Genomic DNA, 123,543 nt, shown 5'->3' on the forward strand with positions numbered 1-123,543 from the left:
TTTCCTTAGTTTTTGTATTCCCCTCTCGTTATTTTAGCTTGGATATCAGTCAGATGTCCGAATTTCAACTTCATGTCAACTTCTATGGACGTGGCATCTTCGTTGGTCATATTTCTAGACGGGGAGGTTCGTTTTCCTTGACATCTTGTGAGTAATTTCTCTGCAGGCATTCGCTTGACTCCCGCATTCAGTAGAATCGTGAGGAAGTCCTTCTCTGGGGAAGTTTGCCTTTTTTAAGGGGAACTCGCTTTACTTCCAGGAAATTCGCTAAGCAGGCAAGAGGCTGACCAGTACCATTTGGCCATGTTGACAAATGGGTTCGGATCTCCTCCATATTAAATCATTAATCAGCCAGTATTGTAGTGAAAGGATAAGCTACATATGAGATGATGTATGGAGTATGATTGGAACGTGGACATTATTAAATTAGGCCTTAGGGCCTAACTGCCTAATTCCAAAGCCATCTCCAGAGAGAGGCAGATGCTTACGGCTCAGTAGTAAAAATCAAAGTCCTTCAAACATGCGACGCTATGGTCGTTACAATAATTAAATCACAATAAGTCACGCATATAGGAGCTGCGCTTCCTAAGATAACAATAGGTTAGGCATACTTTTAAGCGTCATGGAAATGAAACAAAGGACACTAAACTTTAACTTGAATGACATTTCCAGACATACGATATTAGTGTACCTATTGTCTTGACAACTATGTGGGCTACTGCTATACAAAATATTCATTTCATTGACTAGGTGTTTGGCGACATGTATAAGCAACGTCACATCAGAACCCCAACACAGTAATTACAAAGTCGTGACAAAGTAAAAAGCTAATAATATGTAAAATACACATTCAAATTGTACAACTGCACATCTGCCATTGTACTGTTAATGAACTGTATCATAATTTCAAATCTGTTATTATGTGTGGTCTCAACATGTCTAACTCCATAGCCATATAATAATAATAACAATAATAATAATTAATAAGTAATGGAGGTTCATCGTAAATAGAAAACAAACGATTCGAATAATTTCATTTTGAGAGCGTAATGGCATAGATGCATATAGAAACCATTTTCGCAAACCAGAGCTGTTATTTCTTCCGCGATACTGGGAATGCGTCTTGAATTGGACGGTGCCGTAAAAAGAGGCTGTGGTTTACGAGGATGACAGAAACTGGATTGAATTTCACCTATTCATGTTTGTTATACAAATTGTTACGTTTAAAGAATGGCCTCGTTTCATTATTTTTTTCAAGTTGTATTTTCCGACTTGACACATTCTTTCATAACTGCAAACTCTTTCTGATGAGTTCACTGGAATTCGTTGTCCCATGCCGTTGGTTTGATGGTATACAAGAAGATCTCTTGAAAGTACTTTAACGAGTACCATTAGGTGGCGGAAGGGCACAACGACGTCTTATACGTGACAAGGTCGGCAACTTTCTATAAAAAAGAAGACAATATACAAAGAGTCGGCAAGAATGTGAGAGAACTTTCAAGTTCGTTGATTTGTCGGCAGTTATAATAAAATATTTTTCCCAGAGGCATAGTTGACATCGTTTGGTAACGTTAGAGTATGAGGAAGCCTGCTTGAGAACTGACCAGTGTACGTCGTAATTAATGTTGCTGTCTTTTAGGTGCCAAATGTATTTACTGAGTGCAGTGTCTTTCTTCTTGTGATCAAGTTTAAATGAAGACTTGTGGTTGTTAAACCTGCTTTTGAATTCTGTGTCACTAACGCCTATGTATGATTTGTGATCTTGGTTAGTGGTGACTGTTGCTTTGTAAACAACGCTTTTTATGAGGCATTTTCCTGCGAGAGGGCACTCCTTTGGTTTTCTGCAGTTACAGGTATTTTGTTGTGTTTGCTTAGCTTTTGAAAGTATGGCTTTATTATGACCGCTGATTAATTTACCCATGTTGTCCATGCAACTATAGCTCACTTTAGTATTATTACGGTTGAAGATTTTATGCAGTACACTGGATATGGGGAAATGCTTGTCGATGAGGTTGAGAAATTTTCTACCGATGTTTGTTGAAACGTGTTTACTGTAAGGTGGGTTGAACCAAGTTATATTACGGCTGCGATTCCGCTTGCGTTGAGTGTGTCTTGTTTGGTCAAATTTGAGGGTGTGATTATATCCTGCTTCATTGAGTGCATCTTGGTAGGATGATGTAGTGGCGTCGAATAGTTGTTCATCACTGGAAATGTTGGATAGTCGTTGGTTTACCGAGCTGGGTATGGTCTTAATTATGGCTTTAGGATGGTTTGATTTCTTGTTGACGTAGTGGGTGGTGTTATTTGGTTTTGTGTACGGTCGGTATGACTCGTCACGCAAGTTGAAAGTGACATCAAGGAAGTTGACAATTTTGATACCTTGGTCGGTGGTGATTCGAAGGCCGAGTTTCTTAAATTCTGAAGTTAGCTGCTTGGCTACTTTGTTGGCTTTCGATGGTGAATGGTTACGGAGTACAGCTAGGCCATCATCCCTGTATAATCCTACCTCATTATCAAACATATGTTTGACTTTACTAAGTAAGTAGGTGCCTATAAGTTCGCAAGTTTCTGCTCCGTCATAGCAGCCCATAGTAATATCAAATAGGTAGGGCGGGTTAGACTTGTGCCATGGTGAATCATCGTGGAAAAGTAGGGTTTTCTTTGTATGCATAATTATTTCCTTTTCTTCGTTCTTGATATCTGTAAAATTTGATGCGAAGTCAAGTGCTTCATCTAGAAGTTTCTGGGTGATTGATGGGTAGAATTCAACTACATCAAACGTGAGGAAAGAGCATGATTGCTTATTGGTAATAGATGTGAACCATTCAATGACAGAATTAGTGTTTTTCCATTGATGGGTATTAGTGGCCTTGATAATGTCCTTGTTAATGCGGTCGAGTATGGTTTTACTTACAATTCCGATTTCACTTTTTGCGGGGTTGATTAGTCTACATTGAACGTGGTTGGGAAAGTTATCTTTGTGGTCCTTGATTGTAATGAATGCTGGTTTCTGCGCAAGTGTCTCAATTCTGTCATCCAGTTGAAGTTTCTCTGCGATACATTTTGCTTCGGCATTGATTTGTCCGGTTTGTGAAGTGGAAGTCCTCCTGTATTTCGCTGTGGTATTGTCTTTTAACAGTTTTTCGTATTCTTCCTTCTGTAACTTGTAATGATTGTTAGTTTTGTCGGCTGGGATAAACATGTTTTCAGACTGTTTGATACATTTAGCATCTTTGCGTAGCTTATTTAAAAATTGACAATTGATGTTCCTAAATTTTATGTTCTCGATAACATGTAGCAGATCTTCTTCAAACTTAATCATTTCATCAATCTGGGGTGGTGTTTTTCTTGATTTAAAGCCGTAGGTTTCCTTCTGCTTAGGTTTGGCCTCTGGACGAAGGTAGAAGAAGGCTTTCCATCTCATTCTTTTTATCACGCTTTCAGTTTTCTCGATTAATCTTTTTGTGTACTCACGGTCATCTGGTAGTGGGATATTCTTCATGGAGTATCGGAAGTTCACTCGTTCCATTATTGACAAAAGTAGGAGAGTGCTCAACAAATAGGAGCAATTAAATACATATAATTTCATTCTTCTTTCGCCAAGTAGAGTGCTCGATCACCTTGGAGAGCTATCATACATAAAAATGAAAGAAGACGAGTCTGATATTACATAGTGGAATTACACTACGGACCGTTTCACCCGAAGGATCGTCAGGTGTAATAGTGTGGTTTAATAATATTCGTTAGTTATACATAGTTATACATCCTACTTGGCGAAAGAAGAATGAAATTATATGTATATATATATATATATATATATATATATATATATATATATATATATATATATATATATATATATATATATATATATATATATATATATATATATATATATATATATTGTCTGATGAACGCATTGAGCGTGAAACTCGGAGTTACAACCAAGCACCTCAAGTTCCAACCAACCTACTTTGATTATATATATATATATATATATATATATATATATATATAGTTACATTATACGTTGGGAACAAAATTTATGAAGGTCCGTGCCTTTACACAGGTCAGAATAAAGCCACACACGCAACGCGTGTACCACTAGCGCAGCTACAATACGTTTCTATACCTTTTCTAATTTCTCAGTCAATCGACGGATAGCTCGTTCTTTGTCCAAAACGGTGTCCTCTCTCATCGTACTTATCTTTACGCCATCTTCGTTCTGTCTTAGTGCCATCATCTGTATTGAAAAAAAAGACAATCAGTGTACTTTATATGAAAGAGTAGCTATAGTATGTGACTGTATGTGTGTGTGGCAGGGGGATTGTATAACATATGTAGAACATGATTTGGATAATGTGCTTTCTCTATAATGGTTTACATGTAGCTGTTACAGTGAAAAAAATTGTTTCATAATATGGATACGTTTCTGTCTGATTTCATATCACGATATTAGAAGTAGTATATATTTCATTACTGTAAAGGTCATGGGCTGGAACTTGAATTGTGTGAATATTTCGTCATTTTGTCGTGAAATATCTACTTACTGAAACATGCCTAAGCATCAATAGTCAGTGGCATATTTCTTATGTCATAGGTTGGTATACTACTAGATACATATATTTCTATTTCTTTTATTTATTTCGTGTTTGTTTCATTGCATCTTATGTCATCACACAACTCACATTGAACAATTGAGTACAGTGGTGAAAGCGTTAATTAGTCCCACGAAGGAGGGACTATTCCATCCGTGCGTTTGTTCGTTCACAAAACGTCATTTCTCAGACATATGCACGTCAATTTGTGTATTGATGTATGGAAATTTGACCGAATGCCATGTTTGTAGTTTATAATCCATATTTAATGCATAACTCAACAAGCAGTCATCGGAGATGACTCATCCCCCGCAATGGATGTTTTCAGAGAATTGCCACCAGTCATGGTGGTGTGATGTATAAAATACAGTGCCAATGGCATTGTAGGACAACTGTATAAGTGACTGAATATTTACATACGGTTTTTTTGAATGTTTATTTATTTGTCTACTAATGTTGCTATATTTTTGTGATCACTTGGCTGTTGCTATGGGTGTGGTCTTGTTGTTAGACACATTTACATACCATTTTGAATGTTTATTCAATTGTCTATTAATACATATTGTTATCTTTGCGATATGCATGGACATTTGACTGTTGCTATGGGCGTGGTGTTGTTGATAGGTTCATTTGCACACATTTTAAAAATGTTTGTTCACTTGTCTACAAATCCCTATTGTTATCTTTGCAAAAAATACCACCATTTGGCTGTTGCTATGGGCCTGGTCATGGTTGCTAAGGATATTTGCATATATTTTTTGAATGTTTACTTACTTGCCTACTTGATTGTTATTTGACCAAAACACACTGATATTTGGTTGTTGCTATGGGCATGATCATTGTTGCTAAGGTCAATTTTTTTACAGAAAATCTGTAGAATAACACTTCTAAGAACATACCCACAAAATTTCAGGCCAATATGCCCAGTAGTTTTGGAGTTTAAGTTTTCTGACCCAAATATCACATCTTTTGACCCAAAAGTGGCTCTAATAAGTTGACTAAATTGCATTTGGCTGTTGCTATGGGCGTAGTCATGGTTGCTAAGGATATTTGCATACATTTTTTGAATGTTTACTCACTTGCCTACCTGATGTTGTTATATGACCAAAACACACTACTAAATTATACTGAATGGCAGCCATATTTGTAGGAAAAACTCACTATATTACTTCATAAATCAAAACTGTGTTCTAGTGTCTAACCCCATATGATCATGTGCAAGTTTTGTAGTGACCATTGACCTGTGCGTTGACCTACTGGTGTAGACCACAATATTAAGCCATTACTTGCATACTGCAGACATTATGTGTGGCTAATCTATTTTACATATATATAATACAGAACCAGATAAACATACACATACATTATGTTTGGTACTCATATTACTTTCTATTCAATGGCAGCCATATTTGTTGTCAACAATCATGATTTACCACACAACTCAAAAACGTTAATACATAGAGACTACATTCAAGTGTCTACCACCATACTGCCAGATTTAAACTTTCTTCATACTCAATTACCGAAATTCAGTAGTTTCCTGCATTATCAAAACAACTTTGTAGTATTTACTTGTTGCCACCATAAAAAATGTCTCCATTCATCTATTCAGTCACAAAAGAAGTAATGTATTTGGTGTATGGGGGGGGGGGGGGTATTGTACTCTACGAAGACTTTTACTATGATCACTTTCTACTACCAAAGCAAGTTTCAAGTTTCACATTCACATTTAACCCCATCACATTGTTTTAAAATATAAATAGCACAGAAGGAAATTAGCTTCTGAAATGTTTTTTCCTACATATCATGGAGGGTATTCGCTCATTCTTAAAGCTTGAGGTCGTTTGTGAAACATTTACAAGAGTATGCATTCAGGGAAAATGATTCATGGCATGTATCCCTTAAGGGGTCAACCAATCAAAGATTATAATTTTTATATGCAGTGACTGTTCACTAAATTATGGCTAACGTGTTAGGTTATAAAGCTCATGCAACATTACACTGATTATGCACGATCCCTTTTCGAACAAATTGTAACATTGAACTTCCTGTGTTATTCTCTGTACAAATACACCATTATAATAAACAATATAACATACACTGAAAGAAAGATAACCATTTTTCTTATTCCTTTTCGAACAAAATGTAAAGAAAAGTATCGTTTATGTTGTGGAGAATAAGACACAAATGCCAAATACAAGCAGTATGCATTGGGGCCTTCTATTTACCTTTGGCACGAAAGATAGACACAAGACAATAGTATTTGCACCAAATGTGGAGAATCCAGTAAAGGCATACACAAAGGTGACGTCATCGCTCATGAAATACTGGACAGGTGCAGTGATAAACGAAACCAATGCAACCACGTAGATCGATAACGCTATCTGACGACCTTAAACAAAAAGAGTATGCATTAACCTTATTTGTACTCTCTGAATGGAACATCTACAAATCAAAGTAGGCCCTAAATTTCAGCATGTTCATTATATGAATTTATTGGAATATTAAGAAGTTAAGAAGTTCTTTTCTCACATGTTATGTTAGGTAAGCATACAGCAGATGGTATAATCACAAAGAAGTAGCACCACTATAACGTTTACTGACCTCAAGATGTTCGCTCGGTATTGAAAATGTAGAACCTGGTCTATTTAACTTTCTATGTTGACTGGTTGTACAAATATGAGGTCAACCTTAGAAATTACAATTGTATTCTAGTATGAGATACATTCTAAAATTACAACACAAAAAATCAAATCTTACTTTCGTTCAGTCTTTTAATCTCAACAGAACGTATTTCCCATGCCAAGATTACTCCAAAGAGTAGCAAAGATGCTTTATACGTATAGAAAACAGTTATCCAAATCACGAAATACTTTGAATAGCAATTCTCAGTTACTTAGATATAACGAAAGTCGTGTCCATTTTCATCTGTTAATTCCTAAAGAATATACAAACAAAACTAGTCAGTACAGTAAGTTGCATGTAGGGGCATTTAAGAAGCAACACACAGACACAGACACAGACAGACAGACAGACAGACAGACAGACACACACACACATATATATATGTATATATATATATATATATATATATATATATATATATATATATATATATATATATATAGTTTTGGTAGTACTGGAACTCTTTCTTGGGTGTAACTCGGAGTTTCACGCATATTGCGATCATCAGAGTGTCTGATGATCGCAATATGCGTGAAACTCCGAGTTACACCCAAGAAAGAGTTCCAGTACTACCAAAACTATTACGCTCTGCCACTGCGGTATAGAGCACTGTCTTATAGCAGATTGATACTCACCGAGTTATATATATATATATATATATATATATATATATATATATATATATATATATATATATATATATATATATATATGTGTGTGTGTGTGTGTGTGTAACATGCTGTAGTATTTCTGTTAGATAGCAATTTGTTTTCTTATGGACGTGCAAGCGCCTGTATTGCATATTGTGATTATTGCATGCGTCCTTTTGTACTGTTTATGCTTAAGAGTAATATATAAGTGTTTAACAATTATAGAGGATTTGTGTTATAGATAACTTTGATATTGTACTTAGACCTATTTATTACGGGTGTCGACTCACTTGAATTGAAAGCAATTGCATATTAATGTAACGTTACACATCAATAGTAAAGTATATTGACTACTATACCATAGATTGCAATACACTCGTTGTGCTTGACATGGAGTCTGCTATTATCCAACAACCAGACACCAGGATGTCAAATATAACCATGGTAACAACACCGAGAATAAGTCTTGTGTCTCCCACGCGCTATGTAAAGATAAAGCAGAATTTGTACAATCACCAACGTGATTACAATACACTGTACAATAAGTTTAGTGTACTACTTCAGATGCTTTATTTGCAAAGGGATGTTTAGCTTTACTCTAGAATGGGTGTCATGAGTAAATATATTGCATACTTTCAATACAATCCTTGGGCTAACTATTATGCTTTGAACCCTGTTCAGAAAATACTATTATCAACATTATGTTACTTTCAAGTTATACGGTCTTACATTAACAAATTATTTTGGTATCAAATAATTTAACATGGTCCTCAAGCGTAAATATAATATCTCAACATGAATCATTTTCTGTCAATGATGCATATGTTTGTTGTCATTGTGCCGGAGTAAAACTTGGTTGTAATTAGCAATTTTTGATTTTTAAAGAGTAAACTATTGTCCTGTGAAAACAGATTTCCTATTTGCAGAACCTTGCGATTGTGAATTAAGACTTTGTTTTAAGGCTTATAAGTAAACTTAATAGATATAAAAACAATTGTGACTTAAACTTACAATTTGTTTAAATTTTCCAACGGCGATCTTAAATATTGCAAAAACTCTATATGTCTTCATAAATATTGCACCAAATGCTAGTGACATACCAAGTGATAACAACAGAGGCTGGGCCTGGAGGATAATAAAACAAACACAAATTAGGACATTATTGGCGAAATTAGTAAAATATCTACTTTTTGTATGTAGATTATATAACAAAAGGTTTATATGTCAGTTTTTAAGAATAAAGAGAGAATCGTTGAAGTTGCATTTTGTTGCTACCATCCTAAACTCTTAAATCATTTTCTTTAAAAAAGTACTACACAGAATAAAGTGTCCGACTGTTGTAAACTTATTCGAGTTAGAATTCGAATGCACCTCGTGATAGATTTCCTGAAAATGACAGTTCCTATAAGCTCCCTAAATATTGCTTGTTGCTGGGCCTTTGAACAGACACTTGGGGAGATTCACCATCTGTTTTCAATTCAAATTAATCATCTTGTTTCTTTCCACTCTTTTTACAAACACTGTATTAAGCGGCCATATTAAATTCTAATATCATGGCTTAATTTTTAGATAACTTTGACTTCTATTTACAGCGACTCTTTATCATATATTAGGAATTTTCTTGGAAACGACAGCACTTTTTACTTAGTGATATACTATCATATTAAAAAAAATAAAATTAATGATAAATTTACGTACATGACATTGTACAGTAAAGTTCAAAGATGTCATGCTAGAAGTATCAATTCCATACAGTATTATTAACACGTACAGATGGATACACCCAATGGCAATAAAGTTGTTCAGTAGAGGACTTGAAATCTTGATTACTCTGAAAGAAGATACGGTGTAACAGTTGTTTTAATGTAACATGGTAAATGCTGACCTATAAGCGAATGCCAAGGAATATATGTAAGAAGTATCAGCATCATACAATATATAAAGATACATGCATCAAATAGCGTGAAATTTCAAAGTGTTTTTGTGTACCTTGAAAGAGTGTGTCCTTCTTTTTTCACAGTCTTCGAAACTAAACAAATTGTGTGGTTCCGACTACACTCAATTTCAGAATAGTTTTTTCTTTCTATGTGGCAATGTCTAGTTCAGGTAGTTATGATTCCTTTGTTTACCATATGGTATCTGTACGTGTTATTGGTTTCTTTCCATAATATATACAGTCATTACAGATTAGAAGAACAGTTTTATATTGTCTTTTTACGTTGATGTCAGTTTCCGCATCCACTAATTCTCGCGAGACACGTTTCGCTATTTTATTTTTTCTCTCAAATACGTAAACAAATGTTTAGGGTTGTAAGGGAAATCTAGCTTTATCCAAAAAACTCACTTTCTCCTCCGGTAAATGATATTTAAAGTTAAACACATTAATGCACATAGAATTCCGGCACTAGCCATCGTATACAATGTTATTCGAACCGTTTCTGAAGGGGAAACAGTTATAGTCACTTCTTGTACGCCATCTGTTGGAGGCTTCTTGCCTATAAACAATATAGTACACAAAGAGATTGAATATCGTGACACGTTTCTCTAAGAATCGTTAACCACGTTTTTATACTTGATAACAGGCAACAGACAGGTTCATGCTTAAACTTCGGTAATTCGAGTACTGTACGCTGATACACAACCACGTTACTTCTGTCATGTCTACGTTGCTTCGTTTACCATATAGCCAAAGCATAGATGTGAAAAAAGAAACTTGCCGGTGTATCAACGAATTAAACAGTAACATAATTATTGAAGTTCCCACCTTATGAACTTGTGTCTATATATACACAGATACACACACACACACACACACACACATTGTGTTACATTTCTGATCAGCATGTTGCCATTGCTGGTAGAGTAAGTACCTACCATGGGGAATGTGGTGCACACTAGGCATTAATTGAAAAAAGAAAGGAATTAAATGACTTAATAGTCAAATGATTCACATCTAACGGTGACATAATTTTAGCGTAAATTGTTACGTACCGTTGATTTCCCAAGTGAACAGAATGTCTGCATCCCAATCAAACTTGTCTCTTTCGACGTTATACCGACCAACATTAACTCTCTGTTCAACCATGCCTTTATAACGAGAAATACATGTATGCATGTTTCGTAACTATACGATATAACGATTACCATAGAGTGTAAACGCAACCTTGATACAGATAGATTCTCAACAGGCAGTGTGTACTTTTGGGACAGTGGTTTCGGCGATCATAAATGATTCAATAAGTAGCTACATGATGAAGAAATAAAGAAAAATAACAAGGAAATATCAAACCGAAAAAGAAATACAGTTCACATAGAAAATACAACTCAGGTGTCCGACGTAGTGAGCATAGAATATGTAACTTTGGTGGCCGACATAGAGACCATGTGAATAACCAAGAATGCCATCAAACAGGTTGTAATGGGGTTGTGCGGTGAGTCTATTTGTTTTGCATATAATTAAGGCAGACTTTCTCTCTGAAAATCAAATTCCTTCCTTGAAATCTCTCCAAATTTTGCTGTAATATGAAAATTTGTTCCTACTTCCTTTTAAATTAATAACATAACTTTTGGATTTCACTATCTTGTTTTTCAAGGAAATCATTTATACATTCTAAAATGGACCGACGTTAATATAATTATAATTTTGACCTCGCTTTAATAAGTTTACATGGTGACTCGGGATAATTTTACTGGATTTTAAAAGAATTGATTGGACATTTGTTGACCAAAGTAACAAGCAAAAATGTAAGATTTGTATATCCTAGTTTGTACTACATGTAGTATATTGAAACAACTACACAACTTCAACCCAGCTATCAATACTAGTAGTATCTTTACTCAACTCACCTTGTTTTTGCTCAATAATTATGTCCGATATTCTGTCACCCTTGTCAGTTAATTGTACCAGTCCCTACAGAAGATTAAATAATAACCGTAGTACATACAACATTCCTGTAGAAAAGGTTTTCAGCTGAAACATTTGAACTTGTATTGATTATATGTGTAAAAAGTGGGTCCATACAGGAAAATAAGGACAATCACCGAGTACATCATCCAGATATGTGATATAACGAGTGCGAAGATATCAGCTATGATAACATTCGGAAATCTATGTATTAAGCCTTAATTTTCATTAAACAAACAAATGCTTACAAAGATGAAAGTAAGGACGGTAGATTGGTATTAACACTTAGTATATTTGATGAACATGAACAACTATTCTATGTATAGTTTGAAAGATTTAACAAAAACACGATGATACCTGAAGACACATCGATAGCAATATAATTGAAAGAGTAAATACAAATACTCACTGTCACACCTGAGAATTTCAAATCTAGAATTGTTTCCTTCAATATATCTGCCATAGATCTATTGTGTGCTAGATCAGACAGACTTTGTTGATGTCCACTTTCCGATAGAATTCCATTGGTATTATTTAAAGCCAGGGCTATTGCTACAACGGAATCGTAGACAAACCCACTGTAGTAATGGTGGGATTGCATATGTCTATAAATCTCGATATCTGCTGGACTTGGTTTCTGCAAATAACATAGAAAGCATTTCACCACAGAGGTCGTCACTCACTTCCTTGCTGAATTATAAAATACTCCTGCATGAGTCAGACATTATCAAAACATGACATACATGTGAATATACATGTACTAGCAACATTATTTTATGATATTGATACTATTTTTCAGATTAATTTATTCTTAACAACTGTAACACTTGATTTTAAAGAACGGCAACGGTTTGATTCATACAAGAGTGCCTTTGGGTCCCATGTTACGAACACCCATATCTAGTTCATAACTTCGGATACTAAAACAGAACTTTGTTGCCAAGCAAAAAGTTACTCGAGCTATGAAAGGACATTTGCCCAAAGTGCAATCTTACGCATCGGTGCTAAGCACCATGTTTATCAGTAAAAGAAAGGCACGTCACCGAGACATGTGCATTGATGTGATCAGGACATTTCTTGGAATATATGCTTAACTTTTTTTTCAAAATGATTCATATTTGACTTTGGTACGATCTGGTAAATACTTTACAAATATTTTGCGTGTTACATCTATTACATTATATCTAACTTACCAAGCCATAAAAATCTACATCATTAAAGTCGCTTGCATATGATTCTATTTTAACTGCGATGTGTCCATCTAGAGCTGTAAGCATTTCATCTAACGTACACGTATCATCATTTCCATCACCACTGGCAAGGTACCAATCATTTATAAGCCAACCAAGTAGCATCCACACATACCTCTGTCCATACTGGCCAGTTCTGAATGCCTTTTATTTTGACGAAAATTGGCCACATAAACCGTTAGTATTTATTTTATAAACCGTGCCACTTTCTATCTGTTCTTACTGGTTCTAATGTATGTATGTATGTATTTATGTATGTATGTATATATGTATGTATGTATGTATGTATGTATGTATGTATGTATGTATGTCTGTCTGTCTGTCCGTCCGTCTCTCCGTCCGTCCGTCCATACCCCATTATATATGTTCTTAGTAGTTGTTGACTTACATGTCATATTACATTTTTAAATACCCTTACAAGTGTAGTATATAGCGTTACAAAAACAAAACTGTCTACGAAATGTGTATACCTTAATTAGACTATACAATGCTACAGAATCGTGTTTACTATATGCATGTTCACTAGTATATTTACAAACAGGTCTTCATGGAAGACATATCCCCTAAAAAGTATTTCTTGTAGTGACTACAATTATGTCACAGGCTTTCAGTTAAAAAAGGACAACAACTATGGCATGGCTTCTAAAGCAATAAAAAAGATACACTGACAATTCTGAAAGAGTCGTTCATTTCATATCTATTATGTGGAGATCCTTGACAATTTCAGGCACATTAGCATTAATACTTATATTATCTTAATGATTTCAATATAGGAAGACATAGCTATTTGATCCTGAAGATGAAGGTCAAGGTTAAAAGTCAATGTGCCATTAAAAAGCTCATGATTGATAGCATGGGTGAAGACACTTGAATGAGGTCTCTATCTGTTAAACTTCAAGAGTTATTGGGCAAAGAGTGATTATTTATGACAAATATGGCTACAATTTTGCTGTTATCGTTGGGGTTGTAAAACTAAGTGATGTGTATGTGCAGACCATAGCATCTGACATTTATACAATGTTTGGTTGAAATCAGTCCATGCATATCAGAGATATACATATACACTAATATTGCTATTTGACCTTGAAGAGGGAGGTCTAGGTCAAAAGTCAATGTGCCATTAAAAAGCTCATGATCGATAACACTAGTGAAGACACTTGAATTATGTCTCTACCTGTCAAGCTTCAAGAGTTATTGGGCAAAGTGTGATTATTTACGACAGATATGGCCACCATTTAGCTGTTATCATTGGGATTGTGAAACGAAGTGATGTGCATATGCAGACTATATCATCTGACATTTGTACATGGTTTGGTTGAAATCAGTTCATGCATATCGGAGATATGTATACGCACTTTGACAATAATATGGCTATATGACCTTGAAGATGGAGGTCAAGGTCAAAAGCCAATGTGCCATTAAAAAGCTCATGATTTTTATCATGGCTGGATACACTTGAATGAGGTCTCTATCTGTTAAACTTCAAGAGTAATTGGGCAAAGTGTGATTATTTATGACAAATATGGCCGCCATTTAGCTGTTATCAATTGGGGTTGTAACACTAAGTAATGGGTATGTGCAGACTATAGCATCTGACATTTGTACACGGTTTGGTTGAAATTGGCGAATGTATATTAGAGATACAGGTGGATACGGACGGACGGACAGACGAACGGAGCCCAACGTGGAAGCCCCCGTCGGCTCCTCCCTTTGGGGGCTAAAAATACAAACTATCTATGACTGAAAATGGAATATGATACTTAATAAACATTTAATATGTTCATGCTAAGTTCAAAGTGAATCAATGTTTGTCATAATTACCTGACACATGATTTTCCTTGACATCTTTGCATATCCCAATGCGACGATAATTCGGGCATTGTGCCTCTATGGAAAAGTAGCAATCAATTATACGCTTCGAATGGAATGGTTTTCTAGAGTAATCCTCTTGATATTCCAAACATTTGCAATTGGAAATATGAAATGTAACGAACACAAACATGCATTCTTACACCTTACAATGATCACCAGTAAGCACACATATATACAGATTAACCAATGAAAACATGCAAATTGCCAATTCAGACATGATTTATTGCCTGAAAAAGTGATTTATTGAATGTAAACGTATGTATATATTTACACATTTTCTCAATACTTCTTGCAATTATAACAATAAGGAAAATGTATATTAATTTAAGTTTCGAATTGAAATACCTTGATACTTTGCAACTGAGCTAATGGCCCCTCTCCACTTTCCACGTGCTCTATCGTTAAAATCTCATAATTGCCCCGGGATCTCAGTAAGGACACGAGTTCTTTCATCAACTGTAAAGTAGAACATTAAATGGACACAGGTACATTTATAACCTCGAAGTACGTACTATTACAAAATGGGACCTTAAATACATAAATATTACTACTAGATTGTATTTTATCCCGAGGACGCTAATGTTAGGCTTGATTCAAAATTTGAGTTGAATTGTACATAAATACATATCAAGTCAATATATATTATAGGTCCTCTTAGGCATATAGGTAGGCCTAATTTGCTGTGGAAGGGCTCCACGATCAAGACAGGCTTGATACATCCTCGTCATGTTATTGATGACACTTTCTTTTTAACAATACATGACCTCAGGGTAAAACGATAAGGATTGTTCATTGAAATGACTTTCAATTAACTCGAGATAACATCTTACAAAGAACGACATAACAGCTCAAACTCCAATTAAACATGTTTTAACCCGAATACACTACAGTCTTCTTATGTTTATCCGAGAAATAATTTTTATGAAATGTTTTACCAGAGTAAATATTTCGACGTTTTCAAATATAATAGCCACTTTGTTCCACTTGAACTCTCGAAAGAGGGCTTCCCATGCTGTTAGGAATACAGCATCAGTTGGAGTAGTGCGAATAAACAAAGGGTATCTCTCCTTATTTGAAAATGCTAGTGACGAAGCAGTTGCAGACACCTGTGGAGGAATCAAATAGTCATGCGTTATCTGGTTTTTATCTTAGTTTATGTGCTGTACAACTCTAAACCCGTTACCATACAGTACGAAGAAAGCATATTGCGCCCAAATCAAATCGATATCGCCCAATCTATACCGGTCTGTATCGATTTAACTTATGTTCCAAACACAAATTTGAAAGTCTTCACTTTGTTTCTGAAGGCATTGTGAGTTATTATTTTGGAGTTACATTCATATTGTAGTTTACAAGGTTCACACACACACACACACACACACACACACACACACACACACACACACACACATGTATATATATGTGTGTGTGTGTGTGTGTGTGTGTGTGTGTGTGTCTACCTTACAGATAATCAATCAGTTCAGTCAAGTAATCACCATGACAAGAAACAACAACAACAAGACCAAGAAAAGTCATGGATGAAATCATATGCGTAAATCTTATCTCTAAACAGATATATTCTGCAATTGTTGGGAGTGACGTTAGAAACATATTCACTATCCTTCTTGAATGAGAGACGATTGTCTATATTCAAGCTGATGTACTTACCTGAACTAGATTGTAAAGAGATGCTACGTCGCATATAGGTTTAGCTATCATGGAAGAACCAGTAAGAAACAACATCATTATCTTAGGTTCTTTGTAAACGAAGTCATACAATATCTTTAGAGCATCTCCCTCACCTGTCTGGAAAGGTAGACAGGTACAACAACACTTAAACCTCAGCAATTGTATCAATTTCCTCCTGTAGGCTATAGAAGTTTGACAATTTATTTTCCTGAATGATGTCGTGGTGACAGTTTGTGGAGGTTTATGTGGCCTAAAAATAATTGCTTGGTTTCCGTTACCCGACCCTAAACTTTTTTTACGTATTCGAGAACAAAATCATAAAATCGAGAAAATTTTGAAGTCTCGCAAGAACTACTGGATGCGGAAAATGACATTAACTTAATGTAAAACTATGTTTCCAATCTGTAATGGCTGTACATCTGCACTGTGTCGATGTATCATACATGCTTTAATAGTAACTGGATTCTTCAAAATGTCAGTTAGTAGTGTTCACCCACAAGTTATAGTATCAACACATAAAATACTTATGGAAATTATGTTTTGTTTCAAAGCATTGAAAATAAAGAGGAAGTTATTAACATGTCTGGAAATTGAATAACGAATGATGGGAATGAATGATGGAAAATTCAATTATAAAGAGAGACCAGATTTAAACTGAATGCCTTCCGTAAGGCCTAAGGGTATAATGTTGCAATTTCATGATTAATGCAAGAAATTTAGCTCTATATCTGTGATTCGTCAAGTCCCAATGAAAGTTAGTTGTCAAAAATGTTGTTGAAATGCCCGCCACGCCTCCTATTCCCAGCACAGGACACTAGTAGAAAAAATAGTACAGTTTACGACATTTTCCGTACTATAGTTCAGATTGAGTTCAATTCTGTACTTTTATGCTGATGAGGTGGACGTTTCTGTACTTTCCCATTAGCGCCTGTCTAATCGGATTATACTCGATCTGAAAAATAGTTCAGATTGCGAGTCGGAAGTGATTTGAATACATTTGCATTTAGTTCAGAATATATTCATGAGTTCACCCCCATAACTGGGCAGTAAACAAATGAATATTCAAATCTATCTCGCCTGCATGTGATTCAAGGCGTGTACACTAATTGTTTGACCCACAGAAAACTAACAGTAACACTATTTAGTTAGTTAGTTGTCTGTGTTTGACCCCATGAAGGCGGAGGGGGAGGGTGCAAAAGAAAAGGGTTACACACATGTACAGTGTATGATATGATGAGAGCTACATTTAATGTACATGTACATACGAACTGACATGTATACGTACATGTACAACTACGCTAGCATGTAAACGTTAGCAAAAACTCTTACTACTACCTCAGACCACTAAAATACTAGAGTGGTCTGAGCTACTACTACTTGCAAAAAGTATTTACAAGCATTTCCATGTAGGTCAATGAAATATCACCTATGTGGGTTATACTTCAATAGTCGGTCAAACAGCGTAAAGGTCTACATTCTACAATGACAGACATGATTGTTCAACTCGGTGCGATCTAAGATGAATTCACGGTGTATATTTGGTTACGTCGCCTTTGAATTGATGATGACGACTCGTCCGACCTAGACTGTTCTGGTCCAGTTTCAAGTGAAAGTCAGAATTATCACGGTGCCATTGATTATACTAACTGTGATGAAACTCGCCCACTCTAGTCTCTATGACTTCATTAGCCCCAAAATGCAAGAACTTAATAATGGTATTGTAAATCGAAGTTCATGCATGCTCTGACTGTCGCCTGTTTTTTGTTTTCTTACATTTTATACAATTTTGAATTGTTAGCTTTGTATTTCCTGCATTAATGTTGAAAACTGGTCTTTTTACTGTGCGTCTTCAATGCGCAGGTAAAATAGTGTGTTAATCTAGCATCGTGAGTACGCGCTCGCTTATGGTTTCGCATACCTTGGACTGCCTGTCATTCAGTATTGTTTTAGCCTATTTATTTCTAAAGAAAAATGGTCTGTAAAGGGACTGCTTTAGTTGTCACAGTGCCTTTGTGGATTTATAAATCGATTTATGACAAGTGAGTCTACCTATTTTTTTTCCGACCCACTCAGTCAAGGAGTGCGATACACCAATCACCGTGTATTTAGCTTTGTATACAGTGTATGGATAATAGCAAGTTTCGGGACTGAAAAATCATAAATTGTTTGTTAGACTTATTTTTTATTCAATGTAATCTGGGTTGATTGGGAATTTTCAGATATCAGGATTTAAACCTCGGATTTCAACTCAGAAAGGCTATATTTTTTGCCTCAGTCTGAATTATATTAGTAGAACTCTCACCAACGTTCCCAATGTGAAGTGATCTGAAAGTTGGTGAGAGGTCCTCACGTTGGATTGCAGCACTGCATGTTCTTGCCGAGAAGATAAAGAGGTGTAGTAATTATGGTTTAAAACTGACTTTTACAAACGCCAGTCGTGTAGGGTCTATGATGTTTTATGTTGTGGATGAATGCGGCACTTTGATCTGAACCTCAGACCACTATAATAGGAACAGACTAGAATCGCTTTTTGTTTTAGGTGTGAATGGGGCTCTAAACCCATCTTCTCTGTCGTGCATGGTTACCCTTCAAACCTGCTTCAAGCCGAACGTTGTGCAAAACGATACTTCGTGTCTTTACGGGTTTTTTTGCAATTGTGTTTTAGTGGCCTGAGTCTGAACAAGTGTTCATACAGTACAGCAAAGTCCCACCAACAAAATCCATAGCAATAGATGCAGGAAAACCTCAGTATGGGCGACGGTGAAATCATGGTGTTAATTCTAAAACTTTTGAAAGCAAGAACATATGTTTGTGCAACTTTTGTATTAAAAGCATACCATTCCAATTCAAGGACAACGATTTTGTTCAGAAATGGTGGTAGGACTATAATCCTTCCTACCTCCTTCCTTCCTACCTCCATAGTTCAAAACCGCTGATCGTAACTGCATGGTACAGCGCATCTACATTTATTTCTGAGTTCCGGAGGGCATTATTTGATAAGTACCCCATTCGTCCCTGTATTACTATTAGATCTTGTATAGTCATAACATTACAAAGATATGTGATTGTTGTGATCATTTCATTTGCTCATTATGTATTCAAGTGTAGTCAAATTTTCTTAGGTGTATGAGCAACTTTACTTCACCAATAAATTCTACTTTCTCACGAGTATTGTAAAATAACATGGCTATAATATGATACTACACAGCACGTTTTAGACGTATTTGCATATCAATGTCATCTTCAAATTTTCTTGAAGAATTCTTCATCTAGATACTCTAACATACCTGCACACCAAATGTCAGCCCATTCAATCGATTAGTTTTGCGGCTGTCATTCATTTTTACTTTGAATTCTTTTATTTACAAAACAAATGACAGTTTTTGACCCCAAAAATGACCAAAAACAGAAAATTGAAAATATCTTGCTGTCATAAACAAATATGAATAGACTTCTCGATAAAATTCCATTTACTCATTGGGAACATCGAACGTACAATGTAAAAAGTCGCACTGGCGCAAAGTATCATGGGAAAACTTTCTTTGGCACACCTCACTTAGGAAATATAGCCGCAACAAAAAGTTAATACTGGGATCATGTCTTTTTAAATTTAGCCTTTACCTTATAGAATAGAAGTATCAAAAGTGTATGCACTAACAAGTATCTGTGGTTTGTGCAAACATGCCAAATCGCTGATGATTGTTAAACAACAAAACTTTGCATACCATTGTCATTAATAATTCTACGTTTTACTTCTGAATCAGTTCTAAACACTTACGATTGAAATGATCGTCAACGATACGCTGATTTGTAGTTGAGGGTAATTAAAAATATTTTACAATGACGATTTCGACCATTAGCCGATGGAGGTGACCCCAACCAAACCTGTCACAAGATGTAAACTTGCACACTTTTTTTGTGTCAATATGTCTGTTCTGGTCAGTCTGTTTTGGGAATTTATGGTACACTCACTGTCGCAGTTTTCAGCCAGGGTCACGTTATTCGACGATTACTATTTGGATAAACACTGCAAAAAAGTAACACCCGTCATTGTTGCTTAGACATTTTCCTAGGGTCTTTTTCAACATGATTTATAGTAAGAAGTAACTTTGTTGATGGTGTAGTCACTGAATTTATAACCCTACATCGATGACTTAGTAATTGAACACGCAAATGAATTATCATGAACACTGATCTACAACCGATCCGACCCTGGGATTCGATCACAATTCATGGCGTCGCTTGCCAGTCTATGTCTATGTCTTGGTCACGCAAACGTGAACACTCTGATATCTGAAACACTTCTTTGCTCCAGATACGCACCTTTTTTTCATGGAAAATGTCATATAGTTTGAAGTAAGCTGGGAGAAAATATTAATGAGATATTTGTAGATTTAAATAAGAGTGAAATGATAGTCAAGTGATTTTGAACCATCTCCGTGTATTTTGCTTTAGCGAAAACACTGACAACTACTAGTATGTGATCGCCCGGTCGTCAAATTGCAAAGAACAATGAAGAACAGCTGAACACCTTCCTGTGGTCATCTGTTCCTTTCCGTACCGACTCTCAATTGTTTTGCTGCGTTTACTTGTATATCTTTAATAACAATAGTTTTTTAACTAACACCAATGTTCTTCCACTTTCTTTGCTTTCAAAATCAGTCACTTACTGTTGTAGCCAGTCAAAGACAGCCATCCTCAACTGGAAACACACCATGACAACAAAGATATACCAGAAAGTCATGACGTTTTGAATCATATCATTCGGCCCCCAACCCTGTTTTTGACAATTAAAAAATGCTCTACTACCCATCACAGCCAGTATCAATCAGACTTTTTCCATATATTATATTCCACCCTAACTTAACCCATATGACCGCCCCATTTATAACTCGTATGTCCGGACATGAACATGATTGGCTTTTCGCTGACCAAGGGGTATGAGACCATATGTGGAAGTGGGGGATAAGCTTATCAAATATGACCGTAGTTCCATGTAAATTAAAACTTATAGTTATGCTTATAGTCGTTACGTTTTCAGTTTATTGTGGTACCCGCTTGATGCTTTCTCTGAAGATGCCGACGGGATCAGTCTAAAATTCAGTTCTGGTGTATAAACTACAATGTATCACACATATCATGACTCTCACTATCCAATCCATCGGCTATACACTGGAGAACACAAGGACTATACTGACTGTTTTCTATCCAGCACGAAATAAATTGAGAATACGTGGAACTTATATGTACATGAACAGTAGCTCCGACAACTCTGACAAGTCTCTATATACCCCACCAGGCCTCTTTGCTGGAGTTCGCGGAGCGTGTGTTGTCAGTGCTAATCTCGTCTAGTTCCTATCACCGTGTTCCTAAACAGTATCGTTACCATTTACACCTCCACTCACTAAACTTGGTTTAGTCATAGAAAATAGAGAGGACCCTCTCTATTGTCTATGGTTTAGTTAGATACCAATTGGCATCTGGACTAGAGCTAATCACGAGTCCATCACAACGTGCATGCATCATTTTCTGATGTCCGCATTTTGGACATTGAAGTAAATGATTTTACATTTCTGAGTCTCATTCTGTATTTTTCCACTGTTCTATATGTGGTAGCTACTACTTTTGGCACAATTAAAAAAAAAGATGTTACGAAGACGAAAAAAAATATAATCGAGATGCACGATAAACATTTTTGGAAAAAAAGTCACATAAATGACTGCAGTATCCATATTTTTAATTGGCATGATTGAAGACTTTAAAAAATGAATGATGATAAAAGTGAGATTTTGCCTCAGTGATGGTTTTTCTATACAAGCGATAACATCACGATACCGGGTACTTCACAAACATTATCTCACTGACTTCAAAACCATAGTGACTAAATCGTTTCGTACTTTCGTGCGCTTTCAATATCATAGAATGTTTTGTTGATCTTTTTTTTTCTTTTTTTCTTTTCTTTTTTTTTTTTTGGGGGGGGGGGGGGGTCGACAACTTTTACCAAGACAACCATTATATTAATCATTATAGTAACTACCTAGCATGGCTAATAGCCATACTGAGGTAGAACTGTAGATTGCTAAAATGTTATGGGTTGCTGGTTGTACACAACCTCAGCATATGCCACTTGACTTTCAGGCATTAATAGGTGGCAGAAATAGTCCGCACCAGGGCCGCTCTGTAGTCCGCATAAAAGGGTGACTAAGCCCAGACAATATTGTCCAGACCAGATTTGGAGGTGTGAACGCATTTAAAGCTGACTCGGTTCTAAATCTTGGTGCATATTCATGAGGTCGACACCTAGAAAATGAACCATGTGTACATTTCTTTTGTCTTTTGTTAGTTAATTTATGCGGGTAAACTGTGTCTTCACTAACATTTTCCACTAAAAGTTTCAAAATTGTCTTGTTTTTTGAAGGACTACTATAATAATATTTCACCGCCCTTGCTTTATTGTCATATCAGGAAAGTCAAGAACTTGACAAAAGCTATTCAAAACAAAGTAATCAAAGTTGCAAAACCAAAATGGTGCCGTGGAGAGTTGTGTCTGGTCATGTTCTGATCATGGAAGTATAACCCACGGTCTGATCTAGTAGCAGTATATCAACGACGAATCTACATTACAAACAAACAAACAAACAAACAAACAACACACACACACACACACGGTGATATTAAAAAGCACGCAACACAAAGGTTGGTTCACATCCCTCGCATCAGTACCGGTACCCATTCTACTGAGTTATAAATATAAATCACATTCTCAGCTACAACATTGAACTTGTATGATACAAAAATCTTCAGAATGTGCGGGCCATATTTTCACTACCGGCATTGGCAGTCACCATCACTGCCTTTAAAAAAAATTAATACTGATAAATGGAAGCAAAAACAATCCTCTTGACGGTAGTTTAGTAGTCAGTTATGAATTATGTAACGTTAAATAACGCTATTCAAATATTTCCCTCTATGCCTCCCATATACCGATAGTAAATCTTCAAACATCCATACAGACATGCGGACTTTGCTCCCTACTAGATACATCCATGTTTTACGTTACTTTCGTATTGCAAATTTAGCTGATGATGTCATGTCAAAGCCACGTGGTCTAAAAACCTGAATCTCCGTACATACATTTCGATATGAAATTATTTATCCGTGATGTTTAGAATTTTGGTCGGTCAATATAGTTTCAATGACCAAGTGTGACCCCCACTGATGTCTAAAGTACTAATATCAGTACCTGACCGGCCATGGCCATGGCCTTGTTTTTGTTTTTGATTTTCTTCAATATTCAAATCTACGTAATGTCTGGTTTGTTAGGCCATAAATTCCAAGCATATTTACCATGATATCACAAATATAGACCAGTTACAGAAAGTAATAAGTGTCAGCAAAATACTGTAATATCGACACTGTTTCACGGATTTTAGGGACGCTGGTGCTTGGATTATTTTACGGTTGACATTACCTAGCCAGTAATATAAGGAGTAGTACATGGGTATTTTATCCCTGGACTCTGTTTATATCGAAATGGAATAAGCTGAAACAGTTCTTCTTTGAGCAGGAAATATGTTGTGATTATGGATATTATATATATACATGTATATAATTGCCAACACATCGGCAACGAGAGTAATGACATTGACTATACGTAATATGTAAAGATGTAGTGTAAAATTGGAATACGGTCGTCAGGAACTAGATTAGGGTAGGGGGAGGCTCAGGAGAAAAATTGTTGTCACGGGAAAAAAACGAATTGGGACGTGCGTGAAAATTCGGATTGTCTGAAAGGGGCCCGGAGTCACGTACAAATATTTTGCTCATGAGTTGAACCAAATTTAACTCCAGGAGCAGACGTTTAACAAGCGTATTTTTAAAAGGGTGACTGGCAGAGAATGTGTGTCTCTTGAAGGGTAGACAATATACTCGCGATAGACTATGGGTTTCAGGCCACTGTGTCAGACGTGGTCTTGGAGGAGTCAGTACAATTCCTCCAAGAGTGGTAAGAGGCCAAGCCTGAAATAGACGGGTTTGCAAGTAGAAGTTTACATGCCTTGTCTGTGGTTTACATTGTGCACGCAAAACATCTCACAAAACCGGCCATAACTAAAGCGGCATATCAGTAAATATGAAAAACGTGATCTTGGTAATTTGGATACCAGTTCTGAAAATATTCTCTGGGAAAATAGGTTAAAATGAACATCGAGATAGCTGCCTATTTCCCATTGTTTATAAATCGTCAAGAGGTTAAGCTATCCACTCAGATGAACCACTCTTTGTCACTTTATAATCTGGCATTATACATGGGATAATTTCCAAAATGTACATGTTTTATCGTTTCATTTTGGACTTTATAGAAGTTGATGACTAAAATTACCTTACCCTCGATGAAAGTTATGAATGCGACTAGGTTTTACCATAGACAGGGTGGAGGGTCTATGGTTTTACCTACTAGAATTAGTTGCGACAAGATTGTAAATGCACATGGGCGAGTTTTGCCAGATTGCTTTATTTCAAGTGATTTGAAAATTGTGAATGGCGGACTTGGCCGTGGTCCATCGAATTGTCGAGTACTACCGTGGTGGCACTAGTTGTTCCTCACTGAAACGGCAAGTGCCACCTTCCGGCGATATTTATTGTCTTTGAACCTTTCTCAACAAATAAATCACACATAACTCCCCAAACGCTTCCATTCTAGAAATCCGGTGCCGACCCTAAACCTTTTTAATAAAGAAGAAAAATCAGTAAAATCGAGAAAATTGTGAGTGAAGTCTTGCCAGAAATGGTCATCAACTTAAAAAAGACAATAAAAAAAACGCGGTTCTTCCAATCTGGAATGCAGAGCAGATGTCTTTGAAATAGAATTATTTAGGTTGGTTTAAAATTTAGTTGAAGTGGGCACAAAACTTGATTTGGTTCTGACTGTTCTGAATTTAGGGACACGAAATCGTCTCCCTGATGGCAGGAGTTCAAAGTGTTGGGACATAATGTGGCCTTTGTCATTTACCATTTTCCCAGCTTTGTTTTGTACACGAGATGTAAACATTTCATTCAAATTAGTCTACTTTTCACTCAATACTTTACTAAACACATTTACAATTTTGTTCAAGACACTCTTGTAGCTAGTCCCTAGACTACCAAACCAGCACAAAAAAGAAAATGTTAAACCGACTCAAAACTCCGATAGAATGTCTGTAATACCTTGGCATTTACAAAATTTTAGGCCCCTCAATTGTTGTAGACAGTAAACTCTAGATTGACATTTCTTGTTAATGAAATCTGTGTTGGCCTTAACATTTGATTTATTATCCAAGACTGTTCCTATATATATATATATATATATATATATATTTAGTCACCTGTTCAACTTTAACATTGTCAATAAAAAGGTCGGGCACTACTTTAGGGTTCTTCCTAAAGTCGACCTTTCGTCCAAGTAGTTTTCTTTACACCAAGCATGGATGTATTATCACTAATACATCCATGCACCAAGTAACAAACCTATCAACTTCATCGAAATAAGTACGGTCAGAATTTGACAGGTCAACTAATGCAGAGTTATCAGAATATTTGATAAGTGGATTTGTATCGGTACCTGATGAGCAGTCATTTGTGTAAAGTGTAAATAGTTTGTGTGAGAGTATCGTGCTCTGTGAGGCACCCCTAAATGTTGAATGGAAGGCTGAACTTAATTTTTGGTAGCGAACAAACTGGGAAAGGTTGACAAGAAAATCCATTATCCAGAGGATGAGTTTGGGGTTAACGTTTAAATAACTAAGTTTATGAGCCATCATGTTTGGTTGACTTCTGTTAACGACTGATGAAAAATCAATAACCAATAGTCTTACAAATGAACTTGGTTTTTCAAGATGTGTATACGCATCGTGAAGTAATGTGAGAGTTGCATTATCAGTACCTCTATTACTTTAATATGTAAATTGGTATGGGTCAAGGTGTGAATGTTTTTGTGGGTTTTGACAAAGTAAAATACGCTCGAAGCATTTCATCACAATGGAAGTCAGTGCTACAGGACGATGCCTTGGAAGTTTTTAGGGACCGGACAGATGGTAGATGTTTTCCAAATGGTTGATATCGTATGATCATTGTACGACCAATTGAACAATCTACTGGAAACACTAGCTAACTGCGATGCATAGACATTCAGTAACCTACCACATATGTTATCAGGACCCATAGCTTTCCTTATATTTAGTTTCTTAAAAATAGACAACTCGTTTATCACTGATTTCAAATTAACTCTTCTTTTCTTCTTATTTACTCTCAAGATCTAACCCGATGTTATCTATTTCCTTTCCAAAATCGTGAATATCAAAGCGACAGTACATTACAACTTCGCCTCGCCACCACCCTGTGTTGCTTGGCAAGGTGGTAAATAAAACAAGTTTGCCTTTGGGATTATATTAACTGGGATTGTCGACACTGAATAATCCGGTCAATCATTGCACTGCGCTCATTGTATGTCACGGCGTACAAGTATAAACGACGTTCATACTTCCATGACCATAGTTTCTGCGACCTGTCATTTGTTTGACCATAGACACTCCACCTTTGTGGAGGGTCCATGGTTTGATGGGATGCGTTAATTCTGGCAAACTTGTTTGGCAAATCGATCTGACGCAATATAGCTTGTGACCGTGGCATGCATAGCTTGGGTCAAAATCTATAACACCATTAAAGTATAAATAATGTTTAAACTTCCACGATAACACATACCTTTGAGAAATTATACTGACAGTATAATTACTCCAAGCACAGACTATTCTCGTGTCAAACCCCGACACGAACTTGTTTTTCCTTGAAGAGTATATCTCGTGAGACCTATGGAAATTATCAAAATCTATATTGTAGTTGAAAAGAGCAAGAATGAAAAGAGGGGAAATTTAAGGGACATCATTTCTATATACACGTGTATTGTGCAAAGAACCCGATATCTTTGACCGCGTTGCCGTCAACCGAGCAATGGTAATATATATATATATATATATATATATATATATATATATATATATATATATATATATATATATATATATATATATATATATATATATATATAAGAGGTAAGTCATAAACTGAAGGAAAAGTGCTCAATACTGAGAAGTAGAGCTGTATTTACACAAAGTACACAAGTTATGGTACGGAGGCCGTTACGATCTTCAGACGACTAAATAACGGAAATTCAACCCGATATCTTTGACCGCGTTGCCGTCAACCGAGCAATGGTAATATATATATATATATATATATATATATATATATATATAAGAGGTAAGTCATAAACTGAAGGAAAAGTGCTCAATACTGAGAAGTAGAGCTGTATTTACACAAAGTACACAAGTTATGGTACGGAGGCCGTTACGATCTTCAGACGACTAAATAACGGAAATTCAAGTGATAGCATTCGAACTCACAGAAGAACTGGTACCCGGATGTGATGCGCGTTGTTGAGTGACATGGTGGAATGATAGAATGTATTTGTTTTCGTGGACGATTTAGTGGACGATCTAGTGGAATTAGTCTCTAAAAAAAAACCATGAATCATGGTCTGAGTACTTCACAAATGTATTCAATGCTCAAGTCCAAAGTGATGAAAGTTTCTCGATTTCCATGATCTTATCAGATCCACCTTGATAGACATAAATTCAGGCATTAATGGTGAGATTAATATCCGACTGTAGTCTTTTGGACAAGGTAATTACTTTGATAGTCTAGTTCCTATACTGTATCATTACCATTTATACCTCCACTCACAGTATAGTCAGAGTCGTTACTCTAGAAGTCTTGAAATGCATGAGATGCAATTTAAAATTCATTTAAAGCCACCCACACAGTCATTAACATCATGTCTTTGTTAATAAATCACAAAACTCTAACCAATAACACAGTCCCTCATAAAGTTAGTGTTTATTGGGACAGTAATGTTCAAATGTGGTATATTTGTCAGCTCATGATGCTACTTATATACTGTTTACATCACCAAAACATTTAGGTTTCACTGATTGGGTGAACAACTTTTTGTGCTATTTGAGGGGTTTTGGCTAGACGTGGTTTAGTTAGAAACCATATTGGCATCCAGACTATTACTTTGAAGGAGATCATTGAAGAACAATAAAAATAAAACTCAAGGTGTGGATATGGGATCAGTGTGGCATTCTACATAGACATTCTCCAACAATTCTTGTAGACATGTTATGTAACCATTTTTTCTTCACGAAAGGCATGTTCTCACAGGAATCAATGGGGTAGGGGTTTCTAACATTGTCTTTTGAAAGTAAATTACATGTATGTCAAAACTAAAATTATTGTATTTACTAAGAGATGAAATTCTTAAGAAAATTGAAAAGTGGTTATTGGTGGTCATAAACTCGACGTTGTTCGCTTTTTATGAATATCTAGGCGTGATTATGTCAAGCAGTGGTCTATGGTATTTAGCGCTTGCAGCTCAAGCGAGTAAAGCAATGATTGCGGTCATGAGTCAACTTGCAAAACTTGGGGACCTCCTAGTCAAAACTAAATTTAAAAGTTTTTGACTGTAAACTATTACCGATATTAAATTATACAGTGGAGATTTTGGGTTTTAATAGGTCTACTGAAACTGAACGTGTTCAAAGTAAATTTCAGTGTTATATTTTGAGTCGTATATAAACATATATGTAGTCTTTGAGTATGGGAGCTACAAAAATGCTTGACAAGTGTTCATTACGGGAAGTAGGCTGAAATGTTTTGGGATTGCTGAACGAGAGCTGCAAAACTTTAACCTCAGACCACTTCTCCTCAGCCCTGGTTCAAGTTCTTAGGTCATAGTGGTGTAAACTACATCTCAGACCACAATGTAGTGACCTGAGACTACATGTACATGTAGGCCCTACCTACTGGTATATTATGTAACTGCACTTGACGCCAGTGTGATTTCTAACTAAACTGTGTTATTGAAAGAACCGATGTGACGTCATCTGTTTTCTTTGTACCTGACACAATCCCAGCTGCTGTATTTTGGGCATGTTCAAGAGGGACAATGTTTTTAGCTGGCAGCCCATACAGAAGGGCCATTCAGTAGTCAGGTATCGATGATATAAGTGCATGACCAAGGTTCTGACAAACTCCGTTTGTAAGATACTGGCGTATGCGACCATAGACAGTGGAGGGGCCCCCTCCACTGTCAATGATGCGACCTATTGTTCGGGGGTGAAAAAGAACTGATCTACATGTCAACGAGATGTGCTTCTTGAGGTTATAACGGTCATCAATTGTTACACAAATGGTACATGCTGAATCCACTAACTGCACAGAAGACGATCCCATGTTGATGTGGTTCATGAGACGAGGAAGCCTGTTGAACTGAGACGTGATAAGGAGGACCTCGGTTTTGCCATCATTAAACTAGCTTATTTTGGGTCGTTTAATATCATGTGCAACAGTTTCCATCTTAGTTACTGTAGTTGACGTATGTGATTGGGGAAATATATTGGTAAATCTGGTTGTCGTCTGCATGTTGTTGCATATTGAGATTTTGATGTCGGATTAGCTTTCCAAGTGGTGATGTGTATAGACAGCATACGCGTGTAAGAGTGGACCAAGCACAGGGTTTTGTGACACTCCACACTGCAAATGTTTGGTTTCTGATATGCCTTGTACAGAAATGGACTGTTGTATATCTTTGAGGTATAAAGACTCTAGTCGAATGCCTGTAATACCGAGCTCGGAATAAACTTGAAATTATGCTGGAGTCAGAATTTACGGGGGGGGGGGCATGAACAAAATTGAGGTTCAAAGGGAGGGGGGCATGACAATTGTGATGGTCTGAAAGGGCCCCCGAATATTCTGCTCATGATTTGAACCAAAATTAAACCGTTGTTTATTTGCACCATTCACAGTGTCTTATCATGCTTTGTGTAACTTGTAAGCCTAATCGACAACTGGGCCAACGGTTTTTACTAGACAAATTTGAAACAAATTTTGCGTCAGTTTGATGGTAAACCTGCGATATTGACTACCAAACTTAGTTAACCCCAGTTATTTTTACTCATGTTGCATCACCATATATTTAGAAAGAGTATATATGAAATATGAGAGCCATGTGAAACTTCTTCAGTGCAAAATGGGATGAAGATATGAGGGCAAAGTCAGTGCTCTTTATAGTCTCGCTGCCAGACTCGAGACTATCGTCCCTAATCTGTTTACCGAGCGGCGCAGCCGCGAGAAGAGCGGGACCAGTCCCCCTCTATTCTCGCGGCTGCGCCGCTCGGTAAACAGATTAGGGACGATAGTCTCGAGTCTGGCAGCGAGACTATGCTCCTTACAGCAGTTTGTTTTTCCCGCATATGCATACATTACCCATAATCCTTTTAAGTATTCTGCAGATATCTGGATATCTGTGCAATGTGCACTCATGACTCATGAAAATCTGGAATGCACTGATCGAAGCCAATTGTACAGTTATACTATAAAAACAGGAGTTATGAGTATACCACATTGAAATAAAACAAGAGAATAAGAGATGAGGGCCCTCAGAATCGTCATGTAGAGTGATATAACAGTTACATGGATGCCGGGCATGTACCCATAGGTACGGGCCCGGGGGGGGGGGGGTTCTGCATGCCGAACGTCATTAAGTATTTCCTTTACTTTGGTGCTCATGATCGTAATTTGGATGATGCCCAAGATATTTGAGGCGTGAATACCTGTTGTTCTTCTAAAGGCTTGTTTATTACTGTGAAGATCACACCCTAACACTTAATTGTTCTATAAACGACACATGGACAAGAATACTATTCCCATAGAGGTTAGTCTAGTTAATTCCTGATGGACCGTATTTCGTTCAGCGTTACGTTGTACATAACACGGTCAGTCAGAAACTATAGACGACATGGACGACATGGATGCCATATAATATTCCCAATAGTCACTCAATTTTACTTAGCTAGAAATAATGTCCACAGACTCAAATCTGTCAGCACGTCTCTACTGTGAGTTTGTTGACGCTATTGGCCGGTCAGGTTTGTTAAGAAGCTCCATACACTAGCAATATTTGTGGCCCAATTTTAAACTATTATTGGAAACGATTGTCATGTCATCTAAATCTGTATTACTATGCATCAAACGCGTAGAAATGTGAAACACGTTTAGTGGTGGCGGTATGTAGTGCATAATGAAAAGGCGTACTACGAACATTTATTTCAAAATGAGCCCTGTGATATTACAATCTACGTACGTCCTAACCATGTAGTTCATATCATAAGCCTGCTTATATACATACATATGTATCGAATACACTAGCTACACGTATAGCGTTTATGTACGTATTGATTGCAAGCACGGTAGATTTGAATATTCATTTGTTTACTGCCCAGTTATGGGGGTGAACTCATGAATATATTCTGAACTAAATGCAAATGTATTCAAATCACTTCCGACTCGCAATCTGAACTATTTTTCAGATCGAGTATAATCCGATTAGACAGGCGCTAATGGGAAAGTACAGAAACGTCCACCTCATCAGCATAAAAGTACAGAATTGAACTCAATCTGAACTATAGTACGGAAAATGTCGTAAACTGTACTATTTTTTCTACTAGTGGGAAAGCTTGCCATCCTCGACTTCACTCGGCTTTCGTGATCCCCTACATACCCGGGATATGGCATGTGCGTGTTGAACTTCCTTCTGTCCCACCACGAATTTACACATTCCTTTAATCACTACGGGAAAATTGTCAAGATTTTGTTGAGTGGCGCGCCCTCACTGTACACTACATGTAATTATATAGAGGTCAATGTATAGGTCACCATTATTGATTGATACATTGTCGCGAAATTTTCTTCGTAGGCTAGGCGAGGCTTGGTCTATTTTCCATATTTTGACCACACACATTTGGGTATAAATTATAGATTATTACACTTGATAAATATGTGAGAGTGTATTTATATCCTGAGATACAGAGCTAGATAAATGATTATGTATAAGCCTTGCAACAAACAGCGGTAGTTTGTTATCGAGAGAAATTGGAAAAGAACACGGTAAAAAGGAGACGGTTGGAGGTCAATATAATACTTCCTAAACTTCTAATCAAAAATCTAAAAAGACACGATTTCTCTTTATTTATCTGCGCATTAGTGTGTGAAATTTGAAAATGATAAGTCCTTATTTGACGAAATTGAAACGATGATAAATATTTCACCTGTTTGTGAACTCAGCACTCATTGTAAACCACTACTACTACTGATGAACTCCTCCTCAGTTGTGTGGGACCCACACCTCAAAAAAGACAGCAACAAGCTCGAAAACATCCAAAGAGGAGCTGTACGGTTTGTAAAAATTAACTACCATAGGGACAGCAGTGTTACTTCTATGCTCAAAGACTCGGATCTGAAATGGAAAACTCTGTCAGACCGAAGAAGAGACCAGCGCCTCCTCTTACTTTTCAAGGCCATCAACGGCCTGGTAGCTATCCCTGCTGACTCTCATCTTCAATTTAACATCAGATCATCCAGCAATAGACACACTAAAACTCTCATCATAACTAGTGCCTCCTGGATTTACACTTTTTCGCTCAGACCATGCATTTCAGGAAGTGGATAAATCTATAGGTGGTGGACTCTGTTTCCTATTAAATGATTCTTGGTGCACCGATGCTCGGGTCGTCTCACACTCATGTACACCAGAGTTGGAAACTTTAGTCATTAAATGTCCACCATTTTATCTGACCAGATAATTTCTATTAATATTGTGTGCTACGTACGTGCCTCCAGGTGCTAATACTAAATTGGCCATTGATCAACTTTCAGCCATTATTACGCAACATGAAAATAATTAACCTGGGTCATTTTGTACTGTCTTGGGAGATTTCAACCATGCAAATTTACGGAAAGGCCTTCCCAAATACTATCAACATGTAGACTGTGCGACCCGTCGTGACAAGACATTAGACCATTGCTATACAACGATAAAAAGTGCTTATCGGTCATTGAAACGTGCTCCACTCGGTAACTCCAATCAACACATGGTTTCCTTGGTACCCGCGTACAGACAACAACTTAAACGCGGAAAAAAACGTCTTGCTCCACAATGGACAAAAAAACCTTCAACAGCGTGTACAGACTTTGACATATTTATCGAAACTGCATCTGACCTTGATGAGTTCACCGAGGTCACGATGGCCTATATCAAATTCTGTGATGAGTTGTACATTCCGAGGAAGCTGGTGAAAACTTATCCTAATGATAAACTCTGGTTTGACAGGTCGGTTGGTATCCAACTCTGTGTAAAAGAGGCTGCTTTCAGATCTGGTGATAGTTCGGTTTATCAAGAAAGCAAAATATGATGTAGTGATAGGCAATCAATTATGCAAAGCGACGATATCGCTATAAATTAGACCAGATGTAAACTGAGCGCCTCCCGTAAGTGAACTACCAATTATTAAAATTAAACTAAAAAGAAACTGGTATAAACAAATTTGTGTTGCTGAGGAGAACTATGAACTTGGTATACACTATGATAATTTTTATTTCTGAACGATGTGTACGTGTGAACCATGGTTAACCTCAAATGAATCTTCAAAGAGCATGAAGTGAACTGTAAGTTCACGTAATGTGTTCGATCCGGTAACGAAGCTGAAAAAAAGGTTTCAGTTTGAGTGAGATGAAATGGTGACATGGGTCCAGCGATGTGCTGTATTTATTTATTGCTTCGGCCGTGAAGGAAGATGCTTCACCGGAATGGCCGTGCTATTGATGGAGACCTTTTGTAATCACGTCTATTAATAAGTAACCAATCACGTGTATAAGTAATGATAATATTTCCAAGACGGCACATGAAAGTGGTGAAACGTTTTGCATACGATGTGTTATATTCAAATTTGACAAGTAAGGTGTAATTTAGCTGAAAACCCACTCAACTTTGCAATTCAGATGTGAATCGCTTCTATTTGCATTTACATTGTAGGAATTGTAGGATTTGGTTCATGCTGAAGTCAATGTCACAAACACAGAAGAAGAAGCCCGAAAATCACAGCAAACGCTACCTACAATATAACACAGTCGACATATGTTCGAATCATGGACGCCATCTTGCCATATTACACTTCATGCATACGCATTTGTCTTCATTGCATTCTCGCACAGAATTGAACTTCGTAAAGGTATAACTCAATGGAAATGTAGACACTAGAGCCAAAGGGAAGATCTAAAAAATATATAGTATTTGTATACTCACCAAACGTTTCGGATTTGGTCTGCTCGACCTGCTAATTTGGGCAGACTAGATGCAATATCATAAAACCATTGACAGCGAAGGCTGAGGGCAGCCTTCCGAGTTTACTCAAATTAATATAGCGTAATTATATTAATTCATATTGTCTTAACAGTTTAAAGTACATGAACAAATGTATTTTCTTATGTTTGATGAATCTACTAATTTTTATTGAAATTGAAGTATGGAGTCTTAAGACATTGCTTAATTATTTGATTTCATTAATATGCAAATTTCTCTAATTAAACATTAACCGATCTGGCTCGAAACCTAATCAGGTCTAGCTATTACCCTAAATATTATATATTCCAAATTTCATTACAATTGAGCCAGCCGAATTTTAGAAAATGATGACACAGACACACACACGGACAGACAGACAGACAGACAGACAGACAGACAGACAGACAGACACACACACACACACACACACACACAGACAGACATTCCCCTTTTAATACCTCCCGTGCCCTTACGGGAGGTAACAACGATATTTCTGTCACGGACACGTAAGGTCTTTGGAAAGGTGTAAATAAAATCACGGGCTATAAACCAAATTCAAAATCAGCACCAACAGATGATGAATCTCTCCTGGATCGTTTAAACGAGTTTTACGCGCGGTTCGATCGCCCTGTTGACCTTCCGTCAGCTACAAGCGAACTGTTACCAACTCCGTTCCCGATTTCGCTGGAAGAAACTCGTCGAACTCTGGGCAAACTGAAAGTGAATAAATCGCCTGGATCAGATGGGATAAGCCCACGCATTCATGTACCAAATGTTTTCAAGAAGTCGATTGTTATCCCTGTACCGAAGCGCAGACCGGTTACTTGTTTAAACGACTATCGTCCAATACCACTTACATCTATAGTCATGAAATGTTTGGAGACAATTGTTAAAAAGATATATTCAGTCGAATATTCCAGCTTCTTTAGATCCATATCAGTTCGCTTACAGAGCAAACAGATCCGTTGATGATGCAGTAGCTTGGGCATTATTTCAATTTTCCATGTCCATTGACAGGAACACGCCAAATTATTGCAGGCTATTATTCATCGATTATAGTTCAGCTTTTAACACTGTTTCACCTTTTATACTGTATGATAAACTAATGAACCTCAACCTTTACCATTCAATTTGTAAAGCAAGTAGATGATGCATTTAGATGGTGCTCCGACAACAATCTGGAGCTAAATGTCAAGAAAACAAAGGAAGTAATTGTGGATTTTCGTAAAAACCCATCAGAAATTCCTCCACTAGTCATAAATAATTCCGAAGTAGAAGTTGTGCAATGTTTCAAATTTCTCGGTGTCCATCTTTCTGCCAATTTGAAATGCGAGACTATTCGAACATAAAAAACCACATGATTTTATAGTTAAGAAAGCACAGCAACGATTATTCTTTCTGAGACGATTGAGGAGCTTTCGTGCAAGTCAGAAATTGTTGGTTAAATTTTATCGGCCAGTGTCTTGACTTTCTCATTCATTGTCTTGTATGGTAATGCCACAATGGATGACAGGAAGCGACTCAATCGGGTCGTCAACACTGCCAGTAAAATCATTGGATGCAGTCGACGTCCATCGCTTGACGATCTCTACAGGGCTCGAGTGCTGAAAAAATCTATAGTATGTCTATCTTCCGTGATGAGCACCACCCTGCACATAATTTGTTTCAATTGATGCGTTCTATCTGGTGAACGGTATCGTTCAATCAAGTCTGGTTCCAATCGGTCTTTAAACAGTTTTTATCCTACAGCTGTTAGAACCTTGAACGAATCTAACCTGAGTATCTAGAGAGTGCATCGATTTCGCCTCTCTTAACTTTTTACCCATGTGAATGTACTGTATGTTCGGTTTGTTTTTGTTTTTGTTGCGTGCTTGTCTGCCTCGCAAAACCAAGACGTATTTCATTGTATGTGCAGTAGCGTATATATGATAAATTAAACATTATTAATATTATAGATACGGGATAGTTACGATTCTTTTGTCTGGTCATACGGAGATGTTCTACGAAACGATCACCACGACGACGTACAGTCGAACCTATACATAAAAAATCACATTTGATATGTATGTATGTATGTATGTATGTATGTATGTATGTATGTATGTATGTGTGTGTGTGTGTATGTATGTATGTATGTATGTATGTATGTATGTATGTATGTATGTGTGTGTGTGTGTAAGTATGTATGTATGTATGTATGTATGTATGTATGTATGTATGTATGTATCATTTTAAACCTCTCTTTTGACTTAATAAATACATTCGATTTAGAAATACTGGTATATATAAATTCATAGATAATTCAGATCTCAAACGATGTTCATAAAATAATCATGTGTCGTCCTTTTGGCAACAAAGGGAGGAAGAATAGCGGAATATCGGAGTCCATTCGAACATTGATAATTTCAGTTAAAAATCCACATTCGTTCATTAATATTAATTGGGGAAAATGAACAGATTCTTAACTGTTCCTTAAAGCACATTTTATGACAATTCCATAAACGATACAACCAGCAATTTGATACAATATCCTAAAGGTTGACTTAAATATTTAATTAATAACTTGTTCGGGAAAATTGTTTTCCCCATGGTTAGAAATCGAAGAAAAAAAATACAACTGCGCATGATAAAGTAAGAATTATAACGACTAGTTGTGATATCATAGTGTTTCATTTTGAAATTTCTTTTCAAAGCTTTTCATTATTTTTTAATTTGGAAGAAAGGATTTATTTCTGGTTACTTCACGACAATTTACCAAATGGGTGGAAATCGTTCGCGAAAAGCTCATTTGTAGGAATAAAATCGTGGTTCAATTACAAATAGTGTTACCAACATACTAGTGAATTAACCAACGCTAATAACAATTTTTCTATACAAATGTCGAAATTTAAAACAAAATATAACATGCTTTGGAACATTAGTAATTGCCCGAATTTTCATTTATGAGGTTGCTAGTTTGTACTCTATGACGGAGTGTACTCTAAAAAGTACTCTAAAAAGTACTACTCACCGAAGCCAATGTTGTGTAATTTTTCAATATTACTATGTTGTAATCAGGCAGGATGGTTGGTTGTCGATTCAAAAACTCTAAAGCATTTTCGATTCCCAGATCATCAGGGCTGAATCCAAATCTACCAACTGATTGCAGTAGACAGCCGATATACAGGTCTGTTTTCTCATTCTTCACCTGTCTAACCGTGAACATTACAAATTGGAAAACACAAAACAGGGTGTTTATGTGACGCATTGTAATCTGGTCAACATGTACCAGCCGATGGACAAGTATGAGACTGTTGTCTGATTTTAAGGATACAAATATATCTATCTTTAATTCAGCGTGGTTTTGATTCGTCGAATTCTGTGTAGGGAGGGAAAGCGTATGCGTAGCAATGCAAGTTTTCAAAACATAAGGGAGTCTTCAGTAATTACAAGGGGGAGGGCTGGGGAAAATCAGGCCCGGGTTGTTTTGTAAAATGTGACCCTCCCCCTATTCCGTCGTGCTAAAAAGTGACCCGCCCTTTCTCTAAAATATTACCTGTTAAAATATATCAAAACATTTAAATACTGTCTGACATTGAACATGTCTCTAGTCTCAGAATCTATGGTTTAAAGGAAATAATCCCACCGCTTCCACCACGTTGAAAGTGTTAAAAGCATTGGTTATTTTTCCCAATTATCTACCACCACAAAACATTTATGTGAATGCACTGTTCACTGCATGCCACATGGTTGTTAAATGACGATGTGATGCTATGGTCTGATAGTATGCTAACTAATCCTAACCCGTAATGTACGGTAACATTGGTGGTTACAAGAATGCTATAATAGAAAAATTAAAGTGAAACATGTTTTGAGTACCTCGTATCCCTAGCTAAGAACAATGCAAAATACAGTGTTAACAATCAAAATAATACTATTTTTGAGGGGCCTCTAAGTGCACCCACTGGCTATATTGCATGGAGTCTGCATACAACTATGCATAGATGCCCAAATCACAAAATAAAGCTAAGTTAAACAATACAGTTAGTCAAAGTAAAATATGACCCTCCCCTAATCCCATTGTCTAAAATATGGTCCTGCCCTAGAACCGATTTGAAAAAGAAATTACCCCCTCTAATTCCCAGCTCCCCCCGCCTCGTAATTGCTGAAGGCTCCCTAATCACTTTCACGAATTTGCAAATTAGAGACACTTCACGTTATATGTTGCTGAAGTATGTAGCTCTCCGCTCATCATCAATTTACCTCAAGGTATAGGTTTTCGTCAGTACCAAATTAAATGGTGCCGAAATCAAATTATTTCATAAGCAGACACTTTTCTCTTTCCACGACTATGGCATCAATGTTATATGTTCGACAGTACTGTATTCCAATATGTCGTTATCCGTGATGTACAGAATAAAAAGCACTTACATTTTTTTTACCTTCGTTTCAATATTCTCTCTTTGCAATTGGCTTTAAGTAATGCCATACATGTATAGACCTGCTCAGTTAATGACGTCCATATATTTTGCATTTGCCCATTGTTTTTCCCATGACATATTGACACCCTTGGTAAGAACGAAATATTAAACTAGTCTTCTTAATATGTCAATTGTTTCGGTTCAAAGAAAGTCATTTTTCAACAATGGTTTATAAGATTTAGTTGTCATGTCATGTAAGAGAAACGATGAATGCATATGCAAAAGTAGGTACATGCATTGTCGGTACATACATATCAGTTTTGTTTTGTTTTGCAGTGTCCAAGACATGCACATAAACCCCACAGTGCATGTACAGCGAAAGCACCATACCTTGTGCATGCACATACAACTATGTATGTTCCAACTGACACTAAAGTAAAACTAATACATATACACCCTCGACCAATCATCTGTTACTGCCATATAAATGTTTGTATTTCAATAACGTCGGAATATAGAACCCGGTGTCAATTGTTACTTTTAGTTTCACGAAACAGCGGTTCTTTTCACGTCTTTGGGGTAGAAAATACTCAGATAACATGTATACCAAGTACATGTCACGGTTAATAATTTCATAATACATATCAAATACTCAAATCCCAGTATCACTCTTTATTGAAAATACTTTTTTTTTTCATGATTAAAGACAATAATTATTGCTACTTCATTTTGTCACAGATGACATATTCATAATTTTAGTAAATTCAATACTGTAAATATATCATGCCTTACTTCAACTTAACCGTTAGCAGACTCTCTTAAGGACATGGAATTTAGGTAACACAAGATTCTAAGGGTATTTGTGACTGAAAGACGACAAAGACGACAGTCTTCATTTCACACATAACTAGAATTCATATTAACCATTTATCAATGTTATTGGGAATAGTCATTAGGGCATAGCAACTCCTCCTCAAAACTTACTGTGGTTTGCATTTATTATTCAGCCATACACTTGTCTTATGTACATTTGAATAATGGTGAGAATAAAGATAGTTTACACTTGGGACAGAGGCACGGCAGCACTTTGGAGGAAGTCAATGAACGAGGCTAGATGCCGAGTGCTTGGTTCGAACCTGAATCTTTATGTAGTCTGAGTTAATTCATTTAGTGCAAATGATCTCGGTACGCAAGATGTGAGATGTGAGAATGACCAGAATGTAGTTACATGATCTGTCAGCTGAGTGCGGAAGACACAAAGTAACATGGATGGAGAACTAACGGTAAACACCGTATCATTTCATGAGACCTGCTTTTTCGTTTGAGACTCGCATCCGTCACAAATATTTTACCTGGTCAGTTCTATAAATCTGTACAACCTAGCTCAAGTTCATAGTGCACTGATCAGAGTATATTTCGTTTTAAAACAGAAACTTGATCTGGGACGAAATAAGTCTTGTCTGATTGACAAAGGTATGCAATGACACAAACCAGCAGAACCGGGTCACAGTAGCTTGGCCAGGGTCAAAACCTTATATTATTATATAACTGTGTCGGCCAGGGTCGAAATTATAGGTCTCTGACCAATACCGTTATTTCTATGTTCATTACTGTAATTGACCTATTTCACAAACTAAACTGGTCAATGAGATATATTTCACCTAATCAAATATATTTTTCTAATCTAGGTTTTAAATGTCTATGGGATGGGCATTAGTCAACCTTTGTATATATGGTCCGTCTGTATGGACTGTGTCTATCAATCTGTGAATGTTTTATTTCAACAGCTACTGCATCTAAACAAACTAATCAAGTTTGAACCAGCTTTGGAAAATGCTTCCAATTATTAACAAACTTGATCTAACCACAAATAGTTGGTTATATGGTAAACGCAATGTCATAAACTTATTTAATATTAATGGTGTTTGGAGTTCCCTTCCGTTTATTACTACTGACCACTATACGAAAAATCAAATTTACCCACCTTTACCCAACCTTTACCCTCCCTGTGACCCACCTTACTACCATCTCGTGCCAATTCGTCTCATACTCACCACATTTACACATCCTCTGCTAAGATTTACCCAGGTGGAAAGACATGGTCAAATAGGATTTTTCGTATAGTGGACAGTACTATGTTTTAAAGTGAAGATTCAGTTCCAGTTTTTTTTGTGTGTGTGCAACGATTTGAGGGGGTCTATATTTTTCTTGCCTCGGTCTTTTGAAAAACACCGCTGCCTGCAATTTCAGTCCAGTCCATTAATTTAATTTAATTCTTAAAAGAAACGCGCTACACTACGTCTCAGCACATTGTACAACATCTACGCAAACACAGGAAAAAAAGGCACCAATAAAATGTCTCAAAAGAAAGGACATAAATGACTTTATAAAGTTGCTTGCTAGTTAAAAGTTCTTTCAAATACGAAGGATGGAAATTCAGAAGACGGCTAGTGAATTAAAACAAATCATTCATTAAATAGCGTCACACATTAACTGTCCTTCAGCGACCCTGGCAACTCAATTTGAAATCATTAAATTGCCATGAGAGCCAGCTACATATACCATATGATATTCATAATAGTACTTCTATGCTGAGGATATTTGTGAATGTATATATGTATGTATGTATGTATGTATGTATGTATGTATGTATGTATGTATGTCCGTGGGTGTGTTATTTACTCAGATAATGTTATTTATATTGTATATTACAGATAGTGCATTTTGTTGTTAATATTATTTTATCGTCTCCTAACATTATAGGAATTGATAATTTGAAAAGAATTCCATTATCCAGTTGCTGAAAAAATTAGATTACACGATTAAAAAGTGTGCCCAAAGTCGATAGAATTTCCTTCGGAAGGTGTGCATTTCTTAATATTTTTTTTTCTTAATAACGTTCTTCACATTAAAATACCACACATAATGACACATTATTGTCTAAGAATCACTTAATTCCTATCAATATATTCTGCTCATACATTTGGCATAGACAGATAATTGATTTTATATTGGTCATGTCCCACTATTGATTTCAACCAATCTAAAGTCAGTATTGCAATAGAATCTTAAATTTCATATATTATTAAAGTTTTGAGGGAAATAAGTTGTTGAAATAAAATAAATGTTGAAGTAGTCGTGATATAGCAATAACTCATAAAGTTCAATTAAAGCCACACTTATTTCGCTATTTCTCTAGTCGATTTAGTGAATATTTTTCCGACGGTCAGAAATTAATGTACGACATGGTTTTATACAAAACCCACCGTTCTATGTCCCATAGTATACATCCTCAGACTAATATAGTGGTGTGACAAAAACTCACCGTTCTAGGTACTATACTATAAATCCTCAGACTAATATAGTGGTATGATATAAAACCATATTTAAATCTTATTTATATATATCTCGCATTTAATAAACTATTAGCCAATCATAAAAAAAAAATATTTTTAAAGTTTTGAATGTGAAAAATATAAGTACCGGTAGATCAAAGTTCAACAAAATGACATCATTTTGAGCTCTTACAGCTTAATACTTAATGAATTTTATATGTGTGCCCAGTTGCCAGAGTAGAGATTTTTTTTTTTTTTTTTTTTTTTTTTTTTTTTTTTTTTGGGGGGGGGGGTTAACTTGCAAAGCGAGTTATATATTTTGTTTTGTTTTGCAGATTACACCTCAGAAAGGTGTCCTGATAACATATCTTACGGGTGCCACTCACATTTCATTATATTGAAGACTATACATGTACTTGGGCATTTCATTATATTAATTTTGGATTTTGATGAATGTGCCCATTTCTGGCAATTTCTAGCTTTTTTGAAATATGACCCTCTTTTTTCTTTGCACATTTGAATTCATTGCTATATATACTCTATACACATGCAGAGTTTTGTTTGGAATATATGGCTAAAATGAAACTCCTTAAAGCATTCATTATTAACATCTAAAGATGGTTCGGAAGAAAGAGTGATGTGCATACCATTGGAATGAACATTATGGACCATCTTAAAACAGCATCGAGTACCACTACTGCTAGGTTGGAGCACTGTTAAATTCTTTGTATTTCGATTTGCCACTAACTTATCGCATTAATTCTGAAGTATATGTGTGTAAAATGTTACGCTATGTATATATTTATTAGGAATGGCGTTGGGATTAACCCTTAGATGCCAAATATGAAATCTGTCGGAAGAGTGCATGTGTCGAATGTTGGGTTCTTCAAGATTGAATATCACGCTATCTTGGTTCTTTAATATTTGTCTACTTGTTGCAGACACTTGTATGAATTGTCCAAATTCTGATGGTAAATATGAGTACCAAGTCAAATAATAATAATTCCACACGTTTTCCTAATTTCAGACATTGCTAATTTAAAAAAAGAAGATTTAATGCATGTTCGTTATTCATTATTGATCACTGACGCTATTTACATGCGACATAATTCACAGTTGCCCACTACACGTTGCTGTGAAATTAAGCTTTACTTAAGAATCAAGTTGCGTATACGTAATATCTGACAAAATTCATTAAACAAATCCTGTACGTTATCAAGGCAACAAAAGGGTACTATGATTGAGCACTAACTTATTAATAGGTTCCAATTATTACTGTATGATTTCCACCCCAAAATATAATTAAACTTCCTTTCAATGTATTTCCCTTTTTATCACATCCGTTTTTAACAATGGTAACCTCTGGTCAACATTTCACATAAGATTTATAAGCAATGAATAATCACTTTAGCAATACCTATGAATTTCTAATGAAGTGTTCGTTTGTGTACTGCAGAAGCAAATCACTAGAAATGATAATGGATTCTGTGTTCAATATTTTATATCACATTAATCGACATCCGTGTATAATCTTTAGAAGACGAATCCTCTATCCACATCTTTACAGATAATGTATTGAATTACCCTTTATGCAAAATATGAAAAGCGAACTTTAATCTTCGTATAGTAGTATGAACACATTGCTTTAAGATAGTAAAAAAGTGGTGTATTCATTTGGTAAAGTTTACGAGGTTTTTGTTTGAAAATCAATAAAGACTGATTAAATATAAAAAAAAAAAAAAAAAAAAAAAAAAGTTTACGAGGTATAAGGAGTGGTGTATTTTTCAAAAATATATTTTATTCATACTCTGTGATTTAATCTACCTGCAGTTGATAGACTCCATCACCCATCTGAACATGTTAATTAAAGGTCACTTATGTATTGATTAATCATAACCTACTTCTGTAAGTCTCATATTAATTATTGCGAAGCAGTCTGGCGTATTAGTTGTACTTAAAGCAGCTTGGATGCAAATATTTTCTTCCATTCCCATCAGTAAAACTCCGATCGTAATGCTTATTCATGGAACTCTCTCAAATAACAAAATTGTATAAATATATGAAACACTAACTTATCTGAGAGGCATATTCGATTTGGTAAGAAGGTATTACTGTTCATAGTCGAAGCACATGTACAAACATGGTTTACTATACAATCTTTGAAATATGTAGACCCTACCAATAGTTGGCGTAAGTATCCAATGAAGTTAATTTTAGAGAATAGCATATTACCATTCCACAAACGCTCATATTTTACCTGCCTCTGCCTTTGTAATGTTTTTATGTAAGCTAGACTTTCTCCGTATTTGTTAACAAAACCGTAATCTTTGCGACATATAAATGCACGCTTTAATTGGACAACTTCACAGGCACTAAACTCTTGCTGGCACTCAGACGATGTTCCCATCTGCCAATTTTGACCACGAAAACAATTTGTTTACGAGGAACATTATCTTATAATCTGAGTTTATTCATGTTGTTTTAACATCCTTAAACAAATTGTTATTATCACAATACTTTCCTTTATTCAGTCAAAGAAAACACGAGTGTCCTGAAGAGCACTGGATCACGTGGTTTTTCAGACTGAATGAAGAAGGATAATTTGAAATGACAAGTTATACCTCCTCGTGTAATATAACACTTCGATTCCAAACAGATGAAATACTGTTCAAGTCAACACAGTAGTTGAATTTAAAAAAAAACATTGTTTCAAGTCGAACTATTTTTACAATGAACTACATAGTTCAGTTTTGAGTAGACGTTGGTTTTTTATGTATTCTGATATGCTTATAGATCATAGTCACGTCTGTAAATTATATATATATATATATATATATATATATATATATATATATATATATATATATATATATATATATATATATATATATATAATCAGATGGTCGCACAATGCGTGAAACTCCGAGTTACAACCAAGAAAGAGTTCCAGTACTACCAAAACTATTGCGCTCTGCCACTGCGGTATAGAGCACTGTCTTAGCAGATTGATACTCACCAAGTTATATATATATATATATAATTATATATATATATATATATATATATATATATATATATATATATATATATAGATAGATAGATAGATAGATAGATAGATAGATAGATAGATAGATAGATAGATAGATAGATAGATAGATAGATAGATAGATAGATAGATAGATAGATAGATAGATAGATAGATAGATAGATAAATCCTCTTTCCAATTCGATATTGACACCACTTGGAGAAGCCTGAATTTTCATGAATCTTAGCATTTTAAAAATGTTTACAGACGTTTATGTAATTTATTTTAAAGATGGCAATATCTTACATAGGGCAGATGCAAGTTGAAAATAAAAACAAATTATTATTCAAAATTTGAATCTACATTTATTACACAAATGCATTGCTGATGACGTTATCGTCGCCCCCGAATCCCTGTCTACAAATTACACATCTACAGTATTCAGAAATTGTGAAGGAAACCCTTCAGTCAATGTCAGTTGTTTATTCCGTATTCACATGATTAACCTTACATTCACTGGAATTTTCCATTTCGGATGTTGAACTAAAGAGAATTGTTCACACTAATGCTTGCGCCTTATCTCTAATGACCACAAACTATATTTTTCCCCTTTGTCTACCATCAGGTGACACTAAACAAGTACTTCAAGAACCTGACACCTGTTGTTGCTACAACATTGTCATAACATGACATGTCTGTGTTGATTTATAACATTTGTACACATGTTATCATTTTACTTGAGAACCCTGAGATTGTGTATGTCATCATCTGAGGTCAGTATTTCAGTCTAGTATAACCGCTTATCAGGATAATTATCACTATTGCAAATAAATACACGTTGTGAAATCAAAGACATATCCCAATCCGGTCATTTATCTCGATCGGTGGTTATCTCTGATTGGTGATGCACGTTACCATTATGTAGCACTACTAGGTTTTAATATCCCATATATGTTGTTCAACTAGGCTCATATGTGGTACAATAACACATGTAATGACTTTTTGCTCATGTTCCTATTTTTCAATAGCGGTAATTTTACTTTAAAAATCGATATAGTCTGTTTTGATATTGTAACAACACGTCTCATATAGTCACATACGTTCCATGTCCTACATTCACTGACACTACCTGAAGTCCATAAACTTTGATGTGGTTAGGTATATCTTGATTGATAAATGAGTAATGGCCGTATTTATTTACTTTGCTTGACAAAGTAACGAGACAACATGAAGTGTTTGAAATCAGATGTATGCTAATATGGAATTTCGGAGATAAAATACACGATCCTCACTTGAGTTAGTCTGCAGTCGTTGTCTTAAAAGATAATAATAATTATGTAGACTTACTGTATGAGGTCAGTTGTGTACTGTTATAATAGTAATAATAATAATAAATTGTGTTGTGGAAGAAACAAATAATTGTGACCAATGCATTGGGGAGGGTAGCTTGGCAAACTTGATTTTCTTTTTATTTCTGTCGACATGAGTATAAAACGTCATTTTAGTGTTCTTTTAGGCAATTTGTGGAATGTCAACTTATATTTTTTGTGGGCTTTATAAGTAAACAAATTTCACTTCATTGAGAAACGAAATATGAATGTCAGAACTTGTCAGAAGTGATGAAGACTGGTGAAAGAAGTCAGTGTTATTTTTTGCTGTCACTAATAAAATCTTTGACATCTAAAGCTCTGCCTTAAGACAACCCTTCAATTTTGTTATAAAATGCATTAAACCATCCTGGGATTGTATACTAAGAGGTTTTGACCAAGAAATATACTATATGGGATCATGGCCGAGTCGATAAGCCTATGCTGAGCCACCAGAAAACGGTTTTGTGAAAACAACAGCCAATTACTCTGGCGTTTGCCAATTCCATACGAAACCGCTGTGTATATTTTTTATGAGACCCGCAGTAATCCAGGGTTTGGATATAGCCTTGCTCAGGGCAATGTTTCTAGTACAGGGCAATGTTTCTAGTTTGAAGAGTTCGGAACCTTCAATATCTAAGGTCAGTAATTTCAGTAAAGATCCGATTGGGGTAACTATGCGATTGAGGATACATGTTCTATATAGCCAATATTGCCGACCAGGGATTATTTCCGACTCTGCCTTTCTTATAGTAACCACTTTTGATTTGGCGTTGTCCTTCCGAGGACGATACACTTAACTATGACAAATATCATTAAGAAAGACAAAGAAAGACGATTTCGATTGACTGTTAAATTTAACAAATTGTCGGTGAAATTAGAGACAAATGAAGATACAAGACTCTCTAGACAATCAACCCAACTTTGCACGGAGCCTACACACTGAAAACTAGTTTGGGCAGTCATGAGAAATCGTAAACACAAACACCGTATACCGCAAATATTTTATTCTGTGACAAGTCTAAAGAAATTATATTACCTTTACACGCAACTCACAATATGTCACCGCCTCGTATTCTAGTCAGTCAATCAATTAATCAGAGCCACTGTTAAACTATTTGTCTTAGGCTGGTAGCTCAATTTTTTTTGGCAGTGGATCTAATATACCTTTAGACAAGGAATGATTTTGACTATATATATATATATATATATATATATATATATATATATATATATATATATATATATATATAAATCGGTGAGTATCAATCTGCTAAGACAGTGCTCTATACCGCAGTGGCAGAGCGCAATAGTTTTGATAGTGCTGGAACTCTTTCGTGGTTGTAACTCGGAGTTTAACGCATAGTGCGATCATCAGACAACTGGTTTTTACTCTCTGGGTGTGCTGTTTATATAGAGTGCAGACAATATAAATATCATCACTATTGTCTATGTGTTGGTGGTTTGGTGCTGTGTGTGTGAAGGTGTTGGTTGTTATTGTGTGAGATATTGGGTGCGGACAAGTAGGTGTTGGCGGGTTGTTTCATGTCGGGCTTTGGTGTTCCGTTACTTAACGGGTTTAGTTTAGGTGATAGATGCTCTATTGAAGTTGGACAAATAAAACTTATTCTCGTGTCGCCATTTTGATATCAACTCAGTTCTTTTGTTTAGTTTAGTTTAGTGTGGAGTTTTTTGTCTGCTTTAATAATGGTTAGTTTTTCGGTTAAACTCAGGTTGCATCGTTTTGTTTTATTGGTGTATGCTTGGGCTGTCTTGCTGATGGACCAGGATACGGAAAAGGCTCGTTGTTTCTTATCAGTTTCCAAATGTGTTTTGATAGTTCTGTGCTGTTTTCGTGTTTTTCATGTGTGAATGATTGTTTGTGGTTGGCGTATCTCTGTTTGAAGTTGTTCTCTGTTAGACCGATATACACTTATATATCAGAGATATGCCAACTAACGGAACACCAAAGCCCGACATGAAAGGACGTTCATACAACAGATTGACAAAAAATGGCAAGTCGTCATTAAAAAAAACTATGCGCCGTTTTTGGTCTACTTTGGTTTTGGTTTACACTAATCCTATTCAGCAACAATATACCATACATAACTAAAATAGATCACAATTACTACTAGAAATTATTTAAATATATCAGGGAAATTTGTGACATCTGAATTGTTATCCTTTGTTTACAAATGATTTTGAAATTTTATGCAATCAACAATTCACAATACTTATATATCGCCACTATCTTATTCAAAGGAAATCACTTCTTTCATAAACTACCCAATATTTGCTGGAGTGTTACTTTTATTGTGATTCAACCACTTTACATTAAGCAAACACTGCATAACGTGTACGACAGATAGGTGAGTGAAGCTGTAGTTTGTTCCTGGACCAAGGAAAGTTTCAAACTCTAGTACAAGTATCACATATAGTAGCTAAGGTACGAGGTACATAGTTCATATCAAAATAAACGATGACTTTAGAAAAAATGTTTCAGCATGTTCATAATTACAATCATTCGTTGATAAGTCTTAAGGAAGAAGAATTATACTTGTAATTGAATTGATGTTAGATTGTAGAAGAAATTGATAGGCCTTAGTCATAGAAGCTGTTATCATCGTCATCCAAGTACTTCTCTAAAGATTCTGTAACTTTCTTGAAAAACAGGAAGACAACTTCAGACAAAAACTGAGATATGAATGCGACGATGTCGTTACTTCCACTGTTAATATCTGTACATTGTTGATCGGCACCACCAGCATGGCTGTAGTTTCGTTTTTTGTCATCATCCACCACAGTTTTTATCCGTTCTGTCACATCATTACTGAAGGGTTTCTGACCACTCTTAATTTTCATGGCGTCTATCATACGAACAAGTTCTGCGGTTTGGGTTTCTTTTTCCGACTGTATTTTGGTCGTGTTGTTGAATGCAAGGACGCGATTGTCACATTCCTTCAAAAGATTGGTCAAAAAGGGAGGCACATCTTGAAGGTACTCTCTCAGAGTAATTTCATCAGCATCCAACTGGTCTTTTCTTGTTAATAAAATTACGACGTGTTTCATCATTTCGGTTCCAAATAATTGCAGTAGAAATTTTATGGAATTTACACTCTCTTCTGTCAATCTATCGTCTGCATTGAGGACCAGAACGAACGCATCCATACCTGCCCCTTGACTCATTGCGATACCCATACACTTAGAAATTTCCGTTGTAATATGCTCCCTTGACACGTCTTTGCGGGAATCAAATAGCCCGGGGGTATCTATCACTACGATTTCTCTGTCATTGTAACGTTTTCCCCACTCCGTTTTCAATGTTGATGATAAAGTAGAGCGAGACGCATGGAATTTTCTTTCACCTAAGATAGTGTTACCGGTTGAGCTTTTTCCAACGCCCGTTTTTCCAATCAAAACCACCACTAAGCGTTCACCAGCAGGTATCAGTGTGTTAGTTTGAAGTTTGGACGCCATTTTCTGTAAATTATGAGAAATTAAAGACAAGGTTGAGGTGAATTCAAGAAGTGTGTGGAAAACATGATGTCAGTATACATATTAGGAAACCTATAAATGAATTAAATTGGTATTTGTTGTACACTAAATTACATTTGTTATGATATTTTACGATATAGTGGTAGACAATGTGAATAGAAAACATGCAGCGAAATTCCGAAAAGTTATACAAAGATATTAAATATATTAAACTGTTTATATTGTTCCATACACCATCACAAATCAGCCATTTTACCTTCGATTCAGTGGTATTTCATGTGGTAACTGTAATGATAGCTTGAATTATCGAGCAAGGTTTAAACCCAGATACAGCGAGGCCGGTGCAAACAAATTCTTCTGTACGGACGATCTCGACTTCTAGTATAGTTTAATATTAACGTGACCTTTAACTCCTAGCTATAAACAATACATTAAAGATAAACAACGTTGTAATTACTGGGCCCATTTATAATGAAAGTCGATTTTAAGGGAATATTTAAAGGAAAACACAGTCCATAATTAATCTAGAGTTAATTAAATTCTGTAAAATATGTTGACACCACGTCGGTCCACGCCCCCGTCCCTGCATATTGATGTATACGAATATTTTAAGAATATCAGCTAGATGAAAACAGAATGCCTAGCCTTTTGTAAGGATAAAACAGATTTGTTATGCATAACCAGTGCATGGAACTGATATAAACCGATATTTGTAATAAGCCGAGATTTGTAATGAGCAAAAGTTTGTAATAAAATTATTATTAAAATAAGTATGCAGTAAATTTACACTTAGATACAATACTGGTGGGTGGAAAACGTGTGATATAATGAAGTATTACTTCGCGACTAATTAGTTCAAGTTCAAAATCGCAGCATCTCCATTGGGAATATTTTTGCCTCTCGTCAATTAGGTTGGAGTTGTAAACTTGTGCGATTTATGATATTTAAACACCACTGATTATGACTTACACAGTTAGTGATATGAGCAGAGGTCAAGAGAAATAAGAGGGCAACGTACTACAATAGACAGCCAAGTGAAAGAATAAAATAACACCAGCTAACAAACTTTGATTAATCTGGCAACGACCTTTGTTTCTACGAATTCTGCATGAAAAAGCCACAATTCTGAAAACAAGATATCAATCATTTCGGTATTTGACTTATCTCTTGGCAGGTTTGTACCTAGCTACGTGAGATACTTTGATTCGATGTGTCTCGACATGTACACTTTAAATTACAGAGTGATTAATGTCTTCTTGGTTAACACCAATTGAAAGACAATATGTGCAGCAAACAGTAATATGGCTCCACTATAACATATAGCATACAATTTTCACAAAACATTATGAAATACGCCTTGAGTTAAGTTGTTAGCGCCACCGCTACGATTATCAAAAAAACTGCTGAAATCTTCAGAGCTAACATTTTGACGATATGATATGTATGTGTTGTTCAACTCCAATCTACAGGTTTATAATAACAATATTTATTACTACATAATTTCTGTTTGGTGATATTTAGCTGAGATAGCACGGGGGATGTGGCGGGAATCTTGGTACCATTTCAAGGGGCTTGAGGTTTGCTGTAGTATGTATGTATGGATGGATGGATGTATGTATGTATGTACGTATGTATGTATGTATGTATGCATGCGTGTGAGTGTATGTATGTATGTATGCATGTATGTATGTATGTATGTATGTATGTATGTATGTATGCGTGCATGCATACGTGCTTGTGTGTGTATGTATGTATGCATGCATGTATGTATGTATGTATGTATGTGTATGTATGTATGTATGTATGTATGTATGTATGTATGTGTGTGTGTATGTATGTATGTGGGTATGTATGTGAGATGAGCTTGAAGGAGTGCGAGAATTAGTGAATGAACAAACGAATGAATGAATGAATGAATGAATGAATGAATGAATGAATGAATGAATGAATGAATGAATGAATGAATGAATACATTGTTATGTATAGCCTATATTTTCTGTGTTTTGAAATAGCAAAGTATAGAGTATTATACACTTCGGCCTCTTATAAAGGTGTGGTAAAAATACCGCGAGAGGGGTTTCGTCGAAAATATCTTAGAAATATGTGATCTAGAATGTTGGATTCCCATGTAGTGCATTTCTGTGGTAGATGTACGTTTGCTCCAGTACTTGATATTCAAATGATACACCAATCAACCAATCATCTTTTGATAAAGTAAAAAGAAATAATTTTCGCCAATGATTAAAAAATTCATTCATTCATTCATTCATTCATTCATTCATTCATTCATTCATTCATTCATTCATTCATTCATTCATTCATTCATTCATTCATTCAGGTATTAATTGGGTGATGGATTCATTAATACTTTATTTGGCCGGATGGATTTGTAAATGAAGGGACGAAAGACTAATGATGGGTGGATATATAAGTAGGTAGACATGTATATAAGTGGATTCATTATGGTTGGATGGTTGGATGATCGATTAATTGACAGCTCAATTGATAATTGATTAAGGGATCGAAGAAAATAGTGACACAAAGCTGTTGTAAACTGTAGAAGTTATTATAAATGTCGGTATATATAACAAATGTCGTTGTACATAGCATTCAATCAGGCTGTTGGTAATCAAACTAACCAAGAAAAGTCGCACTCATTTTACCACTGAATAGTTTTCATGTTAATCTGATGTGCAATATCTCATCAATGTGCAACTGTTTTACTTTGATTGATCATAGACATGGTCAAGCTGCTACAACCACGGGTAACCATACTAAATTTAAAAGCTACGAATCTGGACTTGCCTTGGAGTTGCTCTCCATGGGGACTGTGGACACATCTACTGTAATCCTTCGGGTTTTTCAGCTGTGATCATTCGCTGTCTTACATCAAGTTTCCATAGACCGGTCATTCCATTTTACTGCACATTTACATTTATATATATAGAATCATCTATAACTATACGTACTGAGACTAAAATTAAGATTTCCTTACAAGATACAGATATCAGATTATATATTATAAAACTGCAAGGCCAACATTTTGACTGTGTCACAACTATCTATTGATGAAGAAATGCCTTAAACACCTTGCAATTGTCAAGTAGATTTAGTTATCAAAAATTAAGCATGCCGTAGGATTACACTATTAGATAGATATTATACTGGTTGGAAAAGTTGTATATTATAGAGGAATGGTTGTTATTCGTATACAATGTATAAATATAAGTTAAAGTTCGAAATCGAATATTCTTGCATACAGTCAATTATATTTTATGAAAACTTGCGTGGTGTACAAATTTCAAACATTACTGACTTACAAAGTTTCTCATAAGAGCAGAGCAGTGGTTAAGAGAAAAAGAGGACAAAGTATTATTATTATTATTATTATTCAGAAACAAAGTTAAAGAGTAAAATAACACTAGCTAACAAATTTTGATTGACCTCACAACGACCTTTCTTTCTACAAATTCTGCTGAATCAGCCACAATTCTAAAAACAAGATATCAATCATATCGGTATCAGACTTATCTCTTGACAGATTTGTGTACCTACTTGAGATACTTTAATTCGTTGTCTCGCCATGTACTCTTTTAAACACCCAATAATTAATGTCTTCCTGGACCACTATCACATGTATGTTCACAAACATGAGTAAAGTTGAGCCAATACGATCATCCACTAAACAAAGTGTATACGAACATGACAGCGGTGCTAGCTGACTACGTTAACTAGTACAAATATTTGTAATTCTAGTCTACTTGGGTTGCCTACAGAAATCTGATCTACCATTCTTAATTTTAACCATTGACGTTTCTATTTATTGTTTAAATCGGATAATAATAATATTTGTTACGACAATGATTTCTACATGCTGGCATTTAGTTCAGATATTACTACATAGTTCTATTAACACTACAGCATATGACCATATACCATACAAATACAAGTTGTGTATTTAGCCAGAAAGCTATAAAGAGCCCCATCACGGTACACATGTTCTATAAGTCATGTTCAACTTTCGTTTGATTAGTAATAGATAATAATAAACCTACTACCTAACCTCAGATTAACTTTATAACTCCAATACATATGGTAAGTTTGCGTAAAGTTTATAAATAATTCTTTTTAACGGAAGTGCGCATTTCTCTTTCAGCAATGACATGTTTTTGTATTGGGTTAGATTAAAATGGTTACATTGACCTCATTATATCATACAGATTGAAGACTTGGTGCTTGAAATCTTAACCTAAAAATAAAATCGACGGGTTCGTACATCTGTTTGTCGTTCGTTTCAGCTTGTGCTTCTGAATTGCATTGTGTTATTATGATATATTGACATTGCTATCAAATTATGTTTATTGAACGCGTGCGCGAATGACATCATATAACCATAATATATCTTTGTAAAAAAAAACTTACTAATCTAATTTGAAAATATGGGCAAGGGGGTTAGTATAGTGCACGCGTACCCCATGGTGTGGTCTGAATATGACAACAATTAACATTTTATTCGATTGTTAGTTTTTGAAAAACAATTATATTATTACAATTCGCAATTCATCACCCATAAGTTACACGTATACCTTGTCAAACATCGTTTACTTTAAAAGCATTAACTGTCTAAGTTCATCTTCAATAATGAAAGTTAATTTTGTCCTCTCGACGCATTAACCAAGTTTCCCTTTGAGAAAAAGTAAGTTACAGTGTGTAATATTGTTTCTTTGGGTCCGAAGACTCTGTATGTCGTAAGTGAAAATATTCAAACATTTCATTAATGAATCACTTGCTAAATGCGTTGGTGATTAGGCAATATCTTATTACACGTTTCAAATTGTTTCGATTATTTTGTACATATATTGACGATGACAAAATCTGTGTTCTATATTTTGCTTCAAATTCCACATGATTTGGTATATATACGATGGTGGCAAAGATTATAGGAAAAACCAAACGGATTGCGCTTATCCTTACATGGAGAGGGGAGCATTCACTTTATATTTGGATTCCGATTACATTATACATTATGGGTATATCCTCGATATGTATACTGGCATTGCTGCAGATTAATTTACGCTCGGTGATCATGGGGGAGGCGCTTTAAACTGCCTATAAACACGAACCACAGCGAGAAGCACGCCAGGAATTATTTTACGATATTCAAATACAAAAGTGACTGTATTACCTCACACAATAAAAACCAACACCTTCGCACACACAGCACCAACCCACCAACACATAGACAATAGTGATGATATTTCTATTGTCTGCACTCTATATATACAGCACACCCAGAGAGTAGAAACCAGTTGTCTGATGATCGCACGATGCGTGAAACTCCGAGTTACAACCAAAAAAGAGTTCCAGTACTACCAAAACTATATACATATATATATATATATATATATATATATATATATATATATATATATATATATATATATATATATATTCAAAGTTAAAATACTGAGAATAAATTGGATTATGCGTGGGTTATACCGTCTACAAACTAGGAGAGAGAGAGAGTGAGAGAGAGAGGCAGGCAGACAGACAGACAGGCAGACAGACAGACAGACAGACAGACAGACAGACAGACAGACAGACAGACAGACAGACAGACATAGACGGACGGACAGGCGGACAGACAGACAGGGAGGTAGTGGCTTTATGATTTATGTAGTCGACACAGAAAGCGATGAGGCTCTTTCCCTTGTCTGTGCATTACGTAACAAGTGATCAAAATACGAGTACTGATAATCATACATATTTGTATTTCCAATCGGGCAGTTATGTTAACATTCTTTGCTGAATATAGTAATGCTTGAATAAACGTTTCCACATAATGGTATAAACAATAACTTCAAATATAAATGTATTTTTCTTTTGGTGTTTTAATCTACTCATGACGAATACAACTTCTATCAATCTACTGGCTTGCATTTTATCGAGTAAACAAAGGTTATTTGGAAATGTATTATGGGATCCACTAATACAAAAATCGTTCACAGTTCCCTATTCTTGTACACTAAGTCGATTCAAAGTACAGCTCAGTGAGTAATCTTGTAGACGTTGAACAGTGAAAGCAGAGTGGTAGCTTCGTTCTTAAACTTGGCAAATGTTCGCTTGGCTAAAGAACTCAATGTATTTACAAGAAGTTACAGCAAGTAACATCGTCATATCTAACTAGGTTTTCGCCAGTGGTCATCAGAACTCGTTTACCGCCATTTTCGCTCTTCATTTCACCAACCATGTGGAGGAAATCTTTAACTTGAGAATCTGTTTTTGAATTTGTATTATCAAAGGCTATCTTTCGCTTATTACATTTTGAGATCAATTCCTTGAGGGATATTGGCAATTCGTGGGTGAATTGTTCGAATGTAATATTGTCTTGTTCGAGCTGGTCCATTCTTGTGAAAAGCAGTATCAGATACTTTGTGATATCATCTCCATATATACTGAATAACATGTTGAATGCTTTTTCATGGTCTTGAGTAAAACGGTCGTTGATATTTATAGTTAGAATTACAGCATCAATACCGAGACCACCGGCCTCACTAACTTCATCCATAATACATTTACCAAACTCCCGTTGCGTGTGTTTGTCACCAAAAGTTGGTATCGGGGGTGTGTCTATTACTACAAGCTCAGGATCACCTGGACGTCTACCATGCATTGTCTTCTTTGTGGTGGCAATTGACGATCGTTTGGAATCGAACGTGTGCGTACCAAGTATTGTATTTCCAGTCGAGCTCTTACCACTTTTACACACTCCAATTAAAGCAATTATTATTTCATTGCTAATGTTTGGTGAACTACAATTTTCGGAAGCCATGGTAACACTAGAACAAAACAAACTCAATGTAATCTGTGTGTTCTAGGTTGAAACCCTATTTTCTTTTCAATAAGTTACTACATGTACTTAAAATAGAGCGTCAGCTGACTCGACATAAATCTTTCTCCCACGTCATTGCTACTAGCGACACTTCATTGTGTGACGAGACAATTTATTTAACTAATATTGCTGTGTATATATGTTATGTGTAAAATACGAAGTCAGTTTACTGCAGTTCTTTGACCAACATCAGGATTTCTCACATAGCAGAAACCTCAACAATTCTCTGTCATGACCATTACCAAAATATACGTAATAAGAATATAACAAATCTTAAGTTTGACATTAAACCCTAAATTAGCTTGATTTTCGATAGAAAATATTTTTTTTATCTGAGAACAGCTGTAGCCGAATTTAAAGATTATGTGATTATCCTAGACTTGGATAAACGCTTATGCCCACGTGAATTAAAAAACAAACAGCTTGACGGGCTCATCGCTCTGAACACCACTGAGTGAGATTTTGATCGAGAGTTACATTGCTCTTAATATAATTATGCATATACACAAACCACAAAATAATACAGCATTGATATAGGTAGAGTTTGCTGTAGTCGTCGTCTTTAAAATATAACATACAATCACACACACACACACACACACACACACACACACACACACACACACACACACACACACGACCATGTTTTTAAAAAAAAAAACTTATAATGAAAATATTTTGTCTTGAGATGAATCACTCAACAGTTTGATTCTAATGTAATGCAAAAGTCTGCAAAGAATACCTGATATCCAAACACAACACGCGAATTTGACAACAAGCACTTCCCGCCTTACCACCACTTGAAGACACATTTAACAATGCACAAGGTGTAATGTACCTAGTAGTTTATTGAAGTTTTTGATTGTTCAAAGTTCATGCTATCCTTTGCTGATACAAGGTCGATTGATTGGCCGGCTGGCTGGCTGGCTGGCTGGCTGGCTGACAAACGACAATAAGAAACAGCAATATCGGTTGACATTCAAACGTTAGTGTCTATTTTTATGGTGATTCTAGTTATATTCGAGACACTCATAAACAACATTTGATATTAATGCAAAGATTAAAGTAGCGCCAATGGCACTGTAGCACAACTGTACAGTTTTTACAAATGTTTATCCGCATGCTGATCTATGCTAGATATAAGTGTTCATTTGCTGAATGACTATCCAGTTGCCTATCCAGCCTTGTTGTTATCTTTGCATATTTATATATACACAATAATTTGGCTGTTGCTATGGGAGTGGTCATGTTGCAAGACATATTTGCATACATTTTTTCACTTGTCTATGAATCCTTGATGTTATCTTTGAAATATCCGTGATCATTTGGCTGTTGTTATGGGCGTGTTCTTGTTGCTAGATACATTTACATACATTTTTGAATGTTTATTAATTTGTCTATTAGCTCCTGTTATTATCTTTGCATATTTGCCTACACTTTTTGAATGTTTGCTCGCTTGTTTAAGAATCCCTGATATTATCTGTGTGAAATAAACCACCCTTTGTGACCTATTGGCTGTTGCTATTGGCGTTGTCATGGTTGCTAGGGGTACGTGCATACATTTTTGAATGTTTACTCACTTGCCTACCATGATGATGTTATTTCACCAAAATATACTGCAATTTAGTTGTTGCTAAGGGCGTGGCCATGGTTGCTAGGACAATTGTTTTGAAGAACATCTACAGAATAACACTTCTAGAAATATCTCACCACGTTTCAGTCTCATTGACAAAGTACTTTTTGAGATATAAATTTTTGACCATAATTCAAATGTTTACACCTAATTTGCATATAACTAATAGATCGTTATATTCTTATTATTTCTTATACAACCCCAAATGTACCCCCAATATCCTTCAGCCCAATCTTCTCAGTAGTTTTGGAATTAAAGATCTTTGATCAAAAAGACAGCTCAAATTTGAATATTACTGATGGAACCATCATGCTGTGAACAACAATTCTTAATCTAAACACCAATAAGAATGTCCCCACCAAATTTCAGACTGATATGCCCAGTAGTTTTTTTAATTTAGGGTGTGACTAAAAATCACGGTTTTTTTTACTGAAATCACACACTGGTAGTAAGATCATTTTGATTTGAACAATTTACCAACTAGACAAACTAGGTAATACACCCACTAAATATAATGGCAATCTGTCCGGCATTTTTTTACTTTAAGTTGTTTACACACAAGCGCGCGCACACACACACACACACACACACACACACACACACACACACACACACACACACTTAAAGTTGGAAGTGTCCAATGGATGTATGTTCAAGTGGATTCTGTAGTTGAACCATTTCCCAATTTCTACAAAAGCAGAGCAGAATTAGCAAAATACAGGAATATAAACTTCATGAACCGAAATTACCATTCAACTTTCATGCATCATCATGGTCGTGCCGCAAGCTTTCATTTTTTTAATTTTCTACTGGCCCAAGGAACCACTCCGAGGGTAGCTACATTGAAAATTACTTTGAAAACCGCACCCCAGCTCCATGATTCTTCATCAGCGAATGCATCTGCTTGTTGGTCGTGATTTTCGTAGTTATGTTCATCTTTCTTTGTAATTTTCATCACCTCGTCTGTTACCGCATTATGAAATGGCCGATGGTCATTCGCCTCTTTCGTTTTATCAATTAGTTTGATGAGTTCCGATGGCTGTTTAGTTTTCTTCTTATTGTCTTTCTCTTTGTTGTCGAACGCTATTGTTCTCCTATCACACTCAGTAAGCACATCATCCAAAAAATCGGGCACCCCTCCTTCGAGGAATTGTTCAAGGGTCATTTCATCTCTTTCAAGTTGATCCTTTCTTGTAAACAACAAAATGACGTATTTCATCATTTCTTTACCAAAGACACGCTGAAATATTTTAATACTGGCGACATGTTCATCCGTAAAGCGATCATCCACATTCAGCGTTAAAATAAAGGCGCCGATGCCATAACCTTGGATCATAGCTATACCAGTACACCTAGTCACTTCTTTCATGACCTTTTCGTGTGTAATCTCCCGACGAGTGTCAAAGAGTCCAGGTGTGTCGATGACTACGAGCTCTTTGTTTTTATATTTAACTCTGCCCCATTCAGTTTTAACTGTACTAGATATCATCGAGCGAGCTGAATCGAACTCGTTTTGCCCAGCGAGATAGTTAGCAGTGTTGAGGATTGAATTCCCTGTAGAGCTCTTACCACTTCCAGTTCTGCCTAAAAGTACTAAAACGTGGTTGTTGCTACAATTTGGGGTTACTGGTTCGCTTTGGGCACCTGCCATCTACAGTAAAAAAAATTTAAAAAAATTAAAACCTCAAAACTATGGTTGACATAGAGTAATAGGCCTACAGTGTATAATCTGGCAAATGAATGGCTATTTTAATAACGCTGCATAGAATAATCTTTAAAAAGATGTAGTCAAAATTACTCGACTTTCCAGAATAAATATTCTTTTTACAAATTTGATTTAATTTCATTTGATTAGTAGTTGCATTGTAACTATTTTCAAAACAATATAGTCTTGTAAAAATAAATTTGTAAAAACTATTAAAGTATTTCAACCCATTTCGAGTCACCATAGATAAATAATAAAAATACTTATGTATTTCATTAAATAGGCGTCACAGAGTGGAAGGTTTTGGTGACACTTAGAAGTACTGTATAATGGTTAGGCACTACTTTACACATCGTAAAAACAAAACAACTAGTGTATTTATCGTTCGACAGTTATGAAAAAAGAGTCGACATAAAATGCACAAACCTTGAAACTCTTCAACGACTATGCAACTCTGGTTAGACTAAGCCAAAACTCTTTACAGTTATTAGCAGTTCTGTTATTTGTTAGAGTATTAATACTGACACTGACTGGTAAATGATAAAGATGTGTACAACGCGTAATCAAAATATATCCTTGCTCACTTCCTTGAGTTAAAAAAAAAAGTAGTGCGCGGTATATATTTTGAATATGTAGCTTATTTCCCTGAAAACGTAGTGAGGCCCTCAAATCAAACTAATTTCAGTACTGGATATATCAAAATATACCCCTATTAAGATAATTTAGCCGACAAATATGAAATACGCAAGATAAGTTACTAACATATCATATCATACTTCACGTCCATATGTACTTGGTGGCGCTTTGCGACCCGATGACTTTCAACCTAAAATGTGTGTCTGCCATACGCTCACAACGTTGAAAACAGTGACATTCTGTCGTCATATGTATATGTAGACCGGTGAAAGAATTTGCTGTCATTAAATGAATCTTTGAAATCTTAAGCTTTCCCTAAAGACAATGTTTAGTATAATTTCATTATAAAAAGCATTAAACCACAATGGGATGGTATACCAAGAGGTTTTTACCAAGAGGTATACTACATTGTATATGGGGTCATATACTGAGCTACCAGAAAACGATTTTTTGAAAACAGCAGCCAGTTTTCTTGTATTTGCCAATTACATACGAAACCTGTTTATACACAAGAAGCCAGGTGTTCGATATAGCCAGTTTGTCACCGACATGTGTTTGAAAGGTTTGGAAGCCTTCTAGATCTGAGGTCAGTCATTTCAGTCAAGAACCGATTGAGGTAACTATCCCATCAGGGACACACGTCGCAATCGTATAGCCAATAATGCCGGTCAAGAATTTGATTAAAAATTGTTTATCCCGACCGCGGATTATTTTTAGTTCTGACTCTATGTATTCCTTGTAGTGAACACTTTTGAGTTGGTGATGTCCTTCATTGGACGATACGTACAGTTAACTATGAAAAATATTATTAAGTGAGATGGACAGTGATGATTTCGATTGACTGTTAAATTCAACAATTGTCGGTGAAATTAGAGACAAATGAAGATACAAGACTCTCTAGACAATCAATCAAGCTTTTCACGGAGCCTACACACTGAAAACTAGTTTGGGCAGTCATGAGAAATCGTAAACACAAACACCGTATACCGCAAATATTCTAATCTGTGACAAGCCTAAAGCAATTATATTACTTTTACACGCAACTAACAATATGTCAACGCGTCGTATTCTAGTCAGTCAATCAATCAGAGCCACTGATAAAACTATTTGTCTAGTAGCTCAATTTTTGATAGTAAATTTAATATATCTGTAGATAAGAGATGAATTTGAAGAGAGATAAATATAAAAAATATAGGTCTTTGGTACTTTTAACGGATATCACACACTGTATGTGATCATCACTCTTTATTTCGAAATCCAGGAATTGTATAGTAATTAGGAATTATTCCTAGGACGTTCATACAACAGCTTAACATAAAATGGTAAGTCATCGTTAAAAAAAAAATATGCGTCAGAATCAGTAAAGAGTCGATTTTTGGTCTAAATTGTACAACGAAATATTTTTCTTTCAAGTTGAGGCTACTGACAAGGATTGAAATTATGTCCCCTCCCTTCAGTATTTACCTGTGATGAAATTTTTTATTTGAATTTTACGTGCCATTGATATTGCGGCATTTGAACACCTTTTTAGAAGACGTTTAGCTTTACTAATATACAATATATATGTTGTGGTGTGGTGTGGTGTGGTGTGGACGTAACACTGTCAAAATGTTTTAAAAGTCATAGATAGATATTAATTAATTATCAATCAATGTCTGACATTGGTTTGTTTATGACGACTGTGAATTTGATTTATACTCAGATATTGACGAGAAGGAATTTAAAATGATTTGTGTTACTTTAATCTCATTCTACAATAATATACCATACATAACTAAAATAATTCACAATTACTAGGAATTATTTGAATATATCAGGGAAATTTGTAACATCTAAGTGCTAACTCTCCTTTTTTTCAAATGATTTTGAAATTTCCTGCAATCAACAATTCACAAGACTTATATATCGCCACTAAGGAAAGCATGCACGATCATACATTTTCATAAACTACTCAATATTTGCTGGAGTGTCACAGTTTCATTGTGATTCAACCGCTTTAAAGTAGACAAACATAGAATATATTGAAATCATGGCTAAAACGTGTACGACAGATGGATGAGTTAAGCTGTAGTTTGTTCCGGGACCAACGAAAGTTTCAAACTCTAGTAAAAGTATCACATATAGTAGCTAAGGTACATAGTTCATATCAAAATAAACGATGACTTTAGAAAAAAATGTTTCAGTATGTTCATAATTACAATTATTCGTTGATAAGTCTTACATAAGAATAATCATATTATGTTGAAGGAAATCAAGAGGGATATTCTGAACTGAAATCACATAAAATTGTCATACAGTGAAATGTATATTTTTCATAGTTTTATCCTCCACTATGCAGTTAGGGGAGATTTTGTATTTTATTTGAATTGACTTGTTGTTACATTGCAGTTAAAGTTGGTAGGCCTTAGTCATAGAAGCTGTTATCATCGTCATCCAAGTACTTCTCTAAAGATTCTGTAACTTTCTTGAAAAACAGGAAGACAACTTCAGACAAAAACTGAGATATGAATGCGACGATGTCGTTACTTCCACTGTTAATATCTGTACATTGTTGATCGGCACCACCAGGATGGCTGTAGTTTCGTTTTTTGTCATCATCCACCACAGTTTTTATCCGTTCTGTCACATCATTACTGAAGGGTTTCTGACCACTCTTAATTTTCATGGCGTCTATCATACGAACAAGTTCTGCGGTTTGGGTTTCTTTTTCCGACTGTATTTTGGTCGTGTTGTTAAATGCAAGGACGCGATTGTCACATTCCTTCAAAAGATTGGTCAAAAAGGGAGGCACATCTTGAAGGTATTCTCTCAGAGCAATTTAATCAGCATCCAACTGGTCTTTTCTTGTGAATAAAATTACGACGTGTTTCATCATTTCGGTTCCAAATAATTGCAGTAGAAATTTTATGGAATTTACACTCTCTTCTGTCAATCTATCGTCTGCATTGAGGACCAGAACGAACGCATCCATACCTGCCCCTTGACTCATTGCGATACCCATACACTTAGAAATTTCCGTTGTAATATGCTCCCTTGACACGTCTTTGCGGGAATCAAATAGCCCGGGGGTATCTATCACTACGATTTCTCTGTCATTGTAACGTTTTCCCCACTCCGTTTTCAATGTTGATGATAAAGTAGAGCGAGACGCATGGAATTTTCTTTCACCTAAGATAGTGTTACCGGTTGAGCTTTTTCCAACGCCCGTTTTTCCAATCAAAACCACCACTAAGCGTTCACCAGCAGGTATTATTGTGTTAGTTTGAGGTTTTGACGCCATTTTCTGTAAATTAGGAGAAATCAAAGGCAAGGTTGAGGTGAATTCAAGAAGTGTGTGGAAAGCAAGATGTCAGTACACATATTAGGAAACCTATAATGAATTAAATTGGTATTTGTTGTACACTAAATTACATTTGTTATGATATTTTACGATGTAGTGGTAGACAATGTGAGTGGACAATTGAAAACATGCAGCGAAATTCCGAAAAAGTTATACAAAGATATTAAATATATTAAACTGTTTATGTTGTTCCATACACCATCACAAATCAGCAATTTTACCTTCGATTCAGTGGTATTTCATGTGGTAACTGTAATGATAGCTTACATTATCGAGCAAGATTTAAACCCAGACACAGCGAGGCCGGTGCACACAAATTCTTCTGTATGGACGATCTCGACTTCTAGTATAGTTTAACATTAACGTGACCTTTAACCCCTAGCTATAACAATACATTACAGATAAACAGCATTGTAATTACTGGGCCCATTTACAATGAAAGTTGATTTTAAGGGAATATTTAAAGGAAAACGTACACACTCCATAATTAACCTAGATTTAATCAAATTCTATAAAATATGTTGACACCACGTCGGTCAACGCCCCCTCTCCCTGCATATTGATGTATAAGAACATTTTAAGAATATCAGCTAGATGAAAACTGAATGCCTTGTGTAAGGATAAAAGAGATTTGTTATTACTACACGCCTTTATGCATGACCAGTGCATGGAACTATAAGTATATATTTAAGTATAAAAGAAAGCATGCAGACAGTGCCCTCTATATAGCACTATACAGCAAAGATTTGTAATGAGCAAAAGTTTGTAATAAAATTGCCGACCTTTTAAATATATATTCGATGATAAAATGACAACATTTGTAATACATTATTACAATGTTCAGCAATAATTACGAATGTTGGTTTTATTACATGAAAATCACGATTTTTTAAATTAAATGTCGACGTTTGTACAAATATCGGCAATTATTACAAATATCGGTTGTACATCAAAGTAAAAAAAATGCATTCATTTTATCACGTGGTACTATTTATGCAATATCTCATTGTCGTACAAGCAGATTGTGACATTCATGTTGGTCCAAGATCGACAGATTTCCAGAAGGACAAACAGTTTTGCGGAGATAAAACAGTTTGTCAGTCCATATGACCGACTGATATTTGATATGGATACATATCCAAGTTTTGCCAACACGAATCAGACCTTGTGGTACACATTTCACGCTTAACAACTTGTCTGTAAGTCAACCTCGTCTGTCAAGAGGCTGAGTATTATAGATATGATGTGTACAGTTTACAATTACTATACATACTATACATTTTTGTCTTATAGTATTCCACACCAAAAATACAGCATATTGTACAAAAGCTCAAAATCATTTGATCTGTACGGGTAGTATGATACTTGTAGATACATGTCATAAACTGTAAAAATCATCAACAGTTTCCCATAAGGACGAGTAGCTTCACTTTCCTTAATATCACACTGCAACTGTTTCACTTGGCGATTGAACAGATACATAGCCTAGCTGCTGGAACCTCGAGCAACTATGCTAACTTTTAAAGGCGACGTTAACTTGCATCGCTATAATTCGAGTTAAACCTATGAACACATTTACCGTCATCCGTTGACTTCCTCAGAGATAATCCAATGTCTTACAACAAGTCTACCATAGACAGTTCATTTCAATTTTAATGTACTTTTACATTCAATATAAAGTGATATACAACTATATGTACTGAATTAGTTTAGTAATTTCCTAGCAAGAAGCAAATACATTGTAATATCACATGACTACCTGCAACATTTAACAGTGTCAGTGTCACGACTATATGTATTGATGTAATAATACATTGAACACCTTGCAATTGGCAACTAGTAAAATAAGTATGCAGTAAATTTACACTTAGATACAATACTGGTCGGTGGGAAACGTTTTATAAAATGAAGTATTAATTAGCGACTAATTACTTCAACTTCAAATCGCAGCATCTCCATTGGGAATATTTGTGCCTCTCGTCAATTAGGTTGGAGTTGTAAACTTGTGCGATTTATGACATTCAAACACCACTGATTATGACTTACACAGTTAGTGATAAGAGCAGATGTCAAGAGAAATAAGAGGGCAACGTACTACAATAGACAGCCAAGTGAAAGAATAAAATAACACCAGCTAACAAACTTTGATTAAACTGACAACGACCTTTGTTTCTACGAATTCTGCATGAAAAAGCCACAATTCTGAAAACAAGATAGTAATCATTTCGGTATCTGACTTATCTCTTGACAGGTTTGTACCTAGCTATACTTGAGGTACTTCAATTCGCTGTGTCTTGACATGTACTCTTTTAAACACACAGTGATTAATGTCTTCCTGGTTAACACCAATTGAAAGACGATATGTGCAGCAAACAGTAATATGGCTCCACTATAACATATAGCATACAATTTTCACAAAACATTATGAAATACGCCTTGAGTTAAGTTGTTAGCGCCACCGCTACGATTATCAACAAAACTGCTGAAATCTTAAGATCTAACATTTTGAAGATAGGGTGTTAACTACTGTATGTGTCGTTTAACTCCAATCTACAGGTTTATTATAACAATATTTATTACTACATAATTTCTGTTTGGTGATATTTAGCTGAGATATCACGGGGAGATGCGGGAATATTGGTACCATTTCAAGGGGTGACATTTGTGAGACGCAAAGGGGTTTAGGGTTGCTGTAGTATGTATGTATATATGTATGTATGTATGTATGTATGTATGTAGGTATGTATGTATGTATGTATGTATGTATGTATACATGAATGAATGTATGTATTTATGTATGTATGTATGTATGTATGTATGTATGTATGTATGTATGTATGTATGTGTGTATGTATGTATGTATGCATGCATGCATGCATGTATGTATGTATGTATGATTGTATGTATGTAGTATGTATGTATGTATGTACATTCTGTATGTATGTATGTATGTATGTGAGATGAGCTTGAGGAAGTGCGAGAATAAATGAACGAACAAACGAATGAATGAATGAATGAATGAATGGATGGATGGATGGATGGATGGATGGATGAATGAATGAATAAATAAATGAATGAATATATGAATGAATGAATGAATGAATGAATGAATGAATGAATGAATGAATGAATGAATGAATGATTACATTATCATTTATAGCCTATATTTTCACTGTTTTGACATAGCAAAGTATAGAGTATTATACACTTCGGCCTCTTCCAAAGGTGTGGTCAAAATACCTAGAGAGGAGTTTCGTCGAAAATATCTTGGAAATAGGTGATCTAGAATGTTGGATTTCTATGTAGTGCATTTCTGTGGTAGATGCAAGTTTGCTCCAGTACTTGTTTTTTCAAATGATAAACCAATAATGGAAAAGGAATCATTTCCGCCAATGATTAAAAAATACATTCATTCATTCAAGTTTTAATTGGGGGATGGATTCATTAATACTTTATTCGGCCGGATGGATTTTTAAACGAAGGTACGAAAAAGTAATGATGGGTGGATATCCAAGTAGGTAGGCATGTAGATAAGTGCATTCATTATGGTTGGATGGTTGGATGATCGATTAATTGACAGATCGATTGATAATTGATTAAGGAATCGAAGAAACTAGTGACCCAAAGCGGTTGTAAACTGCCAGAGTTATTACAAATGTCGGTATATATAACAAATGTCGTTGTACATAGCATTCAATCAGGCTGTTGGTAATCAAACTAACCAAGAAAAGTCGCACTCATTTTACCACTGAATAGTTTTCATGTTAATCTCATGTGTAATATCTCATCGTTGTGAAACTGTTTTACTTTGATTGATCATAGACATGGTCAAGCTGCTACAACCACGGGTAACCATACTAAATTTAAAAGCTACGAATCCGGGTTTGCCTTGGAGTTGCTCTCCATAGGGACTGTGAACACATCTACTGTCATCCATCAGGTTTTTCAGCTGTGAGCATTCGCTCTCTTACATCAAGTTTCCATAGACCGGTCATTCCATTTTATTGCACATTTACATTTATATATATATAATCATCTATAACTATACGTACTGAGACTAAGATTAAGATTTCCTTACAAGATACAGATGTCAGATTATATATTATAAAACTGCAAGGCCAACATTTTGATGAAGAAATACCTTAAACACCTTGCAATTGTCAAGTAGATTTAGTTATCAATAATTAAGCATGCCGTAGGATTACACTATTAGATAGATATTATACTGGTTAGAAAAGTTGTATATTATAGAGGAATAGTTGTTATTCTTATACAACGTATGTGTATAAATATAAGTTAAAGTTCGAAATCGAATATCCTTGCATACAGTCAATTATTGTTTATGAAAACTTGTGTGGTTTACGAATTTCAAACGTTACTGACTTACAAAGTTTCCCATAAGAGCAGAGCAGTTGTTAAGAGAAAAAGAGGACAGCGTATTATTATTCAGAGACAGAGTTAAAGAATAAAATAACACGAGCTAACAAACTTTGATTGACCTCAAAATGACCTTTCTCTCTACGAATTCTGCTGAATCAGCCACAATTGTAAAAACAAGATATCAATCATATCGGTATCAGACTTATCTCTTGACATATTTGTGTACCTACTTGAGATACTTTAATTCGTTGTTCCGTACTCTTTTAAACACCCATTGATTAATGTCTTCCTGGTTAACACCAATTGAAAGACGATATGTGCAGCAAACAGTAATATGGGACCACTATCACATGTATGTTCACAAACATGAGTAAAGTTGAGCCAATACGATCATCCACTAAACAAAGTGTATACGAACATGACAGCGGTGCTAGCTGACTACGTTAACTAGTACAAATATTTGTAATTCTAGTCTACTTGGGTTGCCTACAGAAATCTGACCTACCATTCTTAATTTTAACCATTGACGTTTCTATTTATTGTTTAAATCGGATAATAATAATATTTGTTACGACAATGATTTCTACATGCTGGCATTTAGTTCAGATATTACTACATAGTTCTATTAACACTACAGCATATGACCATATACCATACAAATACAAGTTGTGTATTTAGCCAGAAAGCTATAAAGAGCCCCATCACGGTACACATGTTCTATAAGTCATGTTCAACTTTCGTTTGATTAGTAATAGATAATAATAAACCTACTACCTAACCTCAGATTAACTTTATAACTCCAATACATATGGTAAGTTTGCGTAAAGTTTATAAATAATTCTTTTTAACGGAAGTGCGCATTTCTCTTTCAGCAATGACATGTTTTTGTATTGGGTTAGATTAAAATGGTTACATTGACCTCATTATATCATACAGATTGAAGACTTGGTGCTTGAAATCTTAACCTAAAAATAAAATCGACGGGTTCGTACATCTGTTTGTCGTTCGTTTCAGCTTGTGCTTCTGAATTGCATTGTGTTATTATGATATATTGACATTGCTATCAAATTATGTTTAGTGAACGCGTGCGCGAATGACATCATATAACCATAATATATCTTTGTAAAAAAAAACTTACTAATCTAATTTGAAAATATGGGCAAGGGGGTTAGTATAGTGCACGCGTACCCCATGGTGTGGTCTGAATATGACAACAATTAACATTTTATTCGATTGTTAGTTTTTGAAAAACAATTATATTATTACAATTCGCAATTCATCACCCATAAGTTACACGTATACCTTGTCAAACATCGTTTACTTTAAAAGCATTAACTGTCTAAGTTCATCTTCAATAATGAAAGTTAATTTTGTCCTCTCGACGCATTAACCAATTTTCCCTTTGAGAAAAAGTAAGTTACAGTGTGTAATATTGTTTCTTTGGGTCCGAAGACTCTGTATGTCGTAAGTGAAAATATTCAAACATTTCATTAATGAATCACTTGCTAAATGCGTTGGTGATTAGGCAATATCTTATTACACGTTTCAAATTGTTTCGATTATTTTGTCCATATATTGACGATGACAAAATCTGTGTTCTATATTTTGCTTCAAATTCCACATGATTTGGTATATATACGATGGTGGCAAAGATTATAGGAAAAACCAAACGGATTGCGCTTATCCTTACATGGAGAGGGGAGCATTCACTTTATATTTGGATTCCGATTACATTATACATTATGGGTATATCCTCGATATGTGTACTGGCATTGCTGCAGATTAATTTACGCTCGGTGATCATGGGGGAGGCGCTTTAAACTGCCTATAAACACGAACCACAGCGAGAAGCACGCCAGGAATTATTTTACGATATTCAAATACAAAAGTGACTGTATTACCTCACACAATAAAAACCAACACCTTCACACACACAGCACCAACCCACCAACACATAGACAATAGTGATGATATTTCTATTGTCTGCACTCTATATATACAGCACACCCAGAGAGTAGAAACCAGTTGTCTGATGATCGCACGATGCGTGAAACTCCGAGTTACAACCAAAAAAGAGTTCCAGTACTACCAAAACTATATATATATATATATATATATATATATATATATACATATATATATATATATATATATATATATATATATATATATATATATATATATATATATATATTCAAAGTTAAAATACTGAGAATAAAATGGACAATTTAAAAATAAGCTAAATTGGATTATGCGTGGGTTATACCGTCTACAAACTAGGAGAGAGAGAGTGAGAGAGAGAGAGGCAGGCAGACAAGCAGACAGACAGACAGGCAGGCAGACAGACAGACAGACAGACAGACAGACAGACAGACAGACAGACAGACAGACAGACAGACAGACATATATAGACGGACGGACAGGCGGACAGACAGACAGAGAGGTAGTGGATTTATGATTTATGTAGTCGACACAGAAAGCCATGAGGTTCTTTCCCTTGTCTGTGCATTACGTAACAAGTGATCGAAATACGAGTACTGATAATCATACATATTTGTATTTCCAATCGGGCAGTTATGTTAATATTCTTGGCTGAATATAATAATGCTTGAATAAACGTTTCCACATAATGGTATAAACAATAACTTCAAATATAAATGTATTTTTCTTTTGGTGTTTTAATCTACTCATGACGAATACAACTTCTATCAATCTACTGGCTTGCATTTTATCGAGTAAACAAAGGTTATTTGGAAATGTATTATGGGATCCACTAATACAAAAATCGTTCACAGTTCCTTATTCTTGTACACTAAGTCGATTCAAAGTACAGCTCAGTGAGTAATCTTGTAGACGTTGAACAATGAAAGCAGAGTGGTAGCTTCGTTCTTAAACTTGGCAAATGTTCGCTTGGCTAAAGAACTCAATGTATTTACAAGAAGTTACAGCAGGTAACATCGTCATATCTAACTAGGTTTTTGCCAGTAGTCATCAGAAGTCGTTTACCGCAATTTTCGCCCTTCATGTCACCAACCATGTGGAGGAAATCTTTAACTTGAGAATCTGTTTTTGAATTTGTATTATCAAAGGCTATCATTCGCTTATTACATTTTGAGATCAACTCCTTGAGGGATATTGGCAATTCGTGGGTGAATTGTTCGAATGTAATAGTGTCTTGTTCGAGCTGGTCCATTCTTGTGAAGAGCAGTATCAGATACTTTGTTATATCATCTCCATATATACTGAATAACATGTTAACTGCTTTTTCATGGTCTTGAGTAAAACGGTCGTTGATATTTATAGTTAGAATTACAGCATCAATACCGAGACCACCGGCCTCACTAACTTCACCCATAATACATTTACCAAACTCCCGTTGGGTGTGTTTGTCACCTAAAGTTGGAATCGGGGGTGTGTCTATTACTACAAGCTCAGGATCACCTGGACGTCTACCGTGCATTGTCTTCTTCGTGGTGGCTATTGACGATCGTTTGGCATCGAATGTGTGCGTACCAAGTATTGTATTTCCAGTCGAGCTCTTACCACTTTTACACACTCCAATTAAAGCAATTATTATTTCATTGCTAATGTTTGGTGTACTACAATTTTCGGAAGCCATGGTAACACTAGAACAAAACAAACCCAATGTAATATGTGTTTCCTAGGTTGAAACCCTATTTTCGTTTCAATAAGTTACTACATGTACTTAAAATAGAGCGTCAGCTGACTCGACATAAATCTTTCTCCTACGTCATTGCTACTAGCGACACTTCATTGTGTGACGAGACAATTTATTTAACTAATATTGCTATGTATATATGTTATGTGTAAAATACGCAGTCAGTATTCTGCAGTTCTTTGACCAACATCAGGATTTCTCACAGAGCAGAAACCACAACAATTCTCTGTCATGACCATTACCAAAATATACGTAATAAGAATGTAACAAATCTGAAGTTTGACATTAAACCCTAAGTTAGCTTGATTTTCGATTGAAAATATGTTTTTCTTTATCTGAGAACAGCTTTAAGCTAATTTAAAGATTGTGTGATTATCCTAGAGGTAGATAAACGCTTATGCCCACGTGAATTAAAAGAACAGCTTGACGGGCTCATCGTCCTGAACACCACTGAGTGAGATTTTGATCGAGTTAGAGTTCTCTTAATATACACAGACCACAAAATAATACATTGATATAGATAGAGTTTGCTATAGTCGTCGTCTTTAAAATATATCATACAATCACATACACACGCACACACACACACACACACACACACACACACACACACAGACAGACAGACACACAGACAGCTAGACACACACACACACACACACACACACACGACCATGTTTTTTAAAAACCTATAATGAAAATATTTTGTCTTGAGATAAATCATGCAAAAGTCTAGAGAGATACCTGATATCCAAACACAACATGCGATTTTGACAACAAGCACCAAGCTTCCCGCCTTACCACCACTGGAAGACACATTTAACAATGTGCAAGGAGTAATGTACCAAGTAGTTTATTGAAGTTTTTGATTGTTCAAAGTTCATGCTATCCTTTGATGAAACAATGTCTTAGGTTCAGATGTAATCAGTTATTGAATGTTCATTAATTGATTGGCTGACTGGCTGGCTGGCTGGCTGGCTGACAAACGACAATAATAAATAGCAATATTGGTTGACATTCAAATGTTAGTGTCTATTTTTATGGTGATACTAGTTGCCATCGAAGACACTCATAAACATGAACGCATATAATATTACTCCCAGAGTCGACATGCAAAGATTAAAGTAGTGCCAATGGCATTGTAGCACAACTGTACAGTTTTTTACAAATGTTTACCCACATGCTGATCTATGCTAGGTATAGGTGTCCATTTGCTGAATCACTATCCAGTTGCCTACCCAGCCCTGTTGTTATCTTTGGAATATACAAAATCATTTGGCTGCTGCTATGGGAGTGGTCATGCTGTTAGACATATTTGCATACATATTGTTCACTTGTCTATGAATCCCTGATGTTATCTTTGAAATATCCGTTGGCTGTTGCTATGGTGTGTTCTTGTTGCTGGTCACATTTACATACATATTTGAATGTTTATTCATTTGTCTATTAATCCCTCTTGTTATCTTTGTAATATACGTGATCACTTGAATTTTGGTATGGGCACGGTTTTGATTCTATGCATATTTGCCTACACTTTTTGAATGTTTGCTTCCTTGTTTAAGAATCCATGATATTATCTGTGTGAAATACACCACGTATTGGCTAATGCTATTGGCGTGGTCACGGTTGCTAGGGGTACGTGCATACATTTTTGAATGTTTACTCACTTGCCTACCACGATGATATTATTTCACCAAATATACTGCCATTTAGTTGTTGCTAAGGGCGTTATGATGGTTGTCAGGGCCAATGTTTTGAAGAAAATCTACAGAATAACACTTCTAGAAACATCTCACTACGTTTCAGTGTAATTGACAAAGTACTTTTAGAGATATACATTTTTGACCAAAATGCACATGTTTACAGCTAATTTGCATATTACAAATGAGATCATTATATACTTATTATTTTTTATACGACCCCAAATGCACCCCATTAACCTTCAGCCCAATCATCTCAGTAGTTTTGGAATTAAAGATTTTTAACCAAAAAGACAGCCCAAATTTGAATATTACTGATGGAATCATCATGTTGTGAACAAAAATTCTTAATCTAAACACCCCTAAGAATGTCCCAACCAAATTTCAGACCGATCTGCCCAGTAGTTTTTTAATTTAGGGTGTGACTAAAAATCACGGGTTTTTTACCCAAATCACACACTGGTAGTAAGATCATTTTGATTTGAACAATTTACCAACTAGAGTTGTTTACACACACGCGCGCACACACAATCACACACACACACTCTCTCTCTCTCTCTCTCTCTCTCTCTCTCTCTCTCTCTCTCTCTCTCTCTCTCTCTCTCTCTCTCTCTCTCTCTCTCTCTCTCTCTCTGTCTTAAAGCTGGAAGTGTCCAATGGATGTATGTTTAAGTGGATTCTGTAGTTGAACCATTTCCCAATTTCTACAAACGCAGAGCAGAATTAGCAAAATACAGGAATGTAAACTTTATGAACCGAAATTGCCATTCAACTTTCATGCATCATCACGGTCGTGCCGCAAGCTTTCATTTTTTTAATTTTCTACTGGCCCAAGGAACCACTCCGAGGGTAGCTACATTGAAAATTACTTTGAAAACCGCACCCCAGCTCCATGATTCTTCATTAGCGAATGCATCTGCTTGTTGGTCGTGATTTTCGTAGTTATGTTCATCTTTCTTTGTAATTTTCATCACCTCGTCTGTTACCGCATTATGAAATGGCCAATGGTCATTCGCCTCTTTCGTTTTATCAATTAGTTTGATGAGTTCCGATAGCTGTTTAGTTTTCTTCTTATTGTCTTTCTCTTTGTTGTCGAACGCTATTGTTCTCCGATCACACTCAGTAAGCACATGTTCAAGGAAATCGGGCACCTCTCCTTCGAGGAATTGTTCAAGGGTCATTTCATCTCTTTCAAGTTGATCCTTTCTTGTAAACAACAAAATGACGTATTTCATCATTTCTTTACCAAAGACACGCTGAAACATTGTAATACTGGCGATATGTTCTTCCGTAAAGCGGTCATCCACATTCAGTGTCAAAATAAAGGCGTCGATGCCATAACCTTGGATCATAGCTAGACCAGTACACCTAGTCACTTCTTTCATGACATTTTCGTTTGTAATCTCCCGACGAGTGTCAAAGAGTCCAGGTGTGTCGATGACTACGAGCTCTTTGTTTCTATATTTAACTCTGCCCCAGTTAGTTTTAATTGTATCAGATACCATCGAGCGAGATGAATTGAACTCTTTTTGCCCAGCGAGATAGTTAGCAGTGTTGAGGATTGAATTCCCTGTAGAGCTCTTACCACTTCCAGTTCTGCCTAAAAGTACTACAACGAGGTTGTTGCTACAATTTGGGGTTACTTGTTCGCTTTGGGCACCTGCCATCTACAGTAAAAATAAATTAAAAAAATAAAAACCTCAAAACTATGGTTGACATAGAGTAACAGGCCTACAGTGTATAACCTGGCAAATCAATGGCTATTTTAATAACGCTGCATAGAATAATCTATAAAAAGATGTACAGTCAAAATTACTCAACTTTGCAGAATAAATATTTTTTTTGCAAATTTGATTTAATTTGATTTGATTAGTAGTTGCATTGTAACTATTTTCAAAACAATATAGTCTTGTAAAAATAAATTTGTAAAAACTATTAAAGTATTTCAACCCATTTCGAGTCACCATAGATAAATAATAAAAATACTTATGTATTTGATTAAATAGGCCTCACAGAGTGGAAGGTTTTGGTGACACTTAGAAGTACTGTATAATGGTTAGGCACTACTTTACATATCGTAAAAACAACTGGTGTATTTATCGTTCGACAGTTATGAAAAAAGAGTCGACATAAAATGCACTAACCTTGAAACTCTTCAACGACTATGCAACTCTGGTTAGACTAATTCAAATCTCATTAGTTATTTGCAGTTCTGATATTTGTTAGAGTATTAATACTGACACTGACTCGTAAATGCTAAAGATGTGTACAACGCGTAATCGAAATATATCCTTGCTCACTTCCTTGAGTTAGAAAAAAGTAGTGCGCGGCATATATTTTGAATATATAGCTTATTTCCCTGAAAACGCAGTGAGCACCTCCAATTAAACTAATTTCAGTACTGGATATATAAAAATATATATCCCTATGTGCGTAATTTTGTGGAGAAATATTTAAGTACGCAAGATAAGTTACTAACATATCATACTCCACGTCCATATTTACTTGGTGGCGCTTTGCGACCCGGTGACTTTCAACCTAAAATGTGTGTCTGCCATACGCTCACAACGTTGAAAACAGTGACATTCTGTCTTTAATATCCAACTGACTATATAATTTGTACCACCAAATTATTGATAAGTATTACAATAGATCCTTCCATTGGAAATGTCAGACCATGAAAGGAAAGGGGGTGACTTTACTATAATTTTTTTTATCTCTATTAAAACTGTCAGTTACCATCTTTCTGGTGGCCTGTGTTTTTTCTTCAAATAGTATGTGTTAACGTCCTGATAAGTTTAATCAGATCATAGACAAGAAAACGACAACTCAGTGTCACTCTCTCTCTCTAATTATGAGTTAAAATGTTGAGTGTCAGGGGTTTAAACTAGGGTCGGTCGGAGTATCAAATTTATACTATTATTTTATTAGGCCTTATTTTCAGAAAAGGCCTCATGCGAGTTAAACACCCCCTCCCACACCTGTACCCACCCCACGATTGATCATGGGGATGATAGCTCTTCATGCACTAAATCAAATTTGAAGGGGAGGACCATGCAGGCTAAGCATCGCCAAGTATCGGTTACAAGCCAACGTGAGACCTCTCCTTGCAAATCCCACATCTATTTGTAAATAAAACGTTTATTATCTATGGACGCTGAAGCCGATTGTCACTGTTACTTTAATGTAGTGTACCATATAATTGCCCCCATCTCCAGAATATGGCAAGTGGGAGGGTATACCATATAATAGACTCTCTCACAGACCCGAAGCTTCGCATAAATAGCTAAAACTTGGGTTGTTTTGTATATATCTACTGCATAATTGTACTCCGGCATATACTAGTATCCCAGTATCCCTAGCCCTGTACTGTGCGCCCTCATCGATCACATAGAGCTAACATTTTGTTGATGTGTTAGGCAAAGCTTCGAGGACTGTGCTTCTGAATTGTGTTTTGGCTTCACTATACTTAGATCACAGCCAGTATCCCGTAGGATTTGGAATGACTACCCTCCGACTTCCCCATCTATAGTGAAAGGAGCAAACAAGTCATTTTCATCCTCCCCTGTACGTGTGCTGTATCTATTGCCATGCAGCACACTTTTTAGCTTTACCTGCTGTCTCCTCTCCCTTTAATCTCTCTGGGCACACTTTCGCAAAGTGACCTTCCTTCTTGCAGATGTAGCAATATTTGTCAGATTTACTCTGGTCAGATTGAGCAGCATAACTGGACTTGTGTCCCTCCCCATCACTACTTTTCTGACTGTTTTCAGAATTGCCTTCACTAGGGTCTGACAGATCCCTATAAGGTGTTTTACGAGCTGCAGTGTATGTCTCTGCCTGCCCTAACATTTCCTCAAGTGACTTTGGGCTTCTCTCCCGTAGCCACACTTGCAGATCCCTCGGAGCACATTCAACAAATTGCTCCCTCACCAACAGATCCTTAACATTTTCAGTGGAGGTTTTCTCCATTTCCAACCACTCTGTCAGTGTCTCCGCGAGACGGTTACCAAATTCTGTCAGAGTTTCGTCAACTTTTCGCTTCATAGTACGAAATTGCACCCGGTATACCTCCCCAGTCAATTCATACTTTTTATAAATTGCTGATTTAATTGCCTCATAATTGTTGAAATCCTCAGGCGGTAGCCTATGAAATGCGTCATGTGCTTTCCCTGAAAGCATAGGCCCCAGTTTAATGCCCCACTTCTCCTTTGGCCAACCATAAGTGGTTGCCAACCCTTCAAAAGTGCGAAGGAAGGCGTCAACATTGTCACCCTCCTTAAACTGAGGAAGTTTTGCATTCCTTTCCACCACCTCAACTTCAGTGTTAGGTGAAATTGGAATTGATCTTGCTTCCAATTCTAATTTCTTAATTTCAAGCTCATATCGCTTCTGTTCCACTACTAGTTTCATTTCAGCTTCTTTCTCAGCTAAGCTGTTTAGGTGTCTCTCTCTTTCAATCATAAGCTCACGCTCTCTTCTATCTCTTTCTCATGCTCTCTTCTCTCTTTGTCAGCTAATCGTTTCCTTTTTCTAATTCATACTGTAGAGACAAAAGGTCTAGTTCAGTTCGAACGTCTTTTGTTTCAGCACCGGCGACAACCCCGTCCCCTCTCCTGGGTTCAAACTTCCTCTCAAGTTTGATCCCATCCAAGTGATATTGTTGACCCGGGAGTCAACAAGGGCATTGTCGGCCATGGGAGAGAGCCTTCATTAGCTGGTGTGCCTTGTCTTTTGGTTGACATGACTACACAGGGTCAAACCACTTCAAACACAACAGACACACACCACGGGTTATACCAACAATATACTATCTTAACACTATGCTGCCAACACTATTTTACAATGGTATCACCCACTGTAAGTTTTATCCAATCCCCACATTTAAGATAAATAGGGATCCGGACTCACCATCAGCAACAGTATCACCCGTACTGCCACACCCAGATCTTTACATATATTATTGATGTTGTTTTCTCACACTAATCCCCTTAATATATGTTGTACCAACATACACTTCCTAAATATAAGATAATAGATAGCAACTCCGTTAATAGTCTATCTGCTAGACCTCGGATGTTCTTCCGATAGAATACGACACACGCCCGAACATCGCTATCGAGGATGGCAAGCTGGTATTGAAGACAATTTCCAAGTATTGTATGGCTTTCGTTAATGTGTATGGTTTGAATTGTTATGCCTTTAAATGGCCTCCTATATATCCTTATAAAAGTGCTTACTGTGGGAGGGGGATACACCCTCCCCTCTAGCTATCATAGCTATCATAGAGATGCTGTTTCTGTCCAGAAACACGATTGAAAGATAAAACCCTGCTGACTAAGTATCTCCAAGTACAGCCCGATACGAGACATTGAAAATGTAAATACTGAATATATTGCAGTTGTTTGATCGAAAAAATTATACTACACACAACTATAGCAGTTTTTACCTTGCGAGAGATCTGAAACCAAGTTTTCGCTCAGGATTTAAATTTGCCACTACACTACCTGTAGATAATATTGACCACTAATTAGCAGATACAATGAAAGAGTACATGGCGAGACACAACGAATTAAGTATCTCATGTAGCTAGGTACAAACCTGTCAAAAGATAACTGAAATGATTGATATCTTGCTTTCAGAACTGTGGTTTATTCATGCAGAATTCGTAGAAAGAAAGGTCATTGTGAGTTTAATCAACGTTTGCTGGCGGGTGATATTTTATTCTTTCACTTGGCTTTTGTAGTACGCTGCTATCTTTTTCTCTTGACTTCTGCTCGTATCACTAACTGTGTATGGCCAGATACTGGGGCTGATCTATACTTGCACTTTACTTACACTCCAACTACAGCTTTTTTTTCTGTTTAATAAAAGTTTCATTGCAAATGTCGTTATGCTGGTATAATACAACTATTATAGTAATAAACCATCCCTGGGGATAATATACGCCTTGGTCAAAACCTCGTACTATGCCATCCCATGGTTCTTTATTGTTTTAGTGAAATTGCGCTTAAATATTGTTTTCAGTGAAAGTTGTCAAGAATCCAAAATATCAATTAATAACAACAGAATATAATTCTGAATACTTTCCCCAGTCTTCATCAATTCTTGCATGTTCTGACAATTTCTTTTCCCCAATGAAGGGTGCACTTTGGATCTGATAGTTTGCTTACTTTTAAAGCCAACAAAAAGATAGTTTTAGCAAACTAAAGCCGTTCTGCAGAATAATGAAATCAGTTTTATGTGATTGTGAAACAACATCCTTTTTTTTTTTTCGAAATACCATGTTTCAAAATAAAGTGGGTTTTAACTTTATTCCATAAATCAACGAAAAGAACAGCAAAACGACATACTTATACACAAGTCGACCAAAATAAAAAGTTAACATAGTTCGGCCATCATCCAAGCTATATAATCCGTAACCTTTCACCATCGAAAGCCAACAGAGTAGCCAAGAAACTCGGCCTTAGAATCATCAACGACCAAAGTATCAAAATTGTCAACTTCCTTGATGTCACCTTCAACTTGTGTGACGAGTCATACCATACACAAAACCAAACAATATCACCCACTACGTCAACAAGAAATCAAACCATCTTAAAGACCATACCCAGCTCGGTAAACCAAAGACTATCCAACATTTCCAGTAATGAAGAACAATATGAGGCTACTACATCATCCTACCAAGATGCACTCAATGCAGCGGGATATAACCAAACGCTCAAATTTGACCCAACACTACACACTCAACGCAATCGGAGTCGCAGCCATAACACTTGGTTCAACCCACATTACAGTAAACACGTTGCAACAAACGTCGGCAGAAAATTTCTAGACCTCATCGACAAGCATTTCCCCACATCCAGTGTACTCCATAAAATCTTAATATATTAATGTGAGCTACAGTTGCATGGACAACATGGATAAAAATAATTAATGGTCACAACAAAGCCATACTTTCAAAAGCTAAGCAAACTCACCTGTACCTGTAACTGCAGGAAAATATATATGATTTACAGACGTGACTATGATCTATGCACACCAGAATACACCGAGAATGTCAACTCAAAACTGAACTGGCGAGTTAAAATAGTTCAACTTAAAACAATTTTATTTTTTAAATTTAGACTACTGGTGACTTGAAAAGTATTTCATCTGTTTGGAATCGAAAGTATTTTATTCATTTATGCTTAAACTTATGTTTCTACAGATACATGTCAAATGAACCTAGTGAAGATGACACATACAAGTTATTAGTTAAGCTCGCCCTCTACGACGGTGACTATTCATCAATATCAAGGTGCTTTCAAAAAAAAGATTTAACAATAATATAGGATGCAATATGTATACAATTGCAATCAAGAGTACAATACATTTCATAAGGTTCTCAAAAGCATGACTAATTGTCATTATTGAATGTACACATCAAAAAATCAACACTGTAATGCGCGTCTAAAGATGGCGATCTGTGGCAATAAATTAAATAAAATTCACTAACTCGTGAGTATGAAATATAAAGCACATTATAGAGCGACGAATGCCTCGAAAAATTGAACTTATGTAAATATCGAGATCGTATATTACATGGTAGAGGCATCATCGAATCATTGAAAATACTTTATAATATATATATGCATAAAATTGTTTTTTTTAATGTATAATTTTGTTTTCAACATTTACATGGTTATAATTAGTTGATCCAAGTCTAAATGATCTGTACTAACCAATCCTAGATTTTCCTAATTGACCAATCAAATGAAGGTCAATATCAAATTCGAGCCAATATGTATGGAATGTAGGAAAACCTCCATTTCTGTGTGATCTATATTTTTTTTGTTAGATATCAATAAAGTAGCTGTCTTTATAGTACTTGGTTGTACAGGCGTCATTCCATTTCAGAACCCCTTTCTAGACAATTCCCTTAGCCCATAGTAAGCTGACTCTAAATATGCCTTTGCTACAAAATGTATGACAGACTATATAATTTGCTATCTTATTTGCTATCTGATGTCTGCTGTAGTTCATAGCAAAACATCTTCGTGGGTGTTTCGGTAAAAGTGAAAAATTGAGGTGACCTTGTAATTAGACTATGACCTTGCCCTTGGATCGAAAAGATCACGTGATAAATGTGTCGTCCGTCCCCTAAAAGAAATATACAGACACTTGCATCATACCTGTAGCACTTCTGTACGCTGTGATATTCAGTACCTTCATATTTTGGTGATCTTGATACCAGTTGTCTTAGTAACAGAAGTTTGTAATAAAAGCAGCTCAGTATATGCCTTTGTTGTATTTTTCCTGAAAGACTATATAATTTGCTATTTTCTGAGCGATATTCATCTGAAAAGATCATGTCTGGTGTTAGCTTTAGAAAGATTCCGTCGGTATTTTAATAATTACCAAAATTAAGATGACCTTGAATTTTTGACAATGACCTTGACCTTGGATCGAAAGGACCATGTAATCAGTGAATAGATTGTCCCCCAAAACCCTATACACAAACACTAACATCATATCAATAGCACTTTCGGGTTAGTATATTAACACTTTGGTATAATTTGGGATATTGACAGCAGTTGTCTTGGTAACAGCTTTTTGCTACAAACAACGTCATATATACTTTTCAGGTTTTTCTGAAAGATTGTATGTTTGGCCTATTTCTGACCAACTTCCAGCTTTACCAGTCATATCTGATGGAAGTATACAGAAACGTTTCAATGAATGTTTCGATAAAAGTGCAACAAATTAAGTTGACCTTGGATTTTGACTATGACCCTGACCTTGAATCGAAAAGGTCATGTAATCATTGAGTTTCCTACCCCATAAATATATATAAACATACTTTAATCATGATTATATCATTTCTGGGTCGCGAGATATGACGTTTTTAATGTTTTAGCATCCTTCAAATGGCAATGTTACCATGAAAACCGTCTCCTGTGAGTTTGCGCAAGAGAATTCTGAGGAGCAACATCAGTTTTCTGAAGGCCCAGATGTTACTCTAATCAAATAGAGTGCTAAAATTTGTACTTCAAGCCGGGCAATTTTTTTTTTAATTTCAGGCTTGGCGCCCTGACTAAGACTGCAGAAGGTCAGCGAACTTCACTGTACCACATGAATCAGAGTCTTCAACATGGAAATTGAAGTCACCTGCTATCAGAAGATGGCCAGACACCAGTATATCTGTTTCTAAGAGAGTAGAAAATTCAGATTTATTCTTTGTAGATTTCAGTGAACGATAGATTGCAATAACATGCAGAGATTGACATGATGATCAGAAAGTTATATCTAGTGACTAAAATGACTGAACAGTACATTATCGTTTTTCGATGGCGCAAAAATAAATTCGAACTAGCTAATATTGCTACTCCGCCACCCCTTCGATTCGAACGAGAATGTTGATGGACACTGACCACTAATAATCGAAGAAAGAAACCCAGCGATGACACGATCGGCTTGACTCTTAAGCAATGATCAGCACCAGTAATATCAAAGAAATATCGGTGAAAGTAATGGCAATTTTGAACATTTTGACTACTCATACTTCGAACACAGCAGAACCTTGTGACGTGGACAAATATTTACATGACATAGACACGCGTTGTAGTGACATAAAAAGACCTGCGTATTCCATATTTTTGTTCAACTTGGATCGTGTATGGCATAAACAATTTTAAGCTTATATAAGTGTATTTGTAAAGTCTTCAAAGTGGTATTTCCTGTTCAGGGTGTGAGAGTCAGCCATAAACAACTTTAAGCTTATATAACTTATATATGTGTATTTAGCGTTTGTACAGACAGCTAGACCCATAGACTAAACGACACAACAATTTAATTCACTTTCCAAAAGAGTGTTTACAAATCTAGACGGTATTGGAGATGTTCATCAACTGAGACATTTAATTACTCATCTGCCACCATTGTTTTCTACTGTGCCAACATTGTTTGATACATCAAGATATTTTTTGCTCTTTTTGGTAAATATGTTATCAGTACACCTCAGAGATTTCATGACAGTAGATTGTTGTTTTGAAAGATTTGCACTGATTGCCTTTCAGACTGCTATGATGGATCTTTTCCTGTTGATATTTACCATATTTACAAATTTTAGTGAATTTGATAAATACACATCTTATATGAGATGGCATTGGTTCAATGTGTGTGTCTCAAAACACTCGTATGGTGATGGGGAACAGGGATGTCGTCTCATGATTCTCCTCAAACCTGTGAATTTCACATAACGTGTTGCACAACGTGTCAGAAATCCTTAAGGATGAAAGTAATGGGCCTCATTGACACTACCGAGTCATGCCTCGGAGTCCCTTTCATTCATACTTTGAAGAAAGAATAGTTTTGCGGCGTGAAAGACCGATATTGTGTTAATGCAATTTTCGTCAAATCGATAAAGATGTTCAAAGTACTACAATCTCGTATCTCTTTGCCGAAAGGAACTGTAGTAAAACGAATTCTTATAAAAAAGTAATTATATGTTGATGACGTCGTGTTAGTATGTTGCCTTTGTTCAGTGCTACAAAATATACTACAACTATTATCATTGGATTGTATGGGATGGGTGAAGAGAGTCATGACAAAAAAAATGTTAATACAGACATTAATTTCTAACGCACCTAACAACATAAATTTAGTCTGCGACTGCTTCGGATTTTCTTTCAACACATCATAAGAATAAGACAGGTACTTTAGATTGGTCGTCACTATTAAATTGGACACCTTGACTGAAATGATTTACTTTAAAAGAAAGGCACTCTTGTACTGGGGCCTTCAGTAAATCCAAGGAGGAGGAGGCCTGGGGAAATTAAGGGATAGGATTTATGGTATTAAGGGCGGATGAGATTTACTTTGACTCATTGTATTATCTAACTTTACACACATTAACCATAACAATCGCATATGTCCTGTAAAGCTAGTTGGTGTACCTATCAGTGTTAATGAATGATTTGCATAATTAATGATTCTTGGTAATTAGGCTATATCTTATGACTGCATACTTCAATTTCAATACAATTCAGTACATACATTAACCATAACAAATTGTGTATGTCCTATAAAGTTAGTTGATGTACCTTACAGTGTTAATGAATCATTTGCATAATTGATGATTTTCGGTAATTAGGCTATATCTTAAGACTGCATTAAGCAGTATCAAACACTCTTACATACATTAACCTAAGAAAGCACGCTTGTCCAAATGAAGCCTGTTACCATAGTTTTTTTAGTTTAATGAGTTATTTGCATAATTAGTGATTCCCTACGGGAGGCATTCAGTTAAAATCTGGTTTTTTAACTATTACTATACACATTTTAATGCATATTGTGACCTTGATATAAATATTTTTAATGTATATTATGGTGTTATTTTTCAACTTTCTCACAAGTAATTGCCCACGTTGGAATAATAAAGATGAATTGTACTGTATTGTATTGTATTGCCCAATCATGATTGTGATTAATCTGACATCATTTATCGAAATGAGGTTGTAAACAAACGCTCAATCATGATCACGATTACTTAAATGTAAACAGTTTAAAAAGTTTCACATATTTCCTATCAAGTGTATGATTTTACATCGTCAAAATGATTACAATGAGGAAAAATTACCAATCTCACCAAACACTGGTGGTAGCAGTGACAAATGCGCAGTGACTTTACTAATAATTTAAACAATATCTAATCATTTTGAATCAATAGCCACAGTAGGTACAATGTCTCTTTCCATGACTATCAAATACAATCTTTTAAAATTATCAATGTGGTTTCAGCGGTGGGATTGAGTCCTTTGATTATGGAACTAGTATCCCTTTGCATTTCTGACATCATGTTTTCAAATATGTGAATGGGGTAATGCTCTAAATATATGTAAATTGATGATGGAGATCCTCTTCAGAAAAAGGAATCGGGGGAGGGTCATATTTTACACAAAAGACTAGGCTCGCTTTTCCCAGGAGCCTGGATGGAAAGTCGAGATTGTGTATTTGGTCAGACTAAATAACAGATTTGTGATGGTTGATAACAGATTGTAACAGGTACAATTGAATCGTCAGCAAATCTCATATCAGGCGATGGTCAGTCGTACAATCCTATTAAAATATGGTGACATCATTTATTTACTTAAATGTTATTTTAGAAATCGCCTGTTAGAGAGTGAAATTGGGAATAAAGAATCATACAAGTGAAGGAGGAATAGAACCGTGTCGCACAGCCGTGTCTATGAGTTCACTCTTGTACTGTCTCTGACACAAACTATGATCACATGGTATATGATTCTGGCAAGTTGACATATGATCTCAGTGTGAATTAATTCCAAACTTTCCCAAGCTCGTAAGATCCCTGTACGCAGAGAAACAAGCAAACAGTTGACAGGGAATCCATGGAGTTGTCTTGTTACGTCCAACACTAACTTACTCTGAGCATATATGTATGTATGTATGTATGTATGTATGTATGTATGTATGTACGTACGTACGTATGTATGTATGTATGTATGTATGTATGTATGTATGTATGTCTCTCTCTCTCTCTCTCTCTCTCTCTCTCTCTCTCTCTCTCTCTCTCAATAAATTCAATACTTCAAGTCATCCATAGAAGTTATTGACCTCCAAAATGTACAGATTATTGTGTTTATTTATTTAGTCTTATTTCCTATCTTTCCATATTGGTGCATGTCTCCTCGCGTGTCTATAGAGGAAGAGATTATCAACAATAGTTTGACCATGACTACATCTATAACTTACTTTTATTTAAAAAGAATCATTATCACGATGATGCACGCGTAAATACTTTGGCTTGAAGCATATGAAATAAGTAGCTGAAAATTGTATTAAAGTAGCAATTGTTGGCTTAGGCCCTTCGGCACTGAAGGCAACATTTCATTTGGACAGTTTGTATACATTATTCAAATGCAACATTATCATATCGACGTTACTGTGAGGTAGGGCTGATCTTGATCATTATTGACCATAAAATCATAAAATATCCCATAAGAATGCCGAAATGGAGAACGTAGAATGTGGCTTATAAAACAAGTCTTAGATTTTTATTTTAAACAATGTTGTACTTTGGACGCCAGTACATTACTTTTCCTTCAGTAACTCTGCTCGTAGTAAGCGCCTCAGTTTTTTTCAAGTTTCAAACAGAGATGAATACCACAACAAACAACACCACGACCATCGAGGCGATACCGTTGCATGTTCCCATGATGAAGATGCCGGCTGTCTGGGTAACCCAAGTAGTTGGTAGTATCGAATGTGTAATGACGTTGCTCGCCCTCGTTGGCAATGTGATTTTCTTTGCTGTCATAATGCTAAAGAAACAATTTCGTACATACAGCAACGTCTATTTGGCTAATCTCAGTGTGACTGACATCATTGCAGCAGTGTTCGTCTCTTCAATAGTAACTGACTCTTACCTCTACCGTAGTTGGAGATTTACAAGAAGTTACTGCATCCTCCACCAGAAACTGCACCCTGGCTTGTTGACAGTATCTTTATTACTCAGTGCAGGTATTGCTCTGAACAGATACGTGTATGTTGTCCACAACGAGAAATATCGTCGGCTTACCAACAAAGTGTCCGTTGCAATATCTCTGGCGATATGTTGGATTTATCCATTAATCTTAAATACAGTGGATGACGTGAGTAAGTCTATATACCGGCCTCCTATTTTCAGATGCCAACTAGTCGGTACATCCATACTGCTGTATACCACATACTTTACCAATTACATTGCAAGTGGCATTGTCGTCATATGCTATTTTCTGATATTCTTGTTCATACGCAGAAGCCGACGACGAGTTCAGGCTCACGGTACCAACCAGCAAGGCAACAACCAAAACAACGACAACTCCAAAAGTCCAAGCCCACAAGAAGTGCACACGTTAAAGGTCCTAATCGCCGTTTTCTGTCTTTGCGTCCTCGGCTACATGCCGTTTGTAGTCTTAATGAATGTCTACAGTATGTTCGACATGAGACCACCGGCCAATGCCCAATTAATGCTGTATCCGTGCTTACACATTGGCGGCGTCATGAATCCAATCCTGTATGGCATGAGCAACAAGAACATTCGGAAAGCCTACAAGGAGTTGGTAACAGGTCGGTTGTTCAGCAAAACGTCAACACAAGTCGTGCCCATTAACAATGCGTAGGTTGCTGAACAACATGTTAAGCTTTTCAAACCAGTGAGATACCATCTAGCATTGAAAAGAAAATATTAAAGATTTGACAAGAAAATGTTTTGAAACTCAGTGAGTAATTTTCTAAATAATTATCAATATCACTGGATGACAGCACACAAGGAAGATTGACAAACGCAAAGTAAGTAGACATAGAGTAGCTATTATTGTCGAAGTAGTACTATGTATATTCTAATCCAGATATCATAATGTGTATTGATAGATTTAACCTTCTTTTGTATGTAGATCACTGTCAGCAATTCAGTTATAGCTGTATTGCAAGGTGCAATAGTTACTATCATGTAAATTGGGCATACTTCTCAGAACATTGATATACAGAATTTGAATTTGTAAACATTACCTTTACTCAAGGTTGACTAATGAACATAATAGTACACGCCGACAGAATAAACACTTATTATGTACTAGGCACACTTAGCCAATGTATTCATATGATATTTTGATTTCAACAGCATTAATAAGGGTGTATTGTATTGTATTGTATTGTATTGTATTGTATTGTACTGTATTGTATTATTCATGATGACAGTGTCAAGATAGATGTTCTTTAGATATTTAGTGATTAATGGTCTTTTCCCTTATCCTATATCTTGTGTGTATAGTATCGAATTGAACTTTTACTCCAAAGACAAGCGTGAACATTGTACCTGAAAATTTCGTCTGCACAGTACAGTCTTTGTCAACAAATTGACGAACTATTCAGTACACGTATTTATCATTTACTTTACTCTACAAATATGGAGAAAAAAAGAAATTCACAAAGGATTTGATGCCGTATGTGATTTGATATTGCAGATATATCAAACTAGGTACACTTGGTCAATATCTTGACACAAACAACTAGACTCATAGACTATTAGTCTATAAAACCACATAACAATTCGATTTACTTAGAACCGTTCAAAAAGCGTGTTTTCAAATCTAGACGTTATTGGAGATATTCGTCAACGGGGACATTTAACTATTCATCTGCCGCCAGTGTTTTCTGATTTGCCAACATTGTTTGATAAATCAAGAGGTTGTTTGCTCTAGCTAGTTGGCAAATAATTCGTCAGTACAACTCTGAACGTCGGAGATACCATGACAGTAGATTTACATTTCGAACGACTTGTGCTGATTGTCTTTTAGCCTGAATGATTGTGAAATCAGTGCATTTAGCGTATAATGATTTTAGAACATGGATGAAAGAATTTATATGTTGGCTATGATGTATCTTTTTTGTGGAATCAATCTATATATATTGTAAGGAATTGAATAAACACACATTTTATCTGAGATTGCATTGTTGTCTCAAAACCCTCGTATGGGGTGGGTAAATGTGATGTCATCTTATGATTCTCCCTCAAACGTGTAAATGTTACATATTGTGTCAGACTAGCCATACTGTAAGCACGGGTCCTGTCCAATTATAACACCTGAAGTTACTTTGCGATAAATTGTTCCCAGTAAGAAAAGTAATGGGCCTATTGACACTACCGAGTCATGCCTCGGAGTCCCTTTCATTCATACACGTCGAAGAAATAATAGTTTTGCGGCGTGTAAGACCGATATTGTATTAATGCAGGTTTCGGCAAAACATTAACAATGTTGGCATGGCATGATGGGTTGATAAATATCCCAGATTAGCAAAGTACTACAATCTCGTATCTCTTTGCCGAAAGGAACTGTAGTCATACGAATTCTTATAAAAAGTAATTATATGTTGATGACGTCGGGTTAGTATGTTGCCTTTGTTCAGTGCGACACAGCAAAGTACTTCAACTATTACCATTGGATTGTATGAGATGGGTGAAGACAGTGATGTCAAAAAAGTTGTCAATACCTATAGGATAATTTCAAACTCACCTGACAAAAGGAATTTATTGTGCGACCGCTTCGGCTTTTCATTGAATACATTGTAAGAATGACACAGTTGCTTCTGATTTGTCGTCACCATTGAATTGGACACCTCGACTATGATTTGCATTTAAAGAAAAGAACAAAGTGCCACTTATACTTATAGTGGTGCCTTCAGTAATTCCAAGGAGGGGGATGGCTGGGGAAATTAGGGGATAGGATTTATATTTTACAAGTTGGTTCATCTAGAGTACTATGTTTTAGAAATTGGAACTATGGGCGGGTCACATTTACTTTTCCTCATTGTAATATCTAACTTTGCAATGTTTTGCTATTTTGATGTGATCCCATCACTGCCACCACTGTACCCTAATATCAGTACATATCAATCAAAAAGCTGCTGACATCCATGCAATGAATGAATAAATTGTTAATTGTGGTGTGTGGAGATTAATAAAGTAAGTCTCACAGGATTGAGAGGGTGTGGTAAGATATTGGGAATGTTGACCTCGATTCCAACAATATCAGTGGTGCACCCAACTAGTCTTTCGGAGTTCTGGTCTTAGCTATGCCAATTAGACTTTAACACATAAATTAATTAATATAGTGCCTTCCCACAAATTCACGTGGTGGTAGTTGTGGGAGACGCCCAGTACCTTCATTAATAATGATGTAACAAAGAAATAATTTTTTTGACTCGATAGCCACAGTAGATATAATTCAACTTTTCATGAGCATCGGATAACATTATGTAAATTAATCAGTGTGGTGGCAGCGGTGGGATTGAGTCTATTGATTATGGAACCGGTATCCCTTTGCATTTCTGACAGCATGTTCGCACATGTTTTGAAATATGTGAATGGGGTAAAGTAAGTAAATTGAGGGAGAGCCACTTTTCAGAAAAAAGAATCAGGAGGTCACATGTTATGCAATGAAGTTCATTTTCTCATTAGCCGGGATGAAAAGTAGGGTTTGTGCATTTGGGTGGATAAAATGTGATGTGTGATGATTGATAGTTTGTAACAGGTACAATTGAATCGCCTGCAGCAAGTTTGATATCGGGCGATTTTCAGTCGTACAATTCTATTGGAATGTGATGACATCATTTATTTACCTAGATATATTTTAAAATCGCCTGTTAGAAAGTGAAAATGTGAGTAAATACAATAAATATTGGGGTTTTTATTAGAAAAATTAATTGGACGAAGACAACATCAAGTATGACATAAATGGACGCGTGTGTTCTATGTAAGGGCTGTAGAAATGAACTGAAGGAAGCAAGTAAAAACCTGGACTTTGTGTTTTTCTCAGTCTACTCAAAGACTGTACATATACCCTTTTCTAATACATAGGACGGAACATCGATGTCGACACATCTTCCTGGTTAATATTATTTGTGTATGTGAGTTTGCAGTTCCAGATACACTTATTTACTATACAACTGTGTATACAGGGCTCCCAGCTTTCCAAGATAAACACAAACTGATATAACGATATTCCGAAAAACTAATGCATAAACATGCTGTACATCTTCCTTATGCTAATTATAAGAAGACGGGTTTAGGGTACGTACTATGAATACTTAATAGTAACCTGCATAAATTACAGATTTTCAGAAATAAGGCTATATCTTAATTAAGCACGCGTGTAGATTACTGTAAAGCGTGTTGTTGTAGCTTACAGTTTTATTTGGGTTATTTGTATAATTATGTCATATAAGTAAATGCAGTGGTGATAACAATGTCCGATATTGCCTGATGGTATAGTCTGTAATTTCATTGTAATGAGTGATGTCCTATATCTTAACAATGCATGCTTCAAGTGCCATATACTTTGCTATATATGTTGATGATAATAAAGGGATACATTTAGAAACAATAACCCTTCCGAAAGGTATACATATTGTTATTTTATATGAATACGTAATCAGTTCATATCTGGTGTGTAGAATGCTATGAAGATATTATGTCTATGTACACATCTTACATTATGCTGACCTTTGGTCACCTTAGCTTTCCACAGAATATCTTAGTGTTGTTTCATATCTACTAATCTGATGATACCCAGTTATAATTTTGAAACTTTTCGCTTAATTGCGACCACCCAGTTCCAGTTTTTATTATCACTGCACTGATAACGTATTGACGTCATCAATGCACTCCCTTCTGGTTTATGCTTTATATTTCAGTTTTGACCCGAAGTAGCGCAATTAAATATGCAACCTTTATCAATAGCTCAGAGGAGTTCAAGCCGTTACCAAAGCAATTGGATACAAATATCAAGTTAATAAAAATTACCACAGTCGTTTTAATTATACACCTCTCAAATCATATCACGCACTATTGAAGTATGAAAAATCATATAAACAGTGTAAGAGTTCTGGGAAATTATTTGGAATAAACAGATGGTTTCCAAAGACGCTTTATATTTGTCAACGTTTGTATTCATCCTGTATTTTCCATTGTGTGTACTCTGAGAAGAAAACATATGTTTTCCGTTGAGATGAATTCAATGCCTAGATTACTAATGGAACGTTCCAACTCTAAATGCTAAAAACGAAAGAACTCGTAAAAAGTACAATATAATCGTGCAAAATGTTGGCGTTCATGCACGTCAACAATGCGAAATTCTGACACATGTCAAGTTGAATTTTGAAAGAGAGCCACCATTTTCATATTTATACATAGATATACATTTTTACCTCCCGTAAGGGTACGGAAAGTATTAAAAGGGGGATGTCTGTCTGTGTGTGTCACCATTTTTCAAAAACGGCTGGCTCGATTGTAATGAAATTTGGTACCTATATTGTTTGGGGTAATGGCTAGACCTGATTAGTTTTTTGAGCGAGATCTGTTCATGTCAATTAGGGAAATTTGCATATCAATGAAACCAACTACTTAAGCAATATCATAAGACTGCATACTTCAATTTCAATATAATTTAGTGTGTTCGTAAAACATAACAACATACATTTGTCCTATAAAATTTGTTGATGTAACTTACAGCGTTAATGAATAATTTGATTAATTAATTATTTTTGGTAATTAGGCTATATCTTAAGAATGCATACTTCAAATTCAATATAATTTAGTACATACATTAACCATACGAAAACACAAATGTCCTATCAAGTTTGTTGACGTATCTTACAGTGTTAATGAATAATTTGCATAATTATTGATTTTCGGTAATTCAATTTCAATATAATTCAGTACACACATTAACCATAACAATCGCATATGTCCTGTAAAGCTTTTTGATGTACCTTTCAGTGTTAGTGAATAGTTTGCATAATTCATGATTCTTGGTAATTAGGCTATATCTTACTACTGCATACTTCAATTTCAATACAATTCAGTTCATACACACATTAACCATAACAAATTGTGTATGTCCTATAAAGTTAGTTGATGTACCTTAGTATTAATGAATAATTTGCATAATTAATTATTTTCGGTAATTAGGCTATATCTTAAGACTGCAAGCTTCAACTTCAATATAATTTACTTCATACATTAAACATAACAAACTTTATATGCCCTACAAAATGTTGATGTACCTTACGGTGTTAATAACTAACTTGCATGATTAATGATTTTCGGTAATTAAGATATATCATAAGGATGCCTGCTTGAATTTCAATATCATTTAGTACATATGTTAACCATAACAGAGCGGATATGTCTTATAAAATTTGTTGATATAGCTTGCAGTTTTCATGAAATATTTGCATAATTAATGATTTTTGGTAACTAGGCTGTATCTTAAAAATGCACACTTCAAATTGTGTATTATATGGTACATATATCAACCATAATAATACACACCTGTCCTATGAAGTTTGTTGCCACAACATTTACCTTTAATGAGTATTTTGAATAATGAACGATATTCAGTAATTAAGCAGTATCATACACTCTTCAAATTCCGTATAATTTGGCACATACATTAACCTAAGAAAGCACGCTTGTCCATAAAAGCCTGTTGCCATATTTTCTTTTTAGTTTAATTAGTTATTTGCATAATAAGTGATTCCCTTACGGGAGGCATTCAGTTTAAATCTGGTTTTCATTGTAAGTAGCATGTCATATATGCCCAAGCCGTGATGTGGGATACGTTCAAACGATTTAATAGCTAGAGTATAATAGTGTACTATTACCACAAAGGAGTAGATAACATGGACCAATCAGAAGGATTCGAACATGAATGTTTGAGAAATTAAAGGAATCGACCCTTCCATCTCAACTCATCCTATAACCATCATCAAGGATAGTAACAGACAGGTATTCTTTAAGGCCTTAGCTTATTCTACACAAAGATGGACAACACAACGTACAGCAACACGACTGATATTATGCCAGCACAGGCTCGAATGATGAAGTTACCGGACGTCTGGATAACCCAAGTTGTTGGTACCATCGAAGCCATCATGGCTATACTTGCCCTCGTTGGCAACGTGGTTTTCGTTGCGGTGATTCTGCTGAAGAAACAACTTCGTACATATGGTAACGTCTACTTGGCTAATCTCAGCGTTACTGATATAATTGCAGCAGTATTCATTTCTGCAATATCCAGCGACTCCTACTTTCGCCGTGGTTGGAGATTTTCAAGAACATTTTGCGTTCTCCATCAGAAACTGCATCCTGGCTTGTTAGCAATATCCTTAATGCTCAGTGCCGCTATTGCCCTGAACAGATACGTGTATGTTGTCCACAACGAGAAATATCGTCGGCTTACCAACAAAGTGTCGGTGGCAATATCTCTGGCGATATGTTGGATTTATCCTATAATATTAAATGCCGTGGGTAAGTCTTTATACCGACCTCCTATATTCAGATGCCAAGGAACAGGCACATCCTTAATAAAGTTGTATATCATATACTTTACCTATTACATTGCAAGTGCCGTTGTCGTAGTCAGCTATTTTCTGATATTCCTATTCATACGTAAAAGTCGACGACGAATCCAGGCTCACGGAACAAACCAGCAAGGAAACAACCAAAACAACGACAACTCCAAAAGTCCAAGCCCACAAGAAGTGCGCATGTTAAAGGTCCTACTCGCCGTGTTCTGTCTTTGCCTCCTCGGTTACTTGCCGTTCGTAATCGTACTAAATGTATACAAGGAATTGAAAATGAGAGCACCGCCCGATGTTTTACTGCTGTTGTACCCGTGCATGCACATCGGTGGCGTTATGAACCCGATCTTGTACGGTGTTAGCAACAAGAATGTTCGGAAAGCCTACATGGAGTTGGTAACAGGTCGAATAATCTGGAAGGCGTCAACACCAGTCACGTCCATGAACACCACCGTAACGTAGCCTGCCGAAAAACTTGGTATGCTTTCCAGACGAACAAGAAGTCATCAAGCGAAGGAAAGTAGAGAAAAACGAATAGAAAAAGAAGAGAAAGCATATTGCACTTATTCAGTCTCTCTCTCTCTCTATCTCTCTCTCTCTCTCTCTCTCTCTCTCTCTCTATATATATATATATATATATATATATATATATATATATATATATATATATATATATATATATATATATATATATATATATCTTATAAAGACACCGCTAAATGTCAACAATTCAAAGGCGGTAGATATAGACCCGATGCTATCCCTAACTGTACAACTTTCAATCAACTGTTTTAACAAGAGGCATTGATGATTTTACTGAGACTGTAGGCATATATCATGTAAAGTTGAGACTGTAGGCATATATCATGTAAAGTTGATGCGTTTGCAGACTTACTGTCAACGATATTGTGCTTGAGTTGTACTTTAATATGCTGTAATAGATATCTTTATATGAAGAAATAATTGTCGTAAGATTGAAATATTGAATTCGGAATTTGTTATACAATACCTATCAGCTTTGAATTCGATCAACTGCACATTATCTTCTTGGAAAACACTCGTACACATATAGTTAGTTTGTCATTCATTCATTCATTCATTCATTCATTCATTCATTCATTCAGACACCAACGACTTTCGCTCTGTTCGGCTGCCACAAATTTGGTCTGTTAATGGTTGTATTTCTTTGTAAGGAGTGAAGTATTGCCTTCAGCAAAATAGATGTGTCAGCTTTTTACCCAATTTAAAACGAGTATAATTAGATGTGTAAATGTACAATCGCTATCCTTCAGAACAGTGCTTTTAAAGTGTCTATTGTTACCATGGCAATGGAACAAATAGATAAATAAATGGCGAAGGTTGATCAAATTATTTCAGTTGCGGTTTCCCTACAGAAGAAATACTTTAAAACGGTTATTGTACGCAGTGTACCAGTTGTGAGAATTTTTTAAAGATTAACAGATTGTTCTCTAAGATTCTGTAAAATCTATATTCGTCAAGCTCTCTCACTTGTCCTATATTTGTAATTGTGTGTAATGTGAGAGACATAAAATCTGTTTTCCCATCATGGCATTTAAACTGATGATCTGTAGCAAAATCAATACAATGGCGCTATAGGTTTACGCATTGGCGGATACATATCCAATTGAATGTGTTAAAAGTAGGAAAATCTTTTTTTTAAAGATATTTTATAGTGTCTTTGGACAAAATGCTACAACTTAGACGTCTTCATTGCAAAATATACTCGTTTTAAAGTGCTCTTGCAGGGATTTGAAATATTTAGAATTGTCGTCCGTCATTTCCGTGATGTTATTTATAATATCATATATACCACAGGTCGAAAGATTAGCACACTATCCAAATTACGGAGAGACGTGCGTGGCCAAGACTGACCAATCACAGCGAGAGTTAAAACTTTCAGATCTTGCCCTTTAACAGCAATTACTATAAGGGCTAATCGCAACAAGAACTAAACACATTATGATATTATTAATAGATAGTGATGATTTTCTAAAAAATGTGTAATGCACTTTCACAAAATGATTTTAAATGATTAAGATTTTCGCATTAAAAATCTTAATCATTTTGAAAGAGTACTTTAGTATGGATTTAAATTAGGAATCCGTCATTTCCTTAATGTGTGTTTTTTTATCTCTGAAGTAACATTACATACATATGCCATAGATGTGAGTGGGTGGCATATGTGCAATATCAATACTGTTGAATAGAACGTACACTATCCTCTTAGGGGGAAACGTGGACAACATGGACCAATCAGAAAAGCCTCATTATTATAGGGAAATGAAGGGAATCGACTACTCATTTTCTGATAACCCCGTCAACTAACGACCATAACTGTGATGCTATGTGTTGATACCAACAGCTACACACGTAAAGTGGATTGCTGTTTACGATCTCTTCGCTACACACAGAGATAGACATCATGGGGCATAGTAACACCACCGATGTGATATCAGCACAGGCTAGCATGATGAAGTTACCGGACGTCTGGGTAACCCAAGTTGTTGGTACCATCGAAGCCATCATGGCTATACTTGCCCTCGTTGGCAACGTGGTTTTCTTTGCGGTGATTCTGCTGAAGAAACAACTTCGTACATATGGTAACGTCTACTTGGCTAATCTCAGCGTAACTGATATACTTGCAGCAGTATTCATTTCTGCAATATCCAGCGACTCCTACTTTCGCCGTGGTTGGAGATTTTCAAGAACATTTTGCGTTCTCCATCAGAAACTGCATCCTGGCTTGTTAACAATATCCTTAATGCTCAGTGCCGGTATTGCCCTGAACAGATACGTGTATGTTGTCCACAACGAGAAATATCGTCGGCTTACCAACAAAGTGTCGGTGGCAATATCTCTGGCGATATGTTGGATTTATCCCATAATACTATACTCCACGGGTGACATTAATAAGTCGAAGTACCAGCCTCTTGTATTTAGGTGCCGAGGGTACGACACCCCTTTGATAAAGATATATTTTATCTACGGCACCAACTACATTGCAACCGCTGTTGTCGTTGTAAGTTATTTTCTGATATTCCTGTTCATACGTAAAAGTCGACGACGAATCCAGGCTCACGACACTAACCAGCAAAGCAGCAGCAGCAACAACAACAGCAACAACAACAACAACAAGAAAAGTCCAAACCCACAAGAAGTGCGTATGGTAAAGGTCCTAATAGCCGTGTTCTGTCTTTGCCTCCTCGGTTACTTGCCGTTTTTAATCTTATTGAACGTTTACAGAGCGTTAGGCACGAGACCATCACCCGATACCCTATTGCTTTTGTACCCGTGCATGCACATCGGTGGCGTTATCAACCCGATCTTGTATGGTGTAAGCAACAAGAACGTTCGGAAAGCCTACAAAGAGTTGATAACAGGTCGAATAATCTACAAACCACCGACAACAACCACACATATTACAAATACTTGAGTTTTCGAATGACAGGAAATGCAGACGTGGGCAAAAGAAAGAACTGAGGTGAACAATTCCGTATATTTGTTACTATTATCTAGATTTCTTTTCTAATTGCATTTAATAATTAATTTCACCACATTCTAATATCAAGATTATCCAACCCTGACATTACTGATATTTATCTACAATGGCTCTCATGTTACCTAAGAAATCGAAATCAATCAGTAACTATCAATGGTGTCTCTTCAGCATCCCAAAGTCTGGAATCTGGTGTACCACAAGGTTCCGTGCTCGGTCCCTTACTTTTCTGCATATTCATCTCACTTGGACAGCTTATTCGTCAACGTGACTTGAATTTCACCTGTACGCAGACGACAATCAATTGTAATTATCAGTTTTACCGTTAGACACCTCACCCTCAGTCGACATCATGGAATCAGACGTTCATGACACCAAATCCTGGATGACCCGAAATAAATCAAAACTGAAGTATGGTAAAACTGAAATGCTGCTTATAAGATCTAAGTTCAGGCACCTGCCATGTCCAATCAACCAATTCTCGATTGGCTCTAGTAACATAGACTGTCGACAGTTGTTCGTGCTTTTTTGCTACGTTTTTATCTAAAACTACATTCGTCACTCGTTGCTATCACTATGCGGTTATAGTATTGGGCCGGATCGAGGCGAGGCGACGACATTAGTTTTAGTTAAAACGTAGCAAAAAAAAGGCACGAACGACTGTCGACTGTACGTGTCTATAGTAACATCCAATCAGATTCAGCTAGGAATATAGGAGTCATCTTTGATTGTCATCATACGTACAGAAAACATATCTGCAACCTGTCACTCCATTTACTTTCATCTCTGCAACATCGGTGATGTTCGTCATTTTCTCAGTAAGACAGCAACTGATCAAGCCCTCCCTTTTTCCAATCTTGACTATGGCAATGCACTTCTTTACAGACTACCATATGAACACAGCTGCCAGGATCATCAAATTCGTGCAAATGACTACTATTAATAACAATTGACATATACAATGTTTATTTATCATCTTAACCAATCACTATATATTTACATGAATGTCTATTTTGTATCGTCTACTAAGTATGACATATAGATAGATGGTTTTAGTCGACGAGACCTTTTCTCACAGCTTTATATAACATGTCAAAAGTATTAAAGAACTTTGAAATTATATATATATATATATATATATATATATATATATATATATATATATATATATATATATATATATATATATATATATATATATATATATATATATATATAAAGCACGTAAAGTGAACGACTGTAATATTACGCCTGAAGATCCTTCGGGTGAAACGATCCGTAGCGTAAATCCATAATGTAATATCATACTCGTCTTCTGTCTTCTTTCATTATATATATATATATATATATATATATATATATATATATATATATATATATATATATATATATATATATATATATATATATATATATATATATATATATATATATATATATATATATATATATATTCGTGCACTTCACATTTTACATTACCAAGACTCGTATCATACATATTATATAAATAGAAGAATTTGTTTGGTGACAAGTCCGTTTTCAAGCTGCGCTACTTGAGTAGTATTCTCTCAATCAGTAAGCCAACAGTTATATTCACTGAAAATTGTTAAAATACCAATATTTGGACACTCCACTTGTCAATGTGATGTGGAAGTCTTTTCCGTCTGTAAGTCACTGCTACCATGAAAGGCTGAACTCATTGTTGCACGGGGCGTTCATCTTGTGTGCGGGCCCAAAAATGAATTTGAATGGCCCATACTGTGTGCACCTTTACGCAAATATGCTTACCCACGAGTGATTCAATATCGTTCAGGGTGTACGATGTTATGATCAAGTCATTATATATAACCAAAAAAAAAAACAATTTTAAAAAACACGTTGCAGTTACAGTTAGCATGTCTTTAAATTCAAAGTAACTATATGTTTATTAACCTACATGTAAAAAGATCAACATATATATCTTCTGTTAGACTTAACTTAATACTAGAACTCTTTCAGTTTAAGAAATATATGAATATAAGAATATTATGTCCTCTGTCGTTACATTTGAACCATCTCTGTTAATCATTCATTTGATAAACGTTGTGTCTCTGATCTGATTGAATATGAAATGATGGCTTGCCAAAAAGATTCACGAAACGTGAAATTTGATCGCATGAATTTATCGTGAAGGCAATGAACACTTAATAGGCTTTATTTCCTGTATATGTATTTGGAGAATATTTTCATGAAATAATGATATCACAATGTATGCTATGAACAATTTCAGATGTACATGTATTTAAGTAATTATGTTATTCTTTGTGAAAGGTATCTATTTGATTGAAATAAAAGAATGTCTACAAAATTTAAAAAAGATGTCATTCAGATGTACATTACAGGACAATTTGTGGGTATATTGTATGTGATAAATGTGTATGCGTATATACTGCAGTGTAGATTAGTACGGTTTTATTGCATATGTTCCGAAACGGGCTTAATCTACCTCCTCCGTATATCATCTTCCCACGAACGGTGAAGGAATATAATACTTCTAAGAATTATACTGACACTCTAGCAAATGATAATAAATGAACATAAAAAGTGGAAGAATAACAAACAGTAAATATACGCATGTATACGTATGTATGTATGTATGTATGTATGTGTATGTATCTATGTATGTATCTATGTATGTATGTATGTATGTATGCAACTATGTATGTGATGTAACTATGTATGTATGTATGTATGTATGTATGTATGTATGTATGTATGTATGCAACTATGTAACTATGTATGTATGTATGTATGTATGTATGTTAGTACATGTACGTCGCTATCCGCTATGGCAAGCCAAGTAGGCAAAAAGAATATTTTGAATTGGAATTTTGTTTTCAAAATGTTTTATATTGCTTGTACGATTTCCTTTTATATGTCCAATTTTCTGTTATTTTTCTGCCATTTTTATATATATTTTCACTTTTCAAATATATTTTTGTCTTATCTTCTTTTAGTTCAAGTTTTTGTTTTGTTTTGTTTTTTATTTCGAGCCGACTTCTTTTTATTCTTTTGGCGATTTTTTTTGTTTCCAGTCTAGGACCACTCGATTTCCATCGCAGGGGTGTGGAGTAGCTCTGATATGACTGACGTCTGGTAGGCCTAACATGTTGTTATACTCAACTCGCGTGCACACTTGATTTGAATACACACGAATTCTATAATTCAATGAACTACATTCTAGATAGGCGGGCGATGGTTCTTGGAGTTTTAATGCGTTTTTTTATATATTTTTGATACACATGTTACATTCTATGACTGCACGAAATACATTCTAGCGTCGGGCGGTCGACGGTCTAGGAAGCTTGCACGAAATACATTTAATGCATTCAATGCGTTGAATGAGTGTATCATGGACATTCTACGATCGGGTGATCGGCTGAGGAACTTGTATTATAAAGGAATGGACTCATTACGTTCAATAAGTTTATATTTCAAATAACTTTTTCGAAATTTTATTTGAATAACTTTATTGTGGGATATCGAAGTGTTTGTATTTTTCTAGCGGGTAGTGTGACTCGCCTGTGTACATTAACTTCATATGAAATATGTGTATACTGTACTATCATTCAAACAAAGGGCATATTAACACTATTTTGTTAAACACCACTTTTTGTGTACACTAATCTAGACAAGTATGTGCGAGCAGCATATCAACTTCATACTTCATGCTATGAAAAGATACGGAAGTGGCCGGAGGGATAAAGACTAAGATGAGGAATATATCACATGTAATTCTTACGGAGTTCATATGACCACAGGCATTCTTTGATATCACAAACAGAATTTTTTAATCAACCTAACCAAAAAGGCTATGATGTTAATTCCCTGGAAAACTTCGAACTTGTCCGGATTCATGTTCTTTTTACACCGAAATGGTACATGATTTTGAAAATGCATGCTATCAACCACAATAATTCAAAACTATTGCACTCAATATAGACATGGAGGTAGGAAGGACTTTTTACCTCCACGATGTAGAGGAGATGCGTTCCGTATTTTGTTAACCAATTTATGCAAATCACAACCATCGTCATAAGCGAAGTAGTTCGGCAAACCTTCACTATGGCACAACAACCAAATTAAGAAACAGCAGTAAATCTGTGATAGTGACTCTGAGCCGAAATGTTGAACTAAATACCATCCCACAGTTAAACACTGCTATACAAATCACTGCTATCCTATATATTTCTGTCCTTTCTGTTCTGATTTCTCTGTTTTGCACTCACTCACTCACTCACTCACTCACTCACTCACTCACTCACTCACTCACTCACTCACTAAGACACCAACGACTTTCGCTCTGTTCGGCTGCCACAAATTTGGTCTGTTAATGGTTGTATTTCTTTGTAAGGAGTGAAGTATTGCCTTCAGCAAAATAGATGTGTCAGCTTTTTACCCAATTTAAAACGAGTATATTTATATTTGTAAATCTACAATCGCTATCCTTCAGAACAGTGCTTTTAAAGTGTCTGTTGTTACCATGACAATGGAACAAATAGATAAATAAATGGCGAAGGTTGATCAAATTATTTCAGTTGCGGTTTCCCTACAGAAGAAATGCTTTAAAACGGTTATTGCGAATTGTATGCAGTGTACCAGTTGTGAGAATTTTTTAAAGATTAACAGATTGTTCTCTAAGATTCTGTGAAAACTATATTCGTCAAGCTCTCTCTCATATATATATATATATAGTAAATAGTTTCAAACTCGTAGAATAGAGTGCTCGATGCTTGGGTAAGCAGGGCGGGAATAATCAAAGTAATGTTGGTTGGAACTTGAGGTGCTTAGTTGTTACTCCGAGTTTCACGCTCAAAGCGATCATCAGACAACTGTTGTCTGATGATCGCTTTGAGCGTGAAACTCGGAGTAACAACTAAGCACCTCAAGTTCCAACCAACATTACTTTGATTATATATATATATATATATATATATATATATATATATATATATATATATATATATATATATATATATATATATATATATATATATATATATATATATATATATATACTAATTCAGTGTAAGAGGTAAGTCATAAACTGAAGGAAAAGCGCTCAATACTGAGAAGTAGAGCTGTATTACACAAAATACACAAGTTATGGTACGGAGCCGTTACTCAGAGTTTCACGCTTGAATGCGATCTTCGGACGACGCATTCAAGCGTGAAACTCTGAGTAACGGCTCCGTACCATAACTTGTGTATTTTGTGTATATATATATATATATATATATATATATATATATATATATATATATATATATATATATATATATATATATATATATATATATATATATATATAACTCCGTGAGTATCAATCTGCTAAGACATTGCTCTATACCGCAGTGGCAGAGCGCAATAGTTTTGGTAGTACTGGAACTCTTTCTTGGTTGTAACTCGGAGTTACAACCAAGAAAGATCATCAGACAACTGTTGTCTGATGATCGCACAATGCGTGAAACTCCGAGTTACAACCAAGAAAGAGTTCCAGTACTACCAAAACTATATATGTATATATATATATATATATATATATATATAGACAATATAAGTGACTCGATGGATAGATAGTGAAAGTTCGAAGTCGTCCTTACTTCCAATCCCAAGTTGAAATCTTGATAGCGACGTTTCAGTGTGTCTTGCACACCTTTATCAAGCTACAGTACAAGGATGACTAATAAAATAAAACCAACAGCGCTCATACGAACGACGAATATATATATATAAAGCATGTAAAGTGAATAACGACTGCAATATTACGCCTGAAGATCCTTCGGGTGAAACGGTCCGTAGCGTAAATCCATAATGTAATATCATACTCGTCTTCCGTCTTCTTTCATTATATATATATACACATATTCTCTCAATCAGTGAGCCAACAGTTATATTCACTGAAAATTGTTAAAATACCAATATTTGGACACTCCACTTGTCAATGTGATGTGAAAGTCTTTTCCGTCTGTAAGTCACTGCTACCATGAAAGGCTGAACTCATGGTTGCACGGGCCGTTCATCTTGTGTGCGGGCCCAAAAATGAATTTGATTGGTACAATACTGTGTGCACCTTTACGCAAATATGTTTACCCACGAGTGATTCAATATCGTTCAGGGTGTACGATGTTATGATTAAGTCATTATATATAACAAAACAAAAATTTTAAAAACACGTTCCAGTTACAGATGGCATGTTTTTAAATTCAAAGTAACTATATGTTTGTTAAACTACATATAAAAAGATCAACATATATATCTTCTGTTAGACTTAACTTAACACTAGAACTCTTTCAGTTTGAGAAATATATGAATATATGAATATTATGTCTTCTGTCGTTACATTTGAACCATCTCTGTAAATCATCAATTTGATAAACGTTGTGCCTCTGATCTGATTGAATATGAAATGATGGCCTGCCTAAAAGTTTCACGAAACGAGAAATGTGATCGCATGAATTTATCGTGAAGGCAATGGACACTTAATAGGCTTTATTTCCTGTATATGTATTTGGAGAATATTTTCATGAAATAATTATATCATAATGTATGCTATGAACAATTTCAGATGTATTTAAGTAATTATGTTATTGTGAGAGATATCTATTTGATTGAAACAAAATTAAAAAAAATGTCATACAGATGTATATTACAGGACAATTTGTGGGTATAGTGTGATAAATGTGTATGCATATATACTGCAGTGTAGATTAGTACGGTTTTATTGCATTTGTTCCGAAACGGGCTTAATCTACCTCCTCCGTATATCATCTTCCCACGAACGGTGAAGGGATATAATACTTCTAAGAATTATACTGACACTCTAGCAAATGATAATAAATGAACATAAAAAGTGGAAGAATACCAAACAGTAAATATACGCATGTACACGTATGTATGTATGTATGTATGTATGTATGTATGTATGTATGTATGTATGTTTTCAAAATCTTTTATATTACTTGTCCAATTTTCTGTTATTTTTCTGCCATTTTTAAAATATTTTTTCACTTTTCAAATATATTTTTGTCTTATCTTATTTTAGTTCAAGTTTTTTTATTTTGTTTTTTATTTTGGGTTGATTTCTTTTTATTCTTGTGGCGATTTCTTACCAGTCTAGGACCACTCGATTTCCATAGCAGGGGTGTGGAGTAGCTCTTATATGACTGACTTCTGGTAGACTCTGAGCCGAAATGTTGAACTAAATACCATCCGACAGTTATTAATGATTTCGGTAATTACATTATTTCATAAGAACGCAAACCTCAACTTGCAGATAATTTTGTATATGTATTGATGGTCGATGGTAAAGAAGTGCATGTGTCATTTAAAGCTTGATGTTGTAACTTATAAGCTATATGGTTAATTCGCATAAGCAATGGGGTTTTTTTTATAATTAGGCAATGTGTTAAATGTGCAAGCTTCAAATTTTGTTTAGTTTCATATACTTAATTTTCCAATTAAGTGGTACATCATGTATTATAACTATAGTTTAGAATTTTGCATTCCAACAATGTGTGTAAGTCCAAAAATCTATAGTAGGCATTCGGTTTAAATCTGGTTAAGAAATAGCCTAATTACCCAAAGTCATTAAATTATGCAAATTATTCATAAAAGCTTAAAGACACAACTGCCCTATATAAAGAGGATTATGGCTAATCTATGCAAATACGGGACATTCAAACTGCTGTACAGAGGACTAGCTTCTGGGTCTTGTTTTCAGCATTTTGTCTGTGGTTCGAGAAACACACAGGTCATGTATCATGTACAAATTGTTTGTGAATGTCGTAGGATGGTAACTTGATACACAAATTAGTTGAAAATCAGTCTGTTTGTTTCATAGAATGAAAAACACCTCTCCAAATGAGACGATTCCCCTGCAAACAGCTGCTTAGATTGTGTGTCATTCAGGATTATTCAAATATGCGGTATTTGCATGTGAAAACCCCAGATAGGGAATGTTTATATTTTGGTGATTACTTGCTAGTGAGTCATCACAAGTTCTCCACCTCCAAACGTACAGTCAGTCATATGCAAAAATGGTCCCGGGCGCCGCCAGTTGCATGTTTAAGCTAAATTAACGAACTTTACAGGGCATATGCGCTTTGTTATGGATAACATATAAACCAAATTATATTGAATTTGAAGTATGGGTTCCAAAGATATAGCTTTGATTACTCAAAACCATTAATTATGCAAATAACTAGTTAATATTCATTGGATGTTTACCAAAATCTAATCAGTAGTCTTTCTCAGTGTAGAACAACAGTGTGTATCCGTACCGTAGCTTCCTGGTTTACCTTACATCGACGTTAGTGGCGCACTTTTGAAATGAAGCGTGTGTGCGACCAGACGATCGATCGATTAATTATGCAAATTGCTCATTAATATTAATGTGATTTTTACCGAAACCTATCAGTTCTTGTCATTACACAACGGAACACTTGTGCCAAATTTCACACACACACACACACACACACACACACACACACACACACATTTCAGCCCTAATATACATGTATCTCTTCCTTTCGGAAGAAAAAATGAATGAACATATAAAATAAAATCGTACAACTAAAATAAAAAATTCAGAAAATAAACTGCAAAATCAAAATGTTCTTTTGGCCTACTTGGCTTGCCATAATCCATGGTCATAATTAAAATACTTTCTGGTTTTGCGAAATAATAAAGAGACAAAAAAGCGAAAATTAGCCTATTTATTTTAAATTAAGTGCCATTTAAGAATTTTATGCAACTATCATCAATATTCTATGCCATGTTTGCTAAGATCACAAAACAATAAAAATAAACTGCCATGCTTGTTTTGCTGGTTTAGGATTTTGACTAACTTTTAATATCAGAAAGACCATTCGTTACTATTTATTTGCGTATTTCCTATTTTCCTTTTAAAATCGTTATGCGTATCCCAATCGAACAATGTAGCATATCTAAGCCATGGCTGGAGCATTGTCTCATTTCTGTCGTTTGACAAGACGATCATTTCACCTGGCACTTTTGATTGACAGTTGTCCTCGGTGTATATTGTTGCATTGATAGTAGTATGATAGTGTGCGTATCATCCAAATCATCTCACACTTCCAAATGAAATCCTCCTCACAAATGGAAAGACACTACCCACAACTCCACTGAGCATGCAGTGACGACGTCCCTGAGAAATCTCATAACTGTCTCATTGATAATTTCTCGTCATTTCGTGCCCTAAACATTGTATGGATATTGTTGTGCAACCTATTGAAGACAGAGAGCATAACTGACCTGAATTATATTTCCGCAAAATGCAAATTGGCGTATATGTGCTGCATATATTTGCGAAAATTGTAGGAAATGGTTTGGCGGGAAATTAGTGTGAATCATTTCTAAAGGAATCTCATATCCTGACCTCCATATGGCGTGTCAAACTTCGGGCAAACTCAAAAGAAAATCCAAATTGGACGCGTGCCATTATAATAAAATGGGGGGGGGGGAGCGGGAAAAGGGAAAACAGACATCAATTGGAGAAATGTGCGTGAATCTTTCTGATGTGGAGAATATGGAAAGTGTGCGATCAAGCAAAGCCAGCAGACTTGAGTACCGTGTTTTCCTGCGATACATGTGATTGTTGATCACCTCAACGAACACTATGAATGCAGCAGACGAGTTGTTCAAAATACTAGTACCACTATTTAAAGGAAAAAAAGATACTTAAGAATTTTTGTTAGTGACCTTTGCTGGGAAAGTTTGAAAGGATTTAATGATAGCTACGAATAGTTACGGATTGTATGTATGTATGTATGTATGTATGTATGTATGTATGTATGTATGTGTGTATGTATGTATGTATGGATTTGTGTGTGTGTGTGTGTGTGTGTGTCGTTAGGCGCAGCAATTTTATGCGAAACCGTTAGAATATAGTTTATGTTTTCGGGCCTACATGTTCCTATTTCGGTCACGTCACGATTGACAAGTTTATAAAGATTGCACTCATTGAGCAAGCTAAGGGGTCCGTTCTGAATTCCCTCTTGTAGTTGACTGTTGGAAGATTAATGTTTTGTAACTTTTCTAAGTCTGTCATGGCTGTCCGTCATACTATCGGATGCTAAACTTTTTGAAATCAGGCCACAAATTCGTGCGCAAGCGCAGAGGACTGTTTGTACTAATTGGGCATGTGTAGCTGAAAAATGTATCACTGGAGTGAGAATTGTTATGTTTCTCTGTGATGTTAATACTAACTTTTTTCCACCCAGAGTAAAAGCAAAAAAGAAATTTACTTGCCTGCAGCATTGCTTTAAAATCACGTGTTTCTGTATTTCTTGCCCTTTTTACTTCAGGCTGTCATCGTTAAAGACTTTTATAACACAACATTCAACAAAATTGAACTACTTACACATATACTAATTTTATTTTTGTTGGTGATTAAATTATGTCTATCAAAATTAGCGTAGACTTAGCAACCAAGGATATGTAGACGCTGTGATAATTTATTTATCAAAATATAATTAATTTTCAGTTTGTTATGAAATTCTATACTTTCAATAAAGAATAAAAAACACAACTGGTTGTTATGTAGGGTAACACGATTTCTAATGATATTACGAAATGTGAAAAAAACATGATTTATTAAATAATTTGTCATATCCATAATGTTTGCATAATTACATTTATTGACAAAAAAAAACAATACAGAGAATAGTCTTATTCAAAAGACTGCAATTTTTATTGCAGAATCGTTTTTGTAGCAATTTCTTTTTCAATCTTTGGTGGTTATCCTTAGCCTTATGATATTGAAGTGCCTTATTTTTACATTGTATGTGCTTCTTATTTAAATCACGTTTATATCGAACGTAATTTGACTACCGAAACCTTTTAGATACAACGGTCCGCTTACAACATTTGATAATTTTTAAGAGTTAGTCAATTATTATATAATTGTATCACAATTTCTAAATTGAATGACTGCCACATAGACCACTACTTGCAATTCTATATGCTAGTACTTTCTTTGTAGGCTCTGAATAAAGCCCCCAAGATAAAGTAAAAACACGAAGACACAAAGTAAGAGTTTCAATCTTAAACCCTCCATTAATAAAAACTAGTTTTTTTCGTGTCTCAGGTGACACGTAGAATGAAAACACACAAACACACACATTTACAGATTCTGCATTGCTCAATGTTTGGGTTACAACTATATATACGTTCTGTCAGTTGATTGTGTTTATAACCATTCATTTCACTATTAAGAGTCGAAATGTAATCCGACGCCTTTGAGTCCCGAAAAAAATTGTCTTGATGCTTAAAACGACGGAGGTGTGTGTTTTGGTTTGTCATTTCAGATTTTACTGCATCATTCCGTAGGTATATGTTTCAAATTTCAGAGAACCATTTACAAAATACCAAGGGTGAATATTATCCTCAAAGCCCAACCACTGTCATTTCGTGGGGGAAAGAATTCTTCTTCAAGGCAAATTGATTTAGATTAAATTGCGTCAGCGTGTTCCATTTTCGTGCCGCTCTCATTTTGAAAGTATCTAGCCAAACTCGATGGAGGCGTGGGTACATGTATAGTACATCTCAACAAATTAAAACCTTTTAGAGTATTTTCGATAAGATTGCGAGAAGGTAAAACTCAGCAACGTTGTGTAATAGATCATTAATTCTTTTCATGTGTGTTCATCATTTCAGGCGTTTTATACTCTTTCTTAACGTTTTTTCTTCGGGATATGTGCACAAATGAGAAGAAAAAGAAGCCCTGGGCATCAGGACGTTTAGCATGTGTCTTATATTCTTTCGCTTTCCACTTTTTGAACAGTTAACGTAGAAGTATATATGACCGTGCGTGATGTTTTGGTTTTCGTCGTCTTGTAGGCAAAGATCTTAGGTATGCTTGATCCTTCTGTGCTATTTGTTTAAGTGGTTATATAAATATTCAAAATTGTCTTCTACAAAGTAAACTAAACATCATGCACAATTGCCGAGAAACCCGTGGCAAACATGTGTGGACAATATCCTTTGTAAATACTTTATTTCGTTGTGGAGTCGACCTCATTTGGACTAATGAAGCTTATTTGTCGAGTTCACATAGTAAACGCGATCAGAGAGCGTGCTGAATATCACGTTCACCATACCACCTGCAGTAGATCTCTGCATAGGAAGATTTACCGTATGTAAACTGAATGCCTTCGAATTCCGGTACGAAACCACTAGATTTTAAATATGTACCCACACACATTGTCGAATGCTTAATTGGAGATATAGCTATCTTACATGATATACCCCTTAAATGGAATATAATTATATCAAACTACAGAAAATTTGAAGCTTGCATACCTAATTCATAATCTAATTAGAGAAAATAATCAATTATGCAAATAAATCATTAAAAGTATAAACTGCATCAACGAGCTCTATAATGAAACATGCACTTTATTAACATTCAATGCACGCACCAAGTTATAATGAAATTTGAAGTTTGCATTGATAATTATCAAAAATCATTAATTATGCAAATGATCATTAAAAAGGAAACTACGTCAACAAGCTTTATAGGATATGAGCGCTTTCAAATTGTTATGTTTCATATTAATGTGCCATGTTATACGGAATTTGAAGAGTGCCTTCATAAGATAGGGCATATTTATCACACGTCAATAATTATATAAATGACAGAAACGAACTTTGTACAACACATTCACTTTATGAGTGATGTGAGTACTATGTTATGTGGAATTTGAAGAATACATTCTTAAGAAATAGCCTGACGAACAAAAAATCAGTAATTATGCAAGCGATTCACTAATATTCATATGTTTACTAATCAGTTTTTACAATTAGAATGACGAAGATGTATAGCAAGTTTCATTAGAATCATAGTTTCTGGATACTGTGTGTTTACAGATGGACAGACAGACAAACAGGCAGGCAGGCAGGCAGGCAGGCAGACAGATAGATAGATAGACTGATAGACGTACGGACGGACGGAGAATTTATAGCATAACTTACCGTATCCCTTTCGTTTTAAAAGACAACGAATTAACACGCATAACTCCTAATTATAAAAGAACAAATTATAAGGTAGTGATATAACTGAATTACACATTACAGCTTCTGTTCAATGGTTTACATTGCTGTCTTTCAGTTTGAAGAGTACATTGTTGGACATTAAAACCAAAGAAGGAAAATTTCGTCTTTCTCCAACATCTATGGTTACATCATTATAAGTTAGTGTTGGGTTTCCATCGGCTAGAATATATAGAGTGTACGGTGATGAAAGTTTCATAATACTGTACGTATACATACGACCAAACAGAAGTATTAAATGTGAGAAACGTATTGTCAGTTCATGTTCTCAAGGTGCTGGAGAAGCTTTCCAAAGGCAAATTGTAATATTTTGATAGTAGTATCATCCTGAGCGAAACTGAGTGAGCAAGTTCCATTAACTTTACCCACTTCCGTCGTCTTCAGACTGTTCACAATAAAACTCAATGCTTACAAAGAAAAGCCGAAAAGGGACACCCACTGAACATTACGTACGGTATTTTCCCTGCGTATGCGTGGAGCCTAGTTTTCATAAACTTTGAATAAGAAATGTTCGAAGCTTTGAGGAAGATCGTCAGTTTCTTTCATAATATGTCGTGTTGTTTGAGGTGTTTTGCCGACATTTGCATTGGAAGGCCATTTCCGACTGTGAGCTATGAACACATGCGTACACAAACACCGAGAGGGAAAAAAAGAATTCTAAAGGAGACATTACCGTCAGTAGGTCTCTACTGATCTTTCTGTAGGTGTCTTGAAAGATATGTGGCTCAATGGAATTATACGTGCTGAATTGGAAAATGGATGTTCTGTACACTTTTATATGTAATATGTGCTGTAGCTAGCAGTAGTAATATCATACAAATTCTATTCTTTACGGTCACGTTTATTTCGGACACTATTAGAATTTAAATTGGCACATTTCGCTAACACATCAATACTCACCTAGGCTAAATCATTTTGCTATAAATCAAAAGATCACTATTGTTCTAGAGCAATTGTCTTGAGTATCATTCTTTTCAAGCGTTTTCTAATTCATTCTTCCCAAAACCAAAATACTTGAAAATATTTGTTTTTATTTCACGTGACTATCATCTCTGGGGTTATTGACTTCAGTTTAGATGTACATAGTGTGTCGCTTTTCTTTAGAGAAACCCAAATATGGCACATACGCACAAGTAGACTAGTATTGCCAAAGAAAGACTAAAGAACATGATGTGATAAAGTAAGATGAGAACATTGCTCTGACAGATTGGAATCACACATAGAGATGTTATTGAATAATTGAATGTAAAAGAAAAGGGTATTTCTGATTGTACGTATTAAAGTGTGGCATTTTAACGTGTGTGAGAGAGAGAGAGAGAGAGAGAGAGAGAGAGAGAGAGAGAGAGAGAGAGAGAGAGAGAGAGAGAGAGAGAGAGAGAGAGAGAGAGAGAGAGAGAGAGGGGAGGGGAGGCTTCGTTATCACTTTCCCCTGAGTCATCTGAATTAACACTCGTATTGGGAGACTCTGTATCTGAATCAGTATCTGTCGCTTCAACCTCAACGTCATCACTATTATACTCAGTTATATACATGTAGCCAACAATTGGTTAATTTTGTGGAGAGGCCATTGTAGTTTCCCTTTAGTGTACTTGATCATGAACTGACATATACTATAACATTAACAATAGCTTTGATAACAGGTAGCGGAAGTATTGTCTAATTAGTCCGTACGTCACTTCCCCCTAAGTGCAGATAGAAACGACTTCTTCTTCTTCCATATCGATGAGTGAAAGTGATTGAAACCAACTCGTTTTAACATGAGTAACATTAACATTTCTATTAATAGTCGTTAAATGAGTTTATCCTTTCTTTTAATGATTTCTCGATAATTAGGCAATATGTTAAATGAAAGCTCCAAATTTCATATATACAGTTTCATATAATTTATTCTCCAATTAATGGGTATATCATGTACAATACCTATAGCTCAGAATTTTGCATTCCATCAATGTGTGTATGTCAAAATACGATGGGAGGCATTCAGTTTTAATCTGGCGTTTATTAGTCTGAGATCGGGGACTTGGTCGAATTCGGTGGCAAAGTCTAAGTAGATGACATTAGAGGGGACTCCTTCGAGGGTTACCCCTTGGCATAAACTAAGGAATATTTCACTTTTCATGGCAATAGCTAGCAGCGGTTAATAAAGTGGGCAATAGAAACTAAGGTTCATGTGTAAGATTTGCGTTAAAGTCAAGAGATGGGCCAGAGTAGTACCACTATTCGAGTAATCGAAGCCCGCCCCCTTGGGGCGTGAAGCTGGTCTTGCACATTGCATCTGACCAATTTAAAACCTTTCCTTCTTAGAATGTTATGAATGCCGTTTATAATTTTTTCTTGGGTGATAGTTATGACTAACGTCAAGTGAAAAGAAAGTCTTCTTATTTCATTTTGTTGCGCTTTCCAACTATTCCTCGTCATTTTCTCACATAATACAAATGATAAACGTAAAATTCGACAAACACAATATACAAAATATTCTATACCTCAAATAAACAAAGTGAGCTCGATAAAACTATTCCCCAATCAGTCTAACAATCCCCCAGCATTCCCCGTTATTTACACGAGGTTGAACTCTAACAACTACAGATACTCTACATGGTGGTGGTGTGAAAAAGTGCTGTTTTTTATTTAATATTTGAATAGAGGGAGGGTAATATTATAGATAAAAGAAATTGAGGGAGGGTCACTTGATAGCACAAACGGAATAGGGAAGGGTAACATTAATGCTACAGGACCCCCCCCCCCCCATTGTTATGCACAAACTGTCACCAATATGTTCTTCGAGAAAATCGAAATCCTCCGGGTCGCTCATTCTCCTGCAGCTCTGAACAGCCACTCATGTTGTTTACTTCCATTCCTGAATATTTTGGTTCACACTGAGATATCAACTGTACGTCATTCCCTGACAATGCCAAGTCAAAGGTTAGGAAGGTATATGACGTCACGCATTTTCAGAATGACCATGGAGACAGTTTAGAAATGGGCAACATAGCGATACACATGAACTTTCAAAATTGAACTTTAAATGTATTTAAAACGTGAGGTATACAGTGATAAATGAACGCAATAGATTGGTGGTACAAATAAAGTCAAACACTCTTTCAATCTTTCAGTGAGATCAAGACAAATCATCTTGTTTTTTGGGTGCACTTTCCCTTGGTCCAAGCACATATTAACTCTGAGACAAATTGACATTTAGGTTAAAAATTAGCAGTGATATATTGTGAGTTAACTTGTTATAGTGTAAACTTAGTTAATTTAATAGATACATTAACAAAGATAAAGAATGGGTAATGTTTTGTAACATAACAATGTCTGGATTATTCATTAACCTGTGACGTAGACAAATTCAGCAATTATAATTCCCTGGACATTGTCAGAAGCTGCTTTTTCTTCTTCTGGACGTTCAAAAGTATGTAAACTGGTATCTCCGGATTTCGTCATGGAAAATGAACAGAGCAGGTCTGGTTTCATTCATCCACGTAGCAGGCTATATTTCGCTATCGATAAAGAACTCTCTGTAGATGAAGTACGTGATATGAAGAGTTTGTTACAACCTGAAACGTTAAAACAAGTTGACTTACATAACATTGAAACAGCTAATGACCTCTTCCTCCATTTAGAACGCAAGGCCAGGATTACTGATAATAACGTAAATGTCCTCAAAGAATTACTTACAGAAATCAAACGACCACTACTGGTTAACTTGGTGGATGATTACCTTAGGAAATATTGTCCAGAGAGAGAACAACCAGGTAAGCCTTTGTTCTAGTGTCTACCTCACCTAACGTGACATGTGAACACCACCGTTCGGGACCATCACCTTGCGGTATCTAATGGACTCGTCCAATACAGAAATGTTTTGAAAAAAATTTGTAGTCAAAACAAAGATTTAAACTGAGTGCCTTCATGCCGTAAGGGCACAATAATTATTGGAAGGCAAATTTCTTAGCTATAGTTATAATATACCTAGTGATAATGCTGTGCCATGATTCGCTAGAATCAGTCACGTGATAGGAAAATAGAATGACTATATCCCTAGGGAAATAGTTCCATCAACTATTACATGGTCACGTGACCACGGCGCGTTCTACAGCAGGTCAAAATGGCAGCTTCGAACGATGTCGTCTGCCAACCTCAAGAGAAGAGGGCAAGATTTTCATGAGGTTACTGGTATATTATAAAACACATATTGCCTGGCCTATATTTGGGCTATAGCACCCGTTTATTACCCCCTCGTGACTGTGAGTTACCAGAATTACATGCTATTTCCCTCGGCCTTCGGCCTCGGGAAATAGCATGTGATTCTGGTAACTCACAGTCCCTCGGGTGTAATAAACGGGTGCTATAGCCCTCATGGCCAGGCAATATGTGTTCACTATCATACATGATATACCCCTTCATTGCCAAATAGTTATGCCAAACTATAAAAAAATCTGAAGTTTTAATAGTATACCTCAGATACTGCTTAATTCGAAAATAATTAAATATTGCCTAATTACCGAAAGTAATTAAATATGCAAATGAATCATCTAGCTCTTTTGGACACATGCAATTTGTTATCACCAACGTGAGTACCAAATTATATCGAATTTAAAACGTGTATTCTCAAATCATTAACTGTATAAAGGACTGCTCACAAGTAATCACCACGCCAGTAAACTATATCAGTGCAGTTATCAAATTACTGAAGATCATTAATTATGCAAATTAAACATTACAACTAACATTTACACAAACAAGCTTTTCAGAACATGTGCGCATTGTTATGGTCGACGTATATGTGCCAACTTCTACAGAATTTGAAGGTTTCATTCTCAAGGTAAAACCTTAATAATGAAAATCATTAATTATGCAAATGACTGATAAAATTAACAGCTACACCTATAAGCTTTATGAAACACATGCGCCCTGGTGTCATGAATGTATGTAGCAAATTGCAAATAGCTTGAAACTTGTGCTCTTCAGATATTGCTTATTAAGTTATTTATTGAAAATGGTTAATTACGCAATTGACGAGCTGAAACTAAATGATACATGAACGCACTTTTCAGGACATTGGCACTTTATGTTTGAAGGATTTACCAAAGTATATTGAATTTGGAGGATGAATTCTAAAAATAATTTTGATTACTGAAAATCATTGAGAAAAAGGCTTATTAATATTCATGGCATTGTTACCAAAGCCTAATAGGTTCTGGCCCTTACCCTAAAGAACGATTTTCTTTCCATTTTTGAGTAAACGATGACACAGACAAACACAGAGGGAAACACACACATACATATATTTCTAAACTATAACCTCCCCTTAGATAAAAATAAAAAAGTAACTTCCATCCCTTACAAAGTTGTACAATACTTGCATGTATAGAATTTATATGAATTCATGTATTTTATACCAAGTCAGTACATTACTTTAAATTATGTACCAGATATAAACTGAATGCCTTCCATAATGGTTGCTGTTCTTATATCCCTTGTTATCATATGCTAAATGCATGTAACGTGACAATTGCAGAACATGTGCATTTTGTCGTCAATGTATGCACAAATACAAGTCTAATTCTAAGCTTGTATTGAAGATATTATGTAATTACCCAAAACATCACTAATTATATATTTTTTAAAAATCGAAATTAAAGCACAGGTATTTATGTTACGCTGTTATATTTTATTATTAAAACAAAATGAATATTTCGTTGGGGATGTCTTTGCTGAAGGTTTATCAGAAGCACAACTTTAATTATTTTATCTTTGTCTAGGCTCAACAGTGGCATATGATGTTGTTGATAAATGTAAGAAGACCCTTAAGAACAAATACAAGAAAGAATATTCAACCTTCATGTCACTTCCATATTCTGAGAGGAAGACAGATCTAGAAGAATTTCATGTTGAGCCTGTATTGCGGGATCTAACCAAAAGAGGAAATCCAATCAAAATAGATGATGTTCTGAACACTGTAGGCAGTGACCAGGGTCCAATAAGTGTACTCATAACAGGAACAATCGGCTCTGGTAAAACAATGTTCTGTAAAAAGCTTGCACATGACTGGGCTATGGGTAAAGGTAAATTACATGAACATATTAAATTGTTCTTTCTAATAGATTTGAATAGACAGTATAAAAAGAAAATGTCACTCTGTGATTTCTTGATCCCTAAAGAAATCTCAATAGATAGGGAAAAGGTGTGGAAATTCGTGGAAGAAGAACCTGAGCATGTCATGTTTGTCATGGATGGCTGGAATACATTGAGTATTAAATCAAAAGAAATTGTTGAGAAGTTCCTGAACAATCAATTTCTCAATAACGTTAATTCGATCGTGTTGACGGATCAAATCAATAAACCAAACATTTCAACTTGGAAAGATCTTTCGTTGGAGGGGTTCACAACAGATGATGGTGTAGATAAGTACATCAGAAAGCATGTATATGGAGATGAAAACTATAAGGCTTTTAAGCAGAAAATTACTGTCTCACATGACAGGCAAACAATTGAGTTGTTGATGAAGAATCCTCTGTTTGCTTGTATCATCTGCTATATGTGGAATCAGAACAAATCTCTAAAATTGGCAGAAATTTTCGATAAGCTCATCACTTCAACTGTCAAGAGGCTTACAAGTGATAAAACCAGTGAAGACTTACAAAGGATAGTAGAAAGCCAAGTTCGCTGCCAAGGCCAACATTGTCTTGAGGACACATGTAACAAATTGGACATTAGTGCATTTCATGAAGCTCTTAAGGTTGTATTGTCTCCAATACCAACACAAACATCAACAGCTTCTGGAGCACAATACGACATTAACTGTCTACATGAATCATTTCGATGTTATTCTGCTGCCAAATTCATAGCAGGTCTTCATGAAAAGGGTAAACGCAATGGTCGTTTTTGTCAGACCATAAATCAGCTTCATCCATCTTTGAATTCTGCTCATTCACAAATTCTGCAATTTCTTGTTGGCCTACTACAGGATGATAAATGTGCAGATCTATTCCGTTCCATGAAGAAAATGCGGCACTTGAATATCATTGCAGATTGTCTGACACAAGTTGATGACACACAGAAATTACTATCTTCAGCTGTTCATGCACTTGACGACAGTTTTGTCTCCATAGAGCTGGATTCACATCATTCGCGAGAGAACATTGAACTATGTACTGACCTTATAAACACATTCGACAGAAAATGGCATATTGTATTGCTGCATGTGACACCAGAGCTTATACATAACGAGAGTTTCATACAACTTGTTCAAGAAATATTAAAAAAACAGATCATTAATATCTACTTCAAGTTATCATCTGCCATTGCTAAAACTACGCAGAAGTTGAAAGCCCTCATTAAAAAAATCTGTCAAAAGAAAGACATCACGTGCACAGGCGTGTCATTTTACCTCGTAAAGCCTGACAACAGACCAAATAGAACACATAAGAAAGTGGACGACAACACCTTCAGTTTTGTGGAAAATGTAATAAAAGATAAAACTGCAGACATGTCAGAACATACAATCTATAAGTGTGACAAAGTTCATTATGACAGCAGCAGTCGACAGGTATCTGTCCATGCCGGAAATAGTCATTCACATTTTCTATACATGAAACAGGCTGTTGTATGCTGCAAGGAAATTGTACCACCAAACAATAAAGCCCAAATATCCTGGCTTCATATTTCTGATAGTGATCTAACTCAGGTTGAGCTTAAGGTGATTTGTGAGCTGCTGAAGAACAGCAAATTGACAATTCTAGTCATGAATTATCCAAGAGAAAATGCCTTTTCATCAAGAGAGTCCAATCAGTGTGTAGAATATATAAGATCAATGAGCTCAATCCATTACGTGTCTATCCTTGGTTGGAAGATCAATATAAGGGATGCACAAAACTGGATGGAACTTGCATCCAATGAAGCCCTCACTATAGTTTTGCCTGCCTGCCCATATACTTACATTAACTTGTTCATACAGTGCATCCTGGATATCATAGCCCTTGTGACATCATTTATCAAGAATAAAGTTAAGTTCACTAACGGCTGATCATGAGAGCATGTCATGGTACAAGTCACATTAAAATACCGAGCAAACACGCGCAGTTTCATATGCCTGACATGAAAATTTATTCTGGCACGAAGAGTCACTGAAGATTACAACACTAAACATACAGTCATCAAATATTACCGACTATGAAACACCTGAACTGATGAAGAGACGTGTGACAGTAGACATACCTGGAGAGCATGTCAGTTGTACAAATGAACTAGCATACCTTAATTTCTTGTAATCTTCATTTGAAACAAGTTTACTTTGACATACGAATACCAAACTCGTACCCAAAGGACTATGCCGTGATAACTTTCACAAGAAGCACTATGGTACCAGAATAGAACCTTACTATCATAAATAGCAACTACAACCCTCGACCATTATGTGGTACATGTATATGCTTTAGTGTCATCTTATCTCTGACTAGTATGTGTTGTTGGAAGTGTCCAATATAGAGCTCCAGAACACGGGAAATGATATTGGAAGGGTGTGGATTCAACAAACATGCAGATTCTATATTTTCAAATTGTAAAACATGTACAGGGGCAATAGACAAATATGTGTAACGCAATAGCAAGAGCAATGTGTACTTTCTAATCATGTAATATGACTTAGTGTAAGTTCTTTACAAAGATTGTATGTATGGTAAAGAGTGATATTGGTCAAGATGAATGTATGCTTTTACTATTTAAAGTGAAAGGAAACAATTTCACCCTTACCCTCCAGTCTGCTAGAATATATACTTTCTGTTACATGCACTTTGTAAATGGTACAGGCTTTACATCACATAACTAGTACAGTATTGTTCTGAACATTTGATTTGCTTTGCTTTATGCCAGTGTTACCATTTACGTATAAAATAAGTAGTTTGAGGAAACTTCTATTTACTGTAGCTGTTTATATAATAACAGAAAATATATTAACCAACATTTTGTCGATTTTAAGCTTTTTTATATTTTGTAAATAAAGAAGTTTCTCGTGGGAACTATATTTGCAATACAATATTGCATTTATGTCATGATTATTCTTGAAAGAATTATGGAAACTGAGAGAGAGAGAGAGAGAGAGAGAGAGAGAGAGAGAGAGAGAGAGAGAGAGAGAGAGAGAGAGAGAGAGAGAGAGAGAGAGAGAGAAACAGAGAGACAGAGAGAGAGAGCGAGAGCGAGAGAGAGAGAGAGAGAGAGAGAGTCCCAGCACCTTTTAAATCGACTACCCATATTAAAGGCAAATTCACATGAAATATCAATGCAATATCATAACTAGATTTGGAAAATAATTTTTGAACACAAATACCACAAAATCCAGCAAAAATAGAACACAACTTGTATCAACTTGGCATTAACAAATTGACAAAATTGACAAAAGACAATCTCTGCTCATCTATCATTGACTGCTATGAGCTAACACGTTAACTTAGCTGAATGAGGTCAGACATAGGTACAAAGTCTTCATGACCCTCCCTTACATGTAGATAAGGTTTGTGTTTTTTATCAGGACATTATAACAAGATTAGCAAGTTACAAATACTTGATACATAACACCAATTAGACCCATTCTAATATTTTATCCTCCATGTTTATTTTTCTTACAATCAGTTTATGATAATAATAGTTACTTTGAGAATGGACAATTCCCAACTCATTCAAGACCTTCTTTCTGAATATGAATCTCATTTATTTCAGTGAATGCCTGGGTTCTGATGGCATTTACACTGCAGTAGGTGCAATTTGGTACTGTGACATACTCATGGATTCTCATGATTGTTTGCGATGTTCTCTGCAGTACAGACTTACCCTTGGGAGTTACAGTAAGGCAGAAAACATTGCAACTACCAGTGCATGTATTTCAGTACCAACATGCTTCATAGGGCCGTTATTTAAACAATAATGTACACCCTCCCAGCCCATAATGGACGAAAGCAAACTTTGGACGACATAATGGGCGAGGCGACAGCCGAGCCCATTATGGAGTGCAAAAGTTTGCTTGAGTCCATTATGGACTGGGAGGGCGTACATTATTGTTATTATTTTATAGTTTTGCCAATTCCAGTGAATTTGTAGACCGAGAAACGCAAAACAACGTATAATATACACAGCGCTGAACATCGTCTGCCATGTTCGGCCCGGAAGCTGAATATAATCATAGCGACACACTTACGTCACGGTACACGTACACACACATACACTTCAATGAACTGCTGTGAACACAAATTTGTTTCATGAATGCTGATGCGTTGTATTTTTAAACAGTGGAAATGACAATCATAAGTAACAACATACATTTCGAAAAAATACCTAGTCATATGAAGAAACAGAACAAATAAGCTTGTATTGTTATTCTTGTTCCGGGGCCGCGATGCCCAATAACGGAGTACATTATCAGTAATAATGTACAGCGATGACGTCACATAATCCATAACAGTACATTTCATAAAATACCGCCAATGGCGTTGTAGCACAACTCAGTCAACTGTAGTTTTTTAAAAATGTTTATCCATATGCTAGTCCATGCTAGGATTAGGTGTTCATTTGCTGAATGACTATCCAGTTCCCTATCCAACCATGTTGCTATCTTTGCGATCGTGTGGCTGTTGCTATGGGTGTGGTCATGTTGCTAGATATATTTGCATACATTTTTAAATGTTTTGATCACTTATGTATGAATTCCTGATATTATCTTTGTAGATGTTGCTATGGGCGTGGTCTTGTTGCTAGGCACATTTGCGTACATATTTTGAATGTTTATTCAATTGTCTATTAATCCGTTTTTATCTTCACAATATATGTGATCATTTGGCTGTTGCTATGGGCGTGGGCTTGTTGCTAGGCACATTTGCATGGATTTTTTGAATGTCTTCTTTTGTCTTTCAATTCTTGTTATCTTTGCAATATACGCGATTATTTTGTTGTTGCTATGGAAGTGGTCTTGTTGCTAGGCAAATTTACATACATTTTTTAAATGGTTGTTCAATTGTCTATTAATTCCTGTTATCTTTGTGAAATACACCACCCTTTGGCTGTTGCTATGGGCGTGGTCATGGTTGCTAGGGATATTTGCATACATTTTTGGAATGTTTACTCACTTGCCTACCAGATGATGTTATTTGAGCAAAATATACTGCCATTCGGTTCTTGCTATGGGCATGGTCTTGGTTGCTAGGGCCAATTGTGTCAAAATATTTTGAAGAAAATCTGCAGAATAACACTTCTAGAAACATCTCACCAAGTTTCAGTCTCATTGACCAAGTAGTTTTTGAGATATAGACACATTTTTAGCCCTAATTTGCATATTACTAACGGAATCATCATGTCATGAACAAACCTTAATTTATTCACATCTAAGAATGTTCCCATCAAATTTCATGCCAATCTGCCCAGTAGTTTTGGAGTTGAAGTTTTTTGACCAAAAATCACATTTTTTTTACCCAAAACTCACATCTCTGATGCAATCATTTTCATTTTGTACAATTTCCC

General features: G+C 35.7%; 10 protein-coding genes across 10 annotated transcripts; 3 read left to right on the forward strand and 7 right to left on the reverse strand.

Annotated features, from left to right (window-relative positions):
* Positions 1-4,126: 4,126 nt before the first annotated feature.
* Positions 4,127-34,734, reverse strand: LOC144433709 (gamma-aminobutyric acid type B receptor subunit 1-like). The gene is made up of 14 exons (XM_078122063.1): positions 34,694-34,734; positions 33,799-33,952; positions 16,628-16,765; positions 15,895-16,065; positions 15,305-15,415; positions 13,031-13,231; positions 12,247-12,474; positions 11,780-11,843; positions 10,925-11,020; positions 10,367-10,428; positions 9,705-9,764; positions 8,945-9,058; positions 8,293-8,415; positions 4,127-4,243 (listed from the first exon to the last, which is right to left on the reverse strand). Exons 1-14 carry the CDS (start codon positions 34,732-34,734, stop codon positions 4,127-4,129), a joined length of 1,680 nt encoding a protein of 559 aa, XP_077978189.1.
* A 14,914-nt stretch (positions 34,735-49,648) lies between these two features.
* Positions 49,649-50,524, reverse strand: LOC144433710 (uncharacterized). Its single transcript, XM_078122064.1, has one exon. It carries the CDS (start codon positions 50,522-50,524, stop codon positions 49,649-49,651), a length of 876 nt encoding a protein of 291 aa, XP_077978190.1.
* A 6,163-nt stretch (positions 50,525-56,687) lies between these two features.
* Positions 56,688-57,374, reverse strand: LOC144433711 (uncharacterized). Its single transcript, XM_078122065.1, has one exon. The coding sequence runs from the start codon at positions 57,372-57,374 to the stop codon at positions 56,688-56,690; it is 687 nt and encodes a 228-aa protein (XP_077978191.1).
* A 2,483-nt stretch (positions 57,375-59,857) lies between these two features.
* Positions 59,858-60,718, reverse strand: LOC144433713 (uncharacterized). Its single transcript, XM_078122067.1, has one exon. The coding sequence runs from the start codon at positions 60,716-60,718 to the stop codon at positions 59,858-59,860; it is 861 nt and encodes a 286-aa protein (XP_077978193.1).
* A 3,508-nt stretch (positions 60,719-64,226) lies between these two features.
* LOC144433714 (GTPase IMAP family member 7-like) lies at positions 64,227-64,688 on the reverse strand. Its single transcript, XM_078122068.1, has one exon. It carries the CDS (start codon positions 64,686-64,688, stop codon positions 64,227-64,229), a length of 462 nt encoding a protein of 153 aa, XP_077978194.1.
* A 7,372-nt stretch (positions 64,689-72,060) lies between these two features.
* LOC144433715 (uncharacterized) lies at positions 72,061-72,747 on the reverse strand. Its single transcript, XM_078122069.1, has one exon. The coding sequence runs from the start codon at positions 72,745-72,747 to the stop codon at positions 72,061-72,063; it is 687 nt and encodes a 228-aa protein (XP_077978195.1).
* A 2,563-nt stretch (positions 72,748-75,310) lies between these two features.
* LOC144433719 (uncharacterized) lies at positions 75,311-76,171 on the reverse strand. Its single transcript, XM_078122074.1, has one exon. It carries the CDS (start codon positions 76,169-76,171, stop codon positions 75,311-75,313), a length of 861 nt encoding a protein of 286 aa, XP_077978200.1.
* Positions 76,172-87,727: 11,556 nt separating this feature from the next.
* On the forward strand, positions 87,728-88,666 carry LOC144433720 (melatonin receptor type 1A-like). Its single transcript, XM_078122075.1, has one exon. The coding sequence runs from the start codon at positions 87,728-87,730 to the stop codon at positions 88,664-88,666; it is 939 nt and encodes a 312-aa protein (XP_077978201.1).
* Positions 88,667-94,868: 6,202 nt separating this feature from the next.
* LOC144433721 (melatonin receptor type 1A-A-like) lies at positions 94,869-95,870 on the forward strand. The gene has a single exon (XM_078122076.1). The coding sequence runs from the start codon at positions 94,869-94,871 to the stop codon at positions 95,868-95,870; it is 1,002 nt and encodes a 333-aa protein (XP_077978202.1).
* Positions 95,871-97,851: 1,981 nt separating this feature from the next.
* LOC144433723 (melatonin receptor type 1A-like) lies at positions 97,852-98,862 on the forward strand. The gene has a single exon (XM_078122078.1). The coding sequence runs from the start codon at positions 97,852-97,854 to the stop codon at positions 98,860-98,862; it is 1,011 nt and encodes a 336-aa protein (XP_077978204.1).
* The last annotated feature ends 24,681 nt before the right edge of the window (positions 98,863-123,543 follow it).

The sequence above is a fragment of the Glandiceps talaboti genome, chromosome 4 (assembly GCF_964340395.1).
Source record: "Glandiceps talaboti chromosome 4, keGlaTala1.1, whole genome shotgun sequence".
NCBI lineage: Eukaryota > Metazoa > Hemichordata > Enteropneusta > Spengelidae > Glandiceps > Glandiceps talaboti.

What these genes read in the sequence shown, in the direction of transcription:
- LOC144433714 (XM_078122068.1), bottom strand. Translation starts at nt 64,688, where the DNA reads ATGGCGTCAAAACCTCAAACTAACACAATAATACCTGCTGGTGAACGC.
- LOC144433721 (XM_078122076.1), top strand. Translation starts at nt 94,869, where the DNA reads ATGGACAACACAACGTACAGCAACACGACTGATATTATGCCAGCACAG.
- LOC144433710 (XM_078122064.1), bottom strand. Translation starts at nt 50,524, where the DNA reads ATGGCGTCCAAACTTCAAACTAACACACTGATACCTGCTGGTGAACGC.
- LOC144433715 (XM_078122069.1), bottom strand. Translation starts at nt 72,747, where the DNA reads ATGGCTTCCGAAAATTGTAGTACACCAAACATTAGCAATGAAATAATA.
- LOC144433720 (XM_078122075.1), top strand. Translation starts at nt 87,728, where the DNA reads ATGCCGGCTGTCTGGGTAACCCAAGTAGTTGGTAGTATCGAATGTGTA.
- LOC144433719 (XM_078122074.1), bottom strand. Translation starts at nt 76,171, where the DNA reads ATGGCAGGTGCCCAAAGCGAACAAGTAACCCCAAATTGTAGCAACAAC.
- LOC144433711 (XM_078122065.1), bottom strand. Translation starts at nt 57,374, where the DNA reads ATGGCTTCCGAAAATTGTAGTTCACCAAACATTAGCAATGAAATAATA.
- LOC144433713 (XM_078122067.1), bottom strand. Translation starts at nt 60,718, where the DNA reads ATGGCAGGTGCCCAAAGCGAACCAGTAACCCCAAATTGTAGCAACAAC.
- LOC144433709 (XM_078122063.1), bottom strand. Translation starts at nt 34,734, where the DNA reads ATGGCGTCCATGATTCGAACATATGTCGACTGTGTTATATT. An exon ending in ACCTCGGTGAACTCATCAAG is followed by an intron (nt 16,766 to 33,798) that starts GTCAGATGCAGT and finishes CTACCTTTCCAG; the next exon opens with ACAGGTGAGGGAGATGCTCT. An exon ending in AATTATTGAGCAAAAACAAG is followed by an intron (nt 11,021 to 11,779) that starts GTGAGTTGAGTA and finishes CTCGTTATAAAG; the next exon opens with GCATGGTTGAACAGAGAGTT.
- LOC144433723 (XM_078122078.1), top strand. Translation starts at nt 97,852, where the DNA reads ATGGGGCATAGTAACACCACCGATGTGATATCAGCACAGGCTAGCATG.